This window comes from Microcebus murinus, chromosome 6, assembly GCF_040939455.1.
Source record: "Microcebus murinus isolate Inina chromosome 6, M.murinus_Inina_mat1.0, whole genome shotgun sequence".
Taxonomy (NCBI): Eukaryota; Metazoa; Chordata; class Mammalia; order Primates; family Cheirogaleidae; genus Microcebus; species Microcebus murinus.
Window position 1 is genome coordinate 10,685,076 of NC_134109.1, and position 138,934 is coordinate 10,824,009.

General features: G+C 53.6%; 6 protein-coding genes across 8 annotated transcripts; all 6 read right to left on the bottom strand.

The window, feature by feature from the left end:
• Positions 1-6,610: 6,610 nt before the first annotated feature.
• Positions 6,611-14,515, bottom strand: LOC105866172 (putative serpin A13). Its single transcript, XM_076004608.1, is given in 7 exon segments — positions 6,611-6,834; positions 6,837-6,952; positions 6,954-7,161; positions 7,164-7,248; positions 9,489-9,558; positions 9,930-10,014; positions 14,191-14,515. Coding segments are annotated over 7 exon segments (1,113 nt in total).
• A 3,772-nt stretch (positions 14,516-18,287) lies between these two features.
• Positions 18,288-25,916, bottom strand: LOC105866180 (alpha-1-antichymotrypsin-like). 3 transcript variants are annotated; one of them, XM_076003750.1, is made up of 7 exons: positions 25,849-25,916; positions 24,320-24,367; positions 23,457-23,588; positions 22,608-23,261; positions 21,158-21,431; positions 19,748-19,898; positions 18,288-18,669 (listed from the first exon to the last, which is right to left on the bottom strand). In XM_076003750.1, the coding sequence occupies exons 2-7, from the start codon at positions 24,360-24,362 to the stop codon at positions 18,466-18,468; spliced, it is 1,458 nt and encodes a 485-aa protein (XP_075859865.1). In that variant the 5' UTR covers positions 24,363-24,367; positions 25,849-25,916; the 3' UTR covers positions 18,288-18,465. The 3 variants fall into 3 exon arrangements, with proteins under 3 accessions (XP_075859865.1, XP_075859863.1, XP_075859864.1); XM_076003748.1 differs by lacking the exons at positions 23,457-23,588; positions 24,320-24,367; XM_076003749.1 differs by lacking the exons at positions 23,457-23,588; positions 24,320-24,367 and having other exon boundaries at positions 25,853-25,913.
• Positions 25,917-39,730: 13,814 nt separating this feature from the next.
• Positions 39,731-56,435, bottom strand: LOC105856780 (alpha-1-antichymotrypsin-like). The gene is made up of 7 exons (XM_076004610.1): positions 56,241-56,435; positions 47,159-47,240; positions 45,588-45,635; positions 43,872-44,525; positions 42,423-42,696; positions 41,012-41,162; positions 39,731-39,934 (listed from the first exon to the last, which is right to left on the bottom strand). Exons 1-7 carry the CDS (start codon positions 56,433-56,435, stop codon positions 39,731-39,733), a joined length of 1,608 nt encoding a protein of 535 aa, XP_075860725.1.
• Positions 56,436-58,185: 1,750 nt separating this feature from the next.
• Positions 58,186-79,664, bottom strand: LOC105856777 (alpha-1-antichymotrypsin-like). The gene is made up of 13 exons (XM_076004611.1): positions 79,638-79,664; positions 79,277-79,336; positions 78,590-78,723; positions 78,058-78,164; positions 77,805-77,845; positions 76,776-76,846; positions 72,910-73,024; positions 70,347-70,433; positions 64,995-65,184; positions 64,146-64,799; positions 62,727-63,000; positions 59,649-59,799; positions 58,186-58,567 (listed from the first exon to the last, which is right to left on the bottom strand). The coding sequence occupies exons 1-13, from the start codon at positions 79,662-79,664 to the stop codon at positions 58,364-58,366; spliced, it is 2,115 nt and encodes a 704-aa protein (XP_075860726.1). The 3' UTR covers positions 58,186-58,363.
• A 2,805-nt stretch (positions 79,665-82,469) lies between these two features.
• On the bottom strand, positions 82,470-93,322 carry SERPINA5 (serpin family A member 5). The gene is made up of 5 exons (XM_012738644.3): positions 93,212-93,322; positions 86,649-87,281; positions 84,515-84,785; positions 84,073-84,220; positions 82,470-83,533 (listed from the first exon to the last, which is right to left on the bottom strand). Exons 2-5 carry the CDS (start codon positions 87,262-87,264, stop codon positions 83,345-83,347), a joined length of 1,224 nt encoding a protein of 407 aa, XP_012594098.2. The 5' UTR covers positions 87,265-87,281; positions 93,212-93,322; the 3' UTR covers positions 82,470-83,344.
• A 7,114-nt stretch (positions 93,323-100,436) lies between these two features.
• SERPINA4 (serpin family A member 4) lies at positions 100,437-107,521 on the bottom strand. The gene is made up of 5 exons (XM_012738642.3): positions 107,414-107,521; positions 105,710-106,375; positions 102,745-103,018; positions 101,715-101,874; positions 100,437-100,931 (listed from the first exon to the last, which is right to left on the bottom strand). The coding sequence occupies exons 2-5, from the start codon at positions 106,356-106,358 to the stop codon at positions 100,731-100,733; spliced, it is 1,284 nt and encodes a 427-aa protein (XP_012594096.2). The 5' UTR covers positions 106,359-106,375; positions 107,414-107,521; the 3' UTR covers positions 100,437-100,730.
• Between the last annotated feature and the right edge of the window lie 31,413 nt (positions 107,522-138,934).

Genomic DNA, 138,934 nt, shown 5'->3' on the forward strand with positions numbered 1-138,934 from the left:
TTTCTTTCTATTTTTAGTAGAGACAGGGTCTCGCTCTTGCTCAGGCTGGTCTCAAACTCCTGACCTTGAGCGATCCACCCACCTCAGCCTTCCAAGTGCTAGGATTACAGGCATGAGCCACCGTGCCCGGCCCATATGGCAGTTTTATTTTTAATTTTTGAGGAATGGTCACCCTGTTCTTTACAGCAGCTGCACAATTTTCCATTCCCACCAACGGTGCACTAGGGATCCGATTTCTTCACACCCTCACCAATACTTGCTTTCTGTTGTTTTTCTGACACTGGCCATCCTAACAAGGTGATATCTCTGTGGTATTGATTTGTATTTCCCTGCTGTTAGTGATGTTGAGCATCTTTGCATATATCTGTTGGCCATTTGTATGTCTTCCTTAGAGAGAAATGTCTATTTAAGTTCTTTGCCCATTTTTTTTTAATCAGGCTGTTTGTTTTTGCTATTGAGTTGTAGAAATTCCTTATGTATTTTTGATATTAACCCCTTATTGGATATATGGTTTGCAAACATTTTCTCCCATTCTGCAGGTTGTTTTTTCACTATATGTGTGCAATGGAATATTATTCAGCCTTTAAAAAGGAAATTCTGGAATATGTGACAACACGAATGGAATTGGGGGACATTTTGCTGGAGGAAATTAGCCAGTCACAGGACAAGTACTGTTGCATTCCACTTTTATGAGGTATCTGAAACAGCCACACTCATAGAAGCAGGGAGCAAAAGAGTGGTTGCCAGGCGCTGGAGGGAGGGGGAATGAGTTTTTATTCAACAGACACAGAATTTCAGTTATACAAGATGAATACATTCTAGAGATAGGCTCATGCCTACATAGCAGCGTGGCTATACAGCATTGTGCCTATATAGCTAAGGATACTGTATTGAGCACTTAAAAACGTGTTAAAGGGTAGATCCATGTTAAATGTCCTTACTACAATAAAAGAAAAAAGAGAAAGTCAGAGAGAGATTGGGCTGGGTCGCTTTGCTTCACGATGCATTTCCTCCAGAGCAGCTTTCCAGCTTTCTGTGTTTAGTTTTGCCAACCCAGGACCCAGCGGGCAGAGCCCCCTTGTGCAGAGCGGAGAGCCTGCTGGTCTTGGGGGCCACACCTTCGAGGCTCTCAGGTTACCCACCCGGCCTCTCTAACGAGCAGACGGCATCTGGGGTGCAAGCAGACTACCATATTGGACCACTTTTCTCTGCCCCCCTTCCCCCAGCTCAGGGCCGTCAGAGGCCCGGATGCCAAGCCTGGTTTGGTGAGATTTTCTCCAGCACGCCCTGTCCACCCTCCCCGCCCTCCCTCCTCCCGGTCCTGGCAGCTGCAAGGGGACCTCTAGACCTGCTAAGTGACAGGGCTGCAGGGGCCAGGGGGGCCAGCTCCAGACTACCTCTGGAAGCAATTTCTGCTGCGCTGCTCTGGGGGTCTGTGAAATTTTCTCTCCTGTCTCCCTACTGCCTTTCTCTGCCAGGTCCCGGGGGCTCTGCTTTTCCTCTTGCCCCAGCCTGCCCTGCGTGCGTGTGTGTGTGTGTGTGTGTGTGTGTGTGTGTGTGTGTGTGTGTGTGTAAGACGGGGAATGACTTTGTCTAAACACTCCTCTCCCTCAGTCTTTGTCCTCTGCTCTTGATGTTGGAATAGCCCAGGTCTGCTGGGGCTTCCAGCCAGCCAGACGCTGACCGCCCACCCCCCGGCCCAGCCACTGCCTTGGGGACCTGAAAGATCCAGAACTGGCTTAGACACAGTCTGGTCTCTTGAGAGGCACAACGCCAAAACCAAATGCACAGGGCAGAGGTCTCCGGGATCTGCAGGCATGGGGAGGGTGCTATGAGCTTCGGGGGGCAGACGTCACTTCCATTTAGGGGACTCAGAGAAGGAAGTTACTTGGCCTCTCTGTCCCTGAGTTTCTTCAGCTGTCCAGTACAAGGAGCATACGGCTGTGTGAGGACCCCATGAATATATGACCTTGAAAGAGCCAATCCCTCGGGATGGGTCCTTAGTGACTATCTGGGCCCCAATTCAAATTAGAGCCAAGTAGCCATCTGCTGAGTAGAGGTAGCACAGGTACTCCGAGTTCCTGGAAAACCCTCAAGTCGGTTTAACTTTGGGAGTTTCATAGCTGCCCATTCCAGTGCGTGTCGCCTGAACCAACCAATAGGCTGTGACCCCCATTGACCAATCAGAATTCAGCAAACGTCAACCAATCAGAACTAAGCAAGTTTGAATCCTTCATTTGCATAAGTGGGAGCCCAGGTGGGAACTTTCTGTACAAAAGACAAACCCAACCTTTGTTGTCTGGAATGCACCTTTGTTTTACACTGAGGGCTGTGCCTCTGCAGTTTGCAAACGATACTGGAATAAAGTTTCTTTCCTCTAAATTCCTTCAGAAAAATTTTGTTCACAGTGTCAAGCTCTGACACTGCACCTGGCAGGTGGTAGGCCTCGTTATGGCTTCTGTTTCACAGATGGGGGGACCGACACTCAGAGAGACCAAGTCACTTGCTCATAGTCACACAGCTAATGGCTCGCATCAGGTTTTCACCTACTACCCCTGGCTCCAAGGGTCTTTCTGGCTGGCAACCCTGCTCCCTTCATCCTTTTTGAACCCAAAGCTGTCCTTTGTTTGCTCCTCTGTCATAGCCACAAGTGTCCTGCATTCTGGCCAGTTGTGCACAGCAGAATCCTCCCCTCTGCCGTGAGCTCTTCAAGGGCAGGGCAGGGCAGGGGCAGCGTTCGGCTCACCTGTGTGCAGCAGGAGGACCTAGCCAACATTACATGGGCTGCTATCCTGCTTGCTCTACCTAGAAGGTGGGCCAGCCTTTGAGCTTCTTGTTGCAGGAATTTGGGGTCACAGGACTGAGAGCCACATTGCCAGACAGCCAGAGAGTCCCCTCCTGGCTTTGGCATTGTGGGTGCTTGGGCTCACAGTAGCGGGTCGGACCAGATCATCCCTCAGAGTGTAGGTACAGGTCAGGGCTTGGCCAGATCAGAGAAACAGAGGGGAGATTCCCTTAAACCCGGAAGGGAGGAGGTGGGATGCATTGAGTCACTCCTCCACAGTGGCCCACATGGTGACTAGGTCTTGGATAGGGCCACACAGGGGTAGGTAAAAATGGCCCAAAATCTAGAGCTATGGCCTGAGGTCTCCAGTGAAATATGGGGCTGGCTTGAAAGGACCCTGCAGGCCTGGACAAGGAGTGACTTAGCCTCTGAAGATAGAAGACCACCCCATGCAGGACAACATGAACTTTGGCCTGGACAGTCCCGGAGAAGAGCCACCAAATGGTCAACATGGATCCTCCTGCAACCCTGTAGGATGGAGTGCAAGGAGATCACATTTCATCTGGGACACTCAAGGCACAGGGCATTGTTGACCCCAGAGGTGGGGATTAAAATCATGCCTGCTAGGAGTGTAGCCTCACATGAGTATTCATCCAGCACTTTCTGTTGGCCAGGTTGGGTGCTGCAGATACATCAGGGAAGAGACACAGGGCCCTGTTCCCCTGGGGCTCCTTTACCAGGCCTGAGGGCTGAATCCCTTTGCAAAGACTAGAACTTGGTTAATGCCGCTGTTGAATACAAGTTGCTTTGGGTCTTTGCTTTGGGTCTTTTCATATCTGGGGGTGAACTCGTGTGGCAGTGAGCGAGTAGACAGCCGATGTCCAGAGGCAGGGCTCTGCGCTGGGCTATCTGCATAGCACCGATAATATTACTGCAAACCACACACTAGGGAGGGAAGACCCAAAACTCATCAGCCTGGGCTCCCAATGCCTGGATGAGGCAGAGATGCTGTGCCAGCTCACACTCACGTGCAGGCGAAATTTAAGCTTCTGTCTAGTCTAAGCCACTGTCACAGCAGCCAACCGCTGGGCACCTGCTCCTGAACTCACCACAGCCCCCACCACTCCTAATTCCTTCCCCCAGGCCAAGCTCAGCTACATCTCCTGCTGAACTTGTGCTGTTGTTTTCTTCCCAATTTCTGCCTACTGCCCACCTAGCTCCCATAGGCATTAGAATTTGGGATCCCCATTGCAAACCTGCAAAAATCAAAAGGTGAGACACCTGCTGTCCTGTACTTGGGGGCTGCTCACTGCTCCTTCTCAGGGGGCACCTCAGTGTCCCCAGGGCTCACCTCTTCTGGGGGAGGCTCACTGTATTGACTCAGTGATGCTTTGTGTAACCTTCTCACTGAAGAAGGGAAAAAACCCAACAAGTTCTATCTCTGGCGGTAAATGTGGCATGGAAAATGAAGGTTAAATGGGATGGCACAGGCCCTGCCCCTTGCCCCACACTGTGTGGCTTCATGTTTGCCAGCTGTCCTCGTTACTGCTCTAGGATGGGCACCTAGTGAGAGCCATGTGCAGGGAACTTCTCCAGGTGGCCTTGGACTGACCTAGTCCTGTCCCTTTTCTCACTCGCACTTCTCAAGAACAACTAGAGTGTGCTGGGAAGGCAACCTCCTGAGACAGGGAGGGACCAGCCAGAACAGCATGGACTGAGTTCCAATTCTCCCTGGAAACATGACGCCCTTCAGCACTTTAGCCCAGGATGTCATGTTGCCCTTGGGGTATAAAACTCAGGCTGGGGGGGAGCACATCTTTCTAGGGTCCCTCAACTGAGATGCAAGTGGACACACACAGATGAAACCCCATGTGTCCCGGGCAGGCTTCCAGAGCCTTGGGGGAGCAGCTGGATAGGACGCCTAGCCTTCTGCGGGCCGTGCCGCCTGTGTCAGCAGTAATCCACTGCACGTAACTCGAGCGTGGTCTCACCGGACTCAGTCAGGTTGGCAACCAGAGTACAGTGGACCTGCTTTGCCCCAGCTGTGGGATTTGGTCTCAGGTGTGCCTGGCCCTGAAGCCTGAGTGGCTCCCCCTCTTATGTGCAGTTGGAGACCCAGGACTATGAGCCAGCTGACAGCCAGGGTCGAGGCTGCAGCCACTAACCTGCAGGATAACCCACCGACAGCTGCAAACACCCATGTTTTGCCTAGAATGGGCAGAGTCTCTATTTAGGACACTTGTTTTCCTCCACTTTGCTCGTTAATAGGTCACCCTAAAGCAAGCTCTGTCTGCAGCCTTCCAAAGGTGTTGCCCAAATTTTGCTCAGCGCCTCCTCTGCCCTGCTGGCCACATCAGCTTAGCCCCTCCTGGGACCCCGGGGGCCAAGAGCATCTAGTACCTGCTGCTCTAAGCGTGGTCCCTGCACCAGCAGCCTCGGCATCACTGGGGCCCTGTGGGGAGGGCAGGCCCGTAGGCCCCATCCCAGATCTGTGCAATTTGACACAATCCGCAGGGAATTCATCCTCACGGTCAAGTGTGAGAATCAGCGCCGCAGCAGAACGGAGGAGACTGCCTTCCAGCTCTGCTGGCTGAGTGAGCTTGACCACAGCTCCTAATTCTCCGATCTGCAGCTATGGAAAGGGAGAAATGATGTTAGGTTGCATCTTAAGAAGTTGCCTTTTTCTAGTAGGTTAAAAAAAAAGGCAGAATATAAGCAATTTCATATGGTTCACCTGATTACTTAATCTCGTTGGGTTGCTGTGGGAAGTCATTTTAAACTGAGATAAAACATAAAGTGCCTGGTACACAGTCACCCAGTGGTAGCTGTTGCCCATCCACAGTGGGCTCACCCTGGGTTGTCTTTACTGTCTTCACCCGGGTGTTTGCAATTTCTGCAACAGAGTCGCCCTGGAGTGGGGGCCAGCGGTTATTTCCATGGCTGCATGAGGCTTGGACAAGGGTACCTGCCATCAGCACCACTTCAAAATATTTGAAGCATACTACTTCCAGGTGAAGAAACTGGATCCCAGGTAGGTTGGGGATGTCACCAGGGTGAGTGCTGACTCGGTCCCCCAGTCAGTGTCTCCTGTTCTGTTCCTTCTGAGTCCAGCATGTCTGAGGGAACCAGTGGGTTTACAGTCTTCCCCAGGAACAGCATGCTTCCCATCTCTGCACGGAAAGCCATGGCCAGGAAGGGCCAACTACTCGGTGCCTGGGGGCGGGGGGAGGTCAAGGTCTGGGAGAGACCTGGGAGACAGTTGGACACTGGTGCCAGCAGCAGCTTCTGAGCCACTGTGGGGTCAGGAGGCCCTGGCTATTAAAACTCAATCAGGCATTAACAATGGTGGGAACACACCGCCTATTAGCTTTTCGGAAAAAACAAAGGACTCCCTGCTTCAGGACTCTTCCTGCTCTAATCCTCCTGGGACCTGCCAGAGGAAGGGAATTCACGCTCTGTGTAATTCAATGGAGGCTTACAGATTACTCAAAGTGGAGACTGCAGCCCTCTGTCAGCAGAATCGCCTATGGGGGGAAGGAAGAGGGGCTTCTTCAATGGCAAGGTCAAATCAGAATCACTTCTGGTAGGTGCAGGACACCTGCATTTTAAACAAGCTCTCTACAAAGTTCTTAGGCACACTGAAGTTTGAAAAATTCTTCTTTAAAAACAAACTCAAGATCTAGCATTAAAATGGAAAGGGGATGAGCTCCATGTTGCTGGAGGCATTCAAGCAAAGACCTCAAGGATTCAGGGGCATACACTTACTGAGTGCCTTCTGTAATCTAAGTCTGTTGGGGAGGCTTCCCGGATGCTGAGGGATGGGGCCTAGGGTGTGTGGTTGGAGCCTGGGTTCTGGGAAGGACATGCACGTTGGATCCACACCCTCTTAGCTCTGAGGCACACGTGGCCCACCAGAACTGCTGTGGTTTCGTTGCTGAGCTCCTTCACCCAGGCCCCAAGCTTCCCCTGCGTTTGCTTCTCTGTGTACCCATCGATGTGTTTTCGGGCATCCACCAGGCTCTCGATGCGTCTGGGCACGGGCCCCTGGATCTGTGCTGGCCGGTGGTCAGGAGGAGCCGGGGGCCCTGCATGGGGAGTCTGGGTAAAAGACCCTGGAAGCCCTCCTGGATCTCAGCCTCAGGCACCGAGGCGAGGCTGAACCCCAGGCTCCAGGTTTTGGGTCCTGCTGGCCTGGGCCCCCAGGGAAAGCTTGGCCAAGGCCAAGGAGATGCTCAGCAGGGAGAAGAGAATGTTCTCTCCAGGGGTGTCCAAGGCCAGCTGTCTGTAGGGACCGAAGGCGAAGTCTATGCTGTTCAGAGAAATTGCCTGGCACTGCAGGGCAGGCCTGTGAGTGCTGTCCCGGGGGTCGGAGTGAGATCAGACTCTTCTTGGTCACACAGGGCTAGACAGTGAGCCTCAGCCATGAGTGCTCCGAAGAGTACCCACCACCAAGCCTCCTTCCTCTAGGGTCCATGTCTGAAAGCAGCAGTGGCATGGAGGACAACAACAGCAACAACAACAATAGCAATAATACATGACATTCACCGAGTGCCTGCTCTGGGCCTGGCACCGTGCAAGTGAGTCTCAGGCTCCCTCTGCCTCTCCTGGGGGCTCCCAGCGTGTCCCCTCCTCCCCGCCTGTCCTGCGTCCTGTCTCGCACAGAGAGTGGGTCCCACCTGACAGACTCAGAGCCCTCCTCCGGCAGGAACCCTCTTGGAATCTGGCTCCAGCAGCCCCCAGCTCTGCATGACCTTGACCCATTCATTCACTTAGCCCGCCTGAGCCCCATTTCTCGTCCCTGGTCTGGGACTTGCAGGGAGCTTGCGAGCAGGGGAGGGGCGGGAGGGGCCTCTTGGTGCAGGGAGGAGTCCGGGTGACCCGGGCTCAGTGCGAGGCTCTGCTCATGTGAGCCCGGCAACCTTAGGCAAGTCGCTTTACCTCCCAGGACTCTGGCTTCCGCTCTGTGGTGTGGTGCTGAGAATCTCCATGCCACAGGGCTGTAGCAAATCAAACAATCCTGCACAGAGCAGCCCAGCCCAGGACCTGGCACAGAGGGTCCCCAGAAAGTGGCACTTGTTATCTCCCCAGAGGACCTGAGGCCTCCCCTCTAGTGGTTCCGGCTCACCAGGCCTCCACTTAGGGAGCCACCATGACCCTTTTAGAAGGTAAGTCAGATTCATTCGCTCCCCGCAGGAGGCGTCCCATGGGCCTGTTGCATTGCAGGAAACCCTACACTCCTCACCACGCCTTAGGAGGCCCTGCGTGGCCTGGCCCTTGCCAACCTTTCTGACCTCACCTCTGACCATCCTTCCCTCCCTCTGCCTCAACCTCCCTGGCCTTCTTGCTGTTCTAGAACATACCAAGCTAATTCCTGCCGCAGGACCTTTGCACTTGCTGTTAGCTGCCCAGAACAGCCTTGTGCCAGCCCTCTCCACTGCTCACTTCCTCCCTTCATGCAGATCTCTGCTCAGAAGTCACCTCCTCCCCAGAGAGGCCCCAACTCTGCCCTTGCCACCTTGACATTGCTGAATTTTTCCGATGCCCGTCTGGGGTGGTAGGACAGGTCTGTCTGGCTTCCCCACCAGAAGGTAAGCTCCATGAGGACAGATAGTCTGTCTGTGTCATGCATTGCTCAGTTCCTAGTGCTCAGGACAGGGCGGACACTGAACCAATATTTATTGAAACAACATGGGCCACCCTTGGAGAACTTCGTTCTAGGGCTTCGGCCTTGCCGCTGGAGCACAGGCATTTCTCTGACACTCGGGGACCTAACGCGGGACCCTTCCCAGCTCCCCCCGGAACAATCCGCTTGGCCCCACACGTCCACTCTGGGTTTGGGTTAATTATTGTCAGAATTGATCATCGTCACACCCCCAGTGCTGCCTCTGATTTTCCAGGTGACCTTGGACAACGTTTGTCCGCTCTGAACTTGAGTTTCCTCATCCGTAAAGGGAAGAATCAACTGAAAATTGGCCACCAGGAAAGCTTTGTCAGTTGGAGGATTTGTTCCCTATAATTTATTTGTTGACAGAACACCGGCAGGCCTCCATCTGTCCATTCGCCTGGTAATCTGCTTTGGCGAATATCTTGGCTCGTTTTGTTTCGTAATTTTAGACAGGGTCTCACTATGTCACCCAGGTTGGAGCACAGTGACGTCATCATAACTCACTGCAGCCTCAAAATCCTGGGCTTAAATGATCCTCCTGCCTCAGCCTCCCGAAGTGCTAGGATTACAGGCATGAGCCACTGTGCCCGGCCTATCTTGGCTTTGTTGAAAAGTTTGTGCCTTCATTCCCTTATTGTAGTTACCATTCATTCATTCATTCATTCACTGAACGAACATAGACTAGAAGTCTGCCATGTGTCAGGGCTTGAGCTACATACTGGGGACGTGACATGAATGAGACACAGCTGCTCCATTAGGGGCTTGTCCTGCTCTGTGGCATGGACATGCAGAGATCCCTGCAGCGGGGTGCCTGATGCTTGGCCGGCTGGTGACATGCTGCCTTGTGTCCAGTGTCCTGTCCACACTCGCATTCTCTGGGTCGGGGATCCACTGTGTCTTGCTGGCAAACATTGCTAGGACGTGGCAGCACCAGAGGCCCTCTCTGAGCTGAGAGGACTCCATGGTCCAACCTGAGCACTGGACAGGTGAGAGCACTGAGCCCCAGGGAGAAGCTTGCTCATTTGCTTGCCGACTCACTGAGCAAATATTTGGCCGGCAGGACATGGGGGACTGGCAGCCCAGGCCCTGCCTGGATGGAGCTTGCCAGCTATTTCGGGGAAATGCAGGGAGCTGATTATAGCTCAGCGAGGAAGGCAGGCTTCCTGGAGGAGGAGGCCCCTGAGCTGACACTGAAAGATGGAGCAGGAGAGAGGCTGGAAAGGGGAGTGGGGCTTTCAGCAGAGGCAAGAGCATGCTCAAGGTCGTGGAGGCAGGGTGAGCCAGCACTACTCCAGACAGCGGCCTATATGCACAGCTCTTGGAGCACAAGAGCTCTGTGTGTATGTGTGTGTGTGTGTGTGTGTGTGTGTGTGTGTGTGTGTGTGTGTGTCATGATGGGGTAACTTACAGCCAGTGCAGCAAGCCAGCGTGGGTGGCAGTGTTAGGGGAATCCAACCCCACCCCCCACCCTACACTCACCTGAACTCAAATGTTGTCCATGAGCTTTTGGAGGAGCTGGGAGGATTCAGCAGGTCGGCACCGCCCTTGGCACAGAAGTGCATGCCTGCGGGGAGGGTTGAGACAGGATGGACTTCTGGGATTCACCCAGACTGAACTGAGGCTGCCTTTGGCTCAATGTCCAGCCTCAGCACAAACCAACCAAGAAAAGCAACCCGCCCCTCCATCAGCCATGTGTGGAAATCCACGCAGGGAGGCGGCGCTGGGCAGCATGGTGGCCACTTGGGCTTGGGGCGTGTCCTAGGGGTGAGTTTCATTCCACCACCTACTTGCTGCCTGGGACTCTCCAGAGACTCGGTTTCCTCCCTTGCCCTCCTTGCTGCTCAAGGTTGCCATGAAGGTTAAGTCCAGTGACATACATGGATGTTCTAGAAAATTAGTAAGAGGCTGAGCTAATGGGAGCAGTGCTGCACCCTCTCCTGACTTCTTCTTTCGTCCAACACACGTGGGACTGTGTGTTGACACTGGGCTCATCACCCGAGTGCACAGGTGCCCAAGTCATAGTTCTTGCCTCCAGGGAGCTTCGGTTAGGACCTTTTGAATGTCATGATTAAGCAATTCATTTTGGCAACAGTGCTTTTTTAATTATAATGGCTAGTTATAATATAATCACTAGTTCTTCAGGGAAGTCAATAGATCCTTCCACTAAATGAACAGAGAAGTTAATATGTACTCAATAGATAGAGTATTGCAAAACCTTAGCAACTGGAATGCCTTGTCCTTCCTGAGCTGGGTTGGAGGAAGGGATGGCACAAAGGTGACCTGCTGATTGGGCACAGGGGTGGGGCTCACATGTGGAATTGGGTCGGAGCTGTATTTAATTTTCTCAAAGTTTTGTTTATTATGACTTTATTTTTATTCTCTTGTGCTCATTCACTCTGTTGACATTAACACCCACCCAATGACCTCTGTTGATGTCCCAGCACCTTCCATTCTTTCTCTTGGACTTCACTCAAGGGGAGAGCACAGCGGGCATCTGCTATGAGGTTCATTGCGTTCATTCCCTCGCTCGTTCACTCGCTTATTCACCGTGGAATACCTACCGCATGCTGAGGGGCTGCATCCATTGAGCACTGGGGAATAAGGCGCAGTCCTGCCCTCAGGGATTTTTCTTGTTTGAATTTTTTATTATGGAAAAATGAAAACATACACAAAAACAGAGAGAATGGGGTAATGAACTCCCATGTGCCCATCAGCATCTTTAGTTATTTTCAATGTAAGTCTGGTACCATTTTTGATACCTTTCAATCCCTTTCCCCTTTGGAAAGTTTTGAAGCCATTCCTACACAGCATTTCATTTTATCTCTAAAAATTAAAAAAATATTATAACCACACTAGCATATCTCACCTTAAAAAACAATATCTCAAATTATCAAATATCAAGTCACTATTTCCCTAACTGGTTTCTGGTTTATTTATTTATTTTTTTTAACAGTGAGTTTGTTTGAATCAGGATCCAAATAAGGTCTACACATGACATGTAGTTAATCTCTTTCTCTCTCTCTGTTCCCTCTCTTAGATAAAATGTTACATTACATAAAATTAGCCATTTTAAAGTGCTCGATTTGGTGACATTGTACATTCACAATGTTGTGTACCTTTCGCCTCTGTGTAGTTTCAAATTATTTAATCACCCCTAAAGGAGATTCCACACCCATTAAGTTGTCACCCGCATTGTCCCCTCTCCTTAGCCCTTGGCAACCACCAATCTGTTTCTGCAACTATGGTTTACCTACTCTGAATATTGCATTTGAGTGGAATCAGACAATATGTGATCTTCTGTATCTCTCTGCTTTCACTTAGTAAAATGTTTCCAACATTCATCCCTGTAGTAGCATGTGTCTGTACTTCATTCCTTTCTTGTTTTTTTATTTTATTTTTTATGGAGACAGGGTCTTGCTCTTGCTCACGCTGGTCTTGAACTCCTGACCTCAAGTGATCCTCCCGCCTCGGCCTCCCAGAGTGCTAGGATCATAGGTGTGACCTACCACACCCGGCCCCATTCTTTTCATACAAAGGTGGTTTATTAAACATTCTGAGCAAGGGAGAACACCACCCCAACAGCTCAGCAGCGTCTCAGAAGAGGGTTGTTAAGGGAGATTCTTATATGGTCTCATGGGCTGGAGTTTGTCTATGGCAGTTTACAGGTGATGATAAGAATGTGTAAAGGAAAATAAAAATTTGCAGAAACCCCAAACTCCTTATGCAAAAGGGAAGGTCAGGCCTGGAGGCTGAGTCATGTAAGACCCTTTTCCAAATGAGCAGCTGTTACTAACATTACATATTAGCCATAGCCCCACAGAAAGCTAAGGCGCCCACAAAAGACTGCCACACAGATCATTCATAAGGAAATTCCTTCCTGCACGCCCATAAACAAGGACATGCCCACTGCAACTTCAGGTCTGCCACGAAGTTGAGCTCCCAAAACTAAAGTCTGTTCAATTCCACACTGATGATGTTGATTCCGAGCTTATCCTTCCAGGGGCAGAATGGAGACCAGAGGAGACTCATCGTTCCTCTACCCACCCGGACATGTCTGCAGAACTGATTCTTCCCCACTCCTGTTTTCTCTTCAAACATCACCTTGTCTTATGTAAAATGTCCATTTCCTGGGCTCTAACTAAAGTCTCACAAGAATGTAAACATTCACCCTATTGCCTACCTGCCCCTTTTCCAAAATCCACACCCCGTCCCCTTACCTTTAAGGAAATGTATAAATACTAAACCTCCTGAAAACCTATTCAGATAAACAGCCACAGATGCATCATCTGGGGCTTGTGTTTTTCCCGGATACTCCATAAAGCTGATCTAATAAACCTCAATTGGTTGGGATTCTTGCTTCAGCCCTTCTAGCTGTTGAAAGCATGGTCAGGGTTTGTAAACTAGGTGAGTAGTCAGTGGTCTTTCTTTGGAACCCATGCATCTGTGTGGAGTTACTGGTAGAATAGTTGGCTGAGGCCTTATCTTGGAGCACAGGGGTCTGAACATGCTGCAGTTAATACACTCTGGACTTAACTTGTACGTGTTGCAAGTCCCAGTTGGATACAGTTTATCTGTTTGGCACACTTTAGTTCAGTTTGCTTTGTAAATTGTGGTTTGGGTTCATTTCTTATTGGAGTCAACAATTTTGCCCAGAAAGAGGATGCTCTGGGTGTCTGGGGAGAGAATAGCCACCAGGAAGAGCCCGTTGAAACACGCCATGATCAGTGGGGTTCTCGCTGCAAGGAAGTGAAACTGGATTCTGGGGTGGCAGCTGCTTCCCTGCCTTCCTCGACCGCATTAACCACTTCAGTACCAGCGTCCACTATAGTGAACAGCCACAGATGAACGCGCACAGCGAATTTGGCCGACAGCCATGATATGACTTTTCTAATTTTTCATTTATCAAAATAAAATTGTGAACATTTAAAAATAATGTAGTGAAAACATACATGTATATGTTACCTATTCTGATTTACATGACAAGCAAAGCTGCCTGTAAAGTAAAACAAGCTTTCAGTGCTTCAAAGCTTTCCTCATCACACAAGAGCAAAGCGGATGCGTCGTCAATGCACAGCACAGACTGCCGTGCGGACTGTGAGTGCCGGCTGTGGGCACGGTTTCACGGCCCGTGAGCGCCGTACCGAAGTGGTTAATCGTAGCCTTATGTGGCACGTGTGGGAACAACAGGGCACCATGAAGTTAGATATATCGACACATTTCTGGTGTGGCAGACGGGGGAGGGGGTGGAGCGGGGGTCATGGACCCCAGCCAGGTCTCTGACATGCATTGTCATTATTAGTGGAATAGCAGTAACCTATCTGATCGTGCTCTGGGATCACTCAAGTGCTCAGGCAGTGACAGCGACGTCAGCTAAGTTGGCCAAAGTTGTGTAGCTGTGAAGTGTCAAACCAAGATCTGGACTGAGCTCTGAGGGTCCCCTCACTCCTAAGTCCCCATGCGCAGCCGTGTGGAGGGACAAGGGCTCTGCTATGAGGGAGGAGAGAAGACAGCAACCCGCATGGAATCTGTCCTCACTTTTCTCTTCCATTTCCCCACTGGCAAATCTGCATAAAATGCATGTGGAGCAAGTGGAACCCTTTTAGCAATATATGAATCCTTTCATGTCTTCAGCCTCAAAGTACTGCCTTGTTTCTGGTCACTTCTTGCACCTGTTAAGGCTCCTGATGGCCCCGCCTGGAAGATAAGGGTCCCAACATTTCAGTGGCTCTCCGGGCAGCACTTTCAAATATGCTCCTTTTCTCTTGTGTCAGCCACTCGTGGTCCCCACATCTTGTAGCCAGGGGAAAGTTTGACTCCAGGGGCTCCTTGCAGTCTGCCTCCTTTCTGTGTATGTCTGGACTGCAGAGTGCCCCTGGAAACCGCACCCCTGCACAGGTGGTGGCACTGTCATCTCCACCCCCAAAGGACCCTTGATAGTGCCTGCTGGAAGCTTCCTGAGGTGTCTTTTTGTCCCCATCCCCAGACTTCTGGGTTTTTCTCTCCCGCATGAAGGGTCCCCAGCAGACAATATCTCTTTCTGCAGCACAGGAGACGGTGGGAGCCATCGGACGGAGCTTCTTCCCTTTTGGACAAGAAGACATCCAGAAATCCATCCCTCCAGTCCACACTCCCCTATCGGACGTCAGCTCCGAAGACCCATTATTCGTAGACTGCTCTTCTCAGGTGGCCTACGGGCATCCAGGACTCCACAGGTCCAAACCGGAACTCGCCTTCTTCCTGCACAAAATGCTATCCATTCTGTAATCCTTAGCTCATAGGATAGCGCGTGAATTTCACTTTCCCAAGCTCCCGGGAACCTGGGTGTCATCCTCCACTCCTTCCTGTCCCTCCCACAATTGGCCATGAGGTCTTATTAGTTCTACCTGGCAAATATCTCTGATCAGCTCCCTTTCCTCTGAGTCCTTGCCCAGTTCCTAACTGAGGTGAAAATGCCCGGTCATTCTGCTTCTCTTCTTCCCACCAAATCTGCAATTCACTCCCATCCCTCCTCCCCTCCTCAGCCAGGGTGATCTTTCTAAAGGAGAACCTAACCGATGCACTTCCCTGCTTATAATATTGCACTGTTGCTCACCACCCTTTGAATAGACTCTAAGATCCCCAACATGGTTTACGTGGTCCTGTTCATGGTCTTGTTCATATTGTTCTCTTTAGCTCCACAGATGACCATGGTTTTCTCAAACTTGGTGATCCAGACCACAGGATCTTCTTCTTGCCCAATGAATACACCACGCCCTTTCTTATATCCTGCCAGCACATCTCCCTGGTGTCTCCTCTACTGCACAGGACTTAGCATTTGAGAACTTCTAGGAGGTCCAACTCGACTCTCCTAGTCTGGGGTTGGTTCCCGGGCCCGTTGGGCAACCTGTACACCACCCATCAGAGCGGTTGTCACATCCAAGTTCCAGAGACCCAGGAGCAAGTGTTTCAGTGACGCCTGACTTCTTACACACCTGAACACACATATGCACCTGCCGGCCTGACTTCTCACACATGTGCACACACATATACACATGCCAGCCTGACTTATTACATGCGTGTGCACACAAGTACAGACCATCATTGTTCCCACTTTAGAGACAAGAAAACTGAGGGTCCATGTGGAAAACCCCTATTTGTGGGAAAGAGTAGTCTTTCACATGGACATTTCCAATGGGCTGTTCTCGGACCTCCTGGTACCCCCGTCCCTTGCCCTCTGCCCTCCCTGGGGCTCAGCTCCCTCTGCCCTGGTCTGTTCCTCCCAGCACCAAGCCTGAGGCCCACGATTTCAGTCCCCGCGTGGTCTGGATCCTCGGCCCCTCCTTAATCCTGACCTCCTGCCCAGCAGTTGACCTTCTAGAATCCCAAAAGGGGGCTGGCGAGGATAGAGAAAGAAAACTCACAGCCCTGAAGCTGGAGCCACCAGCAATTCCTAGCATTGGGCCACCAAGGGGTCCATCGCTGGGCCTGGAAGATGTGCCCTGACGTCCTGGTCCCCTCCCTGTCCCATTGTATATCTTCCCCCACCCTAAATCCAGGGAAATGTCTCTTCTACTCCAGAAATCACCAAAATCATTGGGGAAGTAGGCTCCACAGCATCCTGCTAAGATAGATGCTCCTTCCTTCCTCTGCCCCTGGCCAGGCACCCCACCCCCACCCTCTGCCTTTGGCATTCCTGTCCCATTGAGAGCCTTGGCCTTTGACCCTGCCCTCCCTGCCTCTGCCCAGGGGCTCTGCTCTCTCTGGACACTTCTTGATGCCCTGCTGGCTGCTTATTGTGCAGCTCCAGGCTGGCGAGGTGCCAAACCGCCCATATTGATTGTACCTTAGGAGTTGTGCCCCCCTGTGGCCCTGGAGGCTGGCCACTCGTCTCCTGGATCATTTCTGTGGTTCTGAAAGCTTGCTCAAGGCTCTAGCCTCTGCCAAGCATGGAGCTGACTCCAGCATAGCGCTCACTGCCCACGGCCCTGGCTTTCCTCCCCTCAAATGCTTCATCTAAGAGTGCACCTGCGCTCTCTCCTGCTCTCTCTCCTCCTCCTCCTCTGCTCACTCGCAAGCCCTCTGCGGCCTCCCCTCAGCCCTGCGGCCATGGCACGTGCCCAGCCCGAATGGGTTGTTGAATCCCATGATTGCACCCGTTCACCCTGTCTCTGGGCCATCCCCCATCCCCTGGTAAGCCTCTCCCCTGGGGCCTGGGGACAGCTTTCTTCCTGTCCTCCCGCCTCCTGCCGAGTGCCGGTCACTGTCCTCCGGGGGCTGCCCTGTCTTAGCGATCCTTCCACGGAGGAATCCTCTCTTCTCACGCCACGACGCTCACCCTCCTCCTCCCGTCTCAGAGGATGTGTGGCCATCAGCCAGCGGCACAGGCCCCACGTCCAACCGCAGCCCCTGCAGGCTTCTCACAGCCTGGGGCAGAGCCGCCTGCGCTCCCGCCCTGCTGGGACTCGCTCTCGCCCCAGTTCCAGCAACAGCCCCGGATGTCCGGCGCCCATCCCTGTCCTGGGCCCCGCATCACCGCTCCCCTACTCAGCAGCTAGAGTGCATTTTCCCGTGGGCAGGTCTGCTTGCGTCTCCTCGCTGTAAAAATGCCTTTAAAGCCCCTGTGGCCCCAAGGAGGCACTCTGCAGTCTTTGGCAGCGGTCCTGTCTCTTCCTCCTCCCAGCCCTTCTGCTTCCTGCCCCAGAGCTACTCAACTTCTTTCAGTTTCCAGAAAATGCCACCCTTACTCTTTCGCCTGCATGAAAGTTCTCCTCTCTGTTCACCTGACCACTTTCTATTCATACTCTGCTCTCAGAGCAGAAGTCACCGCCTCCAAGAAGTCTTCCCTGACTCCCCAGACTGACTTTGATGATCTCCTCTCAGCCCGCAAGCCTTGTTTCACCATCTACTTGCCCATTAGATTGTCTGTATCCTAAAGGGACACTGTGGACAGGTGTGGAATCACTTTGTGGTTTAGCCACTTTGTGGCTCCTTGGGTGGCAGGCGTGTTGGGAAAACAGCTGCTGGCAATAATTACTAGCTCTGTGGCCTTCAGAAAATTGCTAAGCCTCTTCGTGCCTTAGTTTCCTCATCTACAAAATGAGTCCACTAATAGCGTCTATCTCATGGGGTCATCACAGGGATTAAAGGGGTTATTTCAGGGAGAGATCTTAGCAGACTGTGTGGCATAAATCTCAACTATTCAGTTGTTGTCAGCCCTATCATTGTCTTTGTCTTCCCTAGAGACACCACGGTCTCCGATGCCATCGGGTAAATGAATGGCTGCAGGGCCGTGCTCGCTACCGCCCTGCATTTGATGCTCGTGTGTATTCAGCCCGCATGCTGGATACCCAGGGAGATTGTCCATCAGGGTGAGCACCTGGTGAGGCAGTTGAGGAGCTCAGTCTCAGAACCCAAAATGTGGCTACTCCACACATATTGGGTGGTGGGGACGGAAAGGAGAGAGCCCACCATAAAGCCCTGCTCAGCTGCAGGAGTGAGGGGTCCAGGGACTGAGCCAGGTGTGGTCAGGGTCTGGAGCCCCTGTGAGACTCACTAGGTGGGCAGAGCCTGGGCCCTGGGGGAGGGAAAGAGGAAAACTGGACCCGGGCATCGGTCGCCCCCTGGAGATAGGAATCAGCCTTAGGACAGCAGGGTCCCCTCCAGTGAGGGCCTGGGTTCCAGGTAAGCTTGGCTGGAAGCTTAGGGGTTCCTGGCCAGGAGGCTGCAGCTGAAGACAGAGGGGCAGAGAGCCTGGGGTGGGACTGAGCTTGCGTGGGAGTCAGGAGGCTTGGCTTTGGGCACAAGCATCCTTGGGGATGCAGAGTCAGGCAGTCAGCACAGAAAGGCACAAGGAAAGTGTCCAGTACAGGGAAGATGGTTTATTGCTGTCAGGAGCCCCCTGTGCCTGTGGGAGCCACACGGGCCGTCACTGGCACCTTCCCAAGATGAGCAGACAGAGCCAGGCTGTGCCCAGACATCCAGCACCCGGCTTCTGTTCCCGGCACCTTAGCGGACCCGCGCTGCTTGGAAGGGAGCTCTAGGCTTCCTTCAACTCTGTGACTTTGGCCATAAAGAGGATGCCTTGCAATGCCTTGTCTTGGATGATCACCAGAAAGGGGCGGCTGAATCTCAGAGTGAACATCGGGCCCATTCTTCCAGACATGGGTATAATCTTGATTCCTGTGGCAGCAGCTGCTTCCGTGCCCACCTCAGCTACATCCAGTGCGGCCTTGTGGACCATCTAAGGGGACAGACAGCGGTGCTCAGACACGAGTGGGAGGGGCGGCAGCCTGCCCGTGTGCCGTTAGGGGACTGACATCTATCCAGCGTCCGCCGCGGGCACATCCCACGCTATGAAATGTGCTTGCTCCTCTGCACAGCCCTGCCGGCTAGTTTCGCACAGCCGCAGTGCCAGGTGCGCAAATGGAGGCTCAGACAGCGCGTGGGACCTGTCCAGAGCCGTACAGGTGAAGAGTGGGGGGCCTGCTCTGGGTCCCTCTCTGTCTGAGTGCAGAGCCCTCATTGCCCCCCAAAACACCCACTCCTGTCGGGAGGCGGGGCAAGGGCACCGAAGCCATTTTTCTTGCAAGCTAATTCCTGGCAGCCTCTCGACCACAAAACAGCTGCCGCACACGCCCCCTGGCAGGGCCAGCACTCCTGCCCCAGCTCACACAGCCTTGGGGCTCTCAACTGCTTTGCATGGCTTTGCTTTTGGGACTACTCGGATCTGCTCCTGTGCACAGCCCCATCCCCTGCTCCTGGGAGGCGGTTGGCAGACCCCAGCGCCGTGCTCTGCCTGGGCACACGTACTGGGGACAGCAGAGGGCAGCCCAGCCGACCCCCTTTGCTCTGACAACTCTCCTTTAGAAACGCAATCCGGGGCCCAAGTGGTCTTCTCTTATACCCTGAGTGTATTTCCATCACAATCCCATATAACCATTTCTATTATCTGTTATCATTACCTGCCCCGCCAGGCACTGCATACAAGCAAAGAAATATCACCGCATATGAAAGATAAAAAACTGAGGGTGGAGGACTTTCATTGTTCGTCCTACAGACACTACACAGGGAACCATGGGAGTGTGTCCATGGCTGTCTGATTCTTCCTAATGTCAGATTGCTAGGTCACAGTATGTGGCAGGGGAGGTGGCGACCAGCCCATAAGTGTACCCCAGCTCTCCTGGACTTGGAGGAGTCCCAAGGAGGAGGATCCATGATGAGAAACGTACATATCTACACACATTCAAGATTACCCAAACGTCCATCTGCCATTCAAATTCAGGTACGGAGCACAAGTCGCCCAAAGTTCAAAGACTCACCTGGGAGAGCACGAGGTTCTTGGCCCCTGTGATCCCTGACAGGTCGGCTTCCTTGGTGAAGACAGCCCTAATGCCCAGCCGGGGAAGGATGTTTTCCAGATTATAGTCCCCTGAGATGGAAAACTTCGGCAGCTGGAGGCTATCTATATGCCTAGGTAATGAGAAAAAAAGTATTTGAACCTCTGCTGGCTTGGTGCCCACTTTTTCCTACCTTGGTACATAGTTTTCTCTGGAAATAAGTAATCCTTTCTTCAGTTTCTTAACCCCTAGCATTTATGCTTCTTAATTCATTAATGACCTATTTGCATCTGCAAGTGTTAAAGGTGCCAGGCAACGTGCCAGGCCCGGAGTCTCGCCACTGTCTGAGCCTAGCCCCACCCCCAACACAGCATGCAGCACCCTCACACCAATAGGGCCAAGAAGCAAAGTGAGAGATAGGAGGGCACCAGGAGGGCTTCCTGTAGGAGGCGGTATTGAGGCTGTGTCCCAAGGGAGAGGAAGGAGGGTAAGGGGAGGCAGGAGACAGGTGGAGGAACACGCAGGAAGGTGGGGAGCAAGAGGAGCTGCCCCGTGGAGTGGAGGGCGGCCTTGGTGTGGGGGAGGAGAGGGGCAGGGTGGAGGCTGGGCAGGGGCCAAGGTGGGTCATGAGAGGCTGGGGTTGCCAAGGAGACTGATTGTACCAGAAGGGCTTTTGGGATCCTGAAATGATCAACTGGAGGTCCCTACCTTGCCTCCCAGTGAGCTCTGCATGGGCGCTGTCCCCGAGCCAGTGCAGGCTGGGCACAGGGCAGGTAGCAAGATCTCGGGCCGGAGGGGTCACCTCACCCCGTGATTTCCCTCTCCCTTCGCTTGTCTCCCCGTTAAGACTCTTGTCACTGTCTGCCTGGTCGGACAGCTCCATGGAGAGGCTGTGTCGCTCATGAAACTTTGAATCCCATGTAAGGAGGGCAGGCGCCCTCTTACTCTGCATATTGATTCGCTCACTCATTCATTCAATCATTCCTTCATCGAGTGTTTACTGAGCACCACCGTGAGCCATGCCTGTGCAGACACACAATTCCTCAGTGTTTGGAAAGTCAAGGGGGTTTGGAGGATGCACGTTCCGTGCAAAACTGCGTGTGGAGCCCCTGCTCCGTGGCAGCCGTACGGGGCTGCAGGAAGGAAGCGTCTGCAAAGGGGCCCTGGGATCTGGAGTGAGAAGGGCTGAGAGTCGCACGGGGTTGGGGCAGGGGCTGCAGCCTCAGGTCAGGGTCCCAGCAGGTCCCTCTCCCTTTGTGGTTTACATATTCAAGTGCCTTCCACGTCCCCTTCCCCACTGGATTTTTCAGTCACCCAGTAAGGACAAGGGCAGACCAGGGACACCACACCCCACTCAGCAGGTAGCCACAGCGCCGGGCCCGGGACGATCACCTGGTCTGCAGCGAGTCTCTCCACCTCCTCAACGTCTCCGGGAGCAGCTTGGCTTCCACCTGCTTCATCTTGCCCAGGTCAGGGAGGACGAGGAGCGCGCTGGCGTTGCCCGTGTACATCAGCTCCGCAACCGCGCAGGACAGCTCCTCGTCCCGGAAGTAGGGCACGTCCAGGTCCTCCATGCTCATCATGGGCACCTTCACCCACTTCCTCCTGCTCAGGTAGAATCTTGCCTTGACAGTGTCGTGGGGGTCAAAGGGCGTCTTCCACTTGGCTAGAGGTGGAGCCAGGAGTGGGAGAACCGTGTGAGTGCCAGGGTGGCCCTGCCTCGACCCCCACGACGCCTGGCTCCCCCAGTGGGGCGGCCGGCCTTGGTTTGGAAAATGTTAGGGTGAACACGTGGGAAGTGGGAAAGTCCTGGGGATGAGGGAGCGCCTGTGGCTGGACCGGAAAGGGGACCCTGAAACCACAGCCTGGAAACTTGTGCTGAATGAGGAACGAACAGGAGTCTGGGATGGGGAGTGGGAGAGACAGAGCAGTAGGAGAGCAGGGAAGAGGCGTGGGGATGGTGGGAAGCCAGAGCCTGGGAAGACATGGGCCACCCTGGTTCCTTGAGAGTAACAATGTGTTGCAAGCAATAGTTGGTCAGTAGCATAGCAGGATGTGACTATACGTGGCTTGTGGGGGTGGTTTGGGTGGACATGGGAGGAAAGAGGGTTGTACATGTGAGTTTCGAGGTGCAGACAGAAGGAAGTGCCCATCTATGTGAATGATGTGAGGGACAGGGAGGTCCCTAATGGCAGGCAGAACCTGGAGCCAGAGTGACCGTGTGCACTTGTGACATCTGGAAGGTGGGAGTATGGGACATCCCAAAAGCCATGGACTCAGAGGTGCTGGCTGTGAGTCCTCAGTTCGTGGCGGGTCACGCCCAGCTCTATGGCCTGCGAACATCCAGCTCAGACTTGCCCTGGGTTCTGCGTTGGCTTGGCCCGGCCTCACTACCGGGCTTAACTCCAGGGCCTCACTCCCAGGCACTCTGACTCTGGAGCCCGCCAGACTTTTACCCTTGCAAAGGTGAAACTCCATGAAACTGCCTCTAGCTACAGTAAACATGAAACACAGCCCAACCTGGGAGTGATCTGAAAGGGGAGCTCCTGCCTCCTGCTTGCTGGGCAAGTTTAAATCCGAATGAAAAGCAACGCACTGACTCACACCCAGGGCCAGCGGGCTCCCCTGAACTCATGTCCTGGGACGACAGACTGTAGCTTGGAAACCCCCACGGGAGAACACGATGCCTGTGGGCAGGGCGGGGTGTTGGTGCCCCCACCCCCAAGCCGTGGGCACCTTCCTCTGCAGTGGGTTGCCTAGTAACACTGACCCGGGGCAGAAATAGCCCGGAGACTCGGAACCACATGTCCATTTCCTTCTGAACCTCACGCCGGACACTCACCTTTAAAGAAGATGTAGTTCACCAGCACCATCATCGTGCTCGGGTCAAGGTCCTTGACCAGATCTACGATTTTCCCCCGGGTTTTCTTCTCCACGTAGTCATTGATGAACTTCTTGGCAGCGGCAGAGTCCTGGAAGTTGATTTTGAAGGCCTTGGAGGCGTACAGCCCCCGGGCGTCCTCCACGAACCTCTCCCGCAGACGCAGCTGCTCCGCGATGAACATGGCGTTGCCCGTGCTCAGCTGCAGCTGCTCGCTGGGCCGGCTGAGGCTGCGCAGGAGCTGCTGGAAACTCTGGTGAATTGCCGCCTCTGAGGTCTCCGTGAGGTTGAACTTGAGGCCTTGGAGAAGCTCCGTCAGGGTGGTGCCACCGGCCCCCAGGGACAGGAAGGCCAAGGCTGCAGAGACGCTCAGCGGGGAGAAGATGACGTTCTCATTAGGGTTCTGCAAAGCCAACTGCTTGTAGAGGCCGAAGACAAAGTCGGTGTCGCTAGAGCCTAATCGGAGACTGTCCCCTCTCGTCCCATTGTCGTGGTCCCCCAGGGTCACACTCTCCTGGTCACGGGGGCCGCCCGGGTGGCAGAGGACAGCAGGGCAGATCCCGGCCACCAAGAGCCCCAGAGCCAGGAGGGGAAACATTTTCTGCACTCTCCACTCTGAAAAGACAAGAACCGTTAAGTCTCAGAGGGCCAGCTGGTGCTCCGTCCCCCTCCCGCTGCCTCCCATTGGCCAGCGTTGGGTCCCTGTGAGCTGCTCTCTCGGGCTCCCTGGGCCCCTCCGGGCAGCGGCTTCCCTGGCACCCAGCACACACGGTTACGTTCCTGCTCGCTTCCACCCTTTGCGGTACGTACTGTAATTGTTGCCTCTTTTCACACTGGGGGAACTGGGCACAGAGAGGTGACGGGGCTTGCTCAAGGCCTCACAGCGGACAAGTGCAGGAACCGGGTGGGCAGCCAGGTTTGCCTGGCTCCTAGGGCTGGAAGCTGATGACGGGGATGAGGTTGTGTCCAACCAGACCTTGTCCTCCTCCCACTCCTCCTCCTCCTCCTCCTCTTACTCCTCCTCCTCCTCCTATTCCTCCTCCTTCTAATCCTCCACTGCCAAGTGCTGAGCACACCTTATTCAGGGGGATAGAAAACAGGCCTCCTCTTCCCCTACACCCTTCTCCTGAAGCAGAACCCAGGGAAGGAGTCCTGGCCTGAGTCAGAGGCCAGAGCACCTGTCCCAGCCTCCAGATGACACGTGTGGCCACGTGAGGTCTGGTCGCAGTTAGGGTTAACTGAGGGGGCACAGAGGTGGCTGGTGCAGTGCCTGGAACTCAGATGGCCCTGAAAGAGGGGGGCAGGTCTTCACTTCCACCGTGAGCCTGGAAGGTTCTCGTGGTAGGGAGAAGGCAGAGTGAGCTTCAGAGTCTCTGAGACCTGGACTGGGATTTCATTTTGGCCACACATGGTCACAGTGTGGTGGCAATCAGGTGACGGAACCTCACTGAGCTCAGTTCCCATCTCAACAGGACACGCTGAGTGGCTCAGGTGAGGTAGGTGATGAAGGTGCCTGGCTCCTAGGAGGTGTTCCAGAGGGTCACCTCCTCCCACCCTCCCCTCCCCTCCTGTGCCTGAAACCACAAGCCAGAGTGCACGGTCAGCTGTGTAACAACAGCAGGACCGTACCTATTCCCACTGTTTCCCCAGTGATGGATAACGATCAGTCCTACCCGTTCTCTCACTAACCGCCCCTGCAGGAGTTCTGTTGTGCATCACTTCTGAAAAGAGCCCAAAGGATGGAAAAGACATGTGAATCTCTGTTTTAAATTTTTTTCTTTTTTTGAGAATTTGCTTTCATAGAATTCCTAAGTAAACAGCATGATAAGGAGCTACAGGCTCAACCACATGTCCTGTGATAACCCCTTCTCTAAGATGGCAGAAAACCAGGTCTTGGACTTTGGAATCCTTGCAGTTTACGTTATCTATCTGTTGCCCCTTAGGTTATCAACTGACTGAAATGCTGTTTATTCTCTTTGTCACCCTTAAAATCAGCTAGCCACTTGGGCTTACAGCTGCCATCTCCCTTCTGTTCCTTTGGGACGCCCACTGTGCCCTGTTCTCTGTCTCTTCCTCCCTCTTCCTTTGACTCTCTCCTCTCTGTAATTCTTAGAAGATAAACTTCTTTTGTTCCTATATCTTAATTTCTGGGTAAGAATTCTTTCTCCTCCCGCCCATGGGCACCTACTAGCCTTTCCACCCTGGCAAGAGGAAGGGCTCAAGCCACCTCAGGGGGTCTGGGAGGCACACAGGGTGACTTCTGCTCTGTCTGCGCCCCTCAGTCCCAGGATTCAGAGAAAAGGGGCAGCTCGGGTGTTGGGGAGGTGAGAGGGGGAGAGAAGAAGGGAAAACAGGGGAAGAGGAGGGAGAGGACACAAGCGGACAGGACAGGGCAGGACAGGTGGGCCAGGGGGAGGAGGGTGGATGAGAGTGGGAGGAGAACACAGGAGAGGGAGGGGACAGGGGGAGAAGAGGAGATAGGGGAGGAGGAGCCCCATGCAAAGGCTTCCAACAGCCCAGGGCACAGGCAGCCTGGTTACCTCAACTATTTGTTTATTCTCAGGATGATGCAACTATTTCCTTGGGAAGGCACTGAACAATATTTTTCTCCAAAATCATTACCAGGGGAAAAGGCATGTCCGTTCTGCCTGGCAAGTTGTAGGACTGGCTCTGTCTCTGAGCCATCTGTCTTTCCAGTAACTGGGTAAAGGCGCAGGCTGTCTGTCTGCTGGGCCAGGCGCCTTGCTGGGGAAGAGAGCCGCCCAGGTAGCCTCATTTAGACCCCAAATCACAGTGGGCCCCGCTGCCTCTGCTCAGAGGGACCCACCGCAGTAATGTCATCAGCAGCGTGGTCTGAGAGCTGCGCCCCGAGCCAGGCCCCGGGACAGCACCTCTTCCCCATGAGGGTTGGAGACACAGCTGAGTTGAACCAGAATCCAAAAGTGTCAGAGGCAGAAATGACCCTATTGGCCCCCATGGCACCCCCGCCATCCACCATTTACAAGCAGGCAAACTCAGACATAGAGAGAGGACTCCCTTAGGAGGCACGGGCCGGGGGGATCAGTGGGGAACCAAGACAGCCCCTGACTCCCAGCCCAGAGCTCTGAGCGCACCTGCTCCTCGCCCGTCCTGCCCCACACAGCCTAGAGCTCTCCTGGGAAAACAGGGCCGTCTGCTCCCTGCGTGAAGCGTCACGGGTTACCTGCCTCAGGCAGCGGCTGTAGCTGGTGGATCGCAGAGCGGCGCCTGGAGTCCACGGGCTGTCCACGAGGGCTGCTTATTTATCCCCCGAAGGACTCCTCCCCCTGCTTGGGAAACTCCACCAGGACCACTAAGTGGTTTGTTCTCAGCCTGGAAAGGGTCCGATGATAAGTTCTGGTAATGTGGATGTAATTACATCTACTCCAACAACCTGGTTACAGAAATAGCTCAAATTCTTTTCCAAAGAAGTAAAACAACCAAAACACTCTTTGCCACATTAGTTTTTCTTTCTCTTTATTGAATACTCATTGGGAAATATGGGAAAATCCAGAAAATATAGAGAAGGGCATTGGAAAACAGAGACTCACAGAGGGCCCCAGCTAGCGTTTTATTGCATTTCTAAGTCCCTTCTATTAATGTCTGTGTGTGAGTGGGTCTGACAGGAATCTCCACACACACACTCAGATATACTTCACACATATAGGACCTTTATTTTCCTGTAGCTAAATTCACAATTTGAGCTACAATCTAGGGAGAATTACCCCAGTTCCCAGAGACTGAGGGATGGTCGCAGGGCCCCCGCCCCTTTCCCTGTGTTCTCTCCAGAGAAGGGGAGGGAGAGGTTGGGGGGTCACAGTGGTATGGGACCCTGGTCCCCATTTCTCTTCGGGGGCCTCCTCTGACTCAACCTTTGTCCGTGGGGCCTCGGCCAGCCGTTGGTTCTCCCTGATGGCTGCCGCCCCTCACCCGACCTAAGGTCGCCTCACGTCCCTCTCTTAGCTAACCTTGGCCTTTCTTTCTTCATGGGAAAACTTCCCCTTAATTCCCCGTGGTTACAGCACCCCATCCACGACAGTCCCTGACAGACCTCTGTGCAGAGCAGGATTTGGAAACCGCGGAACCTACGGGAGGTTCTAGCTGAGGCGTGAGGTAGAGCTGACAGGAATGCTGCGGGCTCTGCTCTCCTCATGCAAATAGCGGAAATCCCTCAACCTTAAGGTCCTCATGCCTCAGATGCAGAGAACAGTTTGCAGCTGAGGAGTGGTGGCTCATGTCTGTGATCCCAGCACTTTGGGAGGCGGAGACAGAAGGATTGCTTGAGGCCAGGAGTTTGAGACCAGCCTGGGCAACAGAAAGAGACCCTATGTCTACAAAGAAAGTAAAAAACAATCTAGCCAGGCATAATGGCACATGCCTGTGTTCCAGGCTACTCGGAGTGGGGGTGGGGGCTGAGGCGGGAGGATCACTTGAGCCCAGGAGTCTGAGGTTGTTGGAGGCCATGATGACAGCTCTGCACTCTAGCCTGGGTGACCGAGTGAGACTCTTTCTCAACAAACAAACAAAAACAAACAAACCAACCACAACATTTCCCTGACAGCGTAGTTATAAAGACTAAGTGAGACAATACTAAACGTTAGCTCTACCACAGTAGGAGTTTTGTTCTCCTGTTTTGGATGGTGCCGCATCCTTAGTCCTTAATAAATATTGGCTGACTGTAAAGCACTGAGATGACCAGTAAGAATTTGGTCCCATCCTTCCTTAAATGATGACTTATGTCCTTTCAGGCTCCAAGTATTCTCAGAATTGAATACATATTTTTAACTTACACAGAATCCCAAAGACATGGTGGCTAAAACACGATGGAAACTTATTTCGCTCTCATGCAATTGCAGTGCTAGGCAGCAGTGCCAGGAACCAGGCTCCTTCTGTCCTGTCACTGTGCCATCCGTAGGTGTGTGTTTGCCTGGCCTTAGATGCTCACAGGGGAAGGACGGGGCATACCCTTTTCTTTAAAGGAATGTCCTAAATGTTGCCAGTGTCATTCCCACTTGTGTTCCCCTGGCTGGATCTTGGTCCCATGGTCATGCTTAGCTGCAAGGGAGGCTGTGCAAGGCAGTCAGATTCTGCACTGAGTAGTCACATCCCAGCTATAAATCTGGGGTTCTGTTACCATGAGAGAGATGAAGGGAATGGACACTGGGGATGACTGATCCACTTGCCCCAGCATATTACCTGGGTGTTCTCCAGTTTTCCAGCCTCAGGAGAACCATTGTTTTCTTCCCTTTCTTTTTCCTTCAGGAGACAAAGTCTCAGTCTGTCACCCAGGCTGGGGTGCAGTGGTGCAATCACAGCTCACTGCAGACTCCAACTTCTGTCCTCGAGCCATCCTCCCAAATAGCTGGGATTGTAGGTGCCTGCCACGTGCCAGCTTCATCATTTCCTTTGCAATGGACCTGACTTAGTCTGAACCTCCAGCCTAATGTTGAGGCAGATTCTTCTCTATCCTCTGCAAGTACTGTGGATGGTGCTTGTTGGGGAATGAAAAGTCCTGGGTGCCACATGTTACCTGGAGCTGCAGGCTGATGCTACCAGGCCACATGCACCCCACCCAGGCCATCTCCCAGCCTCTTCTCTGGGCTCCTACAGTCTTCCTTTGTCTTCTTCAGCCCAGGTGCTGCTACTGGCCCTTCCTTCGCTTCTGCAAGCAGTATTGGTACAACGATGGCTCCTGTCATAGTGAACCCTAGGGCCCGATGAGCCCACAGGGAGTTATGACACAGCAAAGCAAAGCAAAGCAAAGCTAGTAGCAGGTGGCACTGTGCCAGGTCCATGCTCCTTCTCTTTGGATTCGTCCCCAGTTGCCACCTGCCTCCTAGCTGCTGGGCTGCAGGACTGCTGGATCCTGCTTGTCTCTCACGTCACAATCCCTTGAGAATATTCTCTTACAGAATCCAGGGTACCCCTACTATATCTCTGAGCCCCATGAAGGGCAGAAAAAAGGGAATTAGGAGCGTGCCGAGGTCTGAAGAGATGCCCCTGTCCATGAGGAAGGGAGCTTGACATCCTCGCTAAACTCAAAGTGTGGCTCAGGGACCACTAGCCTCAGCCACAGCAAAGGGGACCTCGTTGGAGAGGCAGATTCTTGGGACCCAGCCCAGGCCCGCTGGTTCAGAATCTGCACCCTACGAATATCGCCAGGGGATCTGTGTGCACCGCAGGCTTGAGAAGTGCTGCTTCGGAGGCCAGGCAGGAGAGCAAATCTCTCCCTGGGACGAGGTGTTTACTTTCGGATTTCCCGCTGTTTTCAGTTTCTGGGCTGAGACTGCCTGCTCCTGCATACCGTAGCTCCCACCCAGGCTCCATTAGAGCACGCCGAGGGCCTGTCCCAGGCAGAGTCAGCTGACCATGCAGATCAAGGAAGTACAGTGGAATCTAAAACAGAACTTATTTTGATCCCTCCTTCACATAGGTGTTAGACATTACCATGCTTCCAACACACCATGCATGCATTTATTCCTTCCTTTATTGCACTAACCGTTACAGTGTGATTTCATGAGCCAGGCGTGATCCCAGGCACTGAGCTTCCAGCAGTGAACCAAATAAATGATGCCCCTGCTGTCCAGGTGGCCTTGTCTCTGCAGTGCCCTTAATGGAAGGGGTGGGCCTGCAATCCAAGGGTCTGCAAATTTTTTCGGTAAAGTGCCAGCTAGGAGATATTTTAGACTTTGATGACCACGTGTGGCCTCTGTTCCTCTTCTCCCTGCTCCTTCTCCTTCTTCTTCACAATCTCTGTGAAATGCACAAAGCCATTCTTAGCTTGTGATACATACAAAAAGGGTCTGCAGGCTGTATTTGGCCAGTGGGCCTAGTTCGCTGAACCCAGGGAAACCTCCTAAAGCAGCCTTACTGTGAAGGGATCTAATACAAGTGGAGTGTAGAAAAGGGAACAAACGTCCCTACCCTTTCAGTTCAGGCTCATGGCATAGCTCCTGGCCCAGGCGCTGCCCCCAGAGGTTTGGAGTTTGGGTAAATTTCGTTGTTCCCATCCCACCTCTGCACTCCATCTGCGCTACTTGAAATGCAGGGGAGCCCCTTCCTGATTGGAATCTTCTCTTTCTTCCCTCTGTGAAGCCGAGCACTGTGCACTGGTCACCAGGCCCAGGGGAGGACTCCAAAGGCCTCGCTGACACCATCACCTGCGTCACTCCTGGGGGAGGACTGGAAACTCCTTGTTAATTTCTTTCCTCTCCTGGATCTGGCAGGAGGTGTCACACACACCCGGCTGCCAGAGTAGGAGGCTGGTGAGCAGAGCACTTGCACAAGTCATGCAAATCAACTTTGTTACTCACTGACAGGCAGCAACAATCAATGGGGCCTGGGATCCGTGGTGACCCGGTCGTCCAAGGCCCAGGCCAGCTGGCCGGGGTGGATGGCGTCCTGTCTGCATGTGGCCCACCCTGCACTGCAGCTGAGGGACCTGGAAGGCATTCCGCCCTGGGCTTTATATCCCGGGAGCTCCTGGGATCACTTAACTCAGGTGCTGTGGGACATCCTGTTTAGGAAGGACAGGGACTGAGCCCTGGTTCAGTCGTCCTAAGAACTCAGAGTGGGAGGAAGGAGAGCGGTATGGGCCAAGGCCATCTGGGACTTGTCCCCCTGCAACTTCCCTCCCCCAGGACCTCTGATCCTGCTAAACCCTCTGCTCTCTTCCCCACCTTCCCCCTCACATCCTTGCCCCCTGGTAGTTGTCAAATTGTCATTCACTCATTCAGTCCCATGGGACTCCACTCTGGGTAGGGCCCCACCAAGTGCTGAAAGTTGCACAGGCAGAACATCTGCAAGGGAAAATGCATTTGCATAGGCAACAGGTTTCACAGGCCAAACTCTGATGACTGCCACAGTGTTGCAGAGGCCTGAGTCAGCACACTCAGGTAACCAAGGTGCTACCTCCTATGTGAACCCATGCGATCACCCTGTCCCATGGCATGTTGCCACTTTTGGTCAGAGCCATGTAAAAGCGCTCGCATGTTCTCGGCCATGCTCATTGTCCATGCTGTATCCCCCCCCAACAATAAGGAGCAAGTCTCACCTGCCGGCTGCCACTCACCGGTTCTTCTAATTACCGAAGCCTGGGCTGGAGCGAGCGCTAGCCACGTAGTCCCCTCCTCACAGGAGGCCTTGCTGTCTTGGTGCTGGTTGCTTGTGGGTGTGTGTAGGGAAGGTTGTTCTCGTTCTGTGGTTGGGGTCTCAGATGAATGGGAGCTGTGTCTCCATCAGTCACCGTCTCCCCTGAGACCGCGGATGGGCTTGCTCCTCGGGCTTAAAACGGACCCCGGTGGGCAGCACAAGCTGAGCTGGAAGGTTCACCCTGGCTTTGGCAAGGTCAGGGCCAAGGTCTCAGGAGACTATTGCAAAGGGTTAGGAATCTGGTGGAATGAGGACGTGGAGAGAGCAGCGGGGCTGGCACCCCCCTGTGGACCTGAGTGCAGCCGCAGTGCCTGCCCCAAGGTGGGGACATGAAAGATGAACATCAGGTGTGTTCAGCCCAGGACCTGGGACAAGCAGGAGCTTGATCCAAGGGACAGTTACTCACACTGTCCCCAGACTGGAGTCACCTTGACATGTGTGGGATCAATCAGAACCTTGGGTATTATGAGCCTGGGCATTGCGGAGCTGCTTGCTGGTTTGCAAGTTAAAGCCTCTGTGGGGCCGGCTGGGTTCCAAGTACAGACTGGGTGCAGGGGGGCGATGGCAAGTCTCTTCGGAGAAGGGTCATGTCCACGCTGGGGCTGGGGTCTAGATGCATAAGAGTGTCCTTCTGGGGTACAACCAGGAGGACCAAGAGGGAAGGGCATCATCCAACCAGGTGTTTGGCATCATGGCTCGGCCACATCTACTCGCTGGGTGACTTTAGGCAAGTTACTTCGCCTGTCTCAACCTCTTTGGTCAATTCTAGCTCCTTAATGAATGCTTAGGAGGAAGAAGGGAGATGCTGACAGTGGCGGTATCAGAGAACTCTGTGAAGGTCCAGCCAGTGGACTCAGCCTCAGTTGGAGAAGCATATAGTCGACAGCCTGGTTTTGCCCGACACCCATGCGGCCCTGAGACGGTCTCACGCTGCCTTGGTTCTGGGGGTGTCAGGGGAGACGCTGAGTGCAGATGGACGGCAAGATTTGAAAACTCCCTTCAGCACAACCCTGTCCTTGGCTGTGTCCCGTGTGGGAACACAGACGTGTTTGGCAAGAGCAGGGAGAATTCCTGGTTCTGTTTTCCATGCTGCTCAGACATCCCTTCCCCTCTGTGCTGTGCATTTTCCTTCGAGGAGGGGTGGCTGCCGCAGCCACCACCGGCTTCCACTGCAGAGCTGCTCCCAGCTCCCACCCTGCGCCCGGGATCCCTGTAAGCAAGCGCTGGTGGGTGAGACCTGCCTGGCCCCCGCCTCTTACTAACTGGAAAACCTCACATGCTTTCATCTCTCTGAGCCTGCGCTCCTTCCCTCTGTGCAAATTGAGACAGACATACCCTCCTCACCCGCCATTCATTTATGCAGTCTGTCCACCCATGTGTTTTTAAATTAAAAATCTACTATGCAGGCACTTACTCTGCTGGATTCTGGGGCTACAATACTACAGTCACTTTACAGACGTGACCACAATTTCTTGATCCTTCTTCATTCAGAAGATGGAACGTAATTACCCTCCCCTGTGTTGGACTGGACTCAGTGACTTGCTTTTCTTATTTTATTTTTTTGGTGATACACAGTAGCTCAAGTTTTTCTACATCCACAGTTGCCCTGACAAGGCAGCTATGGGAATGCCAGCGAGGCCAGGCCATGGGACAGGGTTCCAGTGGGTGTAGTTTACTGTATCTCCCACCCCACGCTTTTGAAACACGCACATAGAAAATGTCCAAATACTGTTGCACTGTGTTAATACCTGTTAACCTTCTTATTTAGTGCCTCTACCTGAAATGGATACCTATGAACTCGACCCATTGACCAACCAGGTTTGTCTAGTCAGATTGAGAAAGAGCAAACATGAGGTCCTACTCTAAAAAATAAATAAGAAGAAGAAAAAGAAGGAAAATTAACCAATTGTGGTGGTGCACACCTGTAATCTCAGCTACTTGGGAGGCTGAGGTGAGTGTCTTGCTTCAGTCCAGGGGTTCAAGGCTGCAGTTCGCTATGATCATGATACTATACTCTAATCTGGGTGATAGAGAGAGACCCTATCTTACAAAACACAAAAGAAAAGAAAAAGAAGAAAAGAAAATAAAAGGCTGGTCTCCAACTCCTGACCTCAAGCAATCCTCCTACCTTGGCCTCACAGGCATGAGCCACCGCACCCGACCTCGTTCCTTTCATACAAAGTTGGTTTATTAAACTTGCTGAGCAAGGGAGAATACCACCCCAACAGCTCAGCAGTGTCTCAGAATAGAGTAGCTAAGGAAGATTCTTATATGGTCTCATGGGCCAGAGTTAGTCTATGGTGGTTTTAGGGTGATGATAAGAACCCGTAAAGGAAAATAAAACTTTCTGGATCTTCCAAACTCCTTATGCAAAAGATAAGGTCAGGCCTGGAGGCTGAGTCATGTAACATCCTTTACCAAATGAGTGGCTGTTACTAACATTATACATTAGCCAAAGCCCTACAGAGAGGTTAGTGCCTTAGACACCCATGAAAGACTGCCACACAGATCATTCATAAGGAAATTCCTTCCTGCACGCCCATAAACAAGGACATGCCCACTGCAACTTCAGGTCTGCACACGAAGGTGAGCTCCCCAAACTAAAGTCTGTTCGATTCCACACTGATGATGTTGATTCCGAGCTTATCCTTCCAGGCACAGAACTGAGACAAGAGGAGACCCATCATTCCTCTACCCACCCGGACATGTCTGCAGAACTGATTCTTCCCACTCCTGTTTTCTCTTCAAACGTCACCTTGTCTTATATAAAATGTCCATTTCCTGGGCTCTAACTAAAGTCCCATAAGAATGTAACCATTCTCCCTATCACCTAACTGCCCTTTTCCAAAATCCACACCTCCGCCCATAACCTTTAAGGAAATGTGTAAATACTAAACCTCCTGAAGACTTCTTCAGAAAGACAGGCACAGACGCATCATCTGGGGCTTGTGTTTTTCCCGGATACTCCATAAAGCTGATCTAATAAACCTCAATTGGTTGGGATTTTTGCTTCAGTCATTTTGGCTTTTGAAAGCATGGTCAGGGTTTGTAAACTAGGTGAGTAGTCAGTGATCTTTCTTTGGAACCCATGCATCTGTGTGGAGTTACTGTTAGAATAGGTGGCTGAGGCCTTATCTTGGAGCACAGGGGTCTGAACATGCTGCAGTTAATACACTCTGGACTTAACTTGTACGTGTTGCAAGTCCCAGTTGGATACAGTTTATCTGTTTTGCACACTTTAGTTCAGTTTGCTTTGCAAATTGTGGTTTGGGTTCATTTCTTATTGGAGTCAACAATTTTGCCCAGAAAGAGGATGCTCTGGGTGTCTGGGGAGCGAATAGCCACCAGGAAGAGCCCGTTGAAACACGCCATGATCAGTGGGGTTCTCGCTGCAAAGAAGTGAAACTGGATTCTGTGGTGGCAGCTGCTTCCCTGCCCTCCTCGGCCACATTAACCACTTCAGTACCAGCGTCGACTATAGTCGACAGCCACAGATGAATGCCCACAGCAACTTTGGCCGACAGCCGTGATATGACTTTTCTAATTTTTCATTTATCAAAATAAAATTGTGAACATTTAAAAATAATGTAGTGAAAACATATATGTGTATGCTACCTATTCTGATTTACATTGTAAGTAAAGCTGCCTGTAAAGTAAAACAAGCTTTCAGTGCTTCAAAGCTTTCCTCATCACACAAGAGCAAAACAGACGCGTCGTCAATGCACAGCACAGATTGCCGTGCGGACTGTGAGTGCCGGCTGTGGGCACGGTTTCACGGCCGGTGAGCGCCATACCGAAGTGGTTAATCACAGCCTTATGTGGCACGTGTGGGGACAACAGGGCACCATGAAGTTAGATATCTCGACACATTTCTGGTGTGGCAGAGGGTGAGCGGGTGGAGCGGGGGTCATGGACCCCAGCCAGGTCTCTGACATGCATTGTCATTATTAGTGGAGTAGCAGTAACCTATCTGATCGTGCTCTGGGATCACTCAAGTGCTCAGGCAGTGACAGCGACGTCAGCTAAGTTGGCCAAAGTTGCGTAGCTGTGAAGTGTCAAACCAAGATCTGGACTGAGCTCTGAGGGTCCCCTCACTCCTAAGTCCCCATGCGCAGCCGTGTGGAGGAGCAAGGGCTCTGCGATGAGGGAGGAGAGAGGACAGCAACCCTCATGGAATCTGTCCTCACTTTTCTCTTCCATTTCCCCACTGGCAAATCTGCATAAAATGCATGTGGAGCAAGTGGAACCCTTTTAGCAATATATGAATCCTTTCATGTCTTCAGCCTCAAAGTACTGCCTTGTTTCTGGTCACTTCTTGCACCTGTCAGCTCCTCCTGTTATGTTTCCTGATGGCCCAGCCTGGAAGATAAGAATCCCAACATTTCAGTGGCTCTCCGGGCAGCACTTTCAAATATGCTCCTTTTCTCTTTTGTCAGCCACTCGTGGTCCCCACATCTTGTAGCCAGGGGAAAGTTAGACTTCAATGGCACCTTGTAGTCTGCCTCCTTTCTTTGTATGTCTGGACTGCAGAGTGTCCCTGGAAACCGCACTGCTGCACAGGTAGGTGGCACTGTGGTCTCCAGCCCCACAGAGGACCCTTGATAGTGCCTGCTAGAAGTTTCCTGAGGTGCCTTTTTGTCTCCATCCCCAGACTTCTGGGTTTTTCTCTCCCGCATGAAGGGTCCCCAGCAGACAAGGTCTCTTTCTGCAGCACAGGAGACGGTGGGAGCCATCGGACGGAGCTTCTTCCCTTTTGGACAAGAAGACATCCAGAAATCCGTCCCTCCAGTCCACACTCCCCTATCGGACGTCAGCTCATAGACCCATTATTCGCAGACTGCTCTTCTCAGGTGGCCTACGGGCATCCAGGACTCCACAGGTCCAAACCGGAACTCACCTTCTTCCTGCACAAAATGCTATCCATTCTGTAATCCTTAGCTCATAGGATAGCGCGTGAATTTCACTTTCCCAAGCTCCTGGGAACCTGGGTGTCATCCTCCACTCCTTTCTGTCCCTCCCGCAATTGACCATGAGGTCTTATCAGTTCTACCTGGTAAATATCTCTGATCAGCTCCCTTTCCTCTGCGTCCTTGCCCAGTTCCTAACTGAGGTGAAAATGCCCGGTCATTCTGCTTCTCTTCTTCCCACCAAATCTGCAATTCACTCCCATCCCTCCTCCCCTCCTCAGCCAGGGTGATCTTTCTAAAGGAGAACCTAACCAATGCACTTCCCTGCTTATAATATTGCACTGTTGCTCACCAAACTTTGAATAGACTCTAAGATCGCTAACATGGTTTACGTGGTCCTGTTCATGGTCTTGTTCATATTGTTCTCTTTAGCTCCACAGATGACCATGGTTTTCTCAAACTTGGTGATCCCCTGGATCTTCTTCTTGCCCAATGAATACACCACGCCCTTTCTTATATCCTGCCAGCACATCTCCCAGGTGTCTCCTCTTCACTGCACAGGACTTAGCATTTGAGAACTTCTAGGAGGTCCAACTCAACTATCCTAGTCTGGGGTTGGTTCCAAGGCCCACTGGGCAACCTGTACACCACCCATCAGAGCGGTTGTCACATCCAAGTTCAGTTACCTGTCCTGCTCACCGAGGGGAGACTCCATGAGGGCAAGTTCCAGGTCCACCTCCTTTATCTCAGAACCCCAGGGCCAGCCCGGGGCCTGCGCCCGGAGGGCTGGGCATTCACGAGGCTGAATGAGGGAGAACTGTCATTGCTGGTGGGGGTGACTCTGGGCCCTGGACGTCACTGCGGGTCAGTGAGGGAGGTGATAGGTCAGAACAGGGGTCGGGCTGTCCCTGCAGCTGGTGGGTCTGTGTCAGGAGGCCTGTCAAGGGCAGCAGATGTCAAGTGGTCCCCAAGGGACGAGTAGCTGATGTGAGTTGATTCACTCAGAAAAGATTGCCTCAAGGTGTTTTGCTGTGGCCAGGGGTACTGAGACCCAGGAGCAAGTGTTTCAGTGACGCCTGACTTCTTAAACACGTGCACACACACATGCACCTACCGGCCTGACTTTTCACACATGTGCACACACATGTACACATGCCAGCCTGACTTATTACACACGTGTGCACACATGTACAGACCATCATTGTTCCCACTTTAGAGACAAGAAAACTGAGGGTCCATGTGAAAGACCCCTCTGTAGGGGAAAGAGTAGCCTCTCGTTCGCATGGACATTTCCAATGGGCTGTTCTCGGATCTCCTGGTACCACTGTCCCTTGCCCTCTGCCCTCCCCGGGGCTCAGCTCCCTCTGCCCTGGTCTGTTCCTCCCAGCACCGAGTCTGAGGCCCACGATTTCAGTCCGCGCATGGTCTGGGGCCCCTCCATGATCCTCGGCCCCTCCTTGATCCTGACCGCCTGACCAGCAGTTGACCTTCTCAAAACCCAAAAGGGGGCAGGCAAGGATAGAGAAAGAAAACTCACAGCCCTGAAGCTGGAGCCCCCAGCAATTCCTAGCATTGGGCCACCAAGGGGTCCATCGCTGAGCCTGGAAGATGTGCCATGACATCATGGTCCCCTCCCTGTCCCATTGCATAGCTTCCCCCATGCTAAATCCTGGGAAATGTCTCTTCTACTCCAGAAATCACCATAGTCGTTGGGGCGGGGGGCGGGGGGGTGGGGAGAGGAGGCTCCACAGCATCCTGCTAAGATAGCTGCTCCTTCCTTCTTCTGCCCCTGGCCAGGCACCCCACCCCCACCCTCTGCCTTTGGCATTCCTGTCCCATTGGGAGCCTTGGCCTTTGACCCCCTGCCCTCCCCTGCCTCTGCCCAGGGACTGTGCTCTCTCTGGACACTTCCTGCTGCCCTGCAGGATGCTCACAGCACAGCTCCAGGCTGGTGAAGTGCCAAACCGCCCATATTGATTGTCCCTTAGGAGTTGTGCCCCCTGCGGCCCTGGAGGCTGGCCACCCGTCTCCCGGATCATTTCTGTGGTTCTGAAAGCTTGCTCAAGGCTCCAGCATCTGCCAAGCATGGAGCTGACTCCAGCATAGCGCTCACTGCCCACGGCCCTGGCTTTCCTCCCCTAGAATGCTTACCTCTAGGAGTGCACCTGCGCTCTCTCCTGCTCTCTCTCCTCCTCCTCCTCTGCTCACTCGCAAGCCCTCTGCGGCCTCCCCTCAGCCCTGTGGCCATGGCACGTGCCTAGCCCGAGTGGGTCATTGAATCCCATGATTGCACCCGTTCACCCTGTCTCTGGGCCATCCCCCATCCCCTGGTAAGCCTCTCCCCTGGGGACTGGGGGACAGCTTTCTTCCTGTCCTCCCGCCTCCTGCCGAGTGCCGGTCACTGTCCTCCGGGGGCTGCCCCGTCTTAGCGATCCTTCCACGGAGGAATCCTCTCTTCTCACGCCACGACGCTCACCCTCCTCCCGTCTCAGAGGATGTGTGGCCATCAGCCAGCGGCACAGGCCCCACGTCCAACCGCAGCCCGTGCAGGCTTCTCACAGCCTGGGGCAGAGCCGCCTGGGCCCCCGCCCTGCTGGGACTCGCTCTCGCCCCAGTTCCAGCAACAGCCCCGGATGTCCGGCGCCCATCCCTGTCCTGGGCCCCGCATCACCGCTCCCCTACTCAGCAGCCAGAGTGCGTTTTCCCCTGGGCAGGTCTGCTTGTGTCTCCTCGCTGCAAAAATGCCTTTAAAGCCCCTGTGGCCCCAAGGAGGCACTCTGCAGTCTTTGGCAGCGGTCCTGTCTCTTCCTCCTCCCAGCCCTTCTGCTTCCTGCCCCAGAGCTACTCAACTTCTTTCAGTTTCTCGAAAATGCCACCCTTACTCTTTCACCTGTGTGAAAGTTCTCCTCTCTGTTCACCTGACCACCTTCTATTCATACTCTGCTCTCAGCACAGAAGTCACCGCCTCCAAGAAGTCCTCCCTGACTCCCCAGATTGAATTTGATGATGTCCTCTCAGCCCGCAAGCCCCATTTCACCATCTACTTGCCCATCAGATTGTCTGTATCCTAAAGGGACACTGTGGACAGGTGTGGAATCACTTTGTGGTTTAGCCACTTTGTGGCTCCTTGGGTGGCAGGCGTGTTGGGAAAACAGCTGCTGGCAATAATTACTAGCTCTGTGGCCTTCAGAAAATTGCTAAGCCTCTTCGTGCCTTAGTTTCCTCATCTACAAAATGAGTCCATTGATAGCGTCTATCTCATGGGGTCATCACAGGGATTAAAGGGGTTATTTCAGGGAGAGATCTTAGCCGACTGTGTGGCATAAATCTCAACCATTCAGTTGTTGTCAACCCTATCACTGTCTTTGTCGTCCCTAGAGATACCACGGTCTCCAATGCCATCGGGTAAATGAATGGCTGCAGGGCCGTGCTCGCTACCGCCCTGCCTTTGATGCTCGTGTGTCTTCAGCCCCGTGTTCTGGTTGCGCAGGGAGATTGTCCATCAGGGTGAGCACTAGGACCTGGTGCAGCAGTTGGGGGGCTTAGTCTCGGAACCCAGAAAGTGGCTACTCCCCACATATTGGGTGGTGGGGCAGAAAGGAGAGAGGCCACCATAAAGCCCTGCTCAGCTGCAGGAGTGAGGGGTCTAGGAGCTGTGCCAGGTGTGGTCAGGGCGACCTGGCCAGGAGGCTGCAGCTGAAGACAGAGGGGCAGAGAGCCTGGGGTGGGACTGAGCCTACGTGGGAGTCAGGAGGCTTGGCTTTGGGGCACAGGAATCCTCGGGGACGCAGAGTCAGGCAGTCAGCACAGAAAGGCACAAGGAAAGTGTCCAGTACAGGGAAGATGGTTTAATGCTGTCAGGAGGCCTCCTGTGCCTGTGGGAGCCACACGGGCCGTCACTGCCACCTTCCCAAGGATGAGCAGACAGAGCCAGGCTGTGCATGGAATCCCAGTGCCCGGCTTCTGTTCCCAGCTCCTTAGCGGACTCGTGCTGCTTGGAGGGGAGCTCTAGGCTTCCTTCAACTCTGTGACTTTGGCCATAAAGGGGATGTGTTGCAATTTCTTGTCTTGGATGATCACCATAAATGGGCGGGTGACACTAAAAGTGAACATCGGGCCCATTCTTCCAGACATGGGGACCATTTTGATTCCTGTGGCAGCAGCTGCTTCCGTGCCCACCTCAGCTACATCCAGTACGGCCTTGTGGACCATCTGCGGGGACAGACAGCAGTGCTCAGACAGGAGTGGGAGGGGCGGCAGGCTGCCCGTGTGCCGCTAGGGGACTGACATCTATCCAGCGTCCGCAGCGGGCACGTCCCACGCTGTGAAATGTGCTTGCTCCTCCGCACAGCCCTGCCGGCTAGTTTCGCACAGCCGCGGTGCCAGGTGCGCAAATGGAGGCTCAGATGCGCGTGGGACCTGTCCAGAGCCGTACAGGTGAAGAGTGGGGGGCCTGCTCTGGGTCCCTCTCTGTCTGAGTGCAGAGCCCTCATTGCCCCCAAAACACCCACTCCTGTCGGGAGGCGGGGCAAGGGCACCGAAGCCATTTTTCTTGCAAGCTAATTCCTGGCAGCCTCTCGACCACAAAACAGCTGCCGCACACGCCCCCTGGCAGGGCCAGCACTCCTGCCCCAGCTCACACAGCCTTGGGGCTCTCAACTGCTTTGCATGGCTTTGCTTTTGGGACTACTCGGATCTGCTCCTGTGCACAGCCCCATCCCCTGCTCCTGGGAGGCGGGAGGCTGACCCCAGCGCAGTGCTCTGCCTGGGCACACGTACTGGGGACAGCAGAGGGCAGCCCAGCCGACCCCCTTTGCTCTGACAACTCTCCTTTAGTAACGCAATCCCGGGGCCCAAGTGGTCTTCTCTTATACCCTGAGTGTATTTCCATCACAATCCCATATAACCATTTCTATTACCTGTTATCATTACCTGCCCCGCCAGGCACTGCATACAAGCAAAGAAATATCACCGCATATGAAAGATAAAAAACTGAGGGTGGAGGACTTTCATTGTTCGTCCTACAGACACTACACAGGGAACCATGGGAGTGTATCCATGGCTGTCTGATTCTTCCTAATGTCAGATTGCTAGGTCACAGTATGTGGCAGGGGAGGTGGCGACCAGCCCATAAGTGTACCCCAGCTCTCCTGGACTTGGAGGAATCCCAAGGAGGAGGATCCATGATGAGAAACGTACATATCTACACACATTCAAGATTACCCAAACGTCCATCTACCATTCAAATTCAGGTACGGAGCACAAGTCGCCCAAAGTCCAAAGACTCACCTGGGAGAGCAGGAGGTTCTTGGCCCCTGTGATCCCTGACAGGTCGGCTTCCTTGGTGAAGACAGCCCTAATGCCCAGCCGGGGAAGGATGTTTTCCAGATTATAGTCCCCTGAGATGGAAAACTTCGGCAGCTGGAGGCTATCTATATGCCTAGGTAATGAGAAAAAAAGTATTTGAACCTCTGCTGGCTTGGTGCCCACTTTTTCCTACCTTGGTACATAGTTTTCTCTGGAAATAAGTAATCCTTTCTTCAGTTTCTTAACCCCTAGCATTTATGCTTCTTAATTCATTAATGACCTATTTGCATCTGCAAGTGTTAAAGGTGCCAGGCAACGTGCCAGGCCCGGAGTCTCGCCAGTGTCTGAGCCTAGCCCCACCCCCAACACAGCATGCAGCACCCTCACACCAACAGGGCCAAGAAGCAAAGTGAGAGATAGGAGGGCACCAGGAGGGCTTCCTGTAGGAGGCGATATTGAGGCTGTGTCCCAAGAGAGAGGAAGGAGGGTAAGGGGAGGCAGGAGACAGGTGGAGGAACACGCAGGAAGGTGGGGAGCAAGAGGAGCTGCCCCGTGGAGTGGAGGGCAGCCTTGGTGTGGGGGAGGAGAGGGGCACGGGGGAGGCTGGGCAGGGGCCAAGGTGGGTCATGAGAGGCTGGGGGTTGCCAAGGAGACTGATTGTACTAGAAGGGCTTTTGGGATCCTGAAATGATCAACTGGAGGTCCCTACCTTGGCTCCCAGTGACCTCTGCATGGGCACTGTCCCCGAGCCAGTGCAGGCTGGGCACAGGGCAGGTAACAAGATCTCGGGCCGGAGGGGTCACCTCACCCCGTGATTTCCCTCTCCCTTCGCTTGTCTCCCCGTTAAGACTCTTGTCACTGTCTGCCTGGTCGGACAGCGCCATGGAGAGGCTGTGTCGCTCATGAAACTTTGAATCCCATGTAAGGAGGGCGGGCGCCCTCTTCCTCTGCATATTGATTCGCTCATTCATTCATTCATTCATTCCTTCAACAAGTGTTTACTGAGCACCACCGTGAGCCATGCCTGTGCAGACACACAATTCCTCAGTGTTTCGAAAGTCAAGGGGGTTTGGAGGATGCACGTTCCGTGCAAAACTGCGTGTGGAGCCCCTGCTCCGTGGCAGCCGTACGGGGCTGCAGGAAGGAAGCGTCCTCAAAGGGGCCCTGGGATCTGAGGTGAGAAGGGCTGAGAGTCGCACGGGGTTGGGGCAGGGGCTGCAGCCTCAGGTCAGGGTCCCAGCAGGTCCCTCTCCCTTTGTGGTTTACATATTCAAGTGCCTTCCACGTCCCCTTCCCCACTGGATTTTTCAGTCACCCAGTAAGGACAAGGGCAGACCAGGGACGCCACTCCCCACTCAGCAGGTAGCCACAGCGCCGGGCCCGGGACGATCACCTGGTCTGCAGCGAGTCTCTCCACCGCCTCAGCGTCTCCGGGAGCAGCTTGGCTTCCACCTGCTTCATCTTGCCCAGGTCAGGGAGGACGAGGAGCGCGCTGGCGTTGCCCGTGTACATCAGCTCCGCAACCGCGCAGGACAGCTCCTCGTCCCGGAAGTAGGGCACGTCCAGGTCCTCCATGCTCATCATGGGCACCTTCACCCACTTCCTCCTGCTCAGGTAGAATCTTGCCTTGACAGTGTCGTGGGGGTCAAAGGGCGTATTCCACTTGGCTAGAGGTGGAGCCAGGAGTGGGAGAACCGTGTGAGTGCCAGGGTGGCCCTGCCTCGACCCCCACGACGCCTGGCTCCCCCAGTGGGGCGGCCGGCCTTGGTTTGGAAAATGTTAGGGTGAACACGTGGGTAAGTGGGAAAGTCCTGGGGATGAGGGAGCGCCTGTGGCTGGACCGGAAAGGGGACCCTGAAACCACAGCCTGGAAACTTGTGCTGAGTGAGGAACGAACAGGAGTCTGGGATGGGGAGTGCCAGAGACAGAGCAGTAGGAGAGCAGGGAAGAGGCGTGGGGATGGTGGGAAGCCGGAGCCTGGGAAGACATGGGCCACCCTGGTTCCCAGAGAGTAAGTGTGTTGCAAGCAATAGTTGGTCACTAGCATAGCAGGGATATGACTATACGTGGCTTGTGGGGGTGGTTTGGGTGGACATGGGAGGAAAGAGGGTTGCACATGTGAGTTGCGAGGTGCAGACAGAAGGAAGTGCCCATCTATGTGAAGGATGGGAGGGGCAGGGAGGTCCCTAATGGCAGACAGAATCTGGAGCCAGAGTGACCATGTGCACTTGTGACATCTGGAAGGTGGAGCATGGGACATCCCAAAAGCCATGGACTGAGAGGTGCTGGCTGTGAGTCCTCAGTTCGTGGCGGGTCACGCCCAGCTCTATGGCCTGTGAACATCCAGCTCAGACTTGCCCTGGGTTCTGTGTTGGCCTGGCCCGGCCTCACTCCCGGGCTTAACTCCAGGGCCTCACTCCCAGGCACTCTGACTCCGGAGCTCGCCAGGCTTTAACCCTTGCAAAGGTGAAACTCCATGAAACTACCTCTAGCTACAGTAAACATGAAACACAGCCTAACCTGGGAGTGATCTGAAAGGGGAGCTCCTGCCTCCTGCTTGCTGGGCAAATTTAAATCCGAATGTAAAGCAACGCACTGACTCAGACCCAGGGCCAGCGGGCTCCCTGAACTCATGTCCTGGGACGACAGACTGTAGCTTGGAAACCCCCACGGGAGAACACGATGCCTGTGGGCAGGGCGGGGTCTTGGTGCCCCCATCCCCCAAGCCGTGGGCACCTTCCTCTGCAGTGGGTTGCCTAGTAACACTGACCCGGGGCAGAAATAGCCTGGAGACTCGGAACCACATGTCCATTTCCTTCTGAACCTCACGCCGGACACTCACCTTTAAAGAAGATGTAGTTCACCAGCACCATCATCGTGCTCGGGTCAAGGTCCTTGACCAGATCTACGATTTTCCCCCGGGTTTTCTTCTCCACGTAGTCATTGATGAACTTCTCGGCAGCGGCAGAGTCCTGGAAGTTGGTTTTGAAGGCCTTGGAGGCGTACAGCCCCTGGGCGTCCTCCACGAACCTCTCCCGCAGACGCAGCTGCTCCGCGATGAACATGGCGTTGCCCGTGCTCAGCTGCAGCTGCTCGCTGGGCCGGCTGAGGCTGCGCAGGAGCTGCTGGAAACTCTGGTGAATTTCCGCCTCTGAGGTCTCCGTGAGGTTGAACTTGAGGCCTTGGAGAAGCTCCGTCAGGGTGGTGCCACCGGCCCCCAGGGACAGGAAGGCCAAGGCCACAGAGACGCTCAGTGGGGAGAAGATGACGTTCTCATTAGGGTTCTGCAAAGCCAACTTCTTGTAGAGGCTGCAGGCAAAGTCTGTGTTGCTAGAGCCTAATCGGAGACTGTCCCCTCTCGTCCCATTGTCGTGGTCCCCCAGGGTCACACTCTCCTGGTCACGGGTGCCGCCCTGGTGGCAGAGGACAGCAGGGCAGACCCCGGCCACCAAGAGCCCCAGAGCCAGGAGGGGTAACATTTTCTGCACTCTCCACTCTGAAAAGACAAGAACCGTTAAGTCTCAGAGGGCAGCTGGTGCTCCGTCCCCTCCCGCTGCCTCCCACCGGCCAGCGTTGGGTCCCTGTGAGCTGCTCTCTCGGGCTCCGTGGGCCCCTCCGGGCAGCGGCTTCCCTGGCACCCAGCACACACGGTTACGTTCCTGCTCGCTTCCACCCTTTGCGGTACGTACTGTAATTGTTGCCTCTTTTCACACTGGGGGAACTGGGCCCAGAGAGGTGACGGGGCTTGCTCAAGGCCTCACACGGACAAGTGCAGGAACCAGGTGGGCAGCCAGGTTTGCCCGGCTCCTAGGGCTGGAAGCTGATGACGGGGATGAGGTTGTGTCCAAGCAGAACTTGTCCTCCTCCCACTCCTCCTCCTCCTCCTCCTCCTCCTCGTCTTACTCCTCCTCCTCCTATTCCTCCTCCTTCTAATCCTCCACTGCCAAGTGGTGAGCACACCTTATTCAGGGGGATAGAAAACAGGCCTCCTCTTCCCCTACACCCTTCTCCTGAAGCAGAACCCAGGGAAGGAGTCCTGGCCCGAGTCAGAGGCCAGAGCACCTGTCCCAGCCTCCAGATGACACGTGTGGACATGTGAGCCCTGGTGACAGTGAAGGTTCACTGAGGGGGCACAGAGGTGGCTGGTGCAGTGCCTGGAGCTTAGATGGCTCTGAATGAGAGGGGCAGGTATTCACTTCCACCATGAGCCTGGAAGGTTCTCGTGGTAGGGAGAAGGCAGAGTGAGCTTCAGAGTCTCTGAGCCCTGGACTGGGATTTCATTTTGGCCACACATGGTCACAGTGTGGTGGCAATCAGGTGATGGAACCTCTCTGAGCCTCAGGGCCCATCTCAACAGGACATGATGAGTGGCTCAGGTGAGGTAAGTGATGAAGGTGCCTGGCTCCTAGGAGGTGTTTCAGAGTGTCACCTCCTCCCACCCTCCCCTCCCCTCCTGTGCCTGAAACCACAAGCCAGAGTGCATGGTCAGCTGTGTAACAACAGCAGGACAGTACCTATTCCCACTGTTTCCCCAGTGATGGATAACGATCAGTCCTACCCCTTCTCTCAGTAATCGCCCCTGCAGGAGTTCTGTTGTGCACCACTTCTGAAAAGAGCCCAAAGGATGGAAAAGACATGTTAATCTCTCTCTTTCAAATGTTTTTTTTTTTTTTTTTTTTTTGAGAATTTTCTTTTACAGAGTTCTTAAGTAAACAGCATGATAAGGAGCTACAGGCTCAGCCACATGTCCTGTGATAACCCCTCTCCAAGGACAGCAGGAATCCACGTCTTGGACTTTGGAATCCTTGCTATTCCTATTATCTATCTGCTGCCCCTTTTGTTACCAACTGACAGCAATGCTGTTTATTCCCATCTTCCCCATTAAAATCAGCCAGCCACCTGTGCTTGCTGCTGCCATCTCCCTTCTGTTCCTTTGGGACGCCCACTGTGTCCTGCTCTCTGTCTCCTCCTCCCTCTTTCTCTCTGTCCGTTTAACTCTCTCCTTATCTCTATAATTCTTTGAAGATAAACTTCTTTTGCTCCTATATCTTAATTTCTGTGTGAGAAATCTTTCTCCACGCACGCCATGGGCACCTACCTACTAGCCTTTCCACCCTGGCAAGAGGAGGGGCTCCAGCCACCTCAGGGGGTCTGGGAGGCACACAGGGTGACTTCTGCTCTGTCTGCGCCCCTCAGTCCCAGGATTCAGAGAAAAGGGGCAGCTCGGGTGTTGGGGAGGAGAGAGGGGGAGAGAAGAAGGGAAAACAGGGGAAGAAGGAGGGAGAGGACACAAGCGGACAGGACAGGACAGGACAGGTGGGCCAGGGGGAGGAGGGTGGATGAGAGGGGGAGGAGAACACAGGAGAGGGAGGGGACAGGGGGAGAAGAGGAGATAGGGGAGGAGGAGCCCCATGCAAAGGCTTCCAACAGCCCAGGGCACAGGCAGCCTGGTTACCTCAACTATTTGTTTATTCTCAGGATGATGCAACTATTTCCTTGGGAAGGCACTGAACAATATTTTTCTCCAAAATCATTACCAGGGAAAAAGGCATGTCCGTTCTGCCTGGCAAGTTGTAGGACTGGCTCTGTCTGTGAGCCATCTGTCTTTCCAGTAACTGGGTAAAGGCGCAGGCTGTCTGTCTGCTGGGCCAGGCACCTTGCTGGGGAAGGGAGCCGCCCAGGCAGCCCCATTTAGACCCCAAATCACAGTGGGCCCCGCTGCCTTTGCTGAGAGGGACCCACCGCAGTAATGTCATCTCGGCAGCGTGGTCTGAGAGCTGCGCCCCGAGCCAGGCCCCGGGACAGCACCTCTTCCCCATGAGGGTTGGAGACACAGCTGAGTTGAACCAGAATCCAAAAGTGTCAGAGGCAGAAATGACCCTAGCGGCCCCCATGGCACCCCCGCCATCCACCATTGGCAATCAGGCAAACTCAGACATAGAGAGAGGACTCCCTTAGGAGGCACCATTGTGGCAGTGCCTGTGGAGTCCATGGCAACCCAGGACAGCCCCTGACTCCCAGCCCAGAGCTCTGAGCGCACCTGCTCCTGGCCCGTCCTGCCCCACACAGCCTAGAACTCTCCTGGGAAAACAGGGCCGTCTGCTCCCTGCGTGAAGCGTCACGGGTTACCTGCCTCAGGCAGCGGCTGTAGCTGGTGGATCGCAGAGCGGCGCCTGGAGTCCACGGGCTGTCCACGAGGGCTGATGCTTATTTATCCCCCGAAGGACTCCTCCCCCTGCTTGGGAAACTCCACCAGGACAACTAGTGGTTTGTTCTCAGCCTGGAAAGGGTCCGATGATAATTTCTGGTAATGTGGATGTAATTACATCTACTCCAACAACCTGGTTACAAATTCTTTTCCAAAGAAGTAAAACAACCAAACCACACCTTGCCGCATTAGTTTTTCTTTCTCTTTATTGAATACTCATTGGGAAATATGGGAAAATCCAGAAAATATAGAGAAGGGCATTGGAAAACAGAAACTCACAGAGGGCCCCAGCTAGCGTTTTATTGCATTTCTAAGTCCCTTCTATTGATGTCTGTGTGTGAGTGGGTCTGACAGGAATCTCCACACACACACTCAGATGTACTTCACACATACAGGACCTTTATTTTCCTGTAGCTAAATTCACATTTTGAGCTACATTCTAGGGAGAATTTCCCCAGTTCCCAGAGACTGAGGGATGGTCCCAGGGCCCCCGCCTCCTTCCCTGTGTTCTCTCCAGAGAAGGGGAGGGAGAGGTTGGGGGGTCACAGTATGGGACCCTGGTCCCCATTTTTCTTCGGGGGCCTCCTCTGACTCGACCTTTGTCCGTGCGGCCTTGGCCGGCCATTGGTTCTCCCTGATGGCTGCCGCCCCTCACCCGACCTCAGGTCTCCTCACGTCCCTCTCTTAGCTAACTTCGGCCTTTCTTTGTTCATGGGAAAACTTCCCCTTAATTCCCCGTGGTTACAGTACCCCATCCACGACAGTCCCTGACAGACCTCTGTGCTGAGCAGGATTTGGAAACCGCGGAACCTACGGGAGGTTCTAGCTGAGGCGTGAGGTAGGCCTGACAGGAATGCTGCACGCTCTGCTCTCCTCATGCAAATCGCGGAAATCCCTCAACCTTAAGGTCCTCATGCCTCAGATGCAGAGAAGAGTTTGCAGCCAAGGAGTGGTGGCTCATGTCTGTGATCCCAGCACTTTGGAGACAGAAGGATTGCTTGAGGCCAGGAGTTCGAGACCAGCCTGGGCAACAAAGCAAGACCCTATTTCTACAAAAATACTAAAAAACAATTAGCCAGGCATAATGGCACATGCCTGTAGTCCCAGCTACTGGGAGAGCTGAGGCAGGAGGATCGCTTGAGCCCAGGAGGTGGAGCTTGCAGGGAGCTATGATGACAGCTCTGTACTCTGTACCTGGGTGACAGAGTGAGACCCTTTCTCAACAAACAAACAAAAACAAACAAACAAACCACAACATTACCCTGACAGCGTAGTTATAAGAGCTAAGTGAGACAATACTAAACGTTAGCTCTACCAGAGTAGGATTTTTGTTTGCCTCTTTTGGATGTTGCTGCATCCTTAGAGTCCTTAATAAATATTAGCTGACTGTAAAGCACTGAGATGACCAGTAAGAATTTGGTCCCATCCTTCCTTAAATGATGACTTATGTCCTTTCAGGCTCCAAGTATTCTCAGAATTGAATACATAATTTTAAGTTACACAGAATTCCAAAGACATGGTGGCTAAAACACGATGGAAGCTTATTTCTCTCTCGTGCAATTCCAGTGTGAGGAACTGGAGTGTGAGGCAGTGGGGCCAGGAACCAGGCTCCTTCCGTCCTGTCACTGTGCCATCCGTAGGTGTGTGTTTGCCTGGCCTTAGATGCTCACAGGGGAAGGGCAGGGCACACCCTTTCCTTTAAAGGAATGTCCTAAATGTTGCCAGTGTCATTCCCACTTGTGTTCCACTGGCTGGATCTTGGTCCCATGGTCATGCCTAGCTGCAAGGGAGGCTGTGCAAGGCAGTCGGATTCTGCATTACATCCCAGCTATAAATCTGGGGTTCTGCTACCATGAGAGATTTGAAGGGAATGGACGCTGGGGATGACTGATCCACTTGCCCCAGCATATTACCTGGGTGTTCTCAAGATTTCTAGCCTCAGGAGAGCTATCATTTTCTTACTTGTTTTTCCTGCAAGAGACAAAGTCTCAGTCTGTCACCCAGGCTGGGGTGCAGTGGTGCAATCACAGCTCACTGCAGACTCCAACTTCTGGCCTCGAGCCATCCTCCCAAGTAGCTGGGATTAGAGGCGCCTGCCACGTGCCAGCTTCATCATTTCCTTTGCAATGGACCTGACTTAGTCTGAACCTAATGTCAGCCTAATGTGGAGGCAGATTCTTCCCTATCCTCTGCAAGTACTACGGACGGTGCTTGTGGGGGAATGACAAGTCCCAGGTGCCACTTGTCACCTGGAGCTGCAGACTGACGCTGCCAGGCCACATGCACCCCACCTGGGCCATCTCCCAGCCTCTTCTCTGGGCTCCTACAGTCTTCCTTTGTCTTCTTCAGCCCAGGCGCTGCTACTGGCCATTCCTTCGCTTCTGCAAACAGTATTGGTACAACGATGGATCCTGTCATAGTGAACCCTAGGGCCCGATGAGCCCACAGGGAGTTATGACACAGCAAAGCAAAGCAAAGCTAGTAGCAGGTGACACTGTGCCAGATCCATGCTCCTTCTCTTTGGATACGTCCCCAGTTGCCACCTGCCTCCTAGCTGCTGGACTGCAGGACTGCTGGATCCTGCTTGTCTCTCACGTCACGATCCCTTGAGAATATTCTCTTACAGAATCCAGGGTACCCCTCTATATCTGAGCCCCATGAAGGGCAGAAAAAAGGGAATTAGGAGCGTGCCAAGGTCTGAAGAGATGCCCCTGTCCATGAGGAAGGGAGCTTGACATCCTCGCTAAACTCAAAGTGTGGCTCAGGGACCACCAGCCTCAGCCACAGCAAAGGGGACCTCCTTGGAGGGGCAGATTCTTGGGACCCAGCCCAGGCCCACTGGTTGCGAGTCTGCACCCTACGAATGTCGCTAGGGGATCTGTGTGCACCCGCAGGGCCGAGAAGCCCTGCTTCGGAGCCAGGCAGGAGAGCAAATCTCTCCCTGGGCTGAGACTGCCTGTTCCTGCATATCGTGGCTCCCACCCAGGCTCCCTAGAACACGCCGAGGGCCTGACCCAGGCAGAGTCAGCTGACCATGCAGATCAAGGAAGTACAGTGGAATCTAAAATAGAACTTATTTTGATCCCTCCTGCACATAGGTGCTAGACATTACCGTGCTTCCTACACACCATGCATGCATTTATTCCTTCCTTTATTGCACTAACCGTTACAGTGTGATTTCATGAGCCAGGCGTGATCCCAGGCACTGAGCTTCCAGCAGTGAACCAAATAAATGATGCCCCTGCTGTCCAGGTGGCCTTGTGTCTGCAGTGCTCTTAATGGAAGGGGGTGGGCCTTCAATCCAAGGGTCTGCAAATTTTTTCGGTAAAGTGCAAGCTAGGAGATATTTTAGACTTTGATGACCACGTGTGGCCTCTGTTCCTCTTCTCCCTGCTCCTTCTCCTTCTTCTTCACAATCTCTGTGAAATGCACAAAGCCATTCTTAGCTTGTGATACATACAAAAAGGGTCTGCAGGATGAATTTGGCCAGTGGGCCTAGTTCGCTGAACCCAGGGAAACCTCCTAAAGCAGCCTTATTGTGAAGGGATCTAATACAAGTGGAGTGTAGAAAAGGGAACAAACGTCCCTACCCTTTCAGTTCAGGCTCACGGCATAGCTCCTGGCCCAGGCGCTGCCCCCACAGGTTTGGAGTTTGGGTAAATTTCGTTGTTCCCATCCCACCTCTGCACTCCATCCTGCCCTACTTGAAATGCAGGGGAGCCCCTTCCTGATTGGAATCTTCTCTTGCTTCCCTCTGTGAAGCCGAGCACTGTGCACTGGTCACCAGGCCCAGGGGAGGACTCCAAAGGCCTCGCTGACACCATCACCTGCGTCACTCCTGGGGGAGGGCTGGAAACTCCTTGTTAATTTCTTTCGTCTCCTGGATCTGGCAGGAGGTTTCACACACACCCGGCTGCCAGAGTAGGAGGCTGGTGAGCAGAGCACTTGCACAAGTCATGCAAATCAACTTTGTTACTCACTGACAGGCAGCAACAATCAACGGGTCCTGGGATCCGTGGTAACCCGGTCGTCCTAGGCACAGGCCAGCTGCCCTGTGTGGATGGCGTCCTGTCTGCATGTGGCCCACCCTGCACTGGAGCTGAGGGACCTGGAAGGCATTCGCCCTGGGCTTTATATCCTGAGAGCTCCTGGGATCACTTAACTCAGGTGCTGTGGGACATCCTGTTTAGAAAGGACAGGGACTGATTCCTGATTCAGTCGTCCTGAGAACTCAGAGTGGGAGGAAGGAGAGCGGTATGGGCCAAGGCCATCTGGGACTTGTCCCCCTGCAACTTCCCTCCCCCAGGACCTCTGATCCTGCTAAACCCTCTGCTCCCTTCCCCACCTTCCCCCTCACCTCCTTGCCTCCTGGCGGTTGTCAGATTGTCATTCACTCATTCAGTCCCAGGGGACTCCACTCTGGGTGGGGCCAGGGCAAGTGCTGAACGTTCCACAGGCAGAACATCTGCAATGGAAAATGCATTTGCATAGGCAACAGGTTCCCAGCCCAAACTATGATGACTGCCGCAGTGTTGCCGAGGCATGAGTCAGCACACTCAGGTAACCAAGGTGCTACCTCCTATGTGAACCCATGCGATCACCCTGTCCCATGGCATGTTGCCACTTTTGGTCAGAGCCTTGTATAAGCGCTCACCATGTTCTCGGCCATGCTCTTTGTCCCTGCTGTATCCCCCCAACAAAAAGGAGCACGTCTCACCTGCCCGCTGCCACTCACCGGTTCTTCTAATTACCAAAGCCTGGGCTGGAGCGAGCGCTAGCCACGTAGTCCCCTCCTCACAGGAGGCCTTGCTGTCCTAGGCGCTGGTTGCTTGTGGGTGTGTGTAGGGAAGGTTGTTCTCTTTCTGTGGATGAGGTCTCAGCTGAATGGGAGCTGTGTCTCCATCAGTCACCGTCTCCCCTGAGACTGTGGATGGGCTTGCTCCTCTGGCTTAAAATGGACCCCGGTGGGCAGCACAAGCTGAGCTGGAAGGTTCACCCTGGCTTTGGCAAGGTCAGGGCCAAGGTCTCAGGAGACTATTGCAAAGGGTCAGGAATCTGGTGGAATGAGGATATGGAGAGAGCAGCAGGGCTGGCACCCACCTGGGGACCTGAGTGCAGCCGCAGTGCCTGCCCCAAGGTGGGGACAGGAAAGATGAACATCAAGTGTGTTCAGCCCGAGACCTGGGACAAGTGGGAGCTTGAACTAAGGGACAGTTACTCACACTGTCCCCAGACTGGAGTCACCTTGACATGTGTGGGATCAATCAGAACCTTGGGTATTATGAGCCCGGGCATTGCAGAGCTGCTTGCTGTTTTGCAAGTTAAAGCCTCTGTGGGGCCAGCTGGGTTCCAAGTGCAGACTGGGTGCAGGGGGGCAATGGCAAGTCTCTTCGGAGAAGGGTCATGTCCATGCTGGGGCTGGGGTCTAGATGCATAAGAGTGTCCTTCTTGGGTACAGCCAGGTGGACCAAGAGGGAAGGGCATCATCCAACCAGGTGTTTGGCATCATGGGTCGGCCACATCTACTCGCTGGGTGACTTTAGGCCAGTTACTTCACCTGTCTGAACCTCTTTGGTCAATTCTAGCTCCTTAATGAATGCTTAGGAGGAAGAAGGGAGATGCTGACAGTGGTGGTATCAGAGAACTCTGTGAAGGTCCAGCCAGTGGACTCAGCCTCAGTTGGAGAAGCATGTAGTCGACAGCCTGGTTTTGCCCGACACCCATGCGGCGCTGAGTCGGTCTCACGCTGCCTTGGTTCTGGGGGTGTCAGGGGAGACGCTGAGTGCAGATGGAAGGCAGGATTTGAAAACTCCCTTCAGCACAACCCTGTCCTTGGCTGTGTCCCGTGTGGGAACACAGACGTGTTTGGCAAGAGCAGGGAGAATTCCTGGTTCTGTTTTCCATGCTGCTCAGACATCCCTTCGCCTCTATGCTGTGCATTTTCCTTCGGGGAGGGGTGGCTGCCACAGCCACCACCGGCTTCCACTGCAGAGCTGCTCCCAGCTCCCACCCTGCGCCCGGGATCCCTGTAAGCAAGGGCTGGTGGGTCAGACCTGCCTGGCCCCCGCCTCTTACTAACTGGACAACCTCACATGCTTTCATCTCTCTGACCCTGCGCTCCTCCCCTCTGTGCAAATTGAGATAGACGAACCCTCCTCACCCGCCATTCATTTATGCAGTCTGTCCACCCATGTGTTTTTAAATTAAAAATCTACTATGCAGGCACTTACTCTGCTGGATTCTGGGGCTACAATACTACAGTCATTTTACAGACGTGACCACAATTTCTTGATCCTTCTTCATTCCGAAGATGGAACGTAATTACCCTCCTCTGTGTTGGACTGGACTCGGCGACTTACTTTTCTTATTTTATTTTTTGGTGATACACAGTAGCTCAAGTTTTTCTACATCCACAGTTGCCCTGACAAGGCAGCTATGGGAATGCCAGCGAGGCCAGGCCATGGGACAGGGTTCCAGTGGGTGTAGTTTACTGTATCTGCCACCCCACGCTTTTGAAACACGCACATAGAAAATGTCCAAATACTGTTGCACTGTGTTAATACCTGTTAACCTTCTTATTTTGTGCCTCTACCTGAAATGGATACCTATGAACTCGTCCCATTGACCAACCAGGTTTGTCTAGTCAGATTGAGAAAGAGCAAACATGAGGTCCTACTCTAAAAAATAAATAAGAAAAAGAAAAAGAAGAAAAATTAACCAATTGTGGTGGTGCACACCTGTAATCTCAGCTACTTGGGAGGCTGAGGTGAGTGTCTTGCTTCAGTCCAGGGGTTCAAGGCTGCAGTTCTCTATGATCATGATACTATACTCTAATCTGGGTGATAGAGAGAGACCCTATCTTACAAAACACAAAAGAAAAGAAAAAGAAGAAACGAAAATAAAAGGCTGGTCTCCAACTCCTGACCTCAAGCAATCCTCCCACCTTGGCCTCACAGACTGCTAGGATTACAGGCATGAGCCACCACGCCCGATCCCGTTCCTTTCATACAAAGTTGGTTTATTAAACTTGCTGAGCAAGGGAGAATACCACCCCAACAGCTCAGCAGTGCCTCAGAAGAGGGTAGCTAAGAAAGATTCTTATATGGTCTCATGGGCCAGAGTTAGTCTATGGTGGTTTTAGGGTGATGATAAGAACCTGTAAAGGAAAATAAAACTTTCTGGATCTTCCAAACTCCTTATGCGAAAGATAAGATCAGGCCTGGAGGCTGAGTCATGTAACATCCTTTACCAAATGAGTGGCTGTTACTAACATTATACATTAGCCAAAGCCCTACAGACAGGTAAGTGCCTTAGACACCCATGAAAGACTGCCACAAAGATCATTCTTAAGGGAATCCCTTCCTGCACGCCCATAAACAAGGACATGCCCACTGCAACTTCAGGTCTGCACACGAAGGTGAGCTCCCCAAACTAAAGTCTGTTCGATTCCACACTGATGATGTTGATTCCGAGCTTATCCTTCCAGGCGCAGAACGGAGACCAGAGGAGACCCATCGTTCCTCTACCCACCCGGACATGTCTGCAGAACTGATTCTTCCCCACTCCTGTTTTCTCTTCAAACATCACTTTGTCTTATGTAAAATGTCCATTTCCTGGGCTCTAACTAAAGTCCCATAAGAGTGTAACCATTCTCCGTATCACCTAACTGCCCTTTTCCAAAATCCACACCTCCGCCCATAACCTTTAAGGAAATGTGTAAATACTAAACCTCCTGAAGACTTCTTCAGAAAGACAGGCACAGACGCATCATCTGGGGCTTGTGTTTTTCCTGGATACTCCATAAAGCTGATCTAATAAACCTCAATTGGTTGGGATTCTTGCTTCAGTCATTTTGGCTGTTGAAAGCATGGTCAGGGTTTGTAAACTAGGTGAGTAGTCAGGGATCTTTCTTTGGAACCCATGCATCTGTGTGGAGTTACTGGTAGAATAGTTGGCTGAGGCCTTATCTTGGAGCACAGGGGTCTGAACATGCTGCAGTTAATACACTCTGGACTTAACTTGTACGTGTTGCAAGTCCCAGTTGGATACAGTTTATCTGTTTGGCACACTTTAGTTCAGTTTGCTTTGTAAATTGTGGTTTGGGTTCATTTCTTATTGAAGTCAACAATTTTGCTCAGAAATAGGATGCTATGGATGTCTGGGGTGCGAATATCCACCTGGAAGGGCCCTGTTGAAACACGCCATGATCAGTTGGGTTCTCGCTGCAAAGAAGTGAATCTGGATTCTGTGGTGGCAGCTGCTTCCGTGCCCTTCTTGGCTGCATTAGTCACAGCCTGATGTGGCACATGTGGGGACAATAGGGCATCATGAAGTAGATATCCCAACACATTTCTGGTGTGGCAGAGGGGGGCAGGGTGGAGAAGGGAAGTGGACCCCAGCCAGGTCTCTGACATGCATTGTCATTATTAGTGGAATAGCAGTAACCTATCTGATCGTGCTCTGGGATCACTCAAGTGCTCAGGCAGTGACAGCGATGTCCGCTAAGTTGGCCAAAGTTGTGTAGCTGTGAAGTGTCAAACCAAGATCTGGACTGAGCTCTGAGGGTCCCCTCACTCCTAAGTCCCCATGCACAGCTGTGTGGAGGAGCAAGGGCTCTGCGATGAGAGAGGAGAGAGGACAGCAACCCGCATGGAATCTGTCCTCACTTTTCTCTTCCATTTCCCCACTGGCAAATGTGGAGCAAGTGGAACCCTTTTATCAATATATGATTCCTTTCGTGTCTTCAGCCTCAAAGTACTGCCTCGTCTCTGGTCACTTCTTGCACCTGTCAGCTCCTTCTGTTATGGCTCCTGATGGCCCTGCCTGGAAGATAAGAATCCCCTCATTTGAATGGCTCTCAGGGCAGCATTTTCAAATATGTTTCTTTTTATTCGTGTGTCAGCCACTCGTGGTTCCCCCATCTCGTAGCCAGAGGAAACTTCGACTCCAACGGCACCTTGCAGTCTGCCTCCTTTTTGTGTATGTCGGGGTTGCTGAGTGTACCTGAAAACCACAGTCCTGCACAGGTAGGTGGCACTGTGGTCTCCACCCCACAGAGGACCCTTGATAGTGCTTGCTAGAAGTTTCCTGAGGTGCCTTTTTGTCCCCATCCCCAGACTTCTGGGTTTTTCTCTCCCGCATGAAGGGTCCCCAGCAGACAATGTCTCTTTCTGCAGCACAGAAGATGGTGGGAGCCATCGGACTGAGCTTCTTACCTTTTGGCCAAGAAGACATCCAGAAATCCGTTCCTCCAGTCCACACTCCCCTATCGGACGTCAGCTCCGTAGACCCATTATTCATAGACTGCTCTTCTCAGGCGGCCTACGGGCATCCAGGACTCCACAGGTCCATACCGGAACTCACCTTCTTCCTGCACAAAATGCTATCCATTCTGTAATCCTTAGCTCATAGGATAGCGCGTGAATTTCACTTTCCCAAGCTCCCGGGAACCTGGGTGTCATCCTCCACTCCTTCCTGTCCCTCCCGCAATTGGCCATGAGGTCTTATCAGTTCTACCTGGCAAATATCTCTGATCAGCTCCCTTTCCTCTGCGTCCTTGCCCAGTTCCTAACTGAGGTGAAAATGACGGTCATTCTGCTTCTCTTCTTCCCACCAAATCTGCAATTCACCCCCATCCCTCCTCCCCTCCTCAGCCAGGGTGATCTTTCTAAGGAGAACCTAACCGATGCACTTCCCTGCTTATAATATTGCACTGCTGCTCACCACCCTTTGAATAGACTCTAAGATCCCCAACATGGTTTACGTGGTCCTGTTCATGGTCTTGTTCATGTTGTTCTCTTTAGCTCCACAGATGACCATGGTTTTCTCAAACTTGGTGATCCAGACCACAGGATTGTCTTTTAGCCCAACGAATAACTTTCTTTTTTTCTTTCCTTTCTTTCTTTCTTTCTTTCTTTCTTTCTTTCTTTCTTTCTTTCTTTCTTTCTTTCTTTCTTTCTTTCTTCCTTCCTTCCTTCCTTCCTTCCTTCCTTCCTTCCTTCCTTCCTTCCTTCCTTCCTTCCTTCTTTCTTTCTTTCTTTCTTTCTTTCTTTCTTTCTTTCTTTCTTTCTTTCCTTTGTTTCCTTTTTAAGATGGGTTCTGATAACTTCTGTTGACAATAATTACTACCTCTGTGGCCTTGGGAAAATTGCTAAGCCTCTCTGAGCTTTAGTGTCTTCATCTACAAAATGAGACCACTGATAGCATCTATCTCATGGGGTCATCACAGGGATTAAATGAGTTATTTCAAGGAGAGATGTTAGCAGACTATCTGGCATAAAGATGTCAACTTTCAGTTGTTAACCCTATTATTGTCTTTGTCATCCCCATAGATCACCAGGTCTCCGATGGCATCGGGTACATGAATGGCTGCAGGGCTACCCTCACTGCCACCGTGTATTTGATGCTCATGCATCTTCAGCCCCGTGTTCTGGTTGCCCAGGGAGATTGTCCATCAGGGTGAGCACTAGGACCTGGTGAGGCAGTTGAGTGGCTCAGTCTCAGAACCCAAAAAGTGGCTACTCCCCACATATTTCAGGGTTAGCGGGCAGAAAGGAGAGAGCTCACCATAAAGCCCTGCTCAGCTGCAGGAGTGAGGGGTCCAGGGGCTGAGCCAGGTGTGGTCAGGGTCTGGAGCCCCAGTGAGACTCACCAGGTGGGCGGAGCCTGGGCCCTGGGGGACAGAAAGGGGAAAACTGGACCCGGGCACCGGTCGCCCCTGGAGGCAGGAATCAGCCTTAGGACAGCAGGGTCCCCTCCAGTGAGGGCCTGGGCTCCGGGTGAGCTTGGCTGCAAGCTTAGGGGGTTCTGGCCAGGAGGCTGCAGCTGAAGACAGAGAGCCTGGGGTGGGACTGAACTTGCGTGGGAGTCAGGGGGCTTGGCTTTGGGGCACAGGCATCCTTGGGGACGCAGAGTCAGGCAGTCAGCACAGAAAGGCACAAGGAAAGTGTCCAGTACAGGGAAGATGGTTTATTACTGTCAGGAGCCCCCGTGCCTGTGGGAGCCACACGGGCCGTCACTGGCACCTTCCCAAGGATGAGCAGACAGAGCCAGGCTGTGCCCAGACACCCAGTGCCCGGCTTCTGTTCCCGGCTCCTTAGCAGACCCGCGCTGCTTGGAGGGGAGCTCTAGGCTTCCTTCAACTCTGTGACTTTGGCCATAAAGAGGATGCCTTGCGATGCCTTGTCTTGGATGATCACCAGAAAGGGATGGTTGAATTTCAGAGTGAACATCGGGCCCATTCTTCCAGACATGGGTATAATCTTGATTCCTGTGGCAGCAGCTGCTTCCGTGCCCACCTCAGCTACATCCAGTGCGGCCTTGTGGACCACCTGTGGGGACAGACAGCGGTGCTCAGACATGAGTGGGAGGGGCGGCAGGCTGCCCGTGTGCCGCCAGGGGACTGACATCTATCCAGCGTCCGCCGCGGGCACGTCCCACGCTGTGAAATGTGCTTGCTCCTCCGCACAGCCCTGCCGGCTAGTTTCGCACAGCCGCGGTGCCAGGTGCGCAAATGGAGGCTCAGACAGCGCGTGTGACCCGTCCAGAGCCATACAGGTGAAGAATGGGGGGCCTGCTCTGGGTCCCTCTCTGTCTGAGTGCAGAGCCCTCATTGCCCCCCAAAACACCCACTCCTGTCGGGAGGTGGGGCAAGGGCACCGAAGCCATTTCTCTTGCAAGCTAATTCCTGGCAGCCTCTCGACCACAAAACAGCTGCCGCACACGCCCCCTGGCAGGGCCAGCACTCCTGCCCCAGCTCACACAGCCTTGGGGCTCGCAACTGCTTTGCCTGGCTTTGCTTTTGGGACTACCCGGATCTGCTCCTGTGCACAGCCCCATCCCCTGCTCCTGGGAGGCGGTTGGCAGACCCCAGCGCCGTGCTCTGCCTGGGCACACGTTTGGGGACAGCAGAGGGCAGCCCAGCCGACCCCCTTTGCTCTGACAACTCTGCTTCTAGTAACTCAGTCCCAGGGGCCCAAAGAGTCTTCTCTCATACCCTGAGTGTATTTCCATCACAATCCCACATAACCATTTCTATTACCTGTTACCTGCCCCGCCAGGCACTGCCTAGGAGCCGAGGACTATCACCCCATTTGACAGATGGAAAACTGAGGGTGGAGGACTTTCATTGTTTGTCCTGCAGACACTACCCAGGGGAGCATGGGAGTGTGTCCATGGCTGTCTGATTCTTCCCAATGACAGGTTCCCTGGTCACAGGATGTGGCAGGGGAGGTGGCGACCAGCCCCCAGTTGTACCTCAGCTCTCCCGGGCTAGGAGGAATCCCAAGTAGGAGGATCCATGATGAGAAACGTACATTTCTACACAGATTCAAAATTACCCAAACGTCCATCTGGTCTTCCCCACTCAAATTCAGGTACGGAGCACAAGTCGCCCAAAGTCCGAAGACTCACCTGGGAGAGCAGGAGGTTCTTGGCCCCTGTGATCCCCGACAGGTCGGCCTTCTTGGTGAAGACGTCCCTAATGCCCAGCCGGGGAAGGATGTTTTCCAGATTATAGTCACCCGAGATGGAAAACTTCGGCAGCTGGAGGCTATCTACATATCTAGGAAATGAGACAAAAAGTATTTGAACCTCTGCTGGCTCAGTGCCCACTTTCTCCTACCTTGGTGCACATTTTTCACTGCAAATAAATAATCTTTTCCTCAGTTTCTTAACCCCTAGCATTTATTCTTCTTAATTCATTAATGACCTATTTGCACCTGCAAGTGTTTTTTTTTTTTTTTTTTTTGAGACAGGGTCTCGCTCTGTTGCCCAGGCTAGAGTGAGTGCCGTGGCATCAGCCTCGCTCACAGCAACCTCCAACTCCTGGGCTCAAGCGATCCTCCTGCCTCAGCCTCCCAAAGTAGCTGGGACTACAAGCATGAGCCACCATGCCCAGCTCATTTTTTTTCTATATATATTTTTAGTTGGCTGGTTAATTTCTTTCTATTTTTAGTAGAGATAGGGTCTCGCTCTTGCTCAGGCTGGTTTCGAACTCCTGACCTCCAGAGCGATCCTCCCTCCTCGGCCTCCCAGAGTGCTGGGATTACAGGCGTGAGCCACCGCGCCCGGCCTGCACCTGCAAGTGTTAAAGGTGCCAGGCAACGTGCCAGGCTTGGAACCGCGCCAGTGCCTGAGCCTAGCCCCACTCTCCGCCGAAACCACTGCAGTGTGCAGCACCCTCACACCAACAGGGCCATGGAGGGTGGTGAGAGACAGGAGGGCACCAGGAGGGCTTCCTGTAGGAGGCGGTATTGAGGCTGTGTCCCAAGGGAGAGGAAGGAGGGTAAGGGGAGGCAGGAGACAGGTGGAGGAACACGGAGGAAGGTGGGGAGCAAGAGGAGCTGCCCCGTGGAGTGGAGGGCAGCCTTGGTGTGGGGGAGGAGAGGGGGCAGGCGGGAGGCTGGGCAGGGGCCAAGGTGGGTCATGAGAGGATGGGGGTTGCCGAGGAGTCTGATTGTACTGGAGTGGCTTTTGGGATCCTGAAATGATCAACTGGAGATCCCCATTTTGCGTCCCAGTGAGCTCTGCATGGGCGCTGTCCCCGAGCCAGTGCAGGCTGGGCACAGGGCAGGCGGCAAGCTCTTGGGGGAGGAGGAGTCACCTCACCCCACGAGCTCCCTCTTCCTTCCCTTGAATCCTCCTTAAACTCTTCTCACTGTCTGCCTGGTCCAGCAGCTCCACAGGGAGGCTGTGTCGCTCGTGAAACTTTGAATCCCGTGGGAGGACGGCAGGCGCCCTCTTCCTCTGAATATTCATTCATTCATTCACTCATTCATTCCTTCAACCACTGTTTACTGAGCGCCACAGTGAGCCATGCCAATGTAGACACACAATTCCTTAGTGTTGCAGAGTCAAAGGGGTTTGGGGGATGCACATTCCGTGCAAAACTGCCCGTGGAGCCCCTGCTCCGTGGCAGCTGTTCGGGGCTGCAGGAAGGAAGCGTCTGCAAGGGGGCCCTGGGACCCCTGGAATCTGGAGTGAGAAGGGCTGAGAGTTGCACGGGGGTTGGGGCAGGGGCTGCAGCCTCAGGTCAGGGTCCCAGCAGGTTCCTCTCCCTTTGTGGTGCATATATTCCAGTGCCTTCCATGTCCCCTTCCCCACTGGATTCCCCAGTCATCCAGTAGGGACAAGGGCCGAGCAGGGAAACTACACCCCACTCAGCAGGCAGCTGAGCCCCAGAGAAGAGCAGTCACCTGCTGGAGGCCACGCTGGTCACCAGGGCCCCTGAGGCTGGAGCTCCTCCCTCCCCACCCCTGCGCCCACTGCAGGGTCTGGGCTGAAACCACTGCTCTGCCTTGCTTGTCCCCCATATTGGTCAGCTCAAAGCCACGAGTCACAGCCTGTCTCTCTACCTTCAGACTCACTCAGAACTCCTCTCCTGCTTCTCATACTCAACAGCTCCCTCCAGGCTCCACTGCAGGCTCACCTGGGTTTCTACATGGGGGTCCCGGCTGGTCTCCCCAACTCCACACTTGCCCCTCTGGCTGCCCTCCACTCAGCAGCCAGGGCCATCCTTTCAAAACAACACTAAGGTCATTTTGTTCCTTGAAACCTCTTGATGGCTCTCAACTTAACTGAGGTGGAAGGTCAAGGTTTTCCAGGGCTCTGTATGGCCCCACATGACCTGCTCCATCCCCTGACCCCCGACCTCTACCTCTCCCCTCACTGGCTCTGCTGCAGCCACTCCGGCCCTGCCCCTCCTTGATCACACCAGCATCACTCTGCCTCAGAGGCTTTGCACTGGCTGTTCCCTTTCTCAGCAATGCTTTTCCAAAGTTTGCCCACGAAGCATCACATAATGGCCATTTACTGACACTCACCAACCACCTCTAGTTCCAGTGTTCCTGATCCTGCTACCTTGCTCTACTATCTGTGCCATGTCTCACCTTCTAACATATAAAATAATTTAATTATTTATTATAGTTACTTATCTCTTCCTCTCTCCAAATTATAAAGTCAGTTCAATGAAGGCAGGGCATTTTGTGTTTTATTCACGGATATGTCCTCAGGGTCTAAATCAGTGCCTGGCACATAGTAGGTGCTCAGTTAGTCACTCAACAAATGCTGAAGGAATGTACGGTTAACCAGTGCTGAGCTGACTCTCAAGCCCACCTGGCCTCAGCCCTCAACTGACCACAGCCCCCTCTGTCCCCTCTCCCTTCAGAGGCTGAGACCGGGAGAACCTGCCTGAGTCCTGCAGGTGGCGTGAGAGACGCCTCACGACTCAGGGCTCGTCAGAGTCAGAGGAAGCCTCAGCCCCTTGTTCTGTCTGCTGTCATCATCTTAAAGAAGAACAAAAATCAGGCCCAAAGCCACATGGGCAGCAAAGGGCAAAGCAATCCCAAGCTCCACCTGTCCCTGCACGGGTGCCCCACCACCGTGCTGAGTCTCTGGACTTGGTGAGACCCCGAGGAGGAGGGACGGGCCGTCTCGGGGGGCAGGGCAGGAAGGCGGGCCAGGCGACAGCGCCAGGCCCGGGACGATCACCTGGTCTGCAGCGAGTCTCTCCACCTCCTCAGCGTCCCCGGGAGCAGCTTGGCTTCCACCTGCTTCATCTTGCCCAGGTCAGGGAGGACGAGGAGCGCGCTGGCGTTGCCCGTGTACACCAGCTCCGCGACCTCGCAGGACAGCTCCTCGTCCCGGAAGTAGGGCACGTCCAGGTCCTCGATGCTCATCATGGGCACCTTCACCCACTTCCTCCTGCTCAGGTAGAATCTTGCCTTGACAGTGTCGTGGGGGTCAAAGGGCGTCTTCCACTTGGCTAGAGGTGGAGCCAGGAGTGGGAGAAGCGTGTGAGTGCCAGGGTGGCCCTGCCTCGACCCCCACGACGCCTGGCTCCCCCAGTGGGGCGGCCGGCCTTGGTTTGGAAAATGTTAGGGTGAACACGTGGGTAAGTGGGAAAGTCCTGGGGATGAGGGGGCACCTGTGGCTGGACCGGAAAGGGGACCCTGAAACCACAGCCTGGAAACTTGTGCTGAATGAGGAACGAACAGGAGTCTGGGATGGGGAGTGGGAGAGACAGAGCAGTAGGAGAGCAGGGAAGAGGCGTGGGGATGGTGGGAAGCCAGAGCCTGGGAAGACATGGGCCACCCTGGTTCCCAGAGAGTAACAGTGTGTTGCAAGCAATAGTTGGTCACTGGCATAGCAGGGATGTGATTATACGTGGCTTGTGGGGGTGGTTTGCGTGGACGGAGGAGGATAGAGACTGGGTTGCACATGTGAGTAGTGAGCTCCTGTCCGTGTGACCATGGGAGGGGCAGGGAGGTCCCTAATGGAAGGCAGACCTCAGATCCAGGCATGGGCATGTGCGCTTGTGACATCTGGAAGGTGGGAGCATGGGACATCCCAAAAGCCGCGGGCTGAGAGGTGCTGGCTGTGAGTCCTCAGTTCGTGGCGGGTCACGCCCAGCTCTATGGCCTGTGGACATCCAGCTCAGACTTGCCCTGGGTTCTGCGTCGGCCTGGCCCGGCCTCGCTCCCGGGCTTCACTTCACTCTGACTCCGGAGCCCGCCAGGCTTTTACCCTTGCAAAGGTGAAACTCCACAAAACTGCCTCTAGCTACAGTAAACATGAAACACAGCCCAACCTGGGAGTGATCTGAAAGGGGAGCTCCTGCCTCCTGCTTGCTGGGCAAGTTTAAATCCGAATGAAAAGCAACGCACTGACTCAGACCCAGGGCCAGCGGGCTCCCTGAACTCATGTCCTGGGACGACAGACTGTAGCTTGGAAACCCCCACGGGAGAACACGATGCCTGTGGGCAGGGCGGGGTGTTGGTGCCCCCCCCCCAAGCCGTGGGCACCTTCCTCTGCAGTGGGTTGCCTAGTAACACTGACCCGGGGCAGAAATAGCCCAGAGACTCGGAACCACATGTCCATTTCCTTCTGAACCTCACGCCGGACACTCACCTTTAAAGAAGATGTAGTTCACCAGCACCATCATCGTGCTCGGGTCAAGGTCCTTGACCAGATCTACGATTTTCCCCCGGGTTTTCTTCTCCACGTAGTCATTGATGAACTTCTCGGCAGCGGCAGAGTCCTGGAAGTTGGTTTTGAAGGCCTTGGAGGCGTACAGCCCCTGGGCGTCCTCCTTGAACCTTTTCCGCAGACGCAGCTGCTCCGCAATGAACATGGCGTTGCCCGTGCTCAGCTGCAGCTGCTCGCTGGGCCGGCTGAGGCTGCGCAGGAGCTGCTGGAAACTCTGGTGAATTGCTGCCTCTGAGGTCTCCGTGAGGTTGAACTTGAGGCCTTGGAGAAGCTCCGTCAGGGTGGTGCCACCGGCCCCCAGGGACAGGAAGGCCAAGGCCACAGAGACGCTCAGTGGGGAGAAGATGACGTTCTTATTAGGGTTCTGCAGAGCCAACTGCTTGTAGAGGCTGAAGGCAAAGTCTGTGTCGCTAGAGCCTAATCGGAGACTGTCCACTCTCGTCCCATTGTCGTGGTCCCCCAGGGTCACACTCTCCTGGTCACGGGTGCTGCCCGGGTGGCAGAGGACAGCAGGGCAGACCCCGGCCACCAAGAGCCCCAGAGCCAGGAGGGGTAACATTTTCTGCACTCTCCACTCTGAAAAGACAAGAACCGTTAAGTCTCAGAGGGCCAGCTGGTGCACTGTCCCCCTCCCGCTGCGTCCCACCGGCCAGCGTTGGGTCCCTGTGAGCTGCTCTCTCGGGCTCCGTGGGCCCCTCCGGGCAGCGGCTTCCCTGGCACCCAGCACACACGGTTACGTTCCTGCTCGCTTCCACCCTCTGCGGTACGTACTGTAATTGTTGCCTCTTTTCACACTGGGGGAACTGGGCACAGAGAGGTGAAGGGGCTTGCTCAAGGCCTCACAGCGGACAAGTGCAGGAACCAGGTGGGCAGCCAGGTTTGCCCGGCTCCTAGGGCTGGAAGCTGATGACGGGGATGAGGTTGTGTCCAACCAGAACTTGTCCTCCTCCCACTCCTCCTTCTAATCCTCCACTCCCAAGTGATGAGCAGACCTTATTCAGGGGGGATAGAAAACAGGCCTCCTCTTCCCCTATACCTCTTTTCCTGAAGCAGAACCCAGGGAAGGAGTCCTGGCCCGAGTCAGAGGCCAGAGCACATGTCCCAGCCTCCAGATGACAGGTGTGGCCATGTGAGGCCTGGTCGCAGTGAGGGTTCACTGAGGGGGCACAGAGGTGGCTGGTGCAGTGCCTGGAGCTCAGATGGCCCTGAACATGGGAGGTGGGTCTTTGCTTCCAGGTGAGGTAGGTGATGAAGGTGCCTGGCTCCTAGGAGGTGTTCCAGAGAGTCACCTCCTCGACCCTCCCCCACCCTCCTGTGCCTGAAACCACAAGCCAGAGTGCACGGTCAGCTGTGTAACAACAGCAGGATATTAACTATTCCCACTGTTTCTCCAGTGATGGATAAAGATCAATTCTAAGAGTTCTCTCACTAATCACCCCTGCAGGAGTTCTGTTTTGTACCACTTCTGAAAAGACCCCAATGGATGGAAAAGTCCTGTAAATCTCTCTTTGAAATTTTTTTTTTTTTTGAGAATTTGCTTTTACAGAGTTCTTAAGTAAACAGCATGATAAGGAGCTACAGGCTCAGCCACATGTCCTGTGATAACCCCTCTCCAAGGACAGCAGGAATCCAAGTCTTGGACCTTGGAATCCTTGCAATTTCTCTTATCTATCTGCTGCCCCTTTGGTTACCATCTGACAGCAATGCTGCTTTCTCTCTTTGTCCCCCTTAACATCAGCCAGCCACTTGACCCTGCTGCTGCTATCTCCCTTCTGTTCTTTTGGAATGCCCCGCTGCGTCCTGCTGTCTGTCTCTGGATCCCTCTCTCTCTCTCTTGCACTGTCCCCTTCTCTCTATCCTTCTTAGAAGATAAACTTCTTTTGTTCCTACATCTTAATTTCTGGGTAAGAAATCTTTCTCCACTCGCCCATGGGCACCTACTAGCCTTTCCACCCTGGCAAGAGGAGGGGCTCCAGCCACCTCAGGGGGTCTGGGAGGCACACAGGGTGACTTCTGCTCTGTCTGCGCCCCTCAGTCCCAGGATTCAGAGAAAAGGGGCAGCTCGGGTGTTGGGGAGGAGAGAGGGGGAGAGAAGAGGGGAAAACAGGGGAAGAAGGAGGGAGAGGACACAAGCGGACAAGACAGGACAGGACGGGTGGGCCAGGGGGAGGAGGGTGGATGAGAGGGGGAGGAGAATACAGGAGGGGGAGGGGACGGGGGAGAAGAGGAGATAGGGGAGAAGGAGCCCCATGCAAAGGCTTCCAACAGCCCAGGGCACAGGCAGCCTGGTTACCTCAACTATTTGTTTATTCTCAGGTTGATGAAACTATTTCCTTGGGAAGGCACTGAACAATATTTTTCTCCAAAATCATTACCAGGGGAAAGGCATGTCCGTTCTGTCTCGGCAAAGGTGCAGCCTGTCTGTCTGCTGGGCCAGGCACCTTGCTGGGGAAGGGAGCTGCCCAGGCAGCCCCGTTTAGACCCCAAATCAAAGTGATCCCCACTGCCTCTGCTCTGAGTGACCCACTGCAGTAATGTCATCAGCAGCGTGGTCTGAGAGCTGCACCCCGAGCCAGGCCCCGGGACAGCACCTCTTCCCCCTGAAGTTGGAGACACAGCTGAGCTGAACCAGAATCCAAAAGTGTCAGAGGCAGAAATGACCCTAGCGGCCCCCATGATACCCCCGCCCTCCACCATTTGCAAGTACGGAACCTCAGACCCAGAGAGAGGACTCCCTTAGGAGGCACGGGTCGGGGGGGATCGGTGGGGACCCAGGACAGCCCCTGACTCCCAGCCCAGAGCTCTGAGCGCACCTCCTCCTGGCCCGTCCTGCCCCACACAGCCTAGAACTCTCCTGGGAAAACAGGTCCGTCTGCTCCCTGCGCGAAGCGTCACGGGTTACCTGCCTCAGGCAGCGGCTGTAGCTGGTGGATCGCAGAGCGGCGCCTGGAGTCCACGGGCTGTCCACGAGGGCTGTTGTTATTTATCCCCCGAAGGACTCCTCCCCCTGCTTGGGAAACTCCACCAGGACCACTAAGTGGTTTGTTCTCAGCCTGGAAAGGGTCAGATGATAAGTTCTGGTAATGTGGATGTAATTACATCTACTCCAACAACCTGGTTACAGAAATAGCTCAAATTCTTTCCCTGAAAAAGTAAAACCAAAACAAAACACCCTTTGTCGCTTTAGTTTATGTTTCCGTTTATTGAATACTCACTGGGAAACATAGGAAAACCCAGAAAATATAAGCAAGGACATTGGAAAACATCCCCGAGAACTGAGAGCGGGCCCCAGCGAGCGTTTTATTGCATTTCTAAGTCCCTTCTCTTTGATGTCTGGGTGTGAGTGGGTCTGACAGAAACTCCACACACGCACTCAGATATGTTTAAAACATACAGGACCTTTATTTTCCTGTAGCAAAATTCACATTTCAAGCTACATTCTAGGGAGAATTTCCCCAGTTCCCAGAGACTGAGGGATGGTCGCAGGGCCCCCGCCCCTTTCCCTGTGTTCTCTCCAGAGAAGGGGAGGGAGAGGTTTGCGGGTCACAGTGGTATGGGACCCTCATCCCCATTTCTCTTCGGGGGCCTCCTCTGACTCAGCCTTTGTCCATGGGGCCTTGGCTGGCAGTTGGTTCTCCTTGATGGCTGCTGCCCCTCACCCAACCTCAGGTCTCCTCATGTCCCTCTCTTAGCTAACCTTGGCTTTTCTTTGTTCATGGGAAAACTTCCCCTTAATTCCCCGTGGTTACAGCACCCCATCCACGACAGTCCCTGACAGACCTCTGTGCAGAGCAGGATTTGGAAACCGCGGAACCTACGGGAGGTTCTAGCTGTGGCGTGAGGTAGAGCTGACAGGAATGCTGCACGCTCTGCTCTCCTCATGCAAATCGCGGAAATCCCTCAACCTTAAGGTCCTCATGCCTCAGATGCAGAGAAGAGTTTGCAGCCGAGGAGTGGTGGCTCATGTCTGTGATCCCAGCACTTTGGGAGGGGCAGGCAGAAGGATTGCTTGAAGCCAGGAGTTCAAGACCATCCTGGGCAACAAAGCAAGACCCTATTTCTACAAAAAAACTAAAAAACAATCTAGCCAGGCATGGTGGTGCTGCCTGTATTCCCAGCTACTCAGGAGGCTGAGGCAGGAGGATCGCTTGAGCCCAGAAGTTTACAGGGAGCTGTGATGACACTTCTGTACTCTAGCCTGAGTTACAGAGTGAGACCCTTTCTCAACAAACAAACAAACAAACAAACAAACAAACCACAACAGTTACCTGACAGCGTAGTTATAAAGACTAAGTGATACAATAGTAAACCTTAGCTCTACCAGAGTAGGATTTTTGTTTGCCTGTTTTGGATGGTGCCGCATCCTTGGAGTCCTTAATAAATATTGGCTGACTGTAAAGCAGTGAGATGACTAGTAAGAATTTGGTCCCAGGCGGAGCTCGGTGGCTCAGGCCTATAATCCTAGCACTCTGGGAGGCCAAGGAGGGTGGAATGCTCGAGATCAGGAGTTCGAAACCAGCCTGAGCAAGAGCGAGACCTCATCTCTACTATAAATAGAAAGAAATTAATTGGCCAACTAATATATATAGAAAAAATTAGCCGGGCATGGTGGCGCATGCCTGTAGTCCCAGCTACTTGTGAGGCTGAGGCAGAAGGATTGCTAGAGCTCAGGAGTTTGAGGTTGCTGTGAGCTAGGCTGACGCCACGGCACTCACTCTAGCCTGGGCAACAAAGCCAGACTCTGTCTCAATAAAAAAAAAAAAAAAAAGAGTTTGGTCCCATCCTTCCTTAAATGATGACTTGTGTCCTTTCAGGCTCCAAATATTCTCAGAATTGAATACATATTTTTAAGTTACACAGAATCCCAAAGAAGTGGTGACTAAAACATGACGGAAGCTTATGTCTCTCTCATGCAATTCTAGCTGGAGGCATCGGTGCCGGGAACCAGGCTCCTTCCGTCCTGTCACTGTGCCATCTGTAGGTGTGTGTTTGCCTGGCCTTAGATGCTCACAGGGGAAGGGTGGGGCACACCCTTTCCTTTAAAGGAATGTCCTAAATGTTGCCGGTGTCATTCCCACTTGTGTTCCACTGGCCGGACCTTGGTCCCATGGTCATGCTTTGCTGCAAGGGAGGCTGTGCAAGGCAGTCGGATTCTGCACTGAGTAGTCACATCCCAGCTATAAATCTGGGGTTCTGTTACCATGAGAGAGAGGAAAGGAATGGACGCTGGGGATGTCTGATCCACTTGCCCCAGCATATTACCTGGGTGTTCTCCAGTTTTCCAGCCTCAGGCGAACCATTGTTTTCTTCCCTTTCTTTTCCTTCAGGAGACAAAGTCTCAGTCTGTCACCCAGGCTGGGGTGCAGTGGTGCAATCACAGCTCACTGCAGACTCCAACTTCTGGCCTCGAGCCATCCTCCCAAATAGCTGGGATTAGAGGCGCCTGCCTCGTGCCAGCTTCATCATTTCCTTTGCAATGGACCTGACTTAGTCTGAACCTAATGTCAGCCTAATGTGGAGGCAGATTCTTCCCTATCCTCTGCAAGTACTACGGACGGTGCTTGTGGGGGAATGACAAGTCCCAGGTGCCACTTGTCACCTGGAGCTGCAGACTGACGCTGCCAGGCTACATGCACCCCACCCGGGCCATCTCCCAGCCTCTTCTCTGGGCTCCTACAGTCTTCCTTTGTCTTCTTCAGCCCAGGTGCTGCTACTGGCCCTTCCTTCGCTTCTGCAAGCAGTATTGGTACAACAATGGCTCCTGTCATAGTGAACCCTAGGGCCCGATGAGCCCACAGGGAGTTATGACACAGCAAAGCAAAGCAAAGCTAGTAGCAGGTGGCACTGTGCCAGGTCCATGCTCCTTCTCTTTGGATACGTCCCCAGGTGCCACCTGCCTCCTAGCTGCTGGGCTACAGGACTGCTGGATCCTGCTTGTCTCTCACGTCACAATCCCTTGAGAATATTCTGTTACAGAATCCAGGGTACCCCTACTATATCTCTGAGCCCCATGAAGGGCAGCAAAAAGGAAATTAGGAGCATTCCAGGGTCTGAAGAGATGCCCCTGTCCATGAGGAAGGGAGCTATGACATCCTCACTAAACTCAAAGTGTGGCTCAGGTACCACAGGCTCCGCCACAGCGTAGGGGACCTCGTTGGAGAGGCAGATTCTTGGGACCCAGGCCAGGGCTGCTGGTTCCGAATCTGCACCCTACGAATATCACCAGGGGATCTGTGTGCACCGCAGGCCAGCAAATCTCTCCCTGGGAGGAGGTGTCTTCCTCTGGATTTCCCACGGCTTCCAGCTCCTGGGCTGAGACTGCCTGCTCCTGCATACGGTGGCTCCCACCCAGGCTCCCCCAAACACGCCGAGGGCCTCTCCCAGGCAGAGTCTGCTGATCTTCCAGAGCAAGCGAGTACAGTGGATATTAAAATATTTTGATCCCTACTGCACATGGATGTTAGACATTACCGTGCTTCCTACACACCATGCATAAATTTATTTCTTCCTTTATTGTACTACCACTTACAGAGCGATTTCATGAGCCAGGCGTGATCCCAGGCACTGAGCTTCCAGCAGTGACCAAAACAAATGATGCCCCTGCTGTCCAGGTGGCCTTGTCTCTGCAGTGCCCTTAATGGAAGGAGGTGGGCCTGCAATCCAAAGGGCTGCAAATTTTTTTCGGTAAAGTGCCAGCTAGGAGATATTTTAGACTTTGATGGCCACGTGTGGCCTCTGTTCCTCTTCTCCCCGCTCCTTCTCCGTCTTCACAATCTTTGTAAAATGCACAAAGCCATTCTTAGCTTGTGATAGATACTAAAAGGGTCTGCGGGCTGTATCTGGCCAGTGCGCCTAGTTGGCTGACCCCAGGGAAACCTCCTAAAGCAGCCTTACTGTGAAATGACCAGATACAAGTGGAATCCGGAAAAGGGAACAAACGTCCCTACCCTTTCAGTTCGGGCTCACGGCATAGCTCCTGGCCCAGGCGCTGCCCCCAGAGGTTTGGAGTTTGGGTAAATTTCGTTGTTCCCATCCCACCTCTGCACTCCATCTGCGCTACTTGAAATGCAGGGGAGCCCCTTCCTGATTGGAATCTTCTCTTGCTTCCCTCTGTGAAGCCGAGCACTGTGCACTGGTCACCAGGCCCAGGGGAGGACTCCAAAGACCTCTCTGACACCATCACCTGCGTCACTCCTGGGGGAGGGCTGGAAACTCCTTGTTAATTTCTGCTTCATCTCCTGGATCTGGCAGGAGGTTTCACACACACCCGGCTGCCAGAGTAGGAGGCTGGTGAGCAGAGCACTTGCACAAGTCATGCAAATCAACTTTGTTACTCACTGACAGGCAGCAACAATCAATGGGGCCTGGGATCCGTGGTGACCCGGTCCCCCAAGGCCCCGGCCAGCTGCCCAGGGTGGATGGCGTCCTGTCTGCATGTGCCCCACTTCACACTGCAGCTGAGGGACCTTGAAGGCATTCCGCCCTGGGCTTTATATCCCGTGAGCTCCTGGGATCACTGAGCGCAGGTGCTGTGGGACATCGTGTTTAGGAAGGACAGGGACTGAGTCCGGGTTGGTTGCACAGTCCTTATCTGAGGGCACGGCATTCTCAGCAAATTCCACAGCCGTAGTGAGAACTCAGAGTGGGAGGAAGGAGAGGGGGATGGGCCAAGGCTATCTGGGATTTATTCTCCTGCATTCTCCCTCCCCTAAGACCTCTGATCCTGCTAAACCCTCTGCTCCCTTTCCCCACCTTCCCCCTCTCCTCCTCGCCCCCTGGCGGTTGACAGATGGTCATTCACTCATTCAGTACTATAGGACTCCACTCTGGGCGGGGCTGGGGTGAGAGCTGAAAGTTGCACAGGCAGAACATCTGCAAGGGGAAATGCATTTGCATAGGCAACAGGTTTCCCAGGCCATACTGAGATGACTGCTGCAGTGATTTTTTCATCCTAGTCCCCCAGGTATCCGGCCTTCCGAGGAAGCATGAGGCAGCACACTCATGTAAGCAAGGTGCTACCTTCTATGTGAACATGTGATCACGCTGTCCCATGGCATGTTGCCACTTTTGGTCAGAGCCATGTATAAGCGCTCGCCATGTTCTTGGCCATGCTCTTCGTCCATGCTGTATCCCCCCCAACAATAAGGAGCACGTCTCACCTGCCCGCTGCCACTCACCTGTTCTTCTAATTACCAAAGCCTGGGCTGGAGCGAGCGCTAGCCACGTAGTCCCCTCCTCACAGGAGGCCTTGTTGTCTTAGGCGCTGGTTGCTTGTGGGTGTGTGTAGGGAAGGTTGTTCTCGTTCTGTGGTTGGGGTCTCAGCTGAATGGGAGCTGTGTCTCCATCAGTCACCGTCTCCCCTGAGACCGTGGATGGGCTTGCTCCTGGGGCTTAAAACGGACCCCGGTGGGCAGCACAAGCTGAGCTGGAAGGTTCACCCTGGCTTTGGCAAGGTCAGGGCCAAGGTCTCGGGAGACTATTCCAAAGGGTCAGGAATCTGGTGGAATGAGGACGTGGAGAGAGCAGCGGGGCTGGCACCTGCCTGGGGACCTGAGTGCAGCCGCAGTGCCTGCCCCAAGGTGGGGACATGAAAGGTGGACATCAGGTGTGCTCGGCCTGGGACCTGGGACAAACGGGAGCATGATCCAAGGGACAGTTACTCACACTGTCCCCAGACTGGAGTCACCTTGACATGTGTGGGATCAATCAGAGCCTTGGGTATTATGAGCCCGGGCATTGCGGGCTGCTTGCTGGTTTGCAAGTTAAAGCCTCTGTGGGGCCGGCTGGGTTCCAAGTGCAGACTGGGTGCAGGGGGGCGAAGGCAAGTCTCTTAGGAGAAAGACTGTGACCACGCTGGGGCTGGGGTGTAAATGCATAAGAGAGTCCTTCTGGGGCTCAACCAGGGGGACAAACAGGGAAGGGCATCACCCAACCAAGCTTTTTGGCATCATGGCTCGGCCACATCTACTTGCTGGGTGACTTTAGGCCAGTTACTTCATTTCTATTAACCTCTTTGGTCAATTCTAGTTCCTTAATGAATGCTTAGGAGGAAGAAGGGAGATGCTGACAGCAGTGGTATCAAATAACCCTGAGAATGTCCAGCCAGTGGACTCCAGCATCAGCTGGAAAAGCATGAAGTGGACAGCCTGGTTTTGCCCGACACCCATGCTGCTCACTCTGCCCTGGTTCTGGGGGTGTCAGGGGAGACGCTGAGTGCAGATGGACGGCAGGATTTGAAAACTCCCTTCAGCACAACCCTGTCCTTGGCTGCGTCCCTTCGTAGGAACACAGACGTGTTTGGCAAGAGCAGGGAGAATTCCTGGTTCTGTTTTCCATGCTGCTCAGACATCCCTTCCCCTCTGTGCTGTGCATTTTCCTTCGGGGAGGGGTGGCTGCCGCAGCCATCACCGGCTTCCACTGCAGAGCTGCTCCCAGCTCCCACCCTGCGCCCGGGATCCCTGTACGCAAGGGCTGGTGGTGCAGACCTGCCTGGCCCCCGCCTCTTACTAACTGGACAACCTCACATGCTTTCACCTCTCTGAGCCTGCGCTCCTTCCCTGTGTGCAAATTGAGACAGACATACCCTCCTCACCCACCATTCATTTATACAGTTAGTTCACCCATGTGTTTTTTTTTTTTTTTTTTTTTTTTTTTTTTTTTTTTTTTTTTTTTTTTTTTTGAGACAGAGTCTCGCTTTGTTGCCCAGGCTAGAGTGAGTGCCGTGGCGTCAGCCTAGCTCACAGCAACCTCAAACTCCTGGGCTTGAGTGATCCTTCTGCCTCAGCCTCCCGAGTAGCTGGGACTACAGGCATGCGCCACCATGCCCGGCTAATTTTTTAATATATATATCAGTTGGCCAATTAATTTCTTTCTATTTATAGTAGAGACGGGGTCTCACTCTTGCTCAGGCTGGTTTTGAACTCCTGACCTTGAGCAATCCGCCCGCCTCGGCCTCCCAAGAGCTAGGATTACAGGCGTGAGCCACAGCGCCCGGCCCACCCATGTGTTTTTAATTAGCAATCTACTATGCAGGCACTTACTCTGCTGGATTCTGGGGCCACCGTTCTGCGGTCATTTTACAGATGTGACCACAAATTTGTTGATGCTTCTTTACTCAGGAGATGGAGTGTAATTACCCTCCCCTGTGTTGGATTTGACTTAGCGACTTACTCTTTTTTTCTTTTTCTTTTGGTGATGTACAGTAGCTCAAGTTTTTCTACATCCACAATTGCCCTCACGAGGCAGCTAAGCCAGCTAAGCCGATGCCAGTGTTGCCAGGCCATAGGACAGATTTCCAAGGAATGTACGTTACTGCAGCTCCCATCCCACATTTTTGAAACATGCACCTAGAAAATGTCCAAATTCTCCTGCACCATCTTATTACCTGTTAACCTTTTTTTTAGTCCTCTACCTGAAATGGATACCTATTAACTTGTCACATTGACCAACCAGTTTTGTATAGTCAGATTGAAAAACAGGAAACATGAGACCCCATATCTACAAATAAATAAATGAACAAAGAAAGAAAGAAGATAAGAAGAAGAAAAATGAACCAGTTGTGGTGGTGCACACCTGTAGTCCCAGCTACTTGGGAGGCTGAGGTGGGAGGATCACTTGAGCCCAGGAGTTTGCGGCTGCAGTGGGCTATGATCACACTACTGTACTTCAATCTGGGTGACAGAGAGAGACTCTATCTCAAAACAAAAAAAGAAAGGAAGAAAAAGAAAAGAAAAGAAGGGAAGAAAGGAAATAGTTTTTAGAGTGGTCCTTTTACAGTGACATAGAACCTAACACCAACAGTCATAATCACGATCATTGTGACAGAAGAAATGGCTGGAAAAGACAGCAAAGATGTTTTCTGTCTCTCTAAAACATCCCCCACCCCTTTTGGAGAACTGGCACCCATGTCCCTGCCTCAGGCCAGTAGTCAGGTGCGATTTGCTTCTAACTGATAGAATAGGGTAGGAGGGATGGGTGTCCTCTCCAAGACCGGGTCGTAAAACACTGTTGCTTCTGCCTTGGTTCTCTCTCTCTGTCTCTTTCTCTTTTCTCTCTCGTTTGCACTTTCTCTCTTTTGCCTGCTCTTCTCTTCCTCTTCCTCTCTCAGTTTCTTCCTGAATGTACAGAGGCCTCCTTGGTCCTGGTATTAAACATCTGTCTCTCTCAGTCTCTCTCTTTATCTTTATCTCAGAAGCCAGGTCTAAGCAGCTGCACGTGGCCAGGAACCAAACCTCTTGCCAACAGCCCCAGGCGGGCGTGGGCTTAGACCTGGGTGTCCCAGCCCAGCCTGGGCTGCAGCCCGGTCAATCACTTGGCTGCAAGCTCGGAGGGACCCAGAGCCAGAGCCGCCCAGCTCAGCCCTCCCAGGTTCCTGACCCCCAGAAACTGATGAGTGGGATCATAGTTTGCTGTTTCAAGTTGTGGGTTTTCCCTGGTGATTTCATTATGCAGCGGCAGATGATTAACACAATCCGCATCTCCTGTCCTCTTGGCTCTGAGGCTCAGGGGAAGATAGTGAGGAGGGACATTTGAGGATTATGTAAGAAGACCAGTCAATCTCATCAATCTCGTAGTACAACGTGTGCCACATAGTCGAGGCCTTACTCCTGGGGTTCCCCGTCCTTCCCTCGCTCCCAGAGGCCCAGCACCACCCATGGACGACGGTCAGCTGCTTTTTCCTCTATGCTCATGAACCCGTAGGTGTCAAATCCTCACGAACACCCACTGGGGTGGGTTCCATCACTCTCTACACATGGGGAAACTGAGGTACAGAGAGGTGAAGCAGGCTCCCAGGGCCACACTGCCGGGCAGCGCCGAGCTGACCTAGGGGTTCTGAGCCAGGCAGGCTGGCTGCAGCGTCCACTCTTGCACCATCCCTGGAAATGTGGCTCCACTCCACTGGGCCCAGCCCAGCCGTGGAGTCACAGTGACCTTAGGGATAAGCAGCCACGCACTGAGGTGGCCCAGCTTCCTGTGCGTCCGGCCTCGGGGCTGTGCTCATGCTCTGGGCCAGTGCTGGCACCATGCTAGGGTTTGCGCCTGGTAGTGCTGGTTGTTAACTCCTCCCGAGGACACCGACAGCCTTCTGATTTTAGGGTCTGCTGGGCACAGCTGCTGTGTGTCACCTGCGGCCCTTTCCCTGGCTCAGAGGGCTCTGGGCTCCAGGATGCGGACCCAGGCGCCTCCTTGGCATCTCTCCTCACACTGAGCGAGCCCTGAATAGAAGCCCCGGCTCTTTCTCCTGCTCCCCCGGCTCCGTGCCCCTTCTCTCCCTCTCCCCCTCTGCGGAGCCTGTTACCGAGGGAACTCGTAGCATGGGCTGAGAAAGAATTCTCGACACACAGATTAGGATTGGTTTTAAAGCAGAAAAGTTTATTTTACTTTCCAAGGGAGGAAAGGGCATGGCACGAAAGGAAGGAAAATGCCCGTGGCGAGGATAAGGGCTTTGGGGTTTTTATTGGGATTCAGGGAAAAGAAAAAAGATAGTTATTGCTGCAAAATGAAACCAGGATGCAGCTGTGTTGATTTCTTTCTCTGCCAGGCTGGCCTTACCAGTCTTCTTGGAACGTGGTTCTGGCGATATGAAGGTCACGCTCCAGCTGTCTGCCCGGCAGTTTTAAGTGCTGTTAAAACAAAGTCTTAAAGACAGGTTAAGCCACAGGTGGTTAGGCAGGGGGGCAATTATGTGCTGTGATTTTTATCTTTTTTTTTTTCCTTTTTCTCTGTTAAATAGTTTTTCAGCCACACCATCGTTTCAGAGCCCATCTCCCGCTCCCCACCTCCGCTGCCCACTCCTGTCCCTCTGCTCCCCACGACAGTGACCTCTGAGCTGGCCCACGGGTCCATGCCTGCCCCACCAGGCCGTTTCCTGTGCGGTCAACAGACTACCTGTAAGAGTGAGTCTCACAGGTCACTGGCCTGTTTGAAGCCCCCTACTGGCCTCCAGCACCCTGAAGCCCAGACTTGTGTTCCCTGGCAGCCAGAAGCCCACCCTCTGCCCCACCGTGGTCTGGCCGACCCTCTTCTGCAGCCAGGACACCTGGAGAAGCCATGCTCCCTAGAGCAGCTCTCCCTGCAGGGCCCAGGTGTCCCTCTGCGGAGTGTGTTACGGTGGGAACTTGTAGCATGGGCTGAGAAAGAATTCTCGACATGCAGATCAAGATAGGACAGGGCAGGGAGGGAGAGGGGCTGGAGGGAAACTGCAGCAAAAAAGCATCTTTGCTGCTGCCGGGCTGGCTACTCTTGGCACAGGATTCAACCCTTGACAAAGCTGTTGGAGCCAGTGCACAAGGGGACCTGGGAGAATGTCCTGTCTCGGGCTTCAGTTTGCTGCAACCATGGGCGAGGTGGTTCTTTGTTACATAACAAGACGCCTCCCAGGGTCCTTCCTCGTAGTGCTGACCCCCTTCTGACCCCAGCCCCTCTCCCACTGCCACCGAGTGACCGGCCTGGCTGCTGTCCTGTGACTTGTCCTCATCTGTGCAGGGGAGGCTGCTGGCTTCTGCTCATTCCTGTTTCCTCCAGAAGGGATTGCCAGGCTTAGCTAACAAAAGTACCTCAAAATTCGTGGGACAGACGTACTTGTGTTGAGAAGTTATTCACTGTCTGAAATTCACACTTCACTGGGAGTCCACGGTCAGTGAAAGCCCGTTTGTGGGCGTGCTCGGCGCTTGTGCGTGGTAGGGGTCCCATGCCCGAGGAAACGGAGTCTTAGGCAGTGGCCCGAGGACTTGTAGAGTACAAAGCGTCCGCGTGGGCATGAGCAGGGCACCCCCCAGGCCTGTGTTTGTTCCCTGCCTGCTGTCCTGCCCTGGTTGGCTGGAACGACACTCACGTAGCAGAGAGCTGCCAGGCTGGTCCACGCAGAGGATGAGGGCCACCTTCAGGTGCTGAGGCTGGGTGGGTGGCACAGCAGGGAGCAGAGGGGCCTGGGTGTCCAGGCTGGCATGGACACGGAATCAGACAGCCCTTCCCCTCATGTACTATAAGCAGCAAAGAACCGAAAGTCTGCATGTGCATTCAAATCCCAAGGGCAGCTTAGGGCACCCCCAACATTCTGATCCCTGGGGTCAGGGCCAGGAATATGTGCTTTTAACAAGCTGCCCAAGTGTTGATGTCAATCTGAGTTTGGGAAACGCTGCTGCAGGGCGGTCAGAGGTCCCGGCCTCTTCCCTGGCCTGGTTTCCTCTGCGTCTCATCACCGTCGTGCACACTGGGCATTGGGAGAGCTGGGCACGAGTGTCTGCTCGCGGTCACGGGGCTTAGGGCACTGGTCATCAGAGACGCCATCTCATGTCTGGCACTCCTGCACCCCCACCGCCCGACCCACCCTCCAACCGTCCACCCCGCCAGCCTGAGCCCCTCACGTGTGTGAAAGACGGAGACGAGGAACGTTTGCCTCGATCATCCCGACCACATCCACGCGGTTCAGAGCAGCCTCTGTCGGAGAGGCTTCTACTCTGGAGACGCCACCGTGGGGGCCCTGGGTCTCGGGTCCTTCCTGTGTGCAGTGGGGACAATGACAGGGACCACCCGTGGGGGCCCTGGGTCTCGGGTCCCTCCTGTGTGCAGTGGGGACAATGACAGGGACCACCCGTGGGGGCCCTGGGTCTCGGGTCCTTCCTGTGTGCAGTGGGGACAATGACAGGGACCACCCGTGGGGGCCCTGGGTCTCGGGTCCCTCCTGTGTGCAGTGGGGACAATGACAGGGACCACCTCAGTGCGGCGTCGAGAAGGCTAAATGAGTTTCCGTAAGGAGAGTGGCAGATGCGTGCTCAGCTCTTAGTGCAACCAGAGGCTGCAGTCGTGTTAGTGACTGAGCAGCCACAGCGCTCCAGAAGTCTGCATGTATGTTACATGCTCATGCGCGAGCATGTGTGAGTAGCAATGCAGGCATGTGCAGGTGCATTTTGTTACCTGCGCTCTGCATGTCTTCATAGAAAATCACCATGGGGAAGGCGTGATGCACTCTCATGATCAGATTCCCCCCAGGAGTCAAAGGACCCAGCTCTTGTGTCTGTGGCTATAGCCACCTTGGCGTCCCTCACTCCTACCTGTGTGGTCTTGGAGAAGGGTGGCAGATGGCCGGTGTTGTGGAGAGGCTCTGTGGGAAGCTGGAGAGGGCAGTGATGTCACCCGCTTATGGTCCCCAGGCCCCTGCCGTAGGTGCCTCTTGGTTCACATCTTCATGAACTGAGCCCACATATGCGAAGGGCTCAGAGCAGTGGCTGCCATGGAGGATGTGGCCTCCAAGTGCCACCTGCTATCATTACTGTCACCCTGCCCCAGCACCCGACATGGTGTCGTGGTGGCCAACGAAGGGGTGAGCCTCCCTCCCCACCCTGTCCCTCCCTTGCCAGCTCCGGCCACACGCGCCCTCTTTCAATTTTGTCAACAGCACGCACTCTTTCTCACCTCTGGGACTTTGCTCAGGATGTCCATGCTCAACCTTCGCCCTGTCCACTCCTGCCTGTCCCTCGGGGCTCGGCCTCAGTGCCACCATCTCAGAGAGACCCTCTTGGTGCCTTGGCTGCAGAAGGTCCCTGTTCTCCTCCGTTTTCTGCCTTTGTGACTCCCAACCTGTTTCCTCCATGGCTTTGTTTTGCTTGCGTTTGTTTTGTTTTTTTTGGGGGAGGGGAACATCTTTTCTTTAAAAAAATCTTTTTATTTTAAAGTCGTTTTGGATTTACAAAGAAGTTGTAAAGGCAGGAGAGAGTTCCCACAAATGGTCTCCCAGCCTGCCCTAATGTAAATGTAAGCATCTCACGTGACCACGATATATTTACCAAAACTGAGAAACGGTCATCGGCACAGTCCAGACTTCCTCGAATTTCACCAGCGCCCCCACTAATGTCCTTCTCTGCTCCAGGTCCCTTCCAGGATCCCACATTGCATCCCACTGTCTCCTTAGTCTCCTCTGGGATGTGACAATTCCTCAGGATTTCCTTGCCATCTATGACATGACACTTTTGAGGAGGACTGGTCGGGTATTTTGCCAACCGCTCCTCGCCTTGACTTTGGCTGCTGTTTTCTCAAGACTAGACTGAGGGGCTGGGTTGGGGGGAAGGTCACTCCGAGATGATGCACCCGGCTCATGACACCAAGCCAGAGGGCGCAAGATGTCAACACGCTCCTCGCTGGTCCCTTGGCCAAGGTGGTGCCTGCCAGGTCTCTGTTCTAGGTGTGAGCCACATGACACAGCCCTTGTTGTCAACTGACATGCAGTCTATTTCACTGTCCTATTTTATTCTTTATTCTTTTCTATTTTGTTGTCTCGCCACACTGGAATGTCAGTTCTGCACATGCAGGGATTTCTGTTTTCTTTGTTTATCGCTGGTACCTGGAACAGTGCCAGGCACACAGCAGACACTCGATAAATATCTGTGTACAAAAATATTGCCCTCATCAAAGTTTATACTCCTATGTTTATTCATTTGTCTACCTGATTGCCAAGCCCATGTCTGCTGGGCTCACCGTTCTCATAACCTGTGCACTAGCTCCATGCCTGGTCCCATGGATGCACCCCGGCAATGGCCGTTGGATGAACGAGTTAAGTGAGCCCACAGCTCACTTAGGGGAGGCCAGGCATGGCGGTTCACTGGGGTGGGAAGTGCTTTTCCTGAAGATCAAGGTCCTTCTTTTCCATCTGGGTCTCTGCAGGGAGAGGTGAAAGGAGGAGTCTGGGCTCTGACCTTGTATTATTCTTCTGCATTCTGGTTGCAGCTCAGAAGAGGAAGTTTTAGAGTCCACCTATTTGTAAGCTAAATTGTGTTTCCCCCAGATTCATAGGTTGAAGTCTTAACTCTCGGTATTTCAAAATGTGGCTGTATTTGGAGATAGAACCTCTAAAGAGGTGATTGAGTTAAAATGAGCCCTAATCCTATAGGACTGGTGGAGGTTAGGATAGAAGAGGAGGTTGGGACACAGAGGCACACAGAGGAAGACCAGGTGAGGCCGCAGGGAGAGAGTGCCATCAACCAACCCTGCTGACACCTTCATCTCGGACGTAGCCTCCAGGACTGTGAGCAAATCAGTTTCTGTGGCCGAAGCCACAGACCGTGGTGCCTTGTTACGGAAGCCCTAGCAAGCTCATGCAGCGGCTAGGTGTGAGCGTCCTGGGGGCACAGTCAGGCCCGTATGTGCAGGCGTCCTACAGACCCAGTGGGTGAGGTCAACCCGCAGGAGGCACAAGTGGGCATTGGAGAAGGTGTGGGTGGATGTGAGCGCCCCCTGCTGGTGTGTAGACGGGAGAGTCCATGTGGTTAAGGGTCCTGGGGACACTCGGGGTGTGGCATGGACGGTCTCGTGTCCAGACTCTCTGTCTCTGAACCACCAGCACAGCCACCTCCTTCCTCTGGTCCTTCAGACACCCAACACCGGTCCAGACTGGCGTCTCCAGTCTCCCCCGCACAGCAGGGCTCACTCACGTCCGGTTCTCCAGCAGTTCCCGCTGCATGGGAGTCCCGTTCCCCTCCCCACATCTGCTGTCTGGTGAAGTCCTTCTCATTCTTCAAAACCAGCTCAGTGCCACCTCTTCCACGAAAACATCCCTGACCCCTCAAAAGTGCCTTGTCTCTCTCTCCGTCAGTCTCTCCCTGAGCTCCCTCCCCATCCTGTGCGGCCCGGGCTGGGGGGCGATGGAGCTAAACAGCCCGCCGTGACCCCGCAGGGCGCGTCGACACGTGGCTGCTGCAGACGCTACACCGGAGCCCACCCACCCCGCACACGGTGGCTGCTGTGTGACTGTTTGCCCGGTGAACTTTAGACAGCGCTGGACCTTGGCCTCTAATATGTGACACACAGACAGGGCCTCCCCCTGACCTTGGACCAGCCGGTAAACAGCAAGAGAAACATTTGCCAAGACAGACTAGGCATGATGCAAGGGGACAGCACGCGGAGCAGGGTGGCCCCCTGAGAAGACCCCCCCCAGCACTGCCCTGGGCCCACAGCAGAAATGTGGGCATAGCACAGGCCTGAGTGCGTGGCGCTGGGTCACAGTCCCTGGGCCCCCACCCATGGAATCCTGGCTCCACTTATGAGCTCTGTGACAGGTAAGCAGCCCAACCCCTCCAAGCCTCGCCTTTCCCATCTGTAAAACGGGGCCAGCAGTGGTGCTCTGACTCACAGGAGGGTTGTGAGGGGTCAGCACGGCCATCCAGGGGAAGGGTCCAGCACCCGGCCCGGATCATGGTGAGCTGTCACTGTCACCATCCCCGGAGGTGCCTCCATGAAGACAACGATACCCAGTGCTTGCAAAATGCTTTATTGTTATTGCTGACATAAAATTCAAAAGGCTAGTAATAAGTGTCTACAAGTGATGCTCTACTATTTACAGCAGGCCTCGATTCTTCCACCCCCAGCCAGGCCCATCAGACAATAACTTGATCCACAGGGCGATGCACTCCTGCATCAGGCCGTTTCTACCCTCAGGTCCACCTGCTTTTATTAAAGCGCAAATGGCACTTGAGTGTACTCAAATCAGCTATAATTGGCAGAATACACCCCAGCCTCTGTATATGATTTCAAGGGTCCTTGGATTGGGCCCTCGCCCTGATCCTTCATTGTATACATGGGGAAACTGAGGCCCAGAGAGGGACAGTGTAACCTCAGTGTCACAGAGCTGGTCAGAACAGGGACAGTAGCCCCATTGCAGACTCCCCTTCCAGTGGTTTTCCAAACCATGATGAACTGACAGTGCTTGTTGCTGGTGGGCGGGGGACCAGGCTGGGACATGTGCTTCCTGGTGGCCCTCGTCTTCTGGAACAACCCTCCTACAGAGTTTTGTGGCACTGAGATGGACATCGGAGATGGGCTTCTTTCTGCGAGTATCATGCTGTGTGAGCCTGGGTGAATCAACCAGCCTCTCTGGGCCTCAGTGCTAATCTCCACTGATGAAGGGTGAGGGCAAGACTGAGTGTTCTCCAAGGGTTTCCGAGGCACCAGTGTCTTGCAATCGTGGCAGAGGAAGCAATCAATCATCCGTATATCAATCTTTTTGTTTTTACTCATGATGCCTTGTTCGACAACGAGGCCTGTGCACATCACTAGCTACCAACAGACAGACGGGCCATAGCTCACCCCCAGTTCCCACCGTGGAGGCCTGTGGATCTCAGGATCCACTTTTAAGGCTGGGTCACTTTGCCAAGGAACATCACGTTCTTGCTGTTTTCTACAATGAGGATCAGAAAAGGCTTGTTGAACGCCACCCGTGGAGGGCTCAGTCTGGCTGACCTGAACATGAAGACCACCCCCGTGGCTGCGGCCGCTTTGGTTCCGGACTCATCCACCTCCGCCACGGCGTTGTGCACCATCTGCAGGGGGGACACCAGGCATCACCAAGCCGCCAGGGGCTGGGAGAAGCCATCGCAGCAAACGGCAAATCTTCTGCCTGTGGGCACCCCCGTCCAAGCCCCCATGCACCTAAGCAGGTGGGAAATGAACGATCGAGCAGCTACTCTGTACCGGGCACTGGGCTGGGCGGGGACTGCACGTGTGTCTGTCACTGAGGTCCCCTGACTTCTCAGAGTGAGGTGTGACCCTCCAGTTTTACAGAGGAGAGAAAGGAGGCTCAGAGACTCAAGTACGTGTTGGATATCACACGGCCAGTACGTGAAGGAGCCAGCACCAAAGTCTGTCCTTTGGTTGTTCACTACAGGACACCTTAACCCAGGCACGTGGTGGACATGGCCTCCCATTGCACAAAGGGTAAGACCAAGGAGAAACACTCACTTCTTGAGGGAAAAGAGGAGAGGGAGAGAGACAGAGACAGAGAGAGATGCAGAGACAGAGAGGGAGAACGGAACGGAGTAGGGATCTCTGAAGGCCGACGCTCAGAACCTTCGGGACCTACCTCGGACACCTGGATGTTGGAGAAGTTGCTGATGCCGGACAGGTCAGCATGGGAGGTGAAGACCTCTCTGATCCCCAGCCTGGGGAGGACTTTCTCCAACTGATAGGAGCCCTTAATGGTGAACTTGGGAAGGTACAGCTCAAGCTCCCTGGAGAGACAAAGGACGTTTCTTAGACTGTTCTGGAGTGTTTGCCCTCTGAGCTCATGCCTCTGCCATCTCCCTCCCCCAGGCTTCCTGATGCTCCTCTGGCCCCTTGTCTAGGGTGGAGCTCCCAGAAGTCACTGCCCGTCCTGACACCACCCCAGGAAACCCAGCTTCCAGCCCTGGCCCCACCCGCCAGCTGGGCCTAGAGGCAGCTCCTTGGCTGGGTGAGTCCTTCCCAGCATGGTATCTCCCTGGGGCGTGTGGGGTTAGGCTGGCCCTGGAGTGGCCTGAGGGTACCTCTTCGTGAGCATCTTAAGCCACTTGCTCAGCGTTTGCTCGCTCAATCCTTTCTCTAGCTGCGCCATCTTTCCCTCGCTGGGGAGAACGAACAAGGCGGTGGCGTTGCCTTGGTAGGGGACTCCCACCACCTTGCAGGACAGGTTTCGGTCCAGGAGGTAGTAGTACTCGCCCTCGCGGCTCATCATGGGCACGCGCACCACCTTCTTCCGGGTCACGTGGAAGTCCTGCTCCTTGGTGCTTTTGGGGTCGAAGCTTGTCTCCCACTTAGCTGGAGATGAAAACAGGGGAGGAAGGTCAGGGAAGTCTGTGTAAGAAGGAGAAACTCGGCCGGGCGTGGTGGCTCACGCCTGTAATCCTAGCACTCTGGGAGGCCGACGCAGGAGGATTGCTCAAGGTCAGGAGTTCGAAACCAGCCTGAGCAAGAGCGAGACCCCGTCTCTACCATAAATAGAAAGAAATTAATTGGCAATTAAAATTTAAAAAAAAAAGGAGAAACTCTATTGCACGGTATAAGAGTAAGATTCATTGAACTGATTATTATACAATCTATTCAAAATAGTACCCCCAAGGTTGCTTAGAAAATTCATATTATAGACTACCATTGAAATTCATATTTTGGCAAAAAAAAAAAAAGAATGAGAAATTCTCAGCTGCAAATGGAAGGGGTGGAGAGAGAAATATGTTCAACAGAGATCATCTTTACAGCAGCCTCACTAGTGGTGATCGCGGAACCTGTTGAATATAAACGCAAGCCTCCTTATAACTTGGGGGCACACTTGGATGTTTTGGGGGCCTTTCCTTGCACATCAGCAAAACAAGGAGGCTGGCTTTCGTGTCTTCAGAAGCCCTGGACCCCTAAAGTTCTTTGCTATTCTCTTTGATGCTACTCAAGCCCAAATATCCAAGTGAAGAGGGTGGAAGACCCTGCTGGCTGAGAATGCTGATATCTGGGAGAGTTATTCTGTCTTTCAATCTTTCCCCAGTGTTGGATTTTGATCTAAGTTCGAGAGAGCGGTTTGTAAGGATCCTAGAAATGGTTGACTTTTCCCGTTGGGAAGTCTTCAACTCTTCTGCAGCCTGGCGTAACGGGGACAGTCCTGGACGAGAGAGGGGACAAGAAATCTTAGAATCTGAGCTTGACACTCACTGCCATGGTCTGAATGTTTGTGTCCCCTCAAAATTCATATGTTGAAACTAGCCCCCAAGGGGACGGTATCAGGAGGTATCGGGAGGTGATCAGGTCATGGAAGTGGCGCCCTCAGGAATGGGACCGGTGTCTTACAAAAGACCCCAGAGAGCTGCCTTGCTCCTTCTACCAAGCAAGGACACGGCGAGAAGGCGCCGTCTGTGAACCAAGGAGTGGGCTCCCACCATACCCCAAATCTGCAGGGCCTCGACCTTGGACTTCTCAGCCTCCAGAACTGTGAGAAATAAATTTCTGTTGGTTATAAGCCCTCGATTTGTTTTTTCGGTTACAGCAGCCCTAACAGGCTAAGGCACTCGCCCTCTGTGGCCATAGGAAGGGCGCGTAGCAATTTAACTCCCTCCCCTTTCCTCCCCTCTTCTTCCTCCCCTGCCGCCCTCCCCTCCCCCCCTCAGGCAGGCCCCACGCAGGGCACGGAGGGTTCAGTGTCTGGAAGAAGATGGGGAGGAGCAGGGACATAAAGGCTGGAGCTGCTCTCGCTGAGGAGGGACGGGAAGGAAGTCTTCAAAGGGGCAGGCGCTTGTCTGGGGACGTCTCGGCCCCAGGGAGGCAGAGGGGCCGGGACCTGGGGGTGAGGGGGCTGGGAGACGCCCTCGAGCCCTTCTGAGGTCCCTGTCCCCCAGTGGCTGTGGTGTCACTGGCCACGAGGGGCTTGTGCTTCAGAGCCTATGTGGAACCTGCAGCTTTAGGTGTCCCTGGGGCCCCACGGCAGGGGCCAGCTGTTCCTCTACAGAGGAAACCAAGTCCAGCACCTTCCACGGCAGGAAGGCTCCGGTCCCCGAGGCTGCTTGCCGGCTTTGTGCTCATCTGCAGGTGCCAGAGAGGACTGAACCTACTCCCACTCCTCTGTGTGAAGGACTCGGGCAATTCTTCTATAATCGAGGCGGAAAAGGGAGAGAAAGTTCAGGTTCGAGCCCAAGGCCTTACCTTTAAAGAAAATGTAATTCACCATAACCATGATCTCGGTGCTGTCGAGGTTCTTGATCAAGTCCACGATCTTGCCCTGGGTCTGCTTCGACACGTAGTCGTTGATCTGCTTCTTGGCCCCTGCCGGGTCCTTGAAGTCGGTGGGGAGAACCTCCGCCAGGTACAGTGTCTTTAGGGCACTGAGGAAGGCGTCCCCGATGTGCACCGTGGGCTCCGTGAACAGGGCGCTGCCGAGGCTCAGCTGGAAGCCGTCTCGGGGCTGGCCGAGCTCCCGCAGCAGCTGCTGGAAGCCTCGGTGCAGCTGCTCCTCCTGGTCTTCCTGCGGCTTGAGGCCCAGGCCCTCCAGGATCTGCGTCTTCGTGCTGGACCCCGTGCCCAGGGAGAGCATGGCCAGGCTGGTGGTGACGCTCAGCGGGGAGAAGAAGAGGTTCTGGCTGGGGGCAGCCGAGGCCAAGGCCCTGTACAGGTTGAAGGTGAAGTCCCCGCCGCTGGGGGCTGCCTTGGCAGCCGCAGGGAGCTCTTGGGCCCTCTTCTTCATTTCACGGGAGCGCTGGCGGCGGAAGGCGGCAGCCTCGGGGCTGAGGAGCAGCAGGCACAAGAGGAGGAAGAGCCGCATGGTGGCTGCCCCTCGTTCTGGAAGGAAGAGAGGGTGCTGTCAGAGAGGGTGCGCGGGGCTGGTGCCGCTTCTCGCTTCTCGGGGCCGAGGGCCGGGAGGGAGGGAGAAAACAGGGAGGTGAGTGGGGATGACAAGCCAGAGATGTCACCGCCCAACACCTAGCATGCAGGTGTGGTCCACTGGGCTTCAAAGAGAGGCGATGGCACCCGTGGGGTTGGAGGTGAGGGCGTGTGGGACGTGGACGTCTCCAGGTAGGGAGAGGAAGGACGAGGCAGGGGAAGGGCAGGCCCGGGGCAGGGGCTCATCCGCGTCAAGGTGTGTGATGGGGGCAGATGGGCGGCGGGTGGGGTGGGGGTGGGGAGAATTGGCTTCTTGTGTTCTTCCTTGTCAGTATCTCTGAGGTTCCAGGGAACTAGAAGCTGCTTCCACCTGTGGCCTCTCACTTTGGTGTCCAGCATGTGGCCAGGCCTCAGGGTCCTATGAATTCAGACCAGCTACCCCTGGGCCCTCAGCGCTGCTGGATTTGTCCCGCTATCCTGCTCATTCAGCGAACACAGTGAGCATCCACCTGCGGCAGAACACCCATCGGTCCCCTTCTTCTTCACCTGGGGGCTGCTCCGGGCCACCCTTGTCCCTCACAGAGACCCCTTCCCCTCCTAAGGAAATCTGCTCTGTCAATGTAAGCATCCCAAATTCCTTCCTCTTCTGTTATGGGCTGCACTGTGTCCCCCCAAAACTCATACACTGAACTCATAACCCCCAACACCTCAGGATGTGACTGCATTTGGAGATAGGGCCTGTAAAGAGGCGATACAGCTAAAATGAGGTCACTAGAGTGAGTCCTAATCCCATATGACTATGTCCTTATAGGAGAAAAGAGGAGGCCGGGCACAGTAGCTCACGCCTGTAATCACAGCACTCTGGGAGGCCAAGGCTCAGGAGTTTGAGACCATCCAGAGCAAGGGTGAGACCCCATCTCTACTAAAAATAGCAAAATCAGGCAGGCAACATGGTGTATGCCTGTAGTCCCAGCTACTCAGGAGGCTGGAGCAGGAGGATCACTTGAGCCTAGGAGTCTGAGGCTGCAGGAAGCTATGATGACACCACTGCATTCTCACTGGGGCAACGGAGTGAGACTGTCTCAGGAAAAAAAATAAGAGAAAAGAGGAGCTCAGGATGCAACGTGAGCAGAGGAGACCACATGAGCACACGGCCAGAGGACTTCAAGCCACGGAGAGAGGCCTTGGGAGGGACCAACCCTGCTGGCACCTTGCCCTCAGACTTCCAGCCTCCAGGGTGGTAAGAAAAGCAATTCCTGCTGTTTAAGCCCCACCGTGTGCGGAACTCTGTTGCAGCCGCCTAAGCAGACCAAGGCCTCTCTCCTCTTCCACTTCCAGACGAGGACGCTCTCACGTCTTGTTTCTGGGGGCCTTCCTGGGCGGGCCTTCGTGGGGCGCTCCATCGTTCCACCTTGGCCTTCAGTCCTCCCCTCCCTCTCCCTTCAGTCCACCTGGGAACCTCCGCTGCCGCACCCCTGCCATCCTGTCTGGCTGTGGGCAGGAGTCCCCCACCATCCTCGCTGCAGCTGGTGGCCTGGATTCACGTCTCAGGCCCGCCGTGTCCTCATAGTGTGACTTGGGGCAAGTCAGCGACACCCCAAGCCACTGTTCCACCTGCAGGGTGGAGGGAATAACAGCGCCCCCACCATGGTGTGCTTGGGGGGCACGTGCTGTGTCTGGCCAAAGCCCCATCTGAGCCCGCCATTTCCTGGGCCGTCCCGTGGGGTACACGCTTTCCGCACACACAGTCTCTCGGGAGCAGCTGGCAGCAGCCCGGCCAGTGCGTTCCCACGCTGCACAGTGAATCCCCTCCCCTGGCTTCTCTCCCCCAGTGGGCACCGTGTCATCAGGCCCCCCAGACCCAGGGCGAGCAGGCGCAACCGGCCACAGCGTCGTCCTGTGACCCAACAAACCAAACTCCAAAGGGCCCCAGACAGCTGCGTGGGAAGTTGCCCTCGGAGGGGCCACTGGGCGCGGGAGTCAGGCAGACCCGGTCTGCAGGTCAGTCTTTGTCTGAGTGAAGTCACCTGGCTCGGGCAGGTCACCCCTCACCACGCCTGGCCTCCAAACGGCACCCTGAACGTCGAAGAGGTGGCTCGTTTTGCACGTTCTGCCTGCAGAGCCTGCGGCCACACAGGATCAAATCCCGCACCCTCGGCGGTCAGGCAGTTTGCCTGCGCCCCTGCTAGGCGCCCTGCGGCCTTGGCACGGCTGCTCCTTCAGCCTCACGCCGCTCCCAGGGAGACAGGTTCTGTTACTAGATGGGCAATCTGAGGTCCGGGGAGGTTGAGTCACTTGCTACTAGTGGCAAAGCTTGAGCTTAATCTCAGTTCCGAGCCCCGAGCCCACACCCTGCACTGCTGCGGCATTCGGTTTCTGCAGGTCCCTGCCTCCCCCGTCCTGCCACTTCCTCCTGATTTGGCGATCCCTGACTCAGCAGCCACCAAGGACAGCCCGGTCTGCAGATAATTAAGAAATCTGGTATGGGCTCGAGAGCTGACACTCCCGTCTGTTCCCAGCCTGGGAGTTGCCTTCTGGAAGTCTCTGACGGACGTGGGTGGGTGGTTTAATCTCTATCTCCTCGAAACTAGTCATTTTCCAGCACAATATGGTCCCTCCTGCCAAGTGTTGGAACCACTGCTGTATCAAGATGCTGCTGAAGAAACACTTCAGCTCAGCCCCTGCAGATTCACTTGGAGCTGGTAATTACCCGGAAGAAAAGCTTTCGGAGAGTAGCGGCTGCGGCAGGGAGGTGCCTGCTTGGAGGGGCCCACGGGCAGCAGGTGAGGTTCTGGCCTCAGCCCTCCCATCTATGCAGCCGGCCAGAGGGCCTTGGGCAAGCGCCAGCCACTTTCTGGGCCTCGGTTTCTTCATCAGCAGCAGGGGGGTCTGCCACGTGCTGTGGCCAGCAGGTGTCCCTCACTCCCAACATCAGAGATCTCGTGCCGGAGCTGCTTCTCCCAGGGCCAGCTGGGTCTCCCTGGGGAGCAGGGTCTGTTTGCAAAGTGCCACAGGTTCACTCAGGCTTCCCTGGGCTGCAGGTTTAGGACCCAGAAATCTCGCTCCATCTGGGCCTATTCTCTCTTTTTCTATTTTTTATTAAAGCCACTATTTATTAAGGACCTATTAGACACTCTATAAAATATTACTACATTTACCAAAGTAAGATATTACTACATCTTCACCAAAAGTAAGCATTATTAGCCCCATTTCACAGATGAAAAACTGAGGCTAAGCGAAACAGAATAGCTTGTTCCAGCCAGGGAGTGATGGAGCCGGGATTACAACCCAGGTTCCCCCAACTGGTGCACACGCTGCCTCGGGGCTCCCCTTTGCGGCTCTGTGGAGTTGACACCCCGTTTGTCCCAGCCTCCACCTTCTCAAGTGTGCCCCCAGCCCTGTCTCGAGCCGGTCACCAGTCTTAGCGCATTGACGCTGCTCCCCTGCAACACGGAGCTGGCGTCGTTATCTGAGCCTTACAAAAGAGGAAACGGAGGGTCCTCAGAGAGGAAGCCTCAGTTGCTTGTTTCAGGTTTCTTGGTTTGAAGCCCAGGCTTTGCCATCGTGTTCCTGGGCCTCTGGTGGAGCCCTGATGGGCCTTCGTGTCACCTGCAAGCCAGGGCGAGCTTGCTCCGGGTCCTGGGCGCCTCCCACTCCTCCGCTGAGTGCCAGAGCACTGGCCGGGCTGCCCCTCTCCTGGGCCCAGACATTAGGGTTTTTGCAGAGGGGAAAGAGAGGAGCTCGAACAAGTTCATCTCTCATCTCAGGCCAAGGCGACCTGAGGTGGCAGGGAGTGGGAATGGAGTGGGCAAGAACCCCCCACCCACGGACCCCAAATCTGCTGGCCTGTGTTCCCCATGCTGGGCAGTGACATCTGTGCAGGCCAGCTGTGGGCTCAGCTGTGGGAAGTGTTCAGGTGAGAAGGGTCTGTCCCACACCTGCCAATCGCAAGAAGGGACGTGAGCCTTGGAGCCCAGGCAGACAGGGAGAGACAGAGTCACGGTTTCCTCCAGATCCTAAAGACCCGGGAGCAGGGCTTCCTGGGAGATGTCACCTTGACCTTCTTTCCCACCTGCGGCACATCAGCAAGGCTTGGCAGGTTAGACGGGTCTTAAATCTGCTGCCTCTCCCCACCTTCCTGCCACCCTCCTTCATCTCCGACATGGACCACCTAGTAGCTTCCACTTTTGCCCCGAGAACCATTCTACACAGCATATAAACGAACCTCCTTCAATCATAAATGCAGTCACAGCAGAAAGCATCCCGGCATCTGGAGTAAAATCTGACTCTGTCTGTGCAGTAGCCCAGAGGGCCCGTGTGACCTGACTCTGGCCAGCAGTCCCCGGAGCCACTCTGCCCTGGGTCGCGTGAGGCCCCCAGACTCACCCTTCTTTCTCCAGTTCCTCAAACACTGCAGTCCCCGTGCCAGCCTTGGGGCTGCCGTCCCTCCTGGACTCCTCTCCTGACCTTTCTCCCGCGTGGGTTTCAGGCCCCTGCTTACATGTCACTTCTTGTGATGCCCTAGCACGCCGGGCCTCTCCCCTCCCACTGCTCTCCTCTGGAACTCTCCGTCGATTACATAGGTGCCATTGCCGTTGGCATCTTTTGTTCCGGCCTGTCTCCCCAGAGGGCACGTGCTCCTGCAGGGAGGACCCTCGGCCCTGCTGCTCTCAGCTGCCAGGCCTCGCAGGCACGCGGAAGTGCTCCACACGCCTTCGTGGAGTGAATGCGTGAGTGCGTGATTGAACAGACTCCTGTCTGCCCCTCTGCAACTCGGAGGTGTCAGAGCACAAGCTGAACAGGGAGCAGGGTGCAGAGCCAGGCTGGGCATCCGGAACTGGGCTCTCCCTGGCTCTGGGCCTCACTGGCCAGGAGATCTTGAATGATTCCCTCCCCGCCCGACCAACACTGCTTGGTCAAGCTGTGACTGCCCTACACAAAGCTGCGTGGATATAAGGTCTACACCTTGAGTTTGGAGATCATGCTACACCTGTGGAACCGGCACCACAATCGACGCCGCAAACGTGACCGTGACCTCCAGACATCCCCCTGCTTCGGTGCCCCGACCTGTGAACGAGGACCTTGGCCCAGGGGAGCAGTTGCCCCTTTTATTGCTGCATTTCTTGCCAAGATCCTCATTCTTAGAAAAACTGGAAATTACACTCACTGTATTTCTACATTTTGTTTATTTAGCTAACTGCCAAACGGCTCCTTTAGCTCACGAGCAGCCACCGTGACTGTCCTGGGTGGCAGCCTCCAGGCAGGGTGCCCTGGTCTCAGGGAAGCAGATTCTATTTGGTAATTTTTTTCTGATTGCTAAAGGCCAGAGTCTCCAGGCACACGCTGGCATTTACTGAACGCCTTCCGTCCAGCAGACATTCTGTCCCCGCTGCCTGATTTCAGTTTCTCCACCTCGGCCCTGTTGACCTGTTGGGTGGGACCATGCTTTGTGGCGGGGCTGCCCTGCACCCCACAGGGTGTTTAGCAGCATCGCTGGGCTCTACCCATGGATGCCAATAGTCCCCTCCCCACCAGTGGTGACCACCAAACGTCTCTGCAGACACGACCAGATGTGCCCAGGCGAGAGCCACCGCTGTGCTCAATCTTCGTGCAGAAGGTTTAATTCTTTCCACCCTACCTATATGGACACTGAAGCTCGGCCAGATTTAGTGCCCAGCCTATGGTCACACAGCTGGGGGACTCACTTCAGTCGCCTCGGAGGGCCCCCGCTCAGTTCCTGACATTACAGAGACTCTTCCGTCACTCTGGGACTCCTCCAGAGCTTTGAACCCCTCCACACCCGGTAACTTTAGAACCCACCCTCGCCCTCACCTCCCCGAGAATGCCCTTGAGCCCCTGGGGCCGCCTGTCGCAGCATCTGTACTTACCCCGTCCGGCGGCTGACCGGGCACGCAGTGGAGGCGGCAGTCCGTCGGGCTCGGGAAAGTGCAGAAGGCTGGCTGGACTACAGCCAGCATTTGTCACTGACCACAGCGGGGCCTGTCTCCACCCCTCCCTGGCTCCTCCCCGGCCTGCCCTTTCCTGTCCTGGCTGCTTTCAGCCAAAGCTGCCTGAGCCAGAGGCTTGGACCAGGCCACCCACTCACTGCCCCCCAAGCCCCGCACCGGCCACCACTTGCCTGGAATGGCATTGGCAGTGCTGGGGACAAGGCCCAAGAGGTCACCAGTTACTGGCATTGTGCACATTTATTTTTTTTTTACAGTTCTGGAGGCTGGAAGAGCAGAGACAGGCAAAGGGATATTTTGGGCAAACCCTCCCTTTTGCTGGGCTCCATTCCTTTGTTTTCTGCAGCTAATTTCCTGTAGACCCAGGGAAGCACATGCTTGAGCCCGTGCGCTCGCTCAGGCCTGCCGTGCTCACTGGGTCATAGACCCCAACAGTCCGACTCTGGTGGCAATGGGAGGGGTGGGGAGAATCTCACCGTGGCTGAGATGCAGGGTCACCGTACCCCACGATTGCACCAAAAACTGAGTTGAGGGTCAGAGGGATGCAGGGAATTTTCAAAGTCATGCAACAAATTAGGGGCAGAATGGGGTCAGTGCCCAGGCGGCTCACTCCAAGGCCAGTGCTTTTTGCTGAGTAAAAAGCTGTATCTAGGATTTCTATGGGCTTGCGGGGACTGTCCTCTGTTACCTTGAAACTGGTGTTTCCTAACTCAGTCCCACACTCTCAAGAGCAATTCCAAAATGCTGGTGCAGGGCGGGGGCTCCGGCCTTGCTGTGTTTCCAAGGTCCCCGTGCCTGGGGCTCCTCTCAGCACACAGCATGGTGTGTGGCCATGACCCCGAAGGTCGCGCGGTGCAGGTGGGGTGTGGCGTTGGTGGAGCAACAGAGGTTCCCAGGGAAGCGGACCTGCTGTTCAACAAGACCGATCCCTCCACCACCTCCGACATTCCCTTTTCCTTCTCCGTGATTCTGGGGCCCAGTCATGGGGCCTTTGAATTTCCCTGGGGATGGTAAGTGCTAGCATTTATGGACGCTTTAAAATAGGCCACACATTCGATCAAGGGCTTTATGCACATTAAAGCATTTATGTCATAATCCTTACAACAGCCCTGCGGGGGGACACCAACCTCGGCCCCAACCTGGAGACCAGCACGATCTCTCCCGGGCACCGAGCACAGTGTCCTCGCAGTTTGTCCTCATGGGATCAGTGAGAGGACAGAACCTGGCAGGCTAGGTAATCGGCCAAAGTCACACAGCTAATATGGACAGATGCTAACGAGGGGAAGACGGGTCCCCTCTGTCTAGGTTTTTTTTCTTCCCATTTACACCATGTGACCATGTAACCATGTGACCCTGTGACCATGTGACATGGGCAAGCATCCTTTGTCTCACTGACCTGGAGATTTCTAGACCGCATCTGTAGGGCGGGACTCTGTGTTGCATAGCAGTAGTTGGGTGGATAATGGCATAACGGAACCCCAAGGAGACCCACACCCTAATACCCAGAACCTTCTCTGACCAGAGGGCCTTTGCAGATGTGATTGAGTTACAGATCTTGGAATGAAGATGTTGCGGGGATTTTCCAGCTGGGTGCAGGTTATAGTCACAAGGTGCTTCCTAGAAAGAGGTGGGAGGTGGGAGTCAGAAGAAGCAGGTGCGATGGAAAAGACATGGTGATGTTCCGTGGCTAGGAGCCAAGGAGTGAGGAAGCTTCTAGAAGCTGGAGAGGACCTGGGGTTTGAACCCTGTCTGGGTCTCTACCAGCCCTGGCAGAGTGGAGATGGGTGGGGGGACAGAAGAGCCCACGGCAGCAGGAGGCTACAGGTTGGGCTGAGTGAGCTGCAGCCCAAAGCAGCAGAGGGGGCTGGCAGGGTACTCAGAGCCATTCAAGGAGGAAGAAGAGAGGGGGACAGAGAGAAGCCGGGTCCAGAGCAGGCATGGAGGGCCTTGGGAGTCCTGCTGGGGGCAGGAGCAGGGCTTGAGCTTCATCCTGTAAGAGAGAGAGATTCTCTTTGGCTGTCGTGTGTATGATGGCCCAGAGTGGACAAGACAGGACAGAGTGGCACGGCTGTGATAATCCAGGTGATTATCACAGCCGTGGGGCGGGAGGGGGCTCGGGGGGCTGGACCAAAGTAGTGGGTGGGGCTGGAGGTGGAGACATATTAAGGAAGGAGAGTGGGCCAAGAGTGAGGCGAGCAGTGGGTTTCACAAGCCTATATGGGGGATGAAGAGTTCAGTTTTGGACCCCATGGGTCTCAGGGGCCCATACATCTGCTAGTGGAGGGACAAGAGGGCAGGTAGCTGGGTGCACTGGGAGAGAGAGATCTGGAGGCGAGCATGGAGAAGGGAACTAGAGTGAAGGGAAAGGATGAGGTTGGGGGTGTTCCGGGGAGGAGGAGACAAGAGGAGGATGGAGTAGGGAACTCAGGGGACCCTCAGCGGTCACCCCAAGCAGATGAAGGTGAGCTCACAAAGGGGCTGGCGAGAAGGGAAAAGGGCCAGGGAGAGAGCAGGGGAGACGAAAGAAGTCATCGCCAGAGTCCGATGCAGCAGAACATTCAGGTGGGACGAGGACAGTTGATGGGCCACAGAGGCCACCAGGGAGATCTTAGTGGAAGCTGGGAGCTGGACTGCAGGGTGGCAGGCCGACAAGGCAGGGGCTGTTGGGGCAGAGAAGGCCCAGGAAGCCATGGGCGGAGGGAGCTGTGGATTGCAGGGAGAGAGGTCTCAGGGGTGCAGACTTTCAGGAGGGAGTGGCAAGGAGGGTAGGGGTGGTGATTAATGGAGGGAGGTCTCCCGGTGGCAGGAGTCCCCAGGCCCAAGAGAATAGATGGCTGTTCGCCCAGAAGAGAAACACCTGCTCTCATGAAACTGGAGGAGGAGAGGAGGAGCCGTTTCCCAGGGCTGCCATAACAAATGGCCACACACTAGCTGTCTTACAGCTGAGGCACAGGGAGATGGCCCGGCCCCCACACCTAGTGCTAGGGGCTGATTTGTGTCTCTCCCCAAGTTCCTATGTTGAATCCAAACCCCGAGCACCTAAGACAATGACCTTACTCGGAAACAGAATCCTTGCGGTGTCCCTGGTGAAGATGAAGTCACACTAGAGTGGACTGGGCCCTGGACCCAGCACCAGCGGTGTCCTTCTAACACGGGGGACTTTGGACACAAGCCTGCGCACAGGGACAATGCCAGGCGCAGAAGAAGGCAGGGACCGAGGCGATGCTTCTGCACCCGAAGGACGCTGAGGACGGTCAGCAAACTCTCCGACGCCAGGGGGAGGCAGAAAACAGGTGCTTCCTCGCAGCTCTCAGAAGGAACCAACACCCCAAAGTCTAGGCCCTATACTTGGATGCTCTGTGGCCTCTTGGTAACTTCTGCAAAGTTCCCTGGCACTGGGCTTTGCTCGCCGCAGGTGAACAAAGGAACATGGGAACTGTTAGTATTAGACCTGCCCCTTCTCTGAGAGGGGCCCTTTGCCTTTCCAGGAAGTCAGGGATGGGGCCGACTCCTGCCTGCCCTTCACCCGCTACTTGGAGTCAGAAGCCGGGGGCTCCCAGCTCTGTGTCTTCAGCGAATCCTACATCCATTTTCCACAGCGGCAGCAGCGGGTCCCTGTGCCCGGATGACACCGCCACTTATCGGTGAGAAAATTAAGACCCAAACAGATAAAGTGACCGTCCTGAAACATGCAGTTTCATGTTCATTTTCAAACACTCAGATTTTGGCGACCAGGGGTGATGTGTCGTGTCGAGCATGAGAGCAGGAAAAACAGCTTCTTTTTTCCTATTTCGAACGCGGCCAAGCCCCACTTAGTAACTGTTTGTTGAAGGAAAGAATGAATAAGCCCACACCGCACTTGTCTACCCAGCCGCTTACTGGAGTCATGCAGATGTGTCACCCTCCACTGGGACCTGGGGCTCGCAGGCGCCAGGCTGTGTCATTGCCTCCCTCTGCCCTCCCACGGCAAAGCGCAGAAGGACTTTGCTTGTCCTGCTGGGGGATGATTCCGGAACTCACAGACACACGCGGCTCTCTGAGTGCGCACTGCGGAACCCGCGGAGGTCTGCCTGACCCAGGGCGTAACACGTGCCGCGCAAATAAGACACCCCATAAGTGAGCACCGCCCCGAAGAGACGAGATCTCCTGCATGGAGTTTTATTTTATTTGTTAGTTTTTTTTTTTTGTTTTTTTTTTTAATGCTCCAAGAGGGCATTTTGAAACCCGAGGAGTTAAACTCAATATTTGCCCAATCAATTCCAGGGCAAGGGGTGGTGGCGCGGAACAAATAGCTAGGTGACCTTGCTCCCAGCTCAACATTTCCTACTGATGCATTCATTCCTTCATTCAACAAATCCCAGCGGGGCCTCTACCGTAGACGGTTGGCACTGGGTCCAGGCGAGATAAAGGGTGCAGGGTGAAGGGGGCCCTGCCTGGGAGATGTTCCAGCTAATAGGGGCCTGGGGTGGGGCCAGGAATTCTCATCGGGCCGACCATGTCTGATGGCGGTAGGAGTGGCCTTGGGAGGAGAAGAGGGGTTTATGTGAGGTCTTGGTGGAGTTCAGGTTCTCAGGCAAGCAGACCTGCAGGGACAAAGGTGGCACACACTCTGGGCGCCCTGGGGAAACAGCAAGTCTCTCTGCAACCGCCAGCACCAGACACGGGAGAGCAAGAGGAAGGGCTGAGGCAGGAGGGCAGGCAGGGGCCAGACCAGTGAGAGCCTTGACTGCAGAGAGAGGCCTCTGAATTGTATCTTGTAGGCAATAGGGAGCCCTCGACTGCGTTTGAGTAGTGCAGGGGCGGGATCAGCCAGAACAAGGCAGCTCCACTCTCAAGGTTAAACTGAGGGCGACTTGTTCCCCTTCTCTCCTCTTCGTCACACCAGGGCTCCACTAAATCCCAAGCCACCCTGGCATGGTTACCACTGCCATGGTAACCCTAGACTGTGGCCTTCTTTTAGGCTTGTCACTGACCCTGAATCCACCCATACACCCGCCTCTGTAACAGCAGGAGTGAGTCAATCGGGTGCGATTTTATTACTTGTGTGGCTGCTGAAAAACAGAATCCACCTTCCCAAGAGGTGTGGGGAAAATGGACCAATATTTGAGCTTAGCAGGCATGTTTTCAGCCAGGGGTTGGAAGGGAGGGTGTGCGTTCCTCTGGGCCCTGGAGGGCCTGTGGGGTCCTGGAGTGTTCCCTGCAAAGGGTCTCCTAAAACGCAGCCACAGCCGGTGGGATTAACACCAGGACCCGTCCTCTGTCCCTGTTCTCCTGAGGCTGGCCTCATGGCCAGCTGAGTGCTGTATTTTAGAGGCAGGAAGGGGGAGGAAGCCCCTTGTCTTCCCTCTTCTGCCTTCCTTCCTTCTGCAATGGCCGGGCACCATGTCACACAATCCCTGGAATATTTCAACTCTTGAACGAGTGTCAGTGCTGGAGGTGGCTCTGCAGCCTTGGCTCTCCTTGGTCACCAGTGAAAAACTGGGTTTGTGACAGTCAGATGTCCTGTGTGTCAGAGTCAAGGGCCTGGGCCAGCTGGGTCTTGTTGTCAAGCCTGCAGCCAGAGTTTCCAGAACCGGCCATGGGCCTCCTGGGCCCCGCGCAAGCGTCTGAGGGGAAGTGGCAGGTGAGCACCATTCCTGAAGCCGAGAAGATTCCTTGAGCTGGCCCCAAAGTAACACCCTCCTCCTTTCAGTCTAGAACAGACTGTGAGGAGACATCTCACCCCAGCTGGGTCTACTGAGAGAGAGGGAGGAGAGCTGAAGAACCTTCTAGAACCTTCTGGAAGCTCAATTAGGAACTTCGGGCACCAGTATTGTGCCAGAAGAAGAACCCACAAAACTTCTGCAGTATTGAAGCCTCCCCCTGCTGGGATGCTGTGTCTGTTTTGCTGAGTAGTAAAAATGCCAAGAGTTGAGGGTCCTCAGATGGCAGGTGGATTCGGTGGCCTCCAACTCAGAGCCAGTGGTGGCAGCACTGATTGTCTGGGGCCACAGGAACGGTGGCAATAATAATATAGCAAATGTTTGCCTGCACTACTTTAAGACTTCATATACATTAACAGCTTAATCTTCAAAATGATACTACGAGAAAGGCAGTAGTATCACCATCTTTATGTTATACATGTAAATAATGAGGCCCAGAGAGGTTAAATGACTTCTCCAAGATCACACAGCTTCTAAGTAGGGGAGCTGGGATTTGAACCCAGGAATTCTGATGTTGATCTTGCCAGCAACCTGGACACTGCACCGAGTGACAGCAAAATGGGCTGCCTGGCTCATGGCCAGAGGGTGAGGGGCTCATGGCAAAGCATTGTGGGACCTGTGGCCCTGGACCCCAAAGCAGAGGGTAGGCTGGGCCCAGGAAGGGAAGCGGGGGGAGAGGGGTCCCTCCTGGCTGGACTGTCCCCAGCTCTAACTGCCCCAGGGAACTGCATGTCCATGGTGGAGGGCTGGAGACCTCGCTGGAGCCTGGCCTGTCGCTGACGCACGGGCCATCCATAAAACCCACAGCGCCCTGCCCAGAGAAGTGCATTTGCCAGAAATGACTGAGGCTTGGGGCACACAAAGCCAGGTCCTGTGGGCCTGTCCCCTCCAGTGGGAAGGATGAGTTTATTCTCACTCCGGGTAGACCCTCCTCAGAGAACTCATCCCATACACTCAAACGGTCTGAGCCAGGGAGCCAGCACATATTACCCAGATAGGGAAACTGAGGCCCAAGAGAGGCAGGGATTTGCCTAAAGATTCGGAACACATCAGAGCAGAGCCAGGATGAGAAGACAGGGCTCAGGGTCCCATCACCTGCCTCATGGCATGTACCTTGACCACGGCCTTCTGTCCTGGGAGAGATCTGGCCACAGATCGGTGGGGGCAGTGCCTCACGGAGCGTCCTGACCAGGTGTCTGTCCAGAATGGCTGGTGCTCGGCCCTGCCACGGCCTCCCCAGCCCCTGCTCTGGAAGAAGGCACTGCCCTGCCTGGAGGCCACTGGCTGCACACATCACGTCCCCTTTTGCACACTCTGGGCAACCTACTAGAACTTGGAGCTCCTCATACCCTGTATCTGGGGCCGGAGTGCAGGGCAAACCCCAGAGGGACAGGCGAAGGACACATCTATTGGGTATCCACTACGTGCAGCACACTGAACCAGCCTTTCCATAGTCACCATTTTGTTTAATCTGTACAACCCCCCGGAGGATTTCCCCCACTGTCCAGTGGTGGAAACTGGCTCAGAGAGGAGATGTCTGCCGCAAGTTGCACAGCCCTGGAAGCTGGGTGTCCAGTCCATGCCCATCTTGGTGCCACCCACACCCTGCCCCCTGACCTGGGCCTTCTGTGCTGGGTCTCGGAGTCTTCCTGGTCCCCCACTCCGAACATGGAGCTGCTGACACCCAGCCCTCCCCAGCACGTCCCCAGCTGGCGGCAGAGGAGCCAGCCCCGGGAGGGCTACGGCTGTGTGGGGTCGACGACCTTGCCCAGAAAGAGGACGCTCTGGGTGCTGCCGGAGAGGATCACCAGGAAGAAGGGCCGGTTGAACCACAGGACTCGGTGACTGTGCTGGGCGGATAAGAACCTGGTGGAGGAGCTGGTGGCCGCCGTAGCCTGGGTGCCGGCCTCGTTCACGTCCAGGGTGGCCTTGTGGAAGCTCTGGGGGAGAAGTCATGGGCATTGTCTCCAAGAGAACATAAGAGGCGCCCAGGCGAGCCTGGGAGGACCAGAAGCTGCACACCGCGGCTCCCCAAGCCACCCTCGGGGGAGATGGCAGCAAGAACTTCCCACGGGGGTGGGTGAGCTGGCTGACCTCCTACTATGTGCGGTGATGGCAGCTGTCACTGTCCCTGCACTTACTCCTGGCCTCGTGCTCCACATGTGCTACCTTGTTTAATCTCATCACCACTCCGTGAGGTCAGCAGTGCTATGCCCATTTCGAAGGTGAGGGGGATTAATTCAGAGACTGGGTCCTCCCCGCCCGCAGATGGCATCAGAGGCAGACTGGAATTCACACTCTGAAACCCAGGGCTTTACCCTCTAATGCACTTTTGCTCTTCTTAGCTGAAGTCCTAGGTCTCTTTCTCTCAACTCGGAACTCTCCTTGACACAGGTGCACCCAACGCAGCCGCGTCTGCACCCTTCCTCTGTGCCTGTCACTGCGCCCGTCTCTCTCTGTCGCCACCATCTACGAGATGCCGTCTCCCTGAGTGGAGGATTGCTCTCTGAGAGCAGGGTCCACACCGTGTCCCCAGCACCGAGCACCGCGCCCGACACGTGGCCGATGGCGCCTGGATGTCGATGCCTGTGGGTGACCGAACATGCTCAGGCTCTGAGACTCCACGTGGGGGCAGGGAGTGCTCCCATCCCCCAGCAGCTCCGGAGGGCAGGAGCCCCCCAGAGACTGAGGTCTCTAGGGGTTGAGGACTGTTGATGACTTACTTTGGGCGCCTGCAGTTTCAGCTGGCCCGTGATGCCGGAGAAGTTAGCCCGAGGGGAGAACAAGTCGTGGAAGCCCAGCTTGGGCAAAATCTGATGTAATGTATAGGAGCCGGAAATGGAGAACTTGGGGAAATGCAACTCCAGTTTCCTGTAAAAATTCCTAAAAGGGGTTAAAACATTAGATTGGTGAATATTCTGGGGACCCCCACTGCGCTGAGCCCTCCTTGGTGGCCCTCTCTTGGCGGCTCTGCTCCACCAGGGTTCTGTCCCTGCACGCACCTTGGGCTCACTCATGCTGCCCCTCACTGGTGCTCCCAGAGGCTGAAGCCTGGACTCCTCTGCCCCAGGGGCTGCTGTGTGGGGGCCCCTGCCCCTGGGAGCTCCTGCTCAGGACAGGTTGTTCCTGTGGCGTGCCAGAGCCCGGGAGGGCAGATGCGCCTCTCCTGGGTGGCGGTTTGTCTTTGCCTCCGCTGGGGCCCTGGGGGGGGCTTCACCTGGACTGGACCAGTCCCTTACGCTGGGTCAGATTCCCTCCACCACGAGAGCTGTGTGAATTTTACATTCACATGTGGCCTTGGGCCGAGGTACTTTTTCTTATATGTGGTTGGAGGCTTTTCTGCTCATAGCCCCAGTGTGATGGAGAACATCCTTGCTAATTTCTTGAGTGGCTGGATGGAGTTTTCGTGAACCCGCCCATGCCAGCTCAGGCAGCCCTCTTGGCCAGGGGTGTCCCTTTTCCTTGCACGGAGGTTGACCCCAGAGAGGCAAACTCACTTGACCCAAGTCTCGTGCAGCAGAAGAGCGACGCCTAGAGCCCAGGATGCTTCGCGCCTAGGCAATTCTCTTTTCCCTGATTTTCAATATAACAGAAAAGTTCACCGCTTAAGGAAACCCATGGAAAATCTTACAGCAAGTGAGATTTCTTCGTAATTTGGCGATCACTCCCTATTTTGGGGCACTGGCTTTCATTGGAAAGGTACATCTGAAAGGTAGTACAGTAGATGCAGCCCCATGTGGCACACGGATTTACCTCTTCTGGAGCAAGTTGTTCCACCTCCTTAGCATCTCTGGAGTCAAGACCTCTTCCAACTCCTTCATTTTGCCTTGGTTAGGAAGAATAAAAAGCGCTGTCGCATCTCCTTTGTAATCCATGCGCAGCACGGAGCAGGGCAGGTACCGGTCGTGCAGGTACCAGTGGTGCTCATTGTCCTGCACCATCATGGGCACCTGGACCGTGGTGGACTCGTCCACATAGAAGGCTCTGTGGGTGGTCCTCGAGGTAGCGAACGGTTTCTCCCACAGAGCTGGAGAGAAGAAGGAAAGAAGGCACACGTCGTCTGGGGGCCACGAAGCCAATCCCCCGCCAGGGAACCGCGCCTGGCGTTCTGAGTCCCCGTAACCGTCGCTCTGGCCCTGCGGCATCCCATCAGTGCATATTACTCCCATCACTCAGGACCGGACATGCCTGGGGAATGGATCCCCTGGGGCTCATTCAGATCATAAAACGAGAGGTCGCAGAGGATGCTGTTTGCTGATGTGTGAATAGGATCGATACAGCGGAGAAGAAACCGATGAGGCTGGAAAGAGGCTTAATCGTTGGGTCAGCGTCCCTGAGAAGGAGAGAGGAGACTGCAGAGTGTGAGCAGAGGGGTCGCCTTTCGGTAAGAGGGTCCCTTCTGCCATTACCAAAGGAGGGGCTCTGTGCTCCTGGTTCCAAAAGCGGGCAGGCGAGAAGATTTGGAGGTGAGAAGATGAGAGATTTCCTGCTTAACCGAGTCTGTTTTCTCAATGAAGTGTGAGGCAAGATTATTAAGTGAAAGTCAGGAGCGGGGAAGAGATGCGAGAAGGAAGAAGCTGTTGATGGTTGCTTTGGAGCCTGCAGAGAAGAGCAAACGGGATGGCTGGGCAGCGTGGGGAGAGCAGTGTGCACAGGGCTACGTGCACAAATATCAGGTGAGACCATCAGCTCAAGTGGGAATTTTTCTCCAACCACAGTCAGCTGCTGGGTGCAGGTGTACACAGTTAGATCACTCGGGTTAAGCGGGTTTGCAGCTTGGCCAGGTAAGTAAGATGGAGGGGAGAGAAAGGCAAGGAAGCTAGGTGTTTGCAAGGAAGCAATGACATGGGTGGGCCGGGGAACCTCTGCCACGAGGAGAGGGGAGTGGGGCAGGAAGTTCTGAGCAGTGAGGTGGCGGCTGGTGGGGTGAATGGATTGAGGCCTCCGTGCCAGGAGTATTCGTCCAGAAAAAAGTAAGAGATCTGGGATTCCAACCAACAGCTTCCCGACGGTGAAACCCATATTACTGTCTTCCTTCCTTCGTTATTTCAAAACAGAATGTTTTTTAAAAAAGTTTTCAAAGGTGCACGAAAATTCCCCATGTAAATTACACGTGATGACTAATTTGGCTGGGTTATTTGTCTGGGAATGCTCCCAGAGTTGAGTCTGGGAATGCTCCCAGAGTTTTGTTCCCTGTGGATTCTGGGTTCCAGCCGGTTACTAGCATGATATTTGGAAGCAGATGTGAGGCCATTGTTGATCTCTGAAGGTCTTGTTGGTCAGCTATAATGAAGGACAGACCCAACAGTGCCCTGTGTGCTTTGGTTTGTCCCTGTCTGCCTCTAAGCTCCTTTTCCCAACTCTAACCCTGCTGACCAACAGTGGCCCCAGGCCACCACCAGGTGTTCGGCAGCCAGCTGTCCACAAGGGCCCTCTCCACAGACCCACTCTGGTGTTGGAGTCATCCAGCACGTAGACTCCCGCTAGGCTCCGAGTTGTCCGCGCACGCCAGCAACCTTCTCTCTGTCCCTCCACCTCTCCCATCTTCTAGACCCTCCCACACCAGGTGAGGACTCATTCCTGGGACAATAAATACCCTCACCCTGGCTCGAGGTGACTCTGCTTCTCTGACGGAGCCTGACACACACTGTACAAAATTGTCCCCAAACCGTGATATCAGCTATGCTAACACGTGTGTGTGTGAACTGAAGACCAGGAGAAAAGATGTTGAGACATTAACACTGGCTATCTCAGGGTGGTACAACTAGGGGTCATTTCCATTCTCTCTTTTATGCTTTTATGTATTTTCAGAGGCCTCCAGAATGAGCACTGTTATCATTACAATAATTACAGGTGCTATTTCTTGAGTATATAGAGTGGTCAGTGGTTGAAAAACAAAAAGAGTTTGTAGAGACAGTAATGTGTTAGGCTTTGCTCGTCATTCGGCCTCTGCAGCAATTGCTCAATCTGCCATCGTAGCATGAAACCAGTCACAGACAACACATAAATGACTGGGCGTGGCTGTGTGCCAATAAAACTTTATTAACAAAACCAAGTGGCTGACCAGATTTGGCCTACAGGCTATGGTCTGTGCAGCCCTTTAGGCTGTCTTCTGAGAAGTGTGTCTTAGATCATTTCATCCTGGAAGCCAGTCTTTGAAGGGGAGACTCTTCTTACCCCTGTGTCAAGCAAACGAGCTGACCTGTTTACACTGTTGGTAGTGGCCAAGCTCAGACAGGGATCTGGCAGTTCAATTCATGATCACCGGCTATGAGGCACAGGCATTCCAAATATTACATTTATTAAGAAAATAAATTAGAAAATATGTCTAAAGGCAGGAAGGGATGGAAACCTTAATACGATAGGGCAGGGGTCCTCAAACTTTTTAAACAGGGGGCCAGTTCACCGTCCCTCAGACCGTTGGAGGGCCGGAACATAGTTTAAAAAGAACTATGAACAAATTCCTATGCACACTGTACATATCTTATTTAGAAGTAAAAAAACAAATGGGCAAAAACACCCGCATGTGGCCCGCAGGCCATAGTTTGAGGACTCCTGCTCTAGGGTCTTCAATATCTGACACTCTAACATTGTATCCTCTGAGGGCTGTTTGACCCTGTCAGACCCAACCTACCCACTTCCTATTTTTGATATCTAACCAGTCAACAAATTAAGGGGTCAGGGGAGATGTAGGGCCCACGAATGACTCGACTCTTACCTTTGAAGTAAACGTAATTCACCAGCACCATCAAGGTGTCCGTGCTGAGCTTGCTGACCAAATCCATAATCTTCCCTTGAGTTTCCTGCTTGACGTGGTTGTTGATAAGCTGGGTTGTACCCACAGTGTCAGAGAAGTCGGTGTGGAAGAGTCTGGACTCATAGAAGGCCGTGGTCTCATTAAGGAATTTGGGGAGGAACGGCAGGTCCTGGTTCAGGAACAGGGCACTGCCCACGTGCATTGCCAGCTCCCGGCTGGGGAGGTTGAGATTGTGCAGAAGGTGCTGGAAGCCCCCGTGGATGTCAGACTCGGACAGCTCTGTGAGGTTGAAGCCCAGGCCCTGGAGCATCTGGGTCTGGCTGTGCGAGCGGGCCCCCAGGGAGAGCATGGCCAAGGCGGCCGAGATGCTCAGCGGGGAGAAGAAGATGTTCTTCTTGGGGCTTTCGGAAGCGATCAGGTGGTAGAAGCGGAGGGCAAAGTTGGTATTGGCGGGGGCGATCCTGAGGCTGGGGGAGCCCTCATCTGTCCCCGGAACCTGCTGATGGGAGCTGTTGGTGCCACCCTGGCCTTTATGTTGAGGGTGTAGGTGGCCGTGAGAAAGGGCCAGCAGTGCGGCCAGGAGGAGGAGCAGGTGATCGGCAAGGTGCATCCTCTGCACTCTCAGGCCTGCAGGAGGAAAGAGAGTGGCCGGGACATGCCCCCGGCAGAACACAGAACCTTACCAAGAAGGTGGGCAGTGGGCCAGGTTGGTAAGGAGGCATGTTGAGCAGTCCCCGTCATCTTTCACACCCACCAGGACTCCGGAAAGTTTTCCTGCCAAGGGCCAGGTAGTAAAATCTGTGGCTTTGCAGGCCACACAGTCTCTGTGGCCACTACTCAGCTCTGCTGTGACCGCCGGAAGCAGCCACAGGCAAGACATGCAGGAATGGCCGTGGCTGTGTTCTGGGAAGCTTTACTGATAGACATTGATGTTTGAATCGCATATAATTTTCCTGTGTCGCAAAATATTGTTCTTCTATTGATTTTTTTCAAAGCTTTATACGTTTTATATTTATAACTTATATTTCAAATTTATATTTTATATTCATAAACTGTTTCCAATTTTATGTCTTGCATTCTTAGTTATGGGCAGTGAACAAGGCCAGATTTGGCCTGTGTGTAGTAGTTTGCTGACCCCTGCCCTAGACCCCTGCAGGGCTGGGTCCCCACTGGCCTTTCTGCCCTCTGTTCTCCACGCAGCAGCTGGGGAGATAATCTAGAAACATACCTGAGACCATGTCACTCACCGGCTCAACATCCCTCCTTACCAGCCCACACCCGCCTCCCAACACTTCTCTGGGCCTTACAGCGCCATGACCCAGGATTGCCCTTGGGCGCGAGTGCCCCAAAAGCACCTGGACTGGGAGCCAGAAGACCTGAGTGCCAGGTGTGTGCTGCCCCCCGTAGCTGCGTGTCCTGGGGGGACGCTCCTCTGGGTCTGGGCAGTGTCCCACCGGCGCAGCAGGGAGGGTGGGTGCAGGCACGCGTCAGGGTCTTTCTAGCCTGAGCATTTCTCACCCCACCCCAGCTTGCCCGGGACTTTCCTGGTTTTAGCATCGAGAGTTCCATGTCCCAGGAGAACTCTCAGTCTTGGGCAAACCAGGGCACTTGGTCATTGTCTCCCTGGAGTCTCCCACATCTCCACGGTCTCAGAGGGTTACTCACGGTACAGTCAGTGCTGGAGTGGCCCCCGGTGGCTGTCTGAGCTCTAGAGGTGACTTCCCAGGCCCAGGAGGACTAGAGAAACAAGGCCCACTCAGCACCACCCACTGCCTCCCCATCAGGTAATTATTAATGAACAGGCCCTGGGCACTGGACGGAGTCGCAACATGGAGACAGACCTCACCAGAAGTTGGCTGGCTCCTCCCAAGAGAGCACCCCCTCTTCCCTCCCAGGGAGCCCCAAGAGGGCTCACCTCTCCCTGGAGGATGTGCAGTGCCTGGAGGATGCGTGGCCCTTGCCTCTCCCTGAGGCCCAGGGGGACCCCGGGAGGGGAGGAGGTCTGGTCTCCACTCGGTCCCTCATGTGCTGTGTGAACTTAAGCCCATCCACGCCCTTCTCTGGGCCTCAGTCACTCACCCCCACCTGCACAAGGAGGGCTGCACCAGGCCAGCGCCAGCAGACCCCAGCGCCTCCAAGACCAGGTAAGGAAGCTCTAGAGTGACACGCAGGGAGCAGCGGGGACGTGGCAGTGGAGACAGCCTGCTTCCTATGAGCCAGATAAGACCCACTGTGCGCTGGTCAGCCTGGGCCTCCACTTTGCAATCCTGGACCATGTGGCTTCTGAGGATGGAGTCTGCTGAGATCTCACGGCTTGGATCATAAGGACAGTGTGACCCAGAGCAAGGGCGGCACGGGGTGAGACCAGACCCCTCCTTGGACCAGGAATAATTCAACATGCGTGTTTCCTCTTTAACTACGGAGTTAAACCTGCTTTCTCTCCAGTAACCAGTGAGCCTCTGCACCCCAGAGCCCTTCTCAAGCATCTGGGGAAGGACCACAGGGAGCAATGTGGCCTTGGGTCCCTGAATGAGATAACCTCGCCCCTTCGAGCTTCCTCTAGAAGAGTGTGTTTCAGGTCCTCAGGGCCTTAACCTAAGGGAGATAGACACCTGAGCATCAGGACGAGCAGGATCCCCGAGCTGGGCGAAACACGGAATGACAGAGCAGGCACAGCACAGCCCTGGACCCCGCTGGCCTGGGCTCCAGCTTGTGTCCACACAAGGGAGGACCGTGACAGGTCAGACAAAGTGAGAGCTATCGTCTCATATAGTTCTCTCTCTCCCTCCTTCACCCCCTGCTTCTCCACGTGGGCAAAGCTTTCAGGCCACCAGAGTGGCAGCTCCTGCTTTCTTCCCTGGCACCTGATATGTGCTCCATCAGCAGTCACCAAGTGAATGAATGAATGATGGCTACAGAGTTTTGGTTTCATGAATGTGGAAATAAATGGTTGCCTATGCAACAGTCTACAATTTGGGGTTTTACTCCCTTAGTCTGCCTTCTGCCACAAGTTCTGGACTATTGCAACAGATTCCAGGGGGCAGTGTGTGCTTGATGACAGCCCAGGGCATGGGCAGCTTGTCCCTGCTGTGAGCACACAGCCACTGCCCTTTGGTTCCTGGCACCTGCTCCTGTGACGCTCTGGACAGGGGTTGGGCCTTGGAGACAGACAGTCTCTGCCACCGCTGACTGTCTAAACCTGTTTCCTGACCTGTCAAATCAGAGGCAACAGTCACTTATCAGAAAGGCTGATATGAGGGGCAGGGGACATCCTTGAACGTGCTGAGCCCCCAGCAGGCTCAAGGGGTTTCCTTCCTCCCTTTCAGTTCCAACACTGGTGGAGGGCGCCCTGCCTGGGTTGAATTCTGACTTCACCGCTGGTCCAGTTGCACACTCTGCTTTGGTGTCCTCATCTGTAAACTAGGGGTGCTAATTGTCCCTGAATCCCAAAGTCATCCTGAGGAGTCAGTAGTTTGACATCTGCAAAGTGCTTAGAATGGCGTCTGGCACTAGCCCGAGCAGTGTCAGTATGGGGTGTTCCGTCCTGTTATTTCAGACCAGTTGCACACCGGTCATTTATCTCCAAATGTGACATGCGGGTGAAGCAGTGTTGTTAAACTTCTTTGAGTTGCAGTCCTGACAGAGTATCTCAAAGCTTTGAACTTTGCTTGAAATATGCACATATGCACAACATTTTAGAATTTAGGGAGATTCTTGAGTCTCATGAAGTCCATGCAGTCCCTGTGTGCTCAGGCAGTTATTTTCTTCCACAAAGAGCACGACCAGTTGTTTACCATTATTGCTGCCTCTACAGGTCTTCTGGGGCGTGGCTGGGCTCAGCCGGGTGGTTTTTGCTCAAGGTCTCTCGTGTAGTTGTAGTTGGACAGTGGCCGAGGCCAGTGTCATCTTGAGGGTGGACATGCTGTCAACCACCATCTGATGTCCCTGCTAGATTGTGGGCTCTTTGGAAGCAAAGAGAGCATTTTATTCCTTTTTCTTTCTGTTTTCCCATCCCTTCTGATTTCCATTGCTTAGCATAGATCAAGTCCTATGTAAGAGTCTGTTGAATAAATAATCATTACAATAACTACAACAATATTGAGTATTATTTGTTACGTCTTTGCAATGTGCTGGGTCTTGTGTTTGATGATGTAACCACAATAAATCATCCTAGAAACTCTAAGGGGTTGGCTTGTCCTCATTAAAGAGAGGAGGTGGTGGAGACCCAGGGGGTTTGAGGTCACACAGCTGCTAAATGGGAGGGCTGGGATTTGAACCCAGAAATCTCTTGAGGGTCCACATCTGACTATTTCTATTAGATTTCATCTCTACCAATTGTGCAGCCAGCCAGGGGCGGCTCCGACTCACATTTTCCCCTCAAAGAGGAGGGTTAAGCTCTCCACCTGGGTTATGCTGGGGACAGAGCCACTGTGGGATTCTGCCCCCGCCAGCGCCAGGAAGCTGTGCATCTTCTGAGTGGACCCCGGCACCCCTGAGGCCACGCCACTGCCTCATGAGACCACGGAGACTCTGGAAATCCGAAGGGTTCCCCTGCCTTTTGCCCAACGTTCCTCAAAGCGTGGCCCTGGAGTCCACCCTAAGAGAGGGACTTATTCAAAGTGAAGAATCACAGGCTTTTCCCCAGGTCTCTTGAATCAGAATCACGGATAGCGTTGGGGCTGGAGAGATCCGGGAATCTGCACTTGAAGGGACGCCCCCCCACCCCAGAGTCTAGAGGTCCCCGACCGCCCCCAGCGAGCGCATCGCGCGGCCCAGCCCTGCAGTTGGCAGCTTCACCACCAGAGGGCGCGCCGCCACCTCTCAGCCGCGCGCGCCTGAAACCTCGCCCTGGGCATTTGGAGGAAAAAAGGTGGTTTCCGCCAAGGTTTTGAGGACGCTCTGGGAAAATCAGGGCCCGAAAAGTACCTGTCGGACCGGTTCTCTGCGGAAGAGGCTGAGAAGGTCCCGTTTAAAGGAAAGCAGGGTGCACAGAAGAAAGGGAGGGGCGGAGGAGGTGAGCAGGGAGACCACTGGTGGTTTTCGTGTGAAGTTCTGTGTGGTGCTCAGTAAACCCGCATAGGATGAGATGAGCATTCAAAAAAGGCAGCAGAGGAAGTAGTCACTGTTGTCATCTTCTCAGAGTGGGTAGAAGAGTGATCACGCCTCTTCCCCGGATTGCATCGGTGGAGATAAACTTGTGATGACATTTAAGAGTTTATTCGGACTACAGTCCTAAGGTTATGACTGCCATGTGCTCATTATATAGGGGCTGTATATCTTGAAGGGTTTTTTTTTGTTTTTGTTTTTTGGGGTTGTTTTTAGGGCTGAAGGAAATAAGAAACATTTTACCCCAAAATACATGTCTTTGACATATTTTGAGATGGCTGCAGGCAAACGGGAATATGCTAGAAGGCTGGGGTCAGGGGATAGATTTGCATCTGCAGATCTGAATCCCTGTTCAGTGCAGCCAGTTGCTGCTTATTTGATCTGGGACAGGTTTGCTGAGAGTTTGACACTCTTAAAGGACTGAATAAAACCGTTTCCCTGAGGGCTGTTGTCTGAGGCTTACCTGCATAACAAGGCCATCTTTCCAGCCAGGCTTCCTTTCTCCTTCCCGTACCCTGTCCAAAAAATCCTGTTCAGTCATTTTCTAATTCCCTTCATTTCTTAAAAGAGGAGCCCTGTACCTCCTTGGGGGGAGGACAGTGGTGCTCCCGTGACTCAGTTCAGTTCTCAGCCTCAGTTCTCCCTTTTTGGCATAATGATTTTTTTTTTTTTTTTTTTTTTTGGAGATGGGGGAGTCCTGAGATTTTTATTTTTCCTTTACAGGAACTTGCCCTGGCTGGGGCGGCATGTGCAAATGTCCTGCAGAAAGATGGAGCCTGGGGTGATGACAGGTGTTCCTGGGGGTCAGGGTGTGGAGGCCAGGGTCATGGGAGAGGAAGGGGGGAGGCAGGTGTCAGGGGTATGTGAGTGTGCAATCTTGACCTTAGGGAGCAGCAATGACAACATGAGGCAGTTCCAGGCAAGGCCAAAAGCCATAGAGTAGGGGGATGGAAGGGGGAGGTGGGGGCGGGCTTCCTGGAGGAGGTGGCATGTGGGCTGATTCCTGTTTGGTTTTATCCAAGGACACTGATTCTGACCATGCAGAGCAGGTATCACCTTAGCCATGAGCATTTTCTATTTGATCCTGAGCAGACTATTTCAGAAGGTGCAAATCCTTCTGGACTGAAGAGTGAGGGAGGGTATGAGCGTTTCTGTTCTTCAGCGGCCAGCTCTGTCCTCCAAACTCTACCCCTCTGCCCCCCACAACTCCAGCCCAGCCTGGCCCCCTTGGCACCCCCGGCTCTGCTGTGTGCACAGCTGGCTCTGTGCAGCAACACCCAAAGTCCAGGCCTGGAGCAACTCACCTGCCCCGTCCTGTGCCCCTCAGCTCGGAGCCTCCTGGACCTCGAGCCTTTAGAGCTGCTGTGGATTGTAGGGTAACGAGAAGGAACGGGCTTAACCAACTGTTGTGCAGATATAAAGGATTTATACCAGGCCTTTGAAACGGAAAGTCTGACTCTATCTCTTGATATTTGACCCTTGACAGCTTTTAAGCATCGTTCCTCCCCCTCCCCCTTCTGCCCCACCTCCGGGCCTGCTGATGTGACAGCCGGGTGCCCCTTCCAGTGGTGCTGGAGGCAGCTTGGGAATCCTCACCCCAGCCCCACCCACTAATCACCATGAATCCCCAAGGCAGCCTCCTTTCCTCGCTTTCTCAAGCCATTTTTGGACCAGCTTGGGAAACCTGCCTGGTTGTCCCAAGAAAGCCTCATTGTGTGACTGTTAAACCTTTTCTGTACCCTCTAGGTGCACGTGTGGTGCCATCAGTCTCCATATCCAAGCCAGACTTTTTGGGGGGCTGGGTGTGTCCATCCTGCCTCTGATTTCCAACCGCCTTCCCTCCCTAGGATCTGTCCCAATAACCTGGACAGTCTCCAGGGCCATGGCCGGACCTGTGCCTCTGTCCCTCAGGCTGGAGCTGGCAGCGTGACGATCGAATAGTGGGCCACTGAATCCCTGTCCTGGGAAGTGGAATTTGGAAGTGAGAGAAGAGTGACCAAGAGTCTCGAGTGCTGAGTTGCGGCTGTGGCAGAGCCTAGAAAGGCAACCCATAAACTCCTGTGGCTGAGTCCCTGGAGTTGCCTCTTCCACGCTCTAGTTCCATGATCCCTGAAGCTCTCCTTTCTGACAACCTTGCCTACGCCTGCAAAGGGACTGGTCCCTGTGGTCTTTGCTACTCTACCCATTAGAGGTGAAGTCTATCTCCTTTCCCTTTGAGTCTGAGCATCCCTTGTGACTTGTCTTAACAATATGGGGCAGAGTGGCGCTGTATAAACCCCTGGGGCAGAGGGAGATCTGCAGCTCTGACTTCTACAGGCTGGAATGCTCCTTCTTGAAGCCAGCTGCCATGTACAAAGTCTGATTCTTGGGACCGCCATGCTGTGAGGAAGCCCAAGCTAAGCAAATGGAGAGAGAGAGAGGTCTTGTGGAGGACCACTGAGGCACCAGATGTTAGAGTGAAGCCTCTGTGGGCCTTCCAGCCCAGCCCAGGCAGCCAAGGTCTTAATGCTGCTGAGGGAGTGGCTCTGGCCAGCACCACGTGGAGCAGAAGAACCGCCTGGCTAAGCCCTGCCTGAATTCCTCACCCACCAAATCCTGAGCACACAAAGTGGTTGTTGCTTTCAGCCACTGAAGTCTGGAGTTGTTGCATAGCAATGGATACTCCAAGCAGTCCCAGACTTAAAAGCTTTTCTATTGGCTGTTGTTTTTCCTTCTTCCTTGTGAAAAGCTCCAAAGCACAGCTCACCTGACAGATGCTAAGTAGCCCGACATCACACCCAGATAAATGATGTTCCCATGGACTAGGAGGCTGAGATATGGAGAGGAGGCAGGGGACCATTCACTCCATCAGCAGCCATTACTCAGCACCTGCTCTGCGGCAGTCACTGTGCCGGGCTGTGGAAATTGAGCACTGAGCAGGACAAAGTTTCCATCCTCATGGAACTTACATTCTCAGCAGGGTGATGGGCAGTAAACAAATAGACAAATAACAGAATTTCAGCTCGTGATAAGTGCAAGAAGAAGTACAGCAGGAGACAGGGGATAAAAAAACGATTAGAAGTAGGAGGTCAGGGACGTCTGCTTGAAGGAGGTGGCATTTGAGCCAAGATGAGCAGGGAGGGGATAAGGCATGCAAACAAGGGTGATCGAACATTCCAGGCTGCAGGAAGGGCGCAAGTTGCCAAAGCCGCACAGAAAGTCAGCAGCCGAGGTTGGTGGCCGGGGCATCTGGGCGACACCAGGGAGACTCTGGGCAAGAGGCAGCAGCTGCTTCTTCACTCTGAAGCCACGGTGCCCGTTGCCATGGAAACCATCTTGCAAAGAAAGTGACGGTCCCTCTTCCTCCCTCCACAGCACCATAGAAACAGCAAGGAGGGAGAGGACAGGGGTAGAGGGTGGAGAACCGGGGAAGTTGCCAACCTCCAACAGGTGTGTGGGTGGGAAGACGACAGGCACCAAAGACAATTAGCTGATCATTGTGCGGCAGTGGCAATGACGGTTTCACTGCCTGGGTCGGATGTGCTGCTGGTGGTTGGATCATAGTCAGCTCAAAAAACAAACAACCTGAGGAACGGCAGTGATACTCCGGTGGTGGGCTCAGGGGCTCTGGGTAGTCAGATGCCAGGCGGGCGGAGGGAGGGGACAATGTACATTCCTCCCGGAAGTCACCTGCCCTCGGCTGGGGGCCGGAGAGGGGCCCCTCTCGACAGGGTCAGGCCAGCCCAGCATGGGACACAGACTCACTGGAACAAAGGGCCCTGAGGGACCTGGGCAGGCAGCTGAGTGGGATCACAGAACGGAGGCAGAGGGGACCCACTGAAGCCAGCGAGCCCGGCTCCGACAAGTGTCCTGGGAATGGCAGTCAGGAGGCCACGCCCACCAGGGACCACTGTGTGGCCTTCAGCAAGTCATTCCTCTCTCCCTCAGCCTCAGTTTCCCTATCTGTAAATCAAAGTGGTTGGAACAGTAAAGGGGTTGCAAACTGGACTCTCTCTCCACATACTGCCATGTCCCTGGGTGGGGGCGGAGGGGCTCACCTCCAGTTGGGAGCTACAGTGTCACGAAGCCTGCAGCTTTCTGCCAGGGCCATGTTAGCCCCAGCGACCTGGTGTCTGTTCCAACTCGTGACTCCCACACAGCACGCCCACGGGTCCTACAGTCTGGGTTTTCTTTCTAGCCGTTTCCCCAGGCCGGAGTCTCTGAGCATCCTCCAGGCATGCACAGATCCACCCAGATGTGCTGCTGGGCTTGCAGAGATGGGGCTTGATGTCCCCAGCAGATGGCACAGAAATGCTTCCAAGGCCCCTGCAGATGCTGCCTCTTTCTCTGTTTCCTGTCTCACTCCGGGAACCGGATGATGCTGGGGCTGAGAGGGGCCTTAGAGCTGTGGTTCTCAACCAGGGGTGATTTTGGCCCCACCTCCCAGGACATTTCCGGTTGTCACACCCGGAGGGGAGGGGGTGCTGCTGGCATTTAGTAAGGAGAGACCAGGGATGCTGCTGGACATCCCGGCATGCACAGGACAGCCCTCCATGACAAGAATTATCCAGCCCAAATGGCAATGGTGCTGCAGAGGTTGGGACACCCTGGCTTACAGATGGGTAAACTGAGGACCTGGGGGTAGCTGAACTCTCTGGTGGCTTCCCCCATGGTTACACGATATGCTTATGGGACAGGAGGAAATCCCTCTACAATTAAGGTTAGGAAGCACCTCTCCATCATGTTCTAAATAAGATGCCCTGTTAAGGAGGTGACTTGTTTTCGAGTAAAAGGATGCACCTGCCACATGCCATCTTACACTTGCCTTTGAAAGGCCATTTGGACACAGTGAAATTAATCAGTCAGTCAACAACCCTATTGGCCACTCCCTGCATGTGTGATATGCCCTGCTCCTCTGCAGTTTGCACATTCTGTTCCCCCTGCAGCATGATCCAGCTCCACCTGCTTCAACCAGACGGACATGGCCCCTCTAAGACCCAACTCAGACATCACCCCCTCTGGGAAAACTTTCTCCATTGCTGGTCCTGCCATAGCCCAGGATCCTTTCTCAACAAAGACACTATGTTTCCTTTCTATGACCTCCTCCTTCTCCCTTTCTTGAATGCAGATGTGATGACTGGAGGTGTGGCAACTCTATTGTGCTCTTGAGAGAAAAGGAAAGATAGTGGTAAAGACTTGTCTGTGGCATCTTTGAGCTGTTGAAACAATGCCAGAACTGTCGCCTTTCTGTTATGTGAGAAAAGCAACCCTCTAATTTGTGTAAGCTACTGGTTGGTTGGGTTTTGTGTTACACGCAGCTGAACACAATTCTAGGCAGATTCTCTCTTCTTTAGCAAATGTCGTTCCTTGAAATATTAACACTAGCTGTGATAGTGTGGAGCCATCTTAATTAGCCAGTTATTTAAGAACTAAGACCAACCTCTGTAAATTTTTTTCAGCAATGTCAAAAATCATGTATTATTCAATTTGGTACATTATAAAATCATATTAATTTTAATGACACATCTTACAAATCTCTAAATATTTTTTGATTAAAGTGTAATCCACATACAGAAACAAGCATATGTCAGAAGTATGCAGCTCATTAATTATTCACAAATGGAATACATCCAAGTAGAACAAGAAAGAGAATGTGACCAGCCTCCCAGAAGACACTACTTTTCAGATTCCTTTCTTAATAGGGAAAACAAAAAAACTGCATCCTGTTGGTCATAGTAAAAATGGCTGAAATAGCATATGAAAAATAATATGGGAGTAACCTAAAATAAACTAATTTGTCAACAGATACTGTTTAATGAGGCAGAGAAAATATTGCTGAAGAATCAAAGCAGAGATTGCTGGAACAAGTTCCATGTGTGGGTTATTTGCTCCACAGTTGGATGGCAGCAATGATGAGTCTTAATATGTTTCAATTAGGATGTTTGCTAGGTTCTTAGATTTTATTTCAGCATTGAAGTATACCTAAATAACTATTATTTTTGGCTAAACACTGAAGGAAAGATGTACTGGAGAATATGCATTTTTTAACACTACATTGTTTCTTAAGTCAAAACAATGTTTTTATGGGAAAAAAAGGTGTGGTTCAGACCCAGTATTTTAGAGTAGCATAGACAAAGTATTCTGAGAAATTGTGCCATATAGTCCGTAAATCAACTGTATGCAACTTATGTGATATTATCAATGTGTTTAATTTTATAAAAAAGATATCTTTAAAAATAAATCTTTATAATTCTTTATAATGAGCTGGAGAATCAGTTTTATACCCTGATTTGAAAGATGTTATCATTATAATGAATTTTATAAAAAGAATATCTTAAAATTGAGTCTTTACGAGATGAAGAATTATATTTACAGCCCTGATACCACACAGAAATTTTCTGCTTATCTTGTGAAAAGTGCTTGAAAGTGTGATATTTAAAGATGAGTTGCATATTTTTCTTTTATGTAAGACAAATATTTCAAATTTGTTAACTTTTTTTTTTTTTTTGCAATGGGAAGTGGATCTCATTTTCAAGTGTATTTACTTCCCCCAAAATAACTAATCTATCTCTCTGACATAAAGGATAAATTTTCATTATGAGTGAGAAAGTAACATTTTTCAAAAGACAAAAAACAGACTTATGTTTTGGAGAATCTTTTGAAAACAGGTATTTGGAAACATTTCTATTGTTATGTTGTTGATTGCCATGTAAACATGTCACCTATAAGAATTCTCATATCTGGCTGGGCACAGTGGGTCATGCCTGTAATCCTAGCACTCTGGGAGGCGGAGGCGGATGGATCATTTGAGCTCAGGAGTTCGAGACCAGCCTGAGCAAGAGTGAGACCCCCATCTCTACTAAAAAATAGAATGAAATTAGCTGGACAACTAAAATATATATATATATATAAAATTAGCTGGGCATGGTGGCAAATATATATATATATATATATATATATATATACACATATATATAATTAGCTGGGCATGGTGGCACATACCTGTAGTCCCAGCTACTCGGGAGGCTGAGGCAGGAGGATCGCTTGAGCCCAAGAGTTTGAGGTTGCTGTGAGCTAGGGTGATGCCACGGCACTCTAGCCTGGGCAACAGAGTGAGACTCTGTCTCAAAAAAAAAAAGTCTCATATCTGTAAACCTGAAAACAATTGGCAAGAGACTTTTTAAATATATTTATTTATTTTTCCAAACGAAGAGTTTCAGTGATTTTGAACCTTGGGGTAGACTATAACGTTTGCTGCCCCTCCTTGGTGAAAGATGTGTTGACCCTGCACAAGCAAATATGTGAGATGTGATGTGGGTCCCTCCAGGAATAGGCTCTGCGGGCCGTGCGCGGCTTATCTATCATGCCTTCTCACCCCTGCCACTGCAGCGGGCGCTATTGGAGAAGATGACGGGGACTAGTAGCCGGTCTGGGAGAAATGGAAGAGAAACCCCTCATCTGGGGGCTCAGAAATGGTTATACCGACAGAATGTCTCCTTGGACCCTCATTCTATACCCCAGGAAGACAATCCCATGCCTTCCAGTCTACCACCAGGGAGATAAGAGCAAGGGCAGCTAACATCCTTGGTGGCCTTCTTCTGATACAAGCATCGGGTTAAGAACTTTAACAAGTTATCTCATCCTGCGGGCGTGAGCACAGGACTGTAAAAATGACCCTGCACCAGGCTCCCAACAGTCAATGGGAAAGATCACAATTGTTCTTTGATTGTGTAAAACCATTAGCATTCTCTTACTGCTGGTTATACATGTATAGAAAAATGAAAATAGTAAAACATTTATTTAGTACACTGTAATTTAAAACATAGAAGAGGATTACAGTAGTTTTTTTGTTGTTGTTTTAAAAAAGTTATCAACAGTAGTTAGAACAATGCTTATCTCCTTGTATTCCTTATGACCCGGAGCAAGTATCTTTGCCATACTCCTTTCTGAGTCTGGATGAACTTCCAAGATCCATCCTCTGTGCTGTCAGTGTCCTGAAATCGCTCTGGGAGCCATCCCTCTCCCTGAGGTGTCTCGGTGTTTCTTTCCTTAAATAGCTTTATTGAGGTTAATTGATATGCAAACAACCCCTACAGATGTTTAGTGTAGGCAATTTGATGAACGTGGACGCACACATACACCATAACACCATCACCACAATCAAGGTAATAAACATGTCCCTCGCCTCCAAAATTATCTTATGTCCCTTTGCATGTGTGTGTATGTGTATATGTGTGTGTGTGTGTGTTTTAAAAACATTTAATATGAAGTCTACCCTCTCCACGAATTTTTAATTGCCCAATACCATGTTAACTATAGGCAGGGAGGGAAGATTGGACACCAGGGTAGTCGCTGGCTGGTGCTGAATTGGGGTCTCCTTGCCCCTGCGAGTTTTCTAAGTCCCCACCGAGTCCCCACGTTTCCCAGAGGAGCCACCACTGGGAAGAGAGAGCACAGGACCCTCCTGGAGGCGGCAGGGAGTCTTCTGCAAATGGAGGATCTGGCGAGGGGGAGGGGAGTGCAGCTCCCAGGACAGGGCTCAGAGGCCCTGGGGCTCCGTTACCCCTGGGTGGCCGGAAACAACATTCCCCTGGAGGATTTACGTTGCAGCTGGGGTAGGAAACTCAGCGTGGAGAGATGGGACCGGAACAAGGAGGGCTTTGGCTGAGTCCTGCCTTGAGGGTCATGGGGGCTCAAAGTGGGACTGTCTGGGTGGAGAAGACCCTTCCCGAGGTCCCGAGAGGCACCACCTTGAGATGGAGACTTGGAGGAATCACAAGAAACAGGGACTAATTTGGGGTGGGGAGTGGGGGGGGAGCTTCCAGAAAACACCCCATGATGCAAATGATCCTCTTCATTGATGTCAGATTTAATCGCATACATTTAACCTGTTCCATGCTTTCCTAAGCAAGTTTCTTTGGATAGTAAGAGGCCACCTTTGGCCCAAGCAGTGTCTCCTAGAACAACGGACAGTGACATGTATAATCAGGCTGCACTGAACCCGGTTCCGGGACTCCTGTGTCTTTATACTCTCCTTTCATCTTCCCCTTCTCCCTTGTCCTTCTTCTTCTCCTCCTCCTCCTCCTCCTCCTCCTCCCAACTCCTTCCACTGTTTCCACTGCTTTATTTTTCTCTATTGCTGCCAACTGATTTTTATTCCATCCTTGGTCCACGTGGCAGAGCAAAGCCACCAAGAGCTCCGAACTTACTTCTCTCTTATTTCAGAGAGCAGTTGGATGAAGCACCCCTCGGTTTGAGTCCAAGTTCCTCCGGAAGGAGGCTGAATGCTAGACTGGCTCATCTCGGGTCCAGTGCTCACCCAGGATCCATTAACAGAGGCTGGGGACACACTGGACCATTTTAGTAGCTGCCATAGCAACGATCACCATCCAGGAGATGGAGAAGGAAGTTTCCAGATGAGGCGGCTCTTGGCAAACAAAAGCAACAGGTGTCAACTGCAGCTGTTTAATTTTTAAAACTCATTTGCAGTATATTTATTACATAACGACTTTTAACATCTATTCATAAGCTGTCGGCATATCTACACTGCTCAGTTTGTTAGTATAATACCTATATGTTCTCATAAAATAAAAGCAGAAAAATATTACCTATAAAAACTCTGTGTCCGTGTTTGTCTCATGGTTCAAACCCCTGATTGTCTCTTTTCCGCACACAAATGTGTGTAACAAACTGTTACGCTGAGAGCGACAATGTCCTTTTGCCTGGTATTGTTCAGAGGGACCGTGATAATGATCTGCTGTTTCGCCGGCCTCTGTGAACGTGCTGGGAACCACTGAGTCGTGCACCTTTAAAGGCTTGAGTGGTAGAGAACGGGAACTATTTCTCAATGTCTAAATATCCTTCCAACAAATGTCTTTTAAGCATCTGCCCCATGCCGAGAACTGCCCCAGGCTCTGGAAGAACAGCAGGGAGTGCCTGTCCTGTGGAGGTTACACTCCAGTGCGGAGGGGAGGAAGAAAATAAAGAAAAAAGCAAGCGCAGTGACAAGTGCGAGGGACAAAAGTAAAGCGGGAGCAGGGGGCGGGAGGGGGGATTATGTACTATTTGTCACATACCGTGGGCACCAAGGGAGGCATCTGGGAAGCTGGCGCTGGGCAGAGGCCGGAGGAAGTGAAGGTGTGTGCCTGGGGCCGCCACGCTCCGGTTGGCCAAGGCCCAGGAGCAGCTGCAAGGGGCCGGGCCGCCTGTCCGGCCAGTGTTCCTCCACTGTGGCCCCTGGCTTCCCTGCAGATCGGCTAGCGAAGGCACTGCGGCGGGGGGGGGGGGGGGGGGGGGGGGTGCAATCCTGCCCCCTCCGCTTTAACCAGAGCACCTCTCCTTTATTTGTGTTTGTTTCATCAAAGCTCCATGCAAAATTGTCTTTGAAAAATTGTTGCGCTGCAAGATCGAAGGTAGGAAAGCACCGATCTGGGTGCGGTGATGTGGACACGGCCCCACGGGAAGAGTATTCAACTGTGACTGAGACTAGGGTAAGCGCAGGACAGATGTTAGGGGCTGAACTGTGTCTCTCTCAAAAAAAGAGGTGTTGAAGTCATAGCCCCCAGTACCTCGGAGTGTGATCATTTTAGGAAGTAGGTTCTTTATAGAGATAAAGTTAAAATGAGGCCATTCTGACTGGTGTCCTTGCAAAGAGGGGAAACTAGGGCAGAGTCTTGCGGCAGCCCTGGCAGACTGCCACCGCAGGTGATGTGGGATCCCAGAGTTCCATGGAGCAGGTGAGGGTGGAGCTGGGCAGAAGGTTTGTACAGGAAGGGACACAAGACCTGGAGAAGGGCCACCTGCCAGTTGAGCATTACAATAGCCGGTGACAGTGCTGAGGGCCCGCCCGAAACAAGGCCCGCAAGTGGCTTGGGAGGTGTGGCTGCCCCGGAAGATCAGTGGCATCGGGGCCTGGTGATGAGGGAGAGGAAGGGACGCAGGTGACAGCCAAGGGCCTGCGCAGAGTGGCTGGGGGTCGGCGGACATGTCCACTGAGATCATGAACACAGGAAGAGCAGTGGGAGCAGGACTGGGGCCACCGGGGGCCTGAGAGCATCTGGGGAGCTGTCCAGGTGGCAGTTGGACATATGGAACCAGGTAGAACAGCTCTTCCCACGGCCGGCTGCTGCCCAGACTGCAGGACTCAGATCAGACGTCTCCTCCTGTGTGAGGCTCTTCCACATCGAGGCTGGCTGCCTCCAAGTTACCCCGTCCCATCGCCCTGTCTGCTCCTACAGCACGTGCCATCTTCTTAGCGCTTTCGTCACTTGTTTCTAGTCCGTCTCACCTACTGGTCTGCTAGTCCCTCCTTGTTTGCTGCTAGACTTCTATTGCCCAAAACAGTGTAGCACACAGTTGGCGCTCTATCGGCATTTGCTGAATGAATGAATGAATGAATGAATGAATGAATGAATGAATGAAGAAAGCCTGTGTTGCCGACTGGGCTCTCTGGAAGCAGAGACTGAGATGGTATTTAGGACACAAGGTGCTTGTCAGGGACCCACACCTGTGCGAGGAAGTGGGGAGGCAGGATGGGCGGAGGGGACAGTGGGGGCGGGGGAAGGCCGGCCCCCGGCGCCCTGGCCCACCGTGAGCGTGGGGAGAATGCTGCTCAGGCTCCCTCTTGGGCTGGCATGGTTGGACTTTAAGCCTCCGTCCAGCTCAGTCTCTGGACGCCACCTGCCCTGGGAGGGGCAGGCCCAGGAGGAGCAGACAGCCCCCAGGGCTGACGGCGCCCACCTCCACACACACCAAGCCCGGCTGGACCTGCAGACCCGCAGGTCTTGGTGCCGGTGGCAGGCAGCGCTGTTGAAACCAGGGCAGTAGTGGGAAGACGGTGTCAGGGTCAGGAGAAACGTGCAGGTCGGGCACCAGAGGGAGTGAGAAGGGCGTGGCTTCCTCTAACTGGGAGGAATCTGGGGAGGCTCTTGGGAGGTGGTGACCTTTGAGTTGAAGGATTTATCTGTGTGTGGATATGCAGGGCCGGAGTGCAGACAGCCCTGGAGTGGGGACTCTGGATGTCTATGGGAAGGGAAGTGCAGGGGTTAGCTGCAGCAGGGACACTCCCTGGAGAGAGGGGTGGCAGCACCTGGACCACACAAAAGGCAGGTCCTGGAGGACGGGACAAGGACAGTCCATCTGAGGACAGGCTTGTTGTTGAAAATAAGCTCTTTCCCAGCAATGAAAAACGCCTTTGCTCTGTGTTTTAAGACAGAGTAGAGAGCCCGGGGGTGCAGGGGCTGCCTGGGAAACTGGGACGGGGCCGCGGGGCAGGGCGCGCGGGGGAGGCTGGGCTCCTGCAGAAAGCGGCCTGACGCAACCGCGGCAGAGTCAAAGTCTGCCTAAAGAAAAGAGAAGCAAAGTTCAAGGGAATGTTGGCGTAGGGCATCTCTTTGTAAACTGCTGGGAAGGACAGAAAGGAAACAGGATCACAAGTCACCTAGGAGGTGACAGAAAAATCTGTTTCCACCGCAATTTCCTAGAGGCAAAGCAGAGCTTTCATTCTTCCAAGAAAACCCCTGATGGCTGTCACAGTCACCCTCCAGGGCAGGAGCTAGAGCCGCTAGCACATTTTGTCCCTCGGATTATAGACAGAGCAACAAGAGCAAACAGGAGCGGCCATTAAGGGCGGCACACACCAGAGAGAGACCACGTGGCCAGGCTGCACATCACCTTTTCCTACTGGGCCTGCCTGGGATGGGCACTGGGGCTCGATCTCATGCTGAGTGACATTCCAGGTCCCAGAGGGGCTTCTGCCTGTGGGGACCCCCTCGCTATACCTGCCTGCTTTCCCCACCCTCTCACCCTCTCCCAGGTCTAAGCCTTTAAACACCGAAGATTCCCAAGACGTTGTCTACCCTGATTGTCAGCCCAACTCCTTTGCCAGGTTCAAGTAAAGAGTTCATTTGAGGAATTATGTGCCTGTATTTTTTCCTTTTATTAAATTTCTGGGTTTGGGGACTGTCTTAGTCCATTTTCTGTTGCTATAATGGGATACCTGAGACAATAATTGGCAAAGAAAAAAGGTTTATTTCTTACAGTCTGGTGGCTGGGAAGGGCAAGATGGGGCAGCCACATCTGGCTGGCATCTGGTGGGGTCTCATGCTGCATCATAACCTGGCAGAGGCATTGCAGGTTGAGAGGGACAGGATGCGAGACAAACCAGCTTTTATATAACCCCTTAATCCATTAACCCATGAATAGACTAATCTGTTCATGATCTGGTTACCTCTTAAAGGCCCCTCCTTTTCATACTATTACATTGGGGTTAAGTTTCGGTGTGCATTTCAGGGGGCAAGCATTTAAACTATAGCAGGGACCTAATTATCTAGATCAGCAGGCTGTTAGGCATAGCGAAGCCATAGGTGACCCTTCTCTCACTGGATTCTAGACATAAGCGGGTAGAGCCACTGTACCTCCCTTGGCGGAAATTTACCTGTGTGGCAGTTTGGGGGAGCATTGTTTAGCACTGTATCTTCAGGACCAACCACAGCGCCAGGCACAGAGAACCCAATCAGCAAAACCTTGCAAGTGGATGAATGAATGAATGGTAGTGGAGGGCAGGCCCAGGGAGGAAACTCCACCTTGGGCACTCAGAGCCACATTTTCTATTCTCTCTCCTACTCTGGGGGTGCCCTGCTATTTCCTCCCCTTTGTCTACCAAAGGTAATCTTCGAAGCCTTTATTCTCTTTCAGGGACAGATGACCAAGAACAGCTCAAAGCCAATGTCCCTAAAGATTGAAATGCAGTTGAATTTTAAGAGGAGGAAAGGGAATCTAATACAGTGATTTCTCTTGTTTGCCACATGAAAATTGTAATCAAATGATGATTAGGATAAGGATTTGTTTAGTGTCTGCACCACATCACCACCACCAGCACCACCATTATTATGACCACCTCCATCAGCACCACCACCATCACCACCATCATCACCTCCATCACCACCACCACCACCACCACTACTTTTATGACCACCTCCATCATCACCATGATAACCTCCATCACCATCACCACCACCACCATCATCACCTCCATCACCACCACCATCATAACCTCCATCACCATCACCACCACCATCACCACCATCATCACCTTTATCACCACCACCACCATCATCACCTCCATCACCTCCATCACCACCACCATCACCTCCATCACCATCACCGCCACCATCACCTCCATCATCACCATGACCACTTTTATGACCAACTCCATCATCACCACCACTATCACTGCCATCATAACCTCCATCACCACCACCATCACCACCATCATCACCTTCATTACCACCACCACCATCATCACCTCCATCACCTCCATCACCATCACCACCACCATCACCTCCATCACCATCACCGCCACCATCACCTCCATTATCACCACCACCACCACGACCACTTTTATGACCAACTCCGTCATCACCACCACCATCACTGCCATCATCACCTCCATCACCATCACCATCACCTCCATCACCACCATCATCACCTCCATCACCATCACCACCACCTCCACTACCACCACTATTATGACCAACTCCATCATCACCACCACCATCACTGCCAACATCACTTCCAATACCACCACCTGCATCACCACTGGCACCATTATTATCACTGGCACTACCAACTCCATCACCACCACCACCACCATCATCACCACCACTATTGTCTCCATTACCACCACCACCACCACCATCACTATTATCACCACGATCATCACCACCACCATCACTGCCATGACCACCGACACTATCATCATCACCACCACCACCCTCACCACCAGCACCACCTTCTACTCCTGGAAGAAGTGATGTCTAAATTAGATTTTGAAGGTGGATAAGATTTCCCAGGTAGACAAGAGACAGGTATTACAAGCCCAAGTCCCGGCATGTGTGAAGACAGGAAGGGCATGTTTGGGGCGGAGGAGCCTAGGGGTTTTGGCACTTCCGTAGTGTAAAGGCAGGGGAGGCTGAACAGGCGAGTGGACTGAGGGCTTGGGGAGGTATTCCATCACAATTACAACATTTCCTAACTGTTGCTGTTTAACAAACTTGGATTTTCTGTCAAAGGCAAGGCAGTTTGGGTGAGGGAAATCACACGTATTCATCTATATGTGTATTCATCAATTCATTCAATAGATATTTATTGACAATCAGCAAGGTTCGAGGGATCCAAAGGATACAGCCAAGAACAAAATCACAAATTCTGTTTAAATGGTCTCATTAATGCTCACAATAAAGCTAGGAGGTTTGCGAGTTTATATCCATTTTGTTATTACTGGTAAAAATAGCTTTCAAGCCCCAAATAATATCTACATAGCTATTTCTCACGGTGGTGCTGTACGGGGTGTATGAAGCCCATTTTACAGAAGCAACTGAGGCTTGGCGGGGTTACATACCCTGTCCAGACACGCTCAGCGAATCAGGCTATATAGCTGGGACTCAAAGCCAGGCTGCTCTGACTTCAGAAACCCTGGCCTTCCCCTTTCAAAGTGCTGTCTGTGACAAACTCATGGCGCTGTCATGCCGCAGCCTCAGCCAGAGACCGTCAGGTGGGCGACGAGGATCGGGATATTTCCGGCATTTGACTGGACGTCCTTGCGTGGGGACGTTGCTTTCAGGCTCCTTCCCCCCCCCCCCCCAGCTTAAATGCAAGGATAATGATGACGTTCTCTCTTGTCAGTATTTTCCCATCTGCCCCTGAAAACGCCTCGGGTTCCCCAGGAAATGTCCCCGGCCAGGGGCCATGGAAGCTTCCAGCACACTCCCGGGGCAGCCGCATCCTTGCACATCTCAGCGCAGCCTTTCAGCTGTCTCTGGGACCCTCGGGGTGTCCCAGGCGGGGAGGCCCCCAGGTGTCTGGCAGACAGTCCTTTCCAGCCTCCTGCCTGACGTCTTGCCGGCGTCCAAGGGGAGCAGACACGGCAAGGAAAAGCGTCGGAAACCTGATCCTTCACCCGAACCCCGCAGCCCCGGCCTGCTGGGCTTCCTCCTTCCATCTGAGAAGCCTTTCATTTCCAGGGGAAAAAAGTGAAACGAAACAAAACAACCTGCAACCTTCCAGTTCTGGGGAAGGGGTGGGGGAAGAACGGGAAAAAACGTCCGGGCCCAGGATGTGGGAGAACGCGGGAATGAGCAGCTGCACGCCAGGCAGGCAGCCCTGCGCGTCCAGCACCCAAATTCTTAGCCACCCTGGGGCGAGGTGACCACTGTCACCCCCTGAGTGCAGCATCGGGGGAGACCACACTGGAACACAGTCAAGGCCGAATACACGTCTGCCAGTGAATACAGTGATGAGTGAAGGTTAAAGGATTTAGCCAGAAATCCAGGAGGCCACTCTGGTAGGAGAGGGACCGTGGCAGCCACCGCCCCCGGTCTGCTTGGGGGACACAGATGTGAGCAAGGGGACGGCGTCACCCGGAAGAGCCTCCCAGACGCACACGTGCAAGGCTCCACATGTCTCCCGCAGTGACACCCACTGCTGGGGACGCAAAGCTGTGTTATTGCACATCGTCCCTGTGTGGTGACGCCTGTGACAGAGGGAGGGGTCACTGTGGGGCCCCGTGGGGCCCTGGGCTGCCAGCGCCCAGAGCGGCACGTGTTACACCCCCAAAGGGCCACCTCATGGACACCTGTGGTCAGCAGAGTCGCTGCTCTTCCCTGAATGCCCTCCCCCCCCCGCACCATGCCTGTTTTAGTGTGTCACTGTTTGTGTGTGTCATAGCTGAGGTGACACGTATAGTTTTGTCCTTCCTGTCCTTCCAATAGAAACTGTCGCACCCCAGGTGCCTGCAGGAGCTGCCATTTTATCACCTGTTCTGCCCTGACCCGTGTGTCCAGAGGCGTTTGGCCCGGGGGGGGGGGGGACACCTAAACCGGGCAGCAGGTGTCTGGGCCCTGCGATTAGGGGCTGGGCGCAGGGAGCGCAAAGGCCATACGTCTGGGGGGCAGAAAGTGTAAGATACAATGTGGGAAGATGTTGGGGGTGATGGTCCCAGCCAGGTGTGTCAGCGTGTGGTTCCAGGTGAGGGCTGGCCACGAGAGAAGCGTGAGTCTGGTTTGGGAAGGGGAGGGTAAGCTGCAGCCAGGACGCTCTGAGCTTGATGCCGGTGCCAGGCCTGTGCCCTTCCACCTGCCAGTGCTCGGTGAGTGAGACGCAGCGTCTGTGCCCACGGCTCCTCCTCCCTCCAAGCCTCCCCCCTCGGCCCCTCCAGGTGAGGAGCTCCAGCGCCTTCCTCAGTCGCTGTGTCAGCCGGGCTGGAGAGCAGACGCGGCCCTGGCTTGTCCTCCTGGCTCCCTCCAGGCCTCGCCCGGCCCCATCTCATGCCCAGGCTTCCCTCCCTCCTCCCGCCTTGCTGACCGACAGCGGCCACGCAGCCCACCAGACCCAGGGCGACAGCTGTCCACACCCGTCTCACCAGCTCTACTACTGGGCCTCCCCTTGCAGTAGCCTGCAGGTCACACGGCGCCCTGCAGCCCGGCTGCCCTGGTGGAGCTCTGGCTCCCAGCGAGGAAAGAGCTGGCACACAAGCTGGAGCAAAGGCGGGGGCAGATGGAAAGTTCTGGCGGCCACACGTCACGTCACGGCTCTCACATCCAGGGCTTTCCCAAGCCCCGCTCTCTGCAGGTGTAACCTGCTCACTTGTCACTGCCTGGGACCCCGTGGGCTGATAAACTGCCCCTTGCAGAGCTCCCTGGGCTGGGAGCCTCTCTCCTCTTCCCAACTATCCCAGGAATTGGACGGCGTTATCCAAATCCTGCAGATGAGCAAGAAGAGTTTCTGGGAGGTGCACTTTCCCAGGGCTGATGTCAAACCAGGTCCGTCTGACTCCACGTCCACACATTCCCGCCACGCCTCGGCCTCTCTCCAGCAGCCGCCCCGCGGGGCCGTGGTGGAGGCGCCTGCCCTGCACGGCCTCACTCGGCTCCCATATCCCGGGGCTGTGTCTGCTCCGGCCCCCGCTCCCGCAGGCCTGGCCAGCGGCTGGGGGACGGCAGTAGACAGCCCAGGTTCTGAGCCCGAAGAGCTGTCACCCGACGGCCGAAGACCAGCAGCGCAGAAGTGGCAAGCGGGGGAAATGGGACCATCGCAGGAATGAGGAGGGTTGTGATAAGATACGGGGTGACGGGGTGTGGTTGGGAGGAGCTCGGGGCCCCCTCTAAGCTCAAGGAGAACCTCTCCAAGGTGGCAATGGGCAGAGACCCACAGCACAGAGAGAGAACATGGGCGGAGAAGGAACGAGGTCTTTAGAGTGGAGGAAGGACAGTGCGAGGGAAAGACCCAGTCCATCTTATATCTAGTTCCCTCGCATCCTGTTTAGGGGGACAGAATAATAAATAAAAATATTGACAAAATAAATCTCTAACGATAACGCAGCACCAAGTGTGGGCTGCGAGAGCGGTGGTGGGGCGGGAGGGATCCATTTCGGCTGTGGGTGGGCAGGGAGATGCAGGAAGGTGGGTGGGTGAAGGGCCCGAGCCGGGGCCTGCCTCCGACAGTGGTATTGGCCAGAGGGCTTCCCTGGAGAGGTTTGAGCTAAGGCAGGGGGCTGGAGCGTCTGCAGAATTTGAGAGAAATGGCAAGTAGTCCATTGTTTTTGGAGTGTTAGAAGTCTTGGAGCTAGGGGGGAGATCGAGAGCAGATTGCAGAGGGCCTTGCACAGAGAGCCAGGAAGCCTCCTTCAGTGGGCACTGGGGAGCCACGGATGGTTTTTGAGCAGGAGAGTGATCTCATCAGAGTTGTGCTTGTAAAGACTTCTCTTGGTGGTAATGCAGAGACTGGGTCAGACAGGGAAGGGGCGGGAAGTGGGACTTGTGGTCAGGAGGATGCCACTTGAACTCAGGAAGGAGGCTAGAAAGATGGGGTAGGAAGGAGGGAACAGAGCCAGTGAAGGAGCTCCTGGGTGGTCCGTGGCCGTGGGGCCGTGGGGAGCAGAAGGGAAGACATGGCTGGGTTTGGCAGCCCTCCTCCAGGGGAAGGTCATGCTGAAACTCTGGGTTCTGCTTGCTCCATGCCCACCTTCTCCAGGAAGCCTTCCCAGACCACCCAGACAGCCTGGGGCTTCCCGACTCTGGCTCTGCTCAGCCCCTCCCCACACGGTGCCCCCTTCTGCTTCTCTTTCTGCCCATGGCTCGTCACCTCCCCTTGGTGTCTGTCTCTCCCAGCAGGAACATGTCACATACTTCTGTGCATCCCCCGGGCACGTCACCGTCAGCCTGGGCATTGCTAACCTCGGCCTTGCTAGCCCTCAGGGACGATCGCTCCAGCCCAAGCCAACCCTGACCCAGATGTCCACCGGGCCACTGACTCAGGTGTGTGGCTTGTGGCTCAGCCTCCTTTCGCTGGGCAGGGAGCGCCATTCCCCAGCCACAGTGAGTTTCCTGAGTCCATGGAACCTGGCCTCTGCCTCGAGATCCTGAGTTGCCGCTTCCTCTCCCGCTGGGGCTGCAAACCTGTCCTGACATCCAGCCTAACTCCGGCCTGCCTCCTCCCCCTGCCCCCATGAACTCGACTCTGCCCCCTCAATGCCCAGTGGACACAGAAACCCTGACACAAATGACAGTGGATTCAAAGCTCCACCACTTGCCTGTCTCTGGCCACCAGCTGCCACCAGCTCAGAATCCCCTCGGCCCTGCATGTGCCATGGGTGCCTAGACACCTGTGGTCATCCAGATCCAGCCCTTGGGAACAGAGTCACAGGCCAGAGAGCACCAGCCTCACCTGCAGCCCCCTCCCTAGGCACCTACATGGACTCAAATTGCATCTCACCCTAACTCACCCTCGATGCCCAAATCGGGCCCTTTAAAGCCACCTCCAAGGACCCGCCCCGGTCCCCACCCTCCCCCAGCCCTCCTCAGTTGGCCCCGCTTCCTGCACTGAATTCTAAGATTGTTCTCCCACCTCCGCCAGCCATAGCTGGGAGGTGAGTCACAGCGCCTGGATCGGCCGAGAGTGCCCGCCCCGCAGTCTGGCGTCCAGCCCCGGCCACCTGCCCGCAGCACATGCGCCTGCCTGGCCCGGCGTACACAGAGCTGCGGAGTGCCCGGGGGAGGGACAGCTATGCTGGGGAGGTGGGTGGGTGTGGTCACGTCTGTGGAAATGCTCTGCCTGCTGTGGCTCCGGCTTTTTGGGGTTGCTGCCCAAAACAACTGTCTCCATCATCAGTGCCATCCTAAAATAATAATTAACATTACATGATAATAATAATAATGACTGATAATAACGAACAAAATTGGCTGCTATGGAATGCCCTGTGTACCAGGCACAGTTCCAGGGCTTTGCATAGATTGTCTCATTCAACCTCTCAATGGTGGAAAGGTAAGTGCGGTTGTTCCCATTTTACAGGTGGGCCAGTTGAGGCACAGAGGCGTGACGACACGTGGGGTTGGCACTGGGAGTCTAGCCCTGTACCACACTGCTGTTCTCAATCCCACATCCTTAAACAGGCTGTGAGTCCCCAGAAAGCCACTGGATTGACCTTCAGGCTGCGCATTCACAGAGGGAAATCATTTCTGGTCTTGAAAAGCAACACGGTGGGGCTGGCCGACTGAAGTTCCCACTGGTCGGGCTACTTTGGCATTTGGAAACCTGACTGGTTTCCTGACAGTTGTATGGTATTTAGGTTTTAATCCTAACTCCACGGATTTCAAGCTGAGCACTCAGTAATTCTTTAAAAGTTCATTCCAGAATGGAAGAAAATGAAAGCAACTGGCCCAGCCCTTGGGGACGCCCCGCAACATTCCGAAGTCAGGGAACAGCCTGTGCGTGGGCAGGCGTGGCTTGCAGCACACCTGTTACAGCCACTAGTCCCATCTACCCTCCCGGTGGAATTCTCCGGCATTTCCCCAACTTTATGGGTGAAGAGATCAAGACCCTGAGAGATGAAGTAACTTGAGGAGGGCTGAGAAGTGGGAATACGGACCTGAACCCAGATTTTCTCACTCCTGATGGAGGAGGACCCCACCTCTCCATTTCTCTGTCTGTAATCGTCACCCCTCTGAGCAATTTCCTCCAAGCTTCAGGGTTCCTCCAGCTCTGCTGGTTTTTTTTTTCCTTGCCCCTATTAAAGCTAGTCACTATCAGTCTTTTACATCTCAGTATGAATAAGTTTCAATCAATACATTCTCTCTCAGAGGCAACTGCCCTTCATTTTATCTTAGATTATAAAGACAGTCCTCTGGGAAAGGGTGTCTGGTATCAGCATGCAGGCCTTGCAAATAAGGGCAGCCTACCCAGCAGCCCACGTGTGGTTTTCGCCAGCCTGCTTTCGCTTAGCCCGGAAGGAGTGCTGCGAAAGTGGATGGGTGCAGGGAAACTTCCCTCCTCGCACCTGCAGGCTGAGCCACGTGACGACTGCTTCCGGAGCTACACTCTGCGTCACTCCTCGTCCTTGTGCTGGGGGCTTGTGGCCGGCATCGGACCCCATTTGGGAGTGCGTGGAACATTCTTGGAGAATGGATGTATGGGCTTGTGTGTTTCCTCACCGCTTCCTCCCCCACACGGCTCGGCTTCCCCAGCTCCGTGACTTGGCCCTTTCCTTGGCCGTAAGTAGACAACCACTCTTGCTTTCCTGAATTTCTGAAAGCTCAGAAATGAGCTTTTCCCATCCTTCACTATATCACAGCACACACAATAGTCAGTAGTTTCCCAAATAGGGCCACCACTTCCTGGGCTAATTAGTTACAGGTCTCAGCCATTCTTGAAATTCTGTTCTTGCTGTCTGATCCACTATGTACGCACATATCCCATCGGATGGGAAAGAACTGTCCCCTCCTGGGCTCCGGCAGTATTAAGCACACGACACCCTCTCTCTAGATGGCAGAGGATGCGACTGGGCAGTGTGTGACTTGGATGAGCAGAATTAGTTCACTGATCTCATGCTCATTATTGGTAATACTAATAATTAATTACAATTATTATTAACTGCTATTATCACTATTACTATGATTATTCCTAATTATATTCAATTTACCCCCTCCACATTGGCCATTGCGTTTGACAGCATTGCTAACAACCTGGTGAAGTGGGCAAAGCAGATACCTCTGCAGCCCCATTGCATAGATGGAAGCAGTGAGGTGAGGTGACCTGAGTGAGATGCCCAGCTTGTTCTGACTGTGGGGCCTGAGCTCCACCCCCGAGAGCAAGGTGCCGTGACCTCGTCTGGAGGCCTTGACTTGAGTCAATCTGCCCCTCTCATGGGCGCAACGATGTGGAACTCATCCCCCACCCCGCCCAAATCTTGACCTGTCCTTGCTTTCCTCCTTCCCTTCTCCCAGCCCGCTCTTCTCTCTCCCCTCTCTCTATCCCCCAGTCCAGCATGGTAGGAGACGGCAACAGAAGGCCATAGACAGGTCACAGTGATGGAATGAGGCTGCTCCGCCATGGTTCTGACACGTGTAGGGCTCCACCTCCTCCTGCCCTGGTTTCCAGGCAGGTGGAATCTAAATGTTGCATTTGGCAAAGGAGCCCACTGAGGCTCCGTGAGAGAGGTGGACAGAAACCAGCCACGTGCCTGGTGCATGTGCTGAAATTCCACCTGGCTCGCTCTGGGGCTTCCTGGGGCGGGAGGACTCCCGAGGCTGGCTCCCCCTGTGCACAGGTTCCCGTGGCTTTGATATGGCCGCTCTTCCCAGCTGCAACGGTGCTGGGCCCACTGGGACGAGTGGAAAACCCTCAGGCCAACATCCCCTCCTTCAGGAAGCTGCCTTTGCTGTCCTGACAGCGGGGAATGTCTCTCCCTGGGACTTCCCCAGGGTTTGATCAGGTCTCTGGCACAGAACCGGCCCTGGTGTCTGTCCGTCTCCTGGTCTGTGAGCTCACAGAGCAGGACTTGGGTTTTTCTCCCCCTCCCACACCTGGCTTGCGGCCAGGTACATGGCAGACATAATTGTGTTTCAGCTCAAGTCCTGCCACTTTGGAAGGAAGCAGGAAAGGGGGACGAGGGGAAGGCAGGTGAGAGAGGTGGCTGGGACCCTTTCCAAAGGAGATGCTGAACAGCTCAGAGGTGGGAAAAGGAAGGTGGAGCCGGCCCCATGACCCGCTGGGCTTCACGAACCATCGGGCCAATGCCAGGAGCCAAACGCTGCCGTTCAGCCCGGGAACTCAACACCTAGCAGCAGTGCCTTCACGCGGGGATATGGAGACAATCCCAGTGTGTCCTCAGTTTCTCCTGAACTTTCTCCACGAATGGTATCCTCATTTAATTTTTTCCAACTTTTATGTTAAAAAATTCTTATGAGGATGTGCATCCACACTCAATAACCACGTGATATTCAATAGATTACTCATTGTCCCCAACCTCAATTTCCTAATCTCTATAATGGAATGAGAGTCCATAGCTCCCCCCATCACTGACTTGTAAGAATTAAATTTGTGTGTATGTGTCTATGTGTATATGTGTATATGTACACGTGTGTGTTTACATGCCAGCACACATGCTGCTAAAAATCAAATTGGCGGGCTTATTTCAAAGTATAGGAAAACATGAAATCACAGACTTATTTTTTCATAATTTGCAATTTTCCTCCCCCAAATTTTTCTGATATGTTCTGTTTTTATATCTTCTGTTGTTCTGCTGTGGAACCAGAATTTTGTCCTGGAGAGAATGACATTTAGCACAGAGCTGGGTCTATAGTATTTTAAGTATTTTAAGTATTTTAACAGCATGACTTCCAAGAGATTGGCCCTATCAGACAAGCATAGACCCAGTGCTGTCTGTCCTCTGCTGCCTGGGTATGAGGTTTCCCGGGTGCCAAACGCTCGGGTCCTAGCAAGCCAGTCCCCTATGGATGAACCCGCACAGCACCTGCTCCGTGCTGTTTGGGACGGGAGAGAAAAAGCAGGCCTGAGCTTTCCGGACGGGCGAGAAGGGAACTCCCAGACGTGTTGCCATCTGGGTGAGGCCTGGCAGGCTGACCCTGGGGAAGGGGCGGAGGTGGCAGAGGCAGGCTCAGCAGGCCGTGGGCAGAAGCCCACCCAGTCTGCAGACAAGGCTTGTGCGGCTGGGAAGCCTAGAGGAACACACCCGGATTGGAGTCCGCCGGACCAGGACAGACAGAGGACCAGGAGGCCGGCATCCGCAGGGCCTGGGGACGGCCAAGGAAGACCGACCCGAGGGGCAAGGAGGGGCTGGGGAGGTCAGTGCAAGGAGTGTGAGTGTGTGTTTGAGTGTGTGTGTGTTTTCTCTGTCTGTCTGTCTGTCTGTCTGTCTGTCTGTCTGTCTGTCTGTCTTAAGGAAGAGAACCAAGGACCCAGGTGATCGCTCAAACAGACAGACATCTCGAGTCCTTCCTGTGCCTGGCGTTACAGCTGGCGCACAGCCTGGCCCGCCGTGCCGTGGGTCAGAGCTGGCTGCCAGAAGGCGGTGGCCACAGCTTTCCTTTGCGGTCCACCGGACAGCAGTCACTAGAAGGCGCGATTCAGAACCAGGAGACCTGATTTTTGAGTCCTGGGTCTGCTAATAATCTGGCTATAAGGAACTCAGTTTTCTTATATGTTAAGATGGGTCTAGCAGCCCCTAACTTACAAAGTAAAGGTGAAAAATACGTGCTATCTATCAGCAACCGTACCTGCTAATCATGTGTACGAAAGAGCCTTTTTCTGCAGAAACAAAGATGAAGAAGAAAAGGTCAAGAGAATGAGCTAAAGCAGGGAATCAAAACCGGCCCCGTAAAGTTTCAGTGGGTATCTACCCACATTCTCCACCTTTGCCCAGCGAGGGACGCATGTGGTCATTACTGACGTATGAGAACTCTGCATGCTTAGGAACATTAGCTCTTGATTTTGCCCACATATTCCAATTTGTGATTTCTCCTTATTTTGTGTATGCTGTGGAATTTTAACATACTACATAAGAAGGATCCATCCATCTCTTCCTTCAGGGTTCCTGGGGTATGTATCACGATTAGGAAACTCTTTCCCACTGTGACATAAAAAAAAAAAAAAACTTTCCTCCAATATATATATATATTTTTTTTTTTTTGAGACAGAGTCTTACTCTGTAGCCTGGGCTAGTGTGCTGTGGCATCAGCTTAGCTCACAGCAACCTCAAACTCCTGGGCTCAAGAGATCCTCCTGCCTCAGTCTCCCGAGTAGCTGGGACTACAAGCACACGCCACTGTGCCGGGTAATTTTTTCTATTTTTTTAAGTTGTTTGGCTAATTTTCTTTCTATTTATGGTAGAGACGGGGTCTCACTCTTGCTCAGGCTGGTCTTGAACTCCTGAACACAAGCAATCCTCCTGCCTCAGCCTCCCAGAGTGCTAGGATTACAGGCATGAGCTACCGCGCCCAGCCTATTTTTAAGTTTAATTTATCTTCCAATTTTTATTTTATTTTTGACACGATTTGTTTGTTTCCCATTAACATTTATGCAATTGATCACCTTTTCTCTGTTGCTTTGAAATGTCATCTTGGATTTTTGCTATTTATGGACCACTTCCTAATTTTTTAAAGATATTTTTATTTCTCTCCTTTTCTTACTTGCTTAGATTTTTGTTTGGAAAGATTTTCAATATTTTTTTACTAAAAGCTCTTTGGGGTAACCTATGATCTTGTTGGGGGATTGCTTAAAAATGTTAGTTTTCTTTTAAAATCAATCAGTTATTGACTTTAAGCCATTTATTGATTTATAATTATGGGTTAAGCTCCCCAATTACAGCTTAATTCCACGGGTAAAATTGCATTTTTACTAACTCAGCCTGTACCATCTTGCTTGGGGGTACAGTATAGTTTGTTCTCCTGGCATTTGGGCTTTGCAGTGTCTCCCACTCCTGGCGATTGGCTCGCATGGCTGCCTGCCAGGAGCATCAATTGGGGATCCTTTGAAAACCAGGGACAAGGGGGTCACCACAGAAATGGAAGGTATGATCCCAGGTGGTGGCTAGAAATCTCTCTCTATATATATATATATATTTTCATTCTGCTGTTAATGGATCTCGGGGTGGCTTCCATGTTGGGGCTACCACACAAAGCTCCTGTGGACGTTGCAGTGCATGTCTTTGTGAGCCCACTAGCACTCGCTTCTGTTGAGTACCTACCGCAGGGTGCAAGGCTAGTCCAAGGGTGAGCATAGGTCTAGCCTTAGTGGATCCCGCCCCACAGTTCTCCCCAGCGGTTGTTTGCACACCCACCCGCAGAGAGATCCGCTGGTTCCTCTCCTTGGTGTCACCGTCCTTTTCATCTTGGCTATTCTAGTGGGTGTGCAGTGGGATTTTGCCATAGTTTTGGCTTGCATATTTCTGATGACTAATGAGGTTGAGCCCCTTTTCAGATGTTTACTGGCCATTTGGAGATCTTCTTTTGTGAAGTATTTGTTTATGTCTTCGCTTATTTTCCACATTGTTGTCTTTTCCCAATTGACTTGTAGAAATGCTTAAAATCAGGTATGAGGCCCTTATCAGATGCATGTATTGTAAGCACCACTCCCTGTCTATGACTTGCTTTTGCACACTCAGGAGATTTATTTTATTTATGAACGGCAGAGTCTCGCTCTGTCACTTAGACTAGCATGCAGTGGTGTCATCATGGCTCACTGCAGCCTGAAACTCCTGGGCTCAAGCAATCCTCCTGCCTCAGCCTACCTAGTAGCTGGGACCACAGGTGCACACCACCACACTGGCCTAATTTTTCTATATTTTGTAAAGATGGGATCCCACTCCTGCTTAGGCTGGTCTCGAACTCCTGGCTCCAAGCGATCCTCCCGCCTTGGCCTCCCAAGGTGCTGGGATTATAGGCGTGAGCCACCACATCCAGCCTACATGATCTACAATGAACAAAAGTCTTAATGTTAATGAAGTTCAGTGTATCATGTTTTTATGGTCATTACTTTCTGTGTGCTGTTTACAAAGTCTTTGCCTTTCTCATGGTTGTGAAGATATTCTACTGTTTTCTTCTATAAGCTTTATTGTTTTGACACCTGTGGGTTTTCAGGTGAAAAAAATTATTTGCTCTCAGGACGTTCATATGGTTCAATCTAATACCTTCTGCATTTAGGTCTGTGGTTCCTTAAACTAAATTTCGTATATGGGGTGAAATGGGGTCGCAGTTCATTTCCCTCATGTGGATATGCAGTGGTTTCATCTGCGTCCTTTACCCACTCAACTGTGGGGATACCTTTGTCACATGTTGGGTGACTGTTCCTTGAGGGTCTGTTGGATTCTCTGGTTTGTTCCATTGGCTGACTTGTCTGTCTCTGTGCCATTACCTCACTGTCCCAATTGCTATGGCTTTATAGCCATTCTTAATATTTGGCAGCTCAATGCTTTCAAAGACTCCTTGAATGAGTCCCGGAATCACCAAGTGGCAATTACTTGCTTCAGAGCAGAGATTCCCAACCTCGGATGCTCATTGCATTTCCCTGAGAGGTTCTAAAAAGACTTTATCCCACATCAACCAATCAAAAACTCTAGAGGAATTCTCAGAGAGTGGATGTTTTTAAAGCTCCCAGATGATTCTAATGTGCTCCCAGAGCTACAATGACTACTTTAGAGTCAGGTTATTCTCATTTTGCATTTAAGGAACCAGAAGCCCAAAGTCACATTTATAATTTCTAGAGGCATTAGGTCATTTACTCACTTTCTCCAGGAGGTAGGATCTTTGATGTGCTACTCTTGCCCTCAGTTTTTACCCAGAGAACTCCTACTCATCCTTAAAAACCTGGCTTAAGAGTACCCCATCTATGAAGCTATCCTGAGCACCCCAGGTAGGATTGGGTTCCTCCTGCAGGCTCTCGCCTCCCCAGGCTGAACAATCAGCTTCATCCTTCTAGCCCCTGATGGACACCAGGCCCAAACCCATGGGCCTCGAGTCACCCCATCCATGAGTGGTCAGGGACAGCTTCATGTCTAGGCAGAGGTCCCTTGATGGGTGCTTGGAGGGGGCAGGCCCTCCCATAGCCATCTCTTTCATTGCTGCCTGCTGATACCCACCTCCTGCGGGGCTCTTCTCCCCAGGCAGGCATGGGGAGACTTAGCACCTGGCCTGCAGCCCACTTGCAGTGACCCTCTGCTTGCAGCCTACTGTCCCCTGGCACTGTCTGATTTCAGGCATCCCCAGAGCAGCCCGTATAGCTCTGCGGGCACCCCTACACAAGCCTGTCCCT

What these genes read in the sequence shown, in the direction of transcription:
- LOC105856777 (XM_076004611.1), bottom strand. Translation starts at nt 79,664, where the DNA reads ATGGACATCCTGAGCAAAGTCCCAGAG. An exon ending in TTGATCCCACACATGTCAAG is followed by an intron (nt 70,434 to 72,909) that starts GTGACTCCAGTC and finishes TGATATTCGTAG; the next exon opens with GGTGCAGATTCGGAACCAGC. An exon ending in GAACTACATCTTCTTTAAAG is followed by an intron (nt 63,001 to 64,145) that starts GTGAGTGTCCGG and finishes CTCCACCTCTAG; the next exon opens with CCAAGTGGAAGACGCCCTTT.
- LOC105866180 (XM_076003750.1), bottom strand. Translation starts at nt 24,362, where the DNA reads ATGCACAACAGAACTCCTGCAGGGGCGGTTAGTGAGAGAACGG. An exon ending in GAAAAGAGGCAACAATTACA is followed by an intron (nt 23,262 to 23,456) that starts GTACGTACCGCA and finishes TTGTCTTTTCAG; the next exon opens with AGTGGAGAGTGCAGAAAATG. An exon ending in AGAGACTCGCTGCAGACCAG is followed by an intron (nt 19,899 to 21,157) that starts GTGATCGTCCCG and finishes CTCATTACCTAG; the next exon opens with GCATATAGATAGCCTCCAGC.
- SERPINA4 (XM_012738642.3), bottom strand. Translation starts at nt 106,358, where the DNA reads ATGCACCTTGCCGATCACCTGCTCCTCCTCCTGGCCGCACTGCTGGCC. An exon ending in GAATTACGTTTACTTCAAAG is followed by an intron (nt 103,019 to 105,709) that starts GTAAGAGTCGAG and finishes TCTTCTCTCCAG; the next exon opens with CTCTGTGGGAGAAACCGTTC. An exon ending in TGAAACTGCAGGCGCCCAAA is followed by an intron (nt 100,932 to 101,714) that starts GTAAGTCATCAA and finishes CTTCTCCCCCAG; the next exon opens with AGCTTCCACAAGGCCACCCT.
- LOC105856780 (XM_076004610.1), bottom strand. Translation starts at nt 56,435, where the DNA reads ATGGCTCCCACCATCTTCTGTGCTGCAGAAAGAGACATTGTCTGCTGG. An exon ending in GGCGATTACTGAGAGAAGGG is followed by an intron (nt 44,526 to 45,587) that starts GTAGGACTGATC and finishes TTGTCTTTTCAG; the next exon opens with AGTGGAGAGTGCAGAAAATG. An exon ending in AGAACCTCCTGCTCTCCCAG is followed by an intron (nt 39,935 to 41,011) that starts GTGAGTCTTTGG and finishes CTGTCCCCGCAG; the next exon opens with ATGGTCCACAAGGCCGTACT.
- SERPINA5 (XM_012738644.3), bottom strand. Translation starts at nt 87,264, where the DNA reads ATGCGGCTCTTCCTCCTCTTGTGCCTGCTGCTCCTCAGCCCCGAGGCT. An exon ending in CTTAAGATGCTCACGAAGAG is followed by an intron (nt 84,221 to 84,514) that starts GTACCCTCAGGC and finishes TTGTCTCTCCAG; the next exon opens with GGAGCTTGAGCTGTACCTTC. An exon ending in CCAACATCCAGGTGTCCGAG is followed by an intron (nt 83,534 to 84,072) that starts GTAGGTCCCGAA and finishes TCCCCCCTGCAG; the next exon opens with ATGGTGCACAACGCCGTGGC.